Genomic DNA, 144,179 nt, shown 5'->3' on the forward strand with positions numbered 1-144,179 from the left:
GTCAGCTCAGAAATTTCTCCAAGAAAGACCTCTAACTTTCATAAGGCAAAGAAGCTTATGAGTTTTTAAATGACCTTCAAAATCCAGGGAGAAAGAGAGTGCAAACAATGCATCTTTCCTACACGGCATCCTTAACCTTTTTTTGTTGATGCATCCAGGACCTGACACAGGCTACCTTTCTAGCAAAGAAAGTTATATTATGCTTCTTCTTTTTCTTAAGCCCTTTTTGTAGACCTTTATTGGGAAAAAGCTTGGTAAACAGCAAAGTGACAGTTAATCATTTTCTGATAATGCACATCTCTCCTACAAGATCAACTCAAGCACACAATGCTATGTAAAATCTCCCTCCTACACACAAAAACACACAAAAAAGAGAAAACCAAAAGCAAAGAAGACCACCCCAAACACCAAATGCCAAACCCAAATACCCTGTTTTCCAGACAAATGCCTTGGCAGAATACAAGACCACTTCTTTCCTTTCCACTTTTTGATCCTGAACTGGCTTTAAATGTTGGAAGAGGTATAAAACGAAGCACTCAAACTGCCCCTTGAAACAAGCATTCTTCAGAACAAACAAGCGAACTCTTCCCCTAAAACTACCGTGGCTTAAAGATATTCAAAATAGAAAACAAAAAAATATTTGCTAGCAAGCTTTTGAATGAATAATGAACTAAACACTGTCCACTCTAAACCTTGGAGGGGGATTAAGGACACAGAAAATATGTAAAAACAACTACATCGTATAAAATTTTTACATATGTAATGAAATGAAAAAATAACCAAAATCTAAAGAAAAATTTAAAATTCTGTTCTACTGTAATGAATTAAGCTGGAATTTTTTGGCGTTAGTTCAGGCTTTTTTTTAATCTTTCCACCCCAAATACACTGCTACATAACAATCCTCAAGTAAAAATCCCTTTCCTACCAAAATTCAGAACAGATATTTCTTATGTATGTTGTTGCTTTGCAGAACTTCATTTGTTTAGACAAAGTCAAACAAAACAGCAGAGCTTTTACAAGAAAGGTATCACCGTCAACTGTGACTAAATGGAGCCAAGGAATATCTGCTGCAATCATTTGTTTTAGTAAAAGTAGCATAATTGTGCCATAAACTCCTGCCTGTTACACTGCAACATATTACATCTGTTTTATGCTAATGTAGTTCCAAAGAAATCAATGATATTTATACTGACATAAAGCTGTGGTGAGTCATATTCTCAATTAGTCTTCAGTTTGAGACGGAATACCAGAGATTTTTCTTTATTTTCCAAAATTTAGCCGGTAATTTTGTTCACCGATTTCTAAGAAGCTGAAAGTTTAATTACATCTATAGGGCTTCAGAGTACCCCTTGAAAAATCATCACAAGTTATTTTAAGCAGATTTAACTTTTAAATTAAATTATTGTGACTGCATAGATCTTTTGTTTCATTAATATGTTCATAACAAGAGGCATTGATCTCTGACAGATTTTTTTTCAACTGTGTGATCCATAGGAATCATGAAATGCCTGTGAAGTAGCGTATCTGCCCCAAAAAAGGCTTATCAACTATCCCATCATAACTATCCTAACATATTGAACCTGCCATCAGTCAGATATATTATGCTCTTATTTTGATGGTTGAATTCAACTCCCCTTAGTCAAAATCATGTGCGAAAGCCCCTGTCAGTTTTAAACACAACACATATGACTTTTAGAGACTAAGCCAAACAAGGAGTGGCAGAGGGGCTGGGGTTGTTCAGCCTGGAGGAGGCTCAAGGGATACCGTATCGATCCCTACAACTGCCTGAAAGGAGGCTGCGGCCAGGTGGGAGTCGGCCTCTTCTGCCAGGCAATTAGTGACATGATGAGAGGACATGGCCTCAAACTGCACCAGGGGAGGTTTGGGTTGGACATCAGGAAGAATTTCTTCATGGAAAAGCTTGTTAAGCATTGGAACAGACTGCCCAGGGAGGTGGTGGAGTGATCATCTCTGGAAGTGTTCAAGAATTGGCTGGACGTGGCACTTACTGCCATGGTCTAGATGACAGGGTGGTGATCAGTCAGAGGTTGGACTTGATGATTTGCAGGTATTTTCCAGCCTAAATGATTCTGTGATTCTGTGGTTTTGAACCACTCAAAGTGAAAAATTGCAGTTCTTTCTTTTCATACAATTTTGTCTAGTTTTAGTGCATTTTTTCTTTACTTTTGTTAAAGTGAAAGAGATTTTTTTTAAAAGGTAGTGATGTGTGTGTTCAAAGGCTTACCAGAATAATCTGATACATTAGGCAGACAGGAATTTAAACAGATAATCTGAGGTAAACCTTGCTGGGATAATTTTAGAGTTGGTTGATTGAATTTAGGTTGATCAGAAATAACCAGAGACCTTGACTTAGCAGGCAGTTAATGCCTAAAGATCTAATGGGAGAGGGCTCTTCGTGAACACGATGGACTGCCACACACAACACTTCAGGTTTTGGGTTATTCAAACTAACATCCTGGATCAAGAGGTCCAAGGTCAAAATTGCATTTTACAGCTTAGTTACACCAGTGTTTGTATCCATTACAAGCTATATTTATTTTGTAATGGGAAATGTGGCTATACAGAATTACTATTTTGTTTGATTATTTTTCAAAACATAAAATCAAAGTTGTAGCTGTATTTTGTCCCTAGATTCCTGGGATTGAAAGTTTTGTGTATTGGTTTTTTGTTGTTTCTGTTGTAGATAATGGCAAATGGTATTTCCTGGACATTATTTCTCAGTCTCTATGGACTTTTTTTACACAACTCAATCAACTACATTTTTCACCAGGCTTGAGACAAATACATATGTGTCCCCCTTTCATTTAAGTAGGAATTCTATTGCTTCAAATATATACATATAAAATAATATACAGAAGATGGCTGCTGAATGAATTCATCAAGTGGTGAATAAATTCTTCTGAGAACAAGATACAATTTTCTGGCATTCTGATATTAGTCATTCTTTGTACAGGATGGGTAGCATTAAAAGCATCTTAAATAGTTCTCAGTTTGCTTTTCTGAAAAGATTTCGACAGTGTTAATTACTTCTGCTAACAGAAATTTCCGACACTTACACGACCTTCTGCTGCATATGAAAAAGGCTGTCCATGGTTGGTGTACTGATAAATGCAAGGAAAATCCCAGGAACTGAAATTAAATGAAACTAAATAAATCTTAACATTACCAAGAAAGAATTTCCAATGACTTCACCAAAACACAGATTATACTACTTCTGGTGGGGGAGCAAGCATTTCTGTATGAAGAAATGAACTCCTTTGGAATGCAGCAATAACATGCACTGATGGCAAGAGAGAAGAGAAGCACAGGATTCTCCTTTAGCACTTACCACCTACCACTCCTTCCAAGTGGCCATTTTATCGCTAACTGAAGATAAAGTTATTCCTGCACGTTGGAGAGAAAGCACAGAACATTTTCGAGAATCAAGGATCTTCCTTCTAATACATTATGGCAAATACACTCCCAGTACAGGATAAGGAGATTTATTACCATTAAAAGGTATTTCAGTTCAGAGAGAGAATAAAATAATCCGCCCCGAAGAGCTGTGTTCTGGGTGATTACATTTTGACCTCAATTCCTGCTATATTCCCTAGTGAATTTGTCCATACAATAATGTTTCCCCTGCTGGGACCTAGTCCAACACCACCGAAAATTAGATTTTTCTATTGATTTTTATGGTCATTTCCTTCTCAAAATCAGTTGTTGTTAAACCATAAAAAAAAATTTTCCATGCTCACTGTTCCATCATAATATGTTTTGAAAAGCATATTGGAGAAATCCCACAATGTTAAAATGCATGTTTAACCACAGAGAGATTCAGTAATACTCATGGAAGAATACAAATCCTTATAATCCATTGCCGTGCTACAATTTTTTCTCATTTTATTTTTGCAGGATGCCAACTTCCTGTCACTAAGAAAGTTAGCTTTAAAAACAGTATTTAAAGGTATTTTTGTGACTCCTCAATCATATTGCCCTATAAAACTGTATAAAAATATTTGCTTTATTCAAAATGGAGAGGGAGGATTGCTGTCATTATGTGATTACAATGGCAAATTACTGTCAACAAACACCCAAAGTGAGCAGAGAGAATTTTTCTCCTATAAATCTCCTGAGAGCTACACAGAACCCCAAAAACTCCCCATAAGCTGTGTCAGCTTCTGGCAACCTCCTGCTGTATGGCTCCACTCCTTGTGTTGTATTAATATATATTTTTTTCTGGGATGCTTTGCAAACCTTTAATTATTGCAGAATAATTTTGGACAACGCAAGATTTTTCACTCCAGAGTAGCAGTTATTAGGTCAGAAATCAGCATGCAGGTGAATTCAATATTCCCTTTTTAAACTTATTTTTAACGCTGAAAACTGTACATCTTGCAGGCATGAAGTAATAACACCAGAAGTTCTAAGGAACAGTCTCCTGAGCTGTAGACTAATGAAAACCTGATGTCTTAATTTACAGAAACAGATGAAAAATCACACCAAAACTTTCAGAAAAAAAGAGAATGCCAGTGACACTGCTGCTACCTGCAGGAGCAGCTTGTCTTAGCCCTTGAAACTTCACAGTTATTTGACATTTATGAAAAACTTCGAAACTGCAGAGCATTTAATCATATAGGCACTAAAAAGCCTGTTAGTAGATCTATAGGATTCACAGATTCATGGAATTGTTAGGGTTGGAAGAGACTTCTGAAGATCATGTAGTCCAACCCCCATTCACCAAATTCGAGATTCAGGAAGGCTCTGAAGTTCAGATAGAGTAGTTTTAAGTGGAAGCAACTAAAAGCTTTTATTCAGGTACTCTTACTCAACTGTGCAGGACATCTTTCTGGAAAAATAACCCAATGGGCAAGAAAAGCTCTGGCTGAGAAGGAGTGAGTCACTCTCCAGCTGCCACAACAATGCAAGAATGTCCTTCTGCAAACCCTCAGTTACAAAGAGTCCAAGAACAGAAACCAAGAAGAAAGACAATTTTCCTTATCCTGATATGGTGAAATCCACCTCTGAAGTGCAATCACTTTGAACTTGTCTACAAGACTTTAAGCTTGTATTTATGTGATGAGCATAAACATGAGCAAGCTGACACTTGCATGTTGAATGGCGTTGCCCCAGTTGAGTGCATCTTTCTCAACTCACTTAGATGTTGACAACTGTGTTCTCTCAAAAGAGTTATTTCAGGGTTCATTGTTTTGGGTCTTTTGGGTTTTTTTTTTTTGTTCAGATACTAACTGGTGTCTGAAGTCAGTGGCAGCATGTGATGCAGCACAACACAGGAAATTAAACTGAGGACTTATTATTACCTTGCTGTTAAACTCAGTTAGCAGACATATCTAGATTGGCTAGAAAGTTCTTAATAACACACATTTTATTACTCCCTGGATCTAAAACACAGACACAGGTGATCCTATAACTCCCAGTATGTTTAAGATACCGGGCCACAGGCTGAGAACATCACCCCCATCTCCTGTTCTGTTCTGTCACTGTAAAGCTCTGCACTGCCACTTAGGGTTAGTGAAGGAAATTTTGGTGAGAGAGAACATTTGATTTTAAAGGCATTCCCTGCTACTGCTGATCTCATTTGTATTTCAACTCCAGGTCAGTATTCTGAAGATAGTCTCAATTAGGAAGCATTACTAAAGCTGACTTTTTAAAGAAAGATGTGCAACAGCAGAGGAAATTTGCAAGTCACATAAATACATAAAGTACATAAATCATGTATTAACTACTGTACGTGAAGCACTGGGAATTGCCATCCTGTGTTCTGGCTCAGCAAAGACTTACATGGACATAGCAAATGCTAAGGACTGGGATCTAAAAAGGTACAAATTTATATTATATTCCTGTTGGCAAGCAATCAAGAAGCTGGAATGATGACATAACATCCAGATTGACCATGCAAAGCAGGTCCATGTGTTTTGTCTATGAAGAATGAGGACATTTGTGAACCTAAGCATGTAGGTTTGCTGTAAATTCAACACAGACTGACACTCTCCATTTTGGATGCACGAAAGCAGGTGCTGTAAGAATTCTCCTCTTCCAGTGAAAATGAAACCAGTTTTTCCATTTCGGTTTTTTTTTTTTTTAAAAGGTTGTGGTGGCTGAGATAGGGCTGGAGGACAGGTGGAGGGCAACATGCCCGGAATACCAAACATAATTGTAAAATCCCTACTGCTAATGTTCAGCACCTAAAACACTAGTTATAGATATAAGAGTGCCCAAGAATAGCTGGAACTGAGGCCAGAGGGCACAGACTGACCCTAAATCATGGGGTCAAACCCTTATGGGTTACCAAACAGGGAGCCTAACCAGGTCTTAGGAATGCTTACAGACCACACAGAATTCCTGAAGGAGGTGAGGTAATCACAAAAAGATGATGATGAGGTCATAAATGCAGAATGCACATCTTCCACAGTGCAGCCCAGGAGCCAAGAGAGGAGCCTACAAGGACTGCAGTGTTGTGAATTTGTATTTACCACAACTCCCTCTCTATCCTACAGCAAAGGCAGCACGACTGCTGTCTCAGCAATGTAGCTGTAAATGATTACTTTAGAAGCCATCTTGGAGAGAGTTGAAGGAATCACTTTTTTTTTTGTGCAACCAGAATCAAGTGAAGTGTGGAGTGCCCCCAGATACCCCAGTGGAAAGCAATCTTTGTGTGGCTGCTAACCAGTTTCTCCCCTAGAAGACATTAAAACATTTCTCTGAAGGAAAAGCAGATTTGAGAAGCTGTCACAGTAGCTTCTATTTACTGTGAAGGGAAATCCTTCAAAAAAGATGGGCTGAAGTCTCAGTATAGAAAACTCCCCTCCCCAGTCTGGCCAGTACTGCTGCCACAAGCCCGTAATTGCTGTAATTTCCAAGTTTGGTATGGAGGGGAACCAATGAAAATCACCATCCAGGGCTGTGTAGTTGCTGAGTGAGGAGAATCCATAAGTCCAAATTGCTGGAAGAGCAAAAAATAGTTCCTTTCTCATAAACGAAATATTTTTCCTGAGGATTTTCAAGTAGGCTTGAAAATCTATTACTCAAAGGTTTGAAAACTTCATCAGTAAGTCATGACTAAATGTCTATATTTGCATGAACACACACAATCAAAACTAAATTATTTAAGCTTAATCTACAATTTTATACCACTTAAGTGAAAATTATTTCTGTGAAAGTTTTGAACATGCACTAGATGACACATCCATCTTAAAAAAGAATCTGAAAGCCTCATTTTTACTGGATTTTATGCACTTACCTCTTTTGAATTTAATAACTTCTTTCTTGATTACAAGCTTATCATAAAAGATAAAGCAACCAAGTAAGAGCATGATATATCTGCAGTTAGTGCAAATGGTAATTGTATTCTCCTGGATAAGGATTTTCAAGAGACTCCTAGCTTGCATGGCTGTGCCTTTTATTAGGGAAACCAGATGAAAGTTGAATATTACCTTTTAAATTCTGTAGCTTATTCAGGAAATCCATCTCCACTTTAATTGCACTTTCCCCTGTAGGGTAAAAAATTATTTTACAGCTCTTAGAATTTGAAGGTATTTTAGGGTTTAATTTTCTTTGAAAACACAGACATGACAAACACCCCATCCTTCAAGATGGACTGACCTCCAAAATTCTGAAATTAACTGTGAATGAGGTCTAAATATTTAAATCTTTTTTCATGAAAGCTATTAAGACTAAAGGTTATTGTGAGGCTATTTATGCTAGTCTAAGTGCCAGTGAACAGGAAATACAGGGTCATTTACGTTTTATAACCCACCTTGTTAACATGCAGGAAGGCAGGATGCAGCCACTGTATGTCCCCAGTTTTCAAGGGAAAATGTGATGGAAGGAAGTGCTGTCCTTTACATAAATACATAAAGCCCTTTCCTTAATCTTGAAGGAGGAAAGCTTCTCCACAATGTAAACATAGATTTTAGTCCTTAGAGTTTAAAAATTGTTTTGATTTTCCAGAATAGCAACACCAAACATAAGTATTCACTTATGACATTACTACAATTGCTTCCCACAACTGTAAATTGTTGCAGAATACTGAGAAAATAGCTCATTTTGGGATAAACACAGCACTCAGGCTTACTGTAACAACAAATGTATTAGCAATTTGCCCAGATTATTCAATATGAATAGTTTCTTCAAGAACTTGTACAGTTAGTAAAATAGAAATATTTAATAGAAAACAAGCATCCAGATCTTCTGTGGCCTTATTGTATTGTACTTGCACGTCATGAAGTCATGCAACTCTGCAGCCCTCATTCCCCTCATGAGATCCATGTGTATTTCTGTGCTTTGAAGGAGCTCTTGCCATCCTTGCAGGAGTGGTTGCTTCCATTAGAATTCATTTGGCATTGACCACTCTCATTTTTTGTCTCTCTGAAACAGAAAAAATGGCAAACAATCTGCATTTTGACTTAGTGACTGATTTATCAGAAAGATCATGGGGGTGAGTATTCTGAAACATAAGTCTCTGAAGAGACAGCATTTGGTAGCCCAAGGGAAAGAGACCTCCCCATCAAGCCCAGTCAGCAAATGCTGACTTGCAGAGCTGTCTCCTGCCCTGCAGCTGAGTGTTCGGCAACAAATACCATGGGATGAGAATGACAGCATTTAACAACCGCTTTGCAAAATACAGTAATTACACAACACAAAAAGTGGAAAAGGATCAAGCTTTGGTGGTCCATACTTGCTCTTTGTTTCGTGGAGGGGTGGGAGATCAACCAATAATTACATTTCTAGTAATGACTTAACTCAGCCATAAGCATTACACTTATGGTCAGCTGCATTATATCAAGTCACACATAATTTATAAGCATTGCTAAACAAATAAACCAAAATCCCCTCTGTCAGCAGAAAATACTTTCATCACCTGGTTAAGAAGAAAAGACTAATTACAGGTAGACATGGCCTTGCTATAATTCTTAGAGATATTATTCAGGTTTTGCTTTGAATTAGCTCACTTCTATGTGACTCTGACACAAAATAAAAGCTTTATGTGTTGAGGGAAATTAAAACACCCTGTTAGGTACTCCAGAAGCACACGGTGAGAAAAACTGCCCTGCTCAGACACCAATGTATCTTTACCCTTTCAGCATAGAATACTACAAAACAAAGAACAATAGTTACATAGTAGCAGTGCTTGTTCAAAGAAAACACAGGCCCAGATAATATTTGGTGGGGGAGGGAGGGGAGGAATTTGCCCCAAGCTAAAGATTCAAAGTGTTTAGAAACCAACAGCTTTGACTTAAATATTTTCTACATTGTTGCAATGTAACTAAAATGGATGCACAGACCCCATATCCTGAATAAACTATGTTAACATAACTGTCACCTCTAATATCAGCAATTGAGAGCTCTTCTTCAATCGTTAGCGTCTTAAAAAACATGCAGCAATTTGAACTAAAATCTTCAAAACTACAACATACACCCTGCTGCATTTAATGTGTAACACACCACAACTGCCAACATTTTCAGTTCTTGAATCTGAGCATACACTGTGCCCACCTGCAATCTTAAAAATTCCACTTCACTCACAGCAAATGCTGATCTCAGTTAAAAACCCCTTTATTAAGAACAATCCAAACCAGAAATTCTAATACTTTACAATAACAATTTCAATGCATAATTTAAGAAAATTACTTATTTTTCAAATCTTTTCCCCTGTACATTCCTTCTTCTGTGTACATACTTTACATAGTAGCATAATTATAATTTCCCATTGGGATTACAGTACAAATAGTTTGAACCACATATAGCGCAATTTCTTTGGTTCAAAGTCATGAACTCCTTCCTCAAAGGCTTCATAAATTTCTTCCACAGCAGATAGGCTGCTGCCACAGATCTGTGAATCGAAGTGCTTTCTTCAAGTTTCAGGCTCTCACTGAACAAGCTGTTCAATTTCAACATGAGAAGTTGACTGATGACCATTAACAATCAAGAAGCTGCACTATATTCTCTAAGCATTTTACATGGTAGGCATGTAGTTCATTTTCTTCTGGCTGGGGAGAACCTGAAAGGAAAAAGAATCCCAAGATTTGAATTTCTAGTTGATTCTTAATATAAAATTACCAAAGATTGCATCAAATGCCTTGGAAGAATGCATGCTGGTTTACGGCCTTAACCTCTGTATTAATGAGTAGCAAATTAGATATTACTACTTTATGTTGCAAATTCTGTTTTGGTTTTTTCCTTGGGTAGGACAAAGCAGGAAACGTAAAATAACAATAGCCATGTCGAAAAATTCCCCCACATGTACTCAGAAGAACAATATACCATTTTAGCCAATTATCACTGTTAAGTGATCAAAGCTTTACAAGCACAGACTAGTTGAGAACCTTAATGCAGGAATATATTAATGACAATATTGATGACATATTACACAATTGTAAAATGTAACAATTACAGTTGCATAAATCTTTTATACGCCATACTTTGATATGTGTTTATTGAATTAAAAATCAATAGTTCTGGCTGGGACTTCATGTTCTATAGCAGTACACAAATAAATGGCGATTAATGTTACAAGGTGCTAGTATGTAAAAGGTGCATATTTCTACCTTGTTGATTCAACATGGTATTTTGAAAAGTCTCTGACCAGTGGTACTTCTGCTATAAAGAGAAATACAAACTTATCTATTTATTATCAGTATATGAAATGTTGTATTGTTATGTTTAACGATTGATTTAGTATAGGCTGAGTTTGAAATGATAGTACATTCACAAAAATCATGGATTTGGGTGACAACACAGGAAAAATTATCATGAGATGTTCTATTAAAAATACATCTCCTCCTTATTAGGATACCAACAATGGTCAATGTAGACAAAATTTGTGGCAAATCTGTTATGCAAACACTATGGAAACCTGGTATTATAACCCCCTCAATCAATAAACCTATTTGAGTATATCTATAGAACAATTTAATTAATATGAAAGTTCCTTACCTTAAAATGAGTCATTATCACATCCTGTCAAGATTAGACTAACTTGATGTGACCCATTATTAACTACTGAAACTCCAGCTATAGACCAGTGTCTGAACACCTTTAATGCTAAATGTTCTTCAGCTGAACCTATTGTACTGAAGCTATTCAAACAAGTTATGTTCAGTTATTTGAGCAAAAATCTCAAGCTCTCAGAATGTCACTAACTCATGGCACAGTATTTCAATGTTGTAACAATGCTCTGTTCTGATACCTTCTCTACGTAGCTCTGAGGCTGAGCATGGGTAAGCAAAGTCAATGCTAAAAGAATTTTTCTTATCACTAACTTTAGACTTAAAGATTCACAGAACTGTACTGTGAAAAGAAGGATTTTTGTTGCAAGCATGATCAGACCTATGCTTCAAAACCAACCCTGGCAATTACCTAAGGTCTTTACTTAAGGCATTTTTCTCCATCTGTATTTATAAGGTGCCTAACCATAAACCATATTGCTAACTGTGATTTTAGAGACAAAAATATCCTTTCAAAAACTTGTAGCACAACAAAAACTTACTGTAATGATATAAATTGAAATCATTTAATGATGGAAAAATAAAGAATTGGCATTAGGTAGAAGTAATACCTACTTTTCTTCACTAAAGAATAAGCCTCATCTATTCTTCTCCTTATGGATGGATTCTTCAAAGTCACTTTTGCCTGTACACACACAAACACACAAAACACAATGAGCTTTCTTCCCCACATGATCACACTTCAACACCAAAGTTTAGAAAATCACAGTAAGTCATCAGAGCACGAGACACAGGAATTTTTAGAATTAACATGACTGTATCATCATACAGACTTTTATATTAGTCACAAATGACAAAGGACAAGCTGCTTCTTTACCATGTTGTTTAATCTCCCAGCCTCAGCAGCTATGCAATTAAAATAGACCAGAATGACTACTGTAAACTTTATTATTATTTACTTAGAGATTACTGTATTGTTTACAGCATAAAAGTATAACATTACAGTTCTTTCACAGATTTCTCAAATACTAACCTTCTGATAGTTGTGAAGCAAAGCCCAAAGCGAAGCTGCTCCTATTCTCTGAACAGCAGGACTGTTACTTTCCAAACAGGCAGACAGTACTGCAATTGCTTGATCTAATGAGACAAATAAAAAAAAAATGAAACCAAATGCATCTAGAAAATATAATCAAGAGCAATGTAAATATATTTACATGCCTCAGTAGATTGATGCTTGGAGTACACTTATTTTTATGACAAGTACGGGTATGGCAGAGGAATTACAAAAGCTTTATTATCAATTAAATTTCAATATGCTCATAAAATCAGCACAGTACATTGAAAGAAGTGTTAAAAACAATATAGCAAAACAAAAACAAGTAATGCAAAAAAGTTAAGCCACCAGTAATAAAACATGAACATTATGTATAGCCATCAGCTATGCTTAGGGACTGAGTAAGCTGTGAAACTGTTTTACAACTCCCACTAGCCACAATTAGAGCCACATCACGATGGATATTAAGATGTTTCTATTTTCCTTCATACTTATTATGCAGATGATTTGCAACCAATGAGAAATATTTGCCACCCCACTGTAGGTGCCTTAATTTTCTAGCATTGCTCTGAAGCCAGACTCTTCAACTTTGCTTGTTCACCTCACAACAAAAATTCATAGATTATGTAACTGAATAATGTATATTTAATTAAGGCAGTAAATCCACATCTTAGGAAAAATAAAAAGCATGGACACTATGGAAAACCTGCTGAGAAATTATAACAAAGACAGGAGCATTCTCTCCGCAATTAAATGGGGGAAAGAAACATGCCTTCTACAAACAACCATGAAAAAAGTTCTGAGCACATTGTTATATTAAATATATATGCCATGACATAACTTTATCATTATCATAAACATTTTCTGCACATGACAGGACATAGAACAGTTTGTCTCAACATTCATGATTTGCACAAGCTAATAACATTTTGTCCAACTCGAAGATAGGAACTTCAGTTATTTGAAACTGACTGACACAAAAAATCCTTCAATCCTCCCTGAAAAATTAACTTTCATTCCTTTCATTCATAAAGTCTTGCTATATCCAAATGATCTGCCTAACAATGAGTCTTGATTTTCTTTTTAGAACTATTTCTTTGCTTTTCTTTTTATTATGTATTATTGTAATTGTCTCTCTGACAAAATATGTGTTCTGTAATTACTTCTAAAAAAATAATTTTTATAAAAATGCTCTTCTAAAAAACAACACTGAGTTCTTGGTCAGTAACCCGAGCTGCCATGAAAATATAGTCTTCTGGAAGCAACAATATTCTAAGAGAACAATATACCCTTCAGATACTTACCATTACCTAATATCTTTGGTTTATTAGCTGGACTAAAACATATGTTATGTAGAATAAGAAGTGCTAGATGTTGGCTGCTCTTGTGCTTGTATTTACACATTTCAATGATCTGGTCTAAAAACCCATTTATCTTCATGACCATCTGTTGTCCATCTTCTCCAAAAGATATGTTCAGTAGCAGCTTTAGCCAGAGAGTAGACACATTACTAGAATTTTTATTACTTCCTTTTGGTAATGAAAGAGATAAAAAGTTCTGCAGGAAGTTACTCTGTTAGAAGGAAGAAAAAGGGTTTTAGAATTTATAGGATTCCATGGCTTGTTCACTATTGCTTGACCTTCCAACCTACATACTTGACCAAACACTAGTACTACTGTTTAATTTACATATTACAGGCAACCCATTATTATTCAAGGATTTTTGAAAAAAATTACATATGAAATAGAATCTACTGCTTGGTTAAAAAGTTAATATGGTAACATACATTTTCTTCTATAATAATTTATGCAGTGTAGATACACAGAAGTTGATCCAACACAATATATTTCTTTAAAGGATGATTCCCCCCACCACATAAGCTTTTTGCTTTACACTTAGTGTTTCTACCCAAAAATAAGCTAGGAACATTTTAAGTGAATCAATGCACTACTTAGATAATGTATTCTTGATTCCATATTTAGTATTGCATTATATTAGCAAATGTTAAAGGTATCATAGAATGTCTCGAGTTGGAAGTGACTCATAAAAATAAAAAGAAAGGAGGAGTTTCCTACAGCACCACTCCTCCCTTCACTGACAGCCAGAGGAATGTCCTCTATTTTTGTAAGCTTTGAAGAAAAAAAAATGTGCTTTGATATGACATACACTATCTCAGGGTTTGCCTCCACTTTAAGAAGGCTCCGAGAAGGTGAAAATCTGTCTCCCTGTTGCAAGAAGGAGATGTTCTAACATAAATTCCTCTGATGAAAAAGTCCTTGACTAAATATTCCCAGCCTCACCGAATCTTGACAACATATACAAGCATCTGGTTGAAAGCAAGCAACCCAGCAAACAAACTCACTGTAGTTTTCTTCAAGTGAGTATAATATTGGTAATTTAATTTTCACAGAGGGAATTGGTTATTCAGCATTGCTTACAGTTATGAAAGCAGAGCCCAAGACAGAGAAGGAAGACTAAGTACTATCACACTAGAATGCAACTCTGAAGAGACTAAAAGCAAAAACAATTCACAGAATATAACAGCTACTACAGAAGAGATCTCAAACTCTTTGTTTCTATCAAAAAGTTTGAGTATTAGACACTTTGTAACGGTATGACCAGGTTTTACATAATTAGCAGCACAAAAAGATCTATTTTTCCCCTGCATTTCTAATGGGTAATTAGATCCAAGAACAGAACATTATTAATGGAGATCAAAAGAAATTGTTGCAATTATTAAATTACTATAAAATATGATAGAAACAAACACACTTTTTATAATTTCTGTTGTGTTAGCTCATCACATCACACTACAGTTGACTTTCTACATGGTCTGACTTCTTTCCTTAAGGTTCGAATTTATTGAAATGATCAAAGTTTAAGGGAAATAGATTTTTCAAAGAACATGTGATAAAACAGAGTAAGGATCATTCTATATACAAAATATAAAAAGAAAAGACATTACATACAGTTGTGTAATAAGAATAGATTTTTATCTAACATCCAATTACTGACATCTTCCTAAAACTTTTATAAAGGTTATGTTTCACACAGCACACTTAATGATTTATACAATGTTGAATTTCTTGTTCATTCATGTGCAGCTATTTGCTCTACAGCATACTCACTTTCATGATCCACTAGTGATTGCCATCAATGTATATGGGTATTAAAAATGCTACACCCCACTGAAACAGAGAGGTTATAAAAAGCTCTAGCAAAAATTGTCCAGACTATGAATGTAACTGAATTCCACTCTGCTCTTAGGGAACAGTAACACAGCTGAGAAGACACAATGGATTTGACTCCCACAGAAGCATTTCTATACGATCACAGGATACTCCATACTAAAATATGAGGTTTATTAAAAAGAAAACTGCTAAAATAAAGATTACCATCTACTTACCTTCTGAATAATGCCTTTACAGTCATGAGACAGAGCAAGGTTAGATATTAGACAAAAGACCACCTGCTGAACTGGGCTGTTATCATTTGACACATGGGAAGCCAATTTCAAGATGTTATGCATTAATGAATTGCCAGCTGCACTTCGTGCAGACGGAAGTAATGATTGTCCACCACTGGCCCAACAAAGTGAAGCACAACCTTAAAGCAATGAGACATTTATCATATTAGAAATGCAGATGTGTATTTAAAAGAAAAACGTACAGAAAGAGCAGTGCCACTGCTCAAACAATGAGATGGAACTTTTGAAAAGATTTATTAGGTATCTTTTCTTTCAACCACAATGAAGTCAATGGGACATGCTTTGAATAGAAATGTGCCTGAATGTGGCAGTTTACTGGAATAGGCATCTACTGTTCTATTGTTCTAAAATGTAAGAGGCGATTCTGCTGTTAAATAGAAGCCATTGCTCCATCTCAGAAAGTCTCCTTAAAAACCAGAACATATATCTAATTATACAATTATTTGGCAGTTGAATCTGAAGGGATCCTCTGAAACTGGTTCACAAAATGAGGTCTCTGTATAACCTGAAAGGATTAATATAAGTTTCTTAGAATATTTTTTCGAGAAATATAAGCACTGTCTGCAGCTGTCATTTACACTGTACAACAGAAGAATGCACGATCCCGTGCTACAGAGCTGTAAGTTTAAATTAACACAGCAGCAGGGGACAACTATGTTACCAACCTAATCTAGATACATGCCTTCTGCACAAATACAGATATATGTCTTTTTTTAGTGGCACTGGCCATCAGCAACAACAGTTAATTTCCTACCTGGCAAAAGTAAACAAAAATGAGACACTGTTTAACTGTAACTAATATTTACATGCATATCTCTGACTACACTGAAGAGGAATGGTTAACCAGTTCAGAGTAGGTAAATTTGGGTAAATAAGGTAAATGAGGTAAATAAGCCAGCTACTCCGAACAGAAAGAAAAAACATGATTGATCAGACAGCTCTTGCTCTTATTAGCAAGGAAAATAAAAATGCAGCCTAGAGTCACTCAGAGTTAAAAAACAAGAAAGACCATCAGAACTTCACCCTGATTTCTCGCACATGGACAGGACACTATATTTTTATTTTATACTCTGTAGCTGACTAATACACATCTTTCTTTGGCGCATACTGAAAAAAAATTCTTTATGAAAACAAGCCATTGCAAGCTCATTTAAGGTCTGGAGACATTAGCTTAAAAAAAGAGTCATATTTTAACCATATTAACTCTTTTATGGTATCTTGACAGGGAGAAAGGAACAGACACTTTTGTGTCTCTTCAAGCCACTTGCAAATTATTATTTATGATTTGCTAAATTTAAATAACCAGGATAGGGAATGAGACAAATCCATGCTAGAAAAAAGTTCAGGCTCCTAGTAGTGGGGATAATTACCAATGGAAATAAAAGGTTTGCTCAAATGAAAAGGAGATTCCTTATGAAAAATAAACAAATGCAAGCTGCTGACTCCAAGGCATAAATAAATTGAAGAAATTTAATATAAAATTGAATTTGATTGACTATTTCAAAACCAGAATGTTCTCAATAAGGACTGAAGTACAACCCATATAAAGTACTGATGCACTGTTCTCCATTAAAGAATTCCTAGAATAGTACTTCTGTAATATACTACTCAGCTTGGCAGGACATTCAGTGTAACCTTCAAACATAATGGTTTGAATTAAATGCTATTTAAACCTTTAGTACAATTGTACTTTTGCTAAATCCAACAGTTTGAAACCAGATCTGAACAAAATCTTGAATGTATTAAAATCAAAACTCTTGATAGACTTTGATGGGCCAGAGCTTTTACACTTTCCTCTTATGGTAGCAATAAACATTCTTTTTTTTCCCTTTATTGTGCTTTTCTGTCTGAATTTTTCTGGTAAAATATTTTGATGTATTCCACCACAGAGTACCTGCAGGATAGTTTGCAGTGTAGACGCAAAGCAAATGCAGAGCTATTTGCATTGAGGAGTCATCTGCTAAAAACCACGGCCATAGAGAATGCAGAACAGGAACAAGATGAGTTTTGAGTACTGCCATCTACAACAACATAAGGAAGAATTTAAAATGTTATCAATACTTTGAAAATGAAATACAGAGTGAGAAAAACATATTTTTATCTTATGTCTTATCTTATGGTTTAAAGACTGTATGGAGAACTGACACCATGATTTCAACCACCAATGAATTTAACTCTATGCCAGTCAAAAACAGCGCCATATCTTAATTACTGAAAGACATGCAAACAAAAGTAAAGATTTATTCATTCCAACTGTTCTTGTTCAAGAGCTCTCTATTCTAAAGTCTTATTCAACTCCTTCTAAAGTAATTACTGGAACTCAAAAAGCATGGAAATACAAGAGTGCAGTTTTATACAGAGCAAATGATAGAAATCTTCAGTTATCAACGCAAACTCTTTCAATCCTCCAAGCAATTGTTCCTGCAGATCCTGATCAAAACAAGAAAAACATTCCACAACAATCTTAGCTGAGATTATGGCACAACCAAGTTATGGGGACTTCAGGGATAATCAGATGGCTTATTCAGCCCCAAGTGTTCTGCATACAAAAAGAATGCTAATACATGCCCTGGAAAAGGGGTACTCCTGGAAAGTCAGGAAATCTTGTGGTTCCACCAATGTGTTTGCTAAAAGCAGCCCAAGTTGTATAAATAGCACAAGTAACACAATGCCAAGAAAAATTAAGCTGTGAAAGAGAAAGTGGAAATAAATGTGTGAATGGTATCAGCAATAAGAAAGAGGAAGAGCAGTGATCAGAAAGAAGGAACACAGGAAAAAGTGAAAACAAGAAATGCAGTATTTTCGCCATTAAAAAAACAGGCAGAATTGAAGTTGAAAAGAAACTGAAAAGAACAGAGAAAAAACCAAGAATGAAATGAAAAGAAGAAATTCAAGACTTTGAGCAAGAAAAATGATTTTGTAAAAAATGGAGGTGAAAACAAAATTGTGTTTTGGAGGATTAGTACAATTTAACTCAGATAAAGAAAAAATAAATAGAAAAGTATTATTTATGCTTTGGTTAACATCACAAACATTAACAAACATGTTTGTTTGGGTTTGCTTGTTTGGTTGGGGTGGTTTTGGGGTTTTCTTGTCTTTCAGAAAGGGAAAAGAAGTAAGTAGAGAGGAATAAGGAGAAGAAACCACTTTCTAAGATCTCAGGTGTATCTCTGTGCGCCTTTCTGGTGGCCCCATACTTTTGTCCACACCCATTTTTCATATTATATACTTTGAAAATTAGAATTATTGACTTACTCAAAGCAGAAGTGGATACAAAAGATAACAGCCATCTGGAGCCATTGGGAGATGATGTTTCCCTAAGAACACTGAGTTCCCAATACATGTATGAAATATTCTTAGGAAGTGGGAATAATAATGAAATTTGAAGTATTTCTTGCCATTATTATCAAACTTAAATTTAGCCAATCTAAAATTAACTTCGAAGTAGAAAAAAAAAGTATCTTTCAGTAGCTGAATGAGCTCACATTACTTCAGTATAAGAATACTTACTTTGCATTCTTCATTTTGAAAGAGGCAGTTTCTAAGGAGCTGCATAGAACACCTTAACTCCTTAATAAGGTTATCCTCCTATCCAGAGAAAAATAATTGAAGATCATCAACATAAGACCAGAATGAATTTTTTCCAAGGAGGAAAGATTTCAAAAGAAGAAGTGCAAATCTAAGGAAGGTATCAACATTTGGGTCACATCTCCTCAACAGTTTTCTTCTGATTTCAGGTAGAATTCATCTCAGTTAGCTTCAAGCATGTTTACTAAAGATATTTGTAACTAGTAACTTATCACTCTTATCTCTCTTTATAACCCACGGATACTATTTCTAGGGGCACCAATCTGACCAAATGCAGAGATCTGTAGTACTGAGCTCCATTTTTCTTACAACTACTAAAGAATGGGTAGGAACTTTCTGAGTATTTGTCCCATCCTAAAGCACACATCTCAAACAAGTCAAACGAATTGCTCCCTGGAAGCATTTATTTTCCTTCCTTGGATAAAAACAAGGTGAAATTAGCTCTGAGTTTCATACCCTGAGATGAGCTCAGTTGGTTGGAGCATGGTGCTAATAATGCCAAGGTTGTGAGTTTGACCTCTATATGGACCATTCTCTTAAGAACTGGACTTGATGATCCTGCAGAGTCCATTCCAACTCAGACTATTCTGTGATCTCTACAGGTGGTCAGACCAATCCATCGTCTATTCCCAGGGTATTCATTTCCTATCCTTAACAATAAATATAGAAGCTATAAATAACTTCCAACCTGGTAAGAATATTACAAAAATAAATACAGACCTTTGGACGGTGAGGTGCTACATTGAGATTCAAGTCACAAGTAAACAAAAAATCTATCTTCATGACAGAGCTGTGACACTACAGGGTAGGGATGGCTGATCTAACTCCTATAAGGGTGACACACTAAACCACTTCTGAAAGACAACGAAATTCCAACAAGCTTGTTCACCACAGGAGACTATTTCTGTCTTATCAAACATAAAGGGACAAAAATGTAAAATAGGATTCATACCTAATCTCAGACAAGGTGAGGAAACAATGTGTGCTTATAAATCATAATGTGCTTATATATCATAAATCATATATTTGATGACATTTAGAGATGAAGTAACAATCTACTGCAAAAAGGTTCATGAAAGCTAGGTGTAGTAGATCAGGAAGAAACATACAAGTCATTTTTACAACTACATTTTATAACTGGTTTGTCTCACTTTTAGCCAAATAAAATGCTATTGCTAAGACAAGAGTCTTAAGACAAAACAAGAGCTCTTTCAAGGAACTCTGTAAGTATGAATTTAGTTAATAAGTAAAATAGCATTAAAATGACACAAGCTACAAGTCATATGTAATGTATAAACTTCTAGGAGGTTGAAAAAGTTATGGATTGCATTGATAGCCCTGTTTCTATTTTTTTTTTTTTTTTTAGGATATCTTGATTTTTACTAAGATACTATTTTGACGTGTTTTTCTGAAAGCCTGGCTACTTGTAAATACTTTTCATGCTCTTTATTAGCACCACACTAATTATTATCAAAGAAAAGGAATATCAAGTAAAACACATCAGTTGCAGAATGAAGCTAGGTCAAACACATTTCTCCAAACAATTAAAAAAAAAGAGGCAGAAAAAGGGAAAAAGAAAAGAAGCTGCCATAGCTTTCCTTTGAGAGTTATGGTTGAAGTGGGCGAAGGGGGCGGTTTTGTGAATGATCAGCTAAATCTACTACGAAAGCAATGTCTCAGTGTCCCCCACATGAAACTGTCATTGTGTACCACGTATGATGAACAGCACACTTACATATGATGCAGCAACCTACAGTCCCAGCTCAGCAAAGAAATCTGCCACAAAGTCTTTTGCAAATCTTTCAAAGAATTTTCAGTTAAACATAATCAGTTTTCTGAACTTTCTCAGAGGCCCCTTTCCTCCAACTTCTTTCAAGTTTTAAATTCCTCCTCAACCCAAAAACTACAAAGAACCAGCTGACTTCAACCTTACAGAACATATCCAGGGCAGGACACCTTTCAGCCTCCAAGCATTGAAATGGAAAATGAATGTGTTTAGGAGATCTCAACAAAAAATATGACAGTCTTCAAATGTCAGGGTCAAACTCAAATTTTTTTAAGAGCTCATTGTTATAAAACAGAGTTCCATACTCTCACAAATCAAGGGTAATGTCTGTACCAAAACCTCAGAGAAAAATACTGTTTTGCTGAAACAATGCAGAAATGCCCTACAGGAAGATGTTTTCTGCAATTTCTGCTTTATGTGGGAGTGGACAAGATATCAAACTTGACAGCAGAGGTTACTGCCTGTATTTTATTAATTCTCTTAGACGAAAGTGGTAGAAAACAAGCAGATTGCAACACAAATCTTATGAAACTGTTGTATGATGGTAAGACATAATTTATATCTAAATGTGGTAAAGAAGATTTGGGTGACATGAGAGTCTGGAAGAACTGGAAGGGAGGTTGAAATAAAAAAGGCTAAATAAATAAATTGTGACTGGAGAGAAGAAACTGAGAGTGCAGGGAGTGGAAGGACCCCAAGTACGAGGTTAAAAAAACCCCAAAACTGACAGGAAGTTAAAAAAACAGGGACAGCTGAGTCTGATGACAAGAAACTGAGATGTCCAGACCAAGTTTGAAGGAGACCAGAAAAAAAAAAATAGAACTTAAAGCCAGATAATAGGAGAGTAAAAAAACTGTGATTTACATGCATAAGCAGACTGGAACTGGTTTTGGGATGGGAGGGAGATTGACTGATACAGGAATAGACAAAATCAAAACAGCTGGTTGAATGACACTGAAAAAAAACAACTTAAGAAAAACAAAAAATATTATTGTGGAAACAAGATGGAAAAAATTAGTTGGATTAGATAGGGCCATGAAGTCAAGACTGAAAGTCCAACTAAGTTTGAAAACAGTACTCTGATAATGCTATAAGACAAAATATCATAAATTACAAGCATAACAGATTACTAAAGGATGAGATGTGTACGTGAGTGAATGTCTGAAAGTGAATTCTGAACTCTCAATCAGAAGCCTGCTATTTGCTGCTTTCAGCCAGGATGGACTAGTTGCTAATTCTGATAACCTGGACTAAAAGTGGGAAGTCCTGAATCCTCCAATTAATGAAAAGACATCAGACAGAACCAGTAATTCAGAGGCTGATCATGTGCTGTACTTAGCATGTAGACTATTGGGTTTAGGCAAACAGAAGCTTGGAGTTCTGGAAAGAAAAGTTAGTGGCAAAAAGGTTTCCTGAAAAGAGATGGTCCCTGACAGAAAAAAACAGGCCCAAAAGAAGAATGTGAAGATCTTGGCTGGAGGAACAACCTGGCAAATGGGAGAAGATCCTGAGGACCAGAGAGATGCATGGAGAAAAACACCAGGACATGTCCAGGGGCTTTGTCCAGTGAACACCAAGACTGAGAAGCTGCAAAGTATGAACTGATGTGATTTTCTGCCTGACATTGGAAAAGGTAGCTGAGACCTAGTGAGACCTCTGGGTGGGAGAGCATGTGAGATAAGTAAGTTGGTAAAAGCTCTAAAATCATTGAATCTTACAAAAGCTCCAGTATCTGGATCCACTACAAGTTGTCATTTACTTTGTCTCATTCATGACAGATACGAGCAGTATCTGCCTCAAGACAGCAAACAAACAAAAAGATAGCTGGGAAGTGCCTTATGCTATCAATGTTTTGGTTTTTATAGCTACCTTTTTTCTCTGTGCTTTCCCAGGCTTTAGGGAAACCAAATTCAGCTGCGCGTGAATGTGCTTCATGTTTTCTATACAGCTGTCTATCAGGTCAGCTGAAAGACAAAAACCAGTAACACTTTATAATTACATTCACAATCAAAAATACTTTATTAAAAAACAAAATACCTTTCTGGCAATGCTCTTGTTATCTTCTTGATATCAGGAAATAACAAATGGTTTCTGAGATGAAGTGCCATCTAGTTGAATGCTCTCAAGAAGCAAGAATACATTTGAGTCCTCTTGCAACAAAGTCCCATGAGAGGAATGCCCAAAGAGAGGACTGGTAAGATTGAGAGGGGAAGATGATCTGGGTGGAGAGGATAACAACTCATAATTCTTCAGGATATCTTCAACAATGCTGCTTAGAAGCGTGAAACTTCAAGAGGTTATCCATTTATATTACCCAATCTTTCCCTAAGAACAGCCAATTTGCTGCATCCATGGTGAGACAAAGGAAAGGAACGATTCACATGACTTAAAAGTGCAAAATGTTGAGTTAGGCTCTTTTCTTTGGATCTAGAGTCTTTAAGTCACTATAAGGTGATGGAGTGACTACGTAAGCAGATAAGGTAAGAGCTACAGATATCATCTGTCTGGACTTCTGTAAGGGTTTTGACGTGGTCCTCTACAACATCCTTCCAAATTGGAGAGTTATGTAATTGACAGGTCGACTGGATGGTGGATGAGGAATTGGTTAGATGGTCACACCTAGAGGGTAGCAGTCAATGGATGAATATCCAGATGGACACTGGTGACAAGTGGTGTCCCTCAGGGATCCATATTGGGACCAGTACTGTTTAATGTCTTCATCAATAACATACTGGGATGGAGTGCACCCACAGCAAGTTTGCAGGTGACACCAAACTGAGCAGTGCAATTGACAAGCCTGAGGTATTGGATGCCACCCAGAGGGACCGGGACAAGCTCAAGGTCCAGATGGACCTCATGATGTTCAACAAGGTCACGTGCAAGGTGCTGCACTAGGGTTGGGGCAATCCTGGGGGATAAAAGGATTGAGAACAGCTCTGTCAAGATGTAATTAGGGTGCTGGTGAATGAAAGGCTGGACATGGCCTGGCAATGTGCACTCACTGTCTAGAACAGGCCAAGTGCATCATGGACTACATCCAAAGCAGTGTGGCCAGCAGGAGGGAGGAGATTCTGCCCTCTGCTCTGCTCTGGTGAGACCCCACCTGGAGCACTGCATCCAGCTCTGGGGTCCTCAGCACAGAAAAGACCTGTTGGAGCAAGTCCAGAGGCAGATCACAGTAATACTGAGAGGGATCTAATACATCTGTGAGGACAGGCTGAGAGAGTTGGGATTGTTCAGCCTGGAGAAGAGAATGCTTCAGGAAGACCTGGTTGCAGCCTTCCACTTAAAAGGAGCTCAAGAAAGACGGGGACAAATTTTCCAGCAGGACCTACTGCAATAGGACAAGGGGTAATGGTTTTAAACTAAAAGAGGACAAATTCAGACTAGATATGAGGAAGAAATTTTTTACACTGGAACACGTTGTCCAGAGAGGTGGTGGATCCCCCACCCCTGGAAACATCTAAAGTCAGGTTGGATAGGGCTCTGAGTGACCTGATGAAGTTGTCCCTGATTATTGCAGGGGGGGTAGCCTTTAGGCTAAAGGTTTAAAGGCCCGTTCCAATGCATTCTATGATTCCATGATAATGGGATAATACAAGTTGGAAGAGGCCTCCAGAGGTCATATACCCAACCTCCTGCTCAAAGCAGAGTAAGCCCTAAGCAGGCAGAGTTTGCCTGTAGCTTTATCCAGCTGGGTCTTGAGAATGTCCAAAGACAGAGGCAGCACACTATGTCTGACGCTGCTTTACTGCCTTCGAAGAGTAAATGTTTATTTACAGGCAGTTTGACTCTCATGTTTCAATTTATGCCCATTATTTTCCACCCTCCTATACCATGCACTGCTGTAACAAACCTGTCACTGATTTCTTCAAAATCTCGTAGGTACAAGAAGACTTGTCCTCCCAAAACCTGCTTTTCTTCAGGTTGAACATAAGTCAGTTCCCTTGGCCCCTTCTCAAAGGACAAGTGAACATAACCACCCTTATGGCCCTCTGGTGAACTTGCTCCAGTTTGTTGACATTTTCTGTACTGGGCAAAAACTGGATGCACTAGTCTAGATTTAGTCTAACAAGTGGTAACTAGAGGAAAGAATCTTTTCCCCGTGATCTAATGGCTGTGTTCCTGTTAATACAGCCCAGGATGCTGTTAGTCTTCTCACATTCAGCTTGCTGCCTACCAGGCCCTTTTCAGCTCTCCAGTCAGCCTCTACTGCTATAAGGGCTTGTACCTTTTGCGGTGCAGGACTTTGCATTTTTAATTTAAAGCAGTCCTTAAGAGCTGAACAGGTGATATTAGAGCCACAGGTGTCTTTAGAACACTGCTTTGAATCCAAGAAGTCCTCTTCCTCTTTTCTAAGATCTGTGTTGCACAACAAGGATGACTTGAAAGCTGCTCTAGCACAGAATGATGCACTTCCTGCAGTGGAAGTGCCTTCACAGGAAGCAAGATCTTAGACGATCTAGTAGGTCATCAACAGAAGAACAGAAGAAGGGCTGAGTACCGAACCAATACACTGGGAAAGAATAGAAAGCATAAGACTTGAAGGTGAGTTTTCTCCTACTATAGAGATCAGACACTGGGCAGATCTGTCTAAGCTATCTATTTCAGTGTAGTGTAGGTTTAAAAAGTGGAAAAAACAACTGAGAGATGTAAGTTACAGGAAAGCACCCAAGACAAAGTGCACTTGGACTGATCAAAAGGTATGAAATGCATGATACGTGAGAAATGCAAACTCACCACTCTCCCCTGTGTTCTAGAGGGCACAAAAAGCCTTTGATTAGAAGTTGGTTTACTACTGTAAAGGGAAGAAGATCTTACTTAAACTGGAAAATGGGACCGAAGAAACAGAGTCAGGGAAGAACAAAGCTGAGAAAAAGAATTCTCTTGTCCAGGTACAGCCAGAACTGAAAACACAGGGCATACTTTCACCTACAAAAGTATTGGAAGATACTGCCAGTGAAAAACCTCCAGTTTCTAATGGATGAATATGCCTTTAGTAGTAAAAGCTAACAGGTCTCCTCTTACTCCAACACAGAGCTGTCACTTCACCACAGGGTTTTAAACTGGCTACAACATAATATTTCATCTGCAGTGGAAAACTTTCGTTATTAATAAGATTTCTTAGTGAAAATCTGAAAAAAGCCCTGCCACTGAAACCCAGGTCTTCTGCTTGGAAAAAAAAAAATTACAATTTAAAGGTAATATGTGAAACACCTGCAAGCATTTGATTCATAAATCATTTAATGTACATTTTGAAATGCTCACCTTTCAAAGCACATTTCTGGGCATTTTTACTGACAGCTAACAGAGACAGCAGTGCATTTGTAGCAACTTCTTTCAGCACATCCTTTGAAGATTTTCTTTCACAGACCTAAAAAAATGCAATTTTCATTTCAGTAATGAAAAAGTGATCATATTAAAAGTAGTATTCATAGCTATAAATAGAGTCTATATTTTCATTTGGATGATTTATCACTGTATTCCTATATAGATTTCTCCCTCTCTATATTCATGTTTATAGTCAGTCTGCATTAAAGTGTTTCATTATTTTTTGTAACTAATTTTATTTTTTAAATTAAATCTTTCTCCTTTTGCTCATAATCCCACTCCTCTTACTCTTTTCTTAACATTCTACATTTCTAAGGCCTAGATTCCAAATCCTGGAATTCCATACTTTTCCTAATATTCAGGAATAGGCTTGGTATTGCAGATAATTTGCTCCTTCAACACAATGATGATGAAGAGACATTAAATATAGTGAAATTCCATTAAAAAAAAAATCACTGGTAATTATTTTAGATACTCTTCTAACCAGTGAAAAACGGTAGCTTGTCTTATTTTTGTGAGGCCTTTGTGAGCATCACCACATTTCTAATAACCTAAGTATAATCTCTGTGCTTTCAAAGGAATATTTATTTGGAGTCATATAACAAGATAATTGAAAGACAAAGAGCAGTCTGTGCTTCAAAGATTATCCACTAGAGAGTTTTGTCTATCTAGCAATTTTCCCTAAAATACCATGCCAGTTCTGACATCCAGAATAACAGAAAACAGCATCCATTGAAATCACAAAAATTTAGGAAAATAAGAACAGTTGCTGGATCACAGTAAAAAGAAAAACATATTTTAAAGTTAGCCAAAAATACAACATCTTAAGAAAATCTTAATACTTTAGACAGAAATCTCAGGAGTACCCATCCATGGGACCTCAGAGATTTTAACTCTACATACACCATATATTAATGGCCTAAAAATTTTTTCAAATTTTCATATGCAATAAAATATTGATGTACGCTCTAAGGTCATCATTTATTGAAGTGTTCACTGTAACCAGTAGTGAAAAGGTCAAGGAATAAGGACTACTAAGTTAATAACTAGACAAAATCCCAACACCTCATTGATAAAGACAACTGGCACCAAATCAAATCACCGAAGCATGGACTGCGTTCTGTGTTTATAATCAACAAAAAAGAAATTTACATTTAGACTACAACTGTTTTTATTAGATCTGGTGTGGTATCTCAAATCTAACAGCAACACATGAATGTTCGAAGTAAATTAACTGGTTTTCTGTGATGGTTTCATTTCAAATTAAAGAATTTAGATGTTTGAACACTTAAAAGTATAGAAAGCTTAAAGTTTAAACTAATTTACACAAGCCAGGAAAGAAAAAATTGTTGCGTTCCAGCAATCCTGCATAGCCTAAGATGTGGGTTTTGTGATTTATCTACTCAAAGGCTTTTGCCCTATTAAATTGCTAGTTGTTTCTACTTTTTCTTAACATTCATGGAATATTTTAGTAATAAAAACCATATTTCCCTATCAACCTCTTGGGTATTTTCCTGTAAGTATTATGTGGCAGACTAGAACTGATCCAATAAATAAAGTGAGTTGTCCTATACCTGTATCTTTTTCCAAAGTTTTAATTTCATCTTACTATTTTCTAAATTTTATCATCTTGAACACTAGCAAAATTTCATTCTTTCTTGAAGTATGCTCTTTTATGCATTTTTTCTTACTCTGCAATCAAGAATTACAGTTCACAGTAAAAAAAGAAAATTTACGTCAAGCACAGGGGACACAAGTAATTAAGAATTAATTAATGATTAACTACTGGTTGAACAGGAAAAACTCTATAAATTTATAATGCCGTGTGCCAACAGATTCTATAGTTTTAAAGTACTATAAAAGCATTAAAATCAGAACAGACACTTTATTCCTTTTTGAAATTATGCTGTACAATAAATTTAAGATGTCCCATAAATCCAAAGCAGACCCAGCTTTGTTAGTCTGTACCTACTGTGAGTTAGCTGAAGGGGAAATCACAGCCTTTCTTAAACACTGTAAGTTTTATATCTAGGGCCAAAATCTGAGAATTTATGTATACATTATGATTTCCTTATTAATTTTATTTCTGATCTTAAACACATGTACACAAGGATTAACATTTACATACACAAAACAATCAAAGCCTTTCAAAGTCAGCATGTGCACTTACTCTATGTCTTGTATGTGATAATGAATACCAATTTGAGACCTGGTCTACTAATATTCACACCTGCACACTGGGTATTAAATTAGCATTTGCCACTGCATATATCAGGTATTCTGTAGATTTTACGTATTTAGGATGATTAATGGGGATGACTGTTTGAGAAATCTCTCATCCTTTTCTATATTAGCCAATTATTTGCTTGACTGCTTCTCTTTAAGAGTGGTTCTCCTGAAGAAAGTCCATATTTAAATCTTTTGTGTTGTTTTTCCATTTTTTATGGTGATTTTGTTTAGGTGTTTGTTGTTTTAATAGCTCAGTTTACATCCCATGGGCTCCTCATTCCACTGTCCTCACAATGATCACCATGACGGGGTGTAAACAAATACATGTACTTTGATCTAAAAAACTGAAGTTGTTTCTTTCCTAATTCTGTTATCCTTTTTGGGAGATCATAGCAGCTATGTAAGGACCCAGAGAGCATAGGCTATCTTTTGAACTCTTTTATGAACAAAATGCAATGCCTATCTACATCTCTGAACAGTTAAAAAGCATGTTAAAAGCTGGTATCTCTTACAATACTCAAACTATGTCTGATGTCCTCTCATTGACCTGGCTGCAGTTCATTCTTCATTGCATCAACTTTTTCTGCTGTCACTGTAAGAATCATCCCCTTTTGTTGGCAGATATGTACACTTGTATGAAAATAAGCAGTTACGTACATTTGTATGAAAACAGAGGAATGTTACATGTCTTTATCAGACATACTCTCATGCAACCACACTTTTTGTGCCAGAGCCAAGGAGTTTTGTTTCAGGCACATATGCAAGCATTAAATACAAAAACCTAGCAGGATATTTAGTAAACTGTGGGATTTGAATGAAGTGCCCCTGTTTTGCTTGAGTCCCTGAAAATCGTGTCCTCACAGGAAAATGCTGTGCACTGAAATTATCTGAAATCAGTTGCCAAAACCAGAGAATTCTGGTTTCAGTGGCCGGTAGAGTGACCAAGAAAGACCGTCTGGGGAAGTTTTTCCTCCCTGAAACACAGCAAGTTCTCAGTGGACAGAATACCATGCCCCAATAGATATGACAAAGCCACAGTGCTGCAACAGAGAAACAAAGGAACACAGTGTTTGTGACAAATACCAGGACAAGTCTTGGTAGGAGTAAGGTTATTCTTCAAGAATTCAGCATCCATAGGAAGAGAGGAGATGAATGCCAAGAGAGCATTCTTTTGGTCACACCATCCAATATATGACCAATAAATGTAACAAAAATACATTTTACACAGCAAAATAGTACTAAGGTACTTATTTAAAAAATAGTTCTAAGACAATGACTTATAGAAATCATAAGTTACATTATATAAAATGTGCATCATTCAGAAAAAACACTACACTTCTAATCATAGATCACTATGACTGTTACAGTGACAACTGCACATAATTTAAAGAAGAACAATAAGTATATAGATAAAAGAACTAAGTTGTGAGGGAAAACAAATTAGACACAGATTTCACATATAACTTTGCTTACTACTAAGTGACAGAAGACATTTTACCAATCCGCAAATAAGGGAAGGATTAAATATAAAAGAGGTAAAAGAATAAAAAATGCAAAAATATATCCTGAAATCACTTTGTCAAATTTTAAATACCTGAATAATTAATGCAGTAAGTTGAGTTACTGGTGCCTGGCATCCTTCAGTGTGATCCAGAAGAAAGCTAATAGTTGGATTCTGACACACACACTGTTTATCCTGGAGCTGTTTTCTTCCTTCCTCATTCAAAAGGACAGAGAGGAACTGTAAACTAGCCACATATAAAGCAGGATATGTGGTAGACAGATGAATACAATCAGAAATGGTATCTAAAAGGTTAAACAAAAAAAATTAAAATTTTTACATTTCATTATGAATAAAGCTCAAGTATACTTTAGAACACAGAAAGACTTATCAAAGAAAGCATGTGAACCCAGAAGCAGTTATACTGTGCACTGCCCAAGGAATTCTACAAATTCTATGCATCTAAGAAGTCTTTAAAAAAACCTAAGAAAGAAAAGTTTGAGTTTTATAAGGGTGGAATGAATTAATTGCTCTGCATTCATTTTACTATAAAACAAAAAAGCAATCTCCATTTCACTCAAATCACTCATTTGTTCAGTAATTTTTTGAACTCTCCTCACTTTATCAGCAGCTTACATCATAAAACAAACAGTATCCATTAGCTACTTTATTTGCAACTGGATTTGGGTTCACTAGATCTCTTAACATGCACAAGCTTGTCTGGACTATGCTCATACTCCAGTATTGAAGCACTTCACAGAATCTTGCCTAGCTATGCAAGTAACTAACATAAGAATAATTAAAATATAAAGAAACAAACAAACCCCTGTATAATAATCTTGAATTCTTATGTCTCTTATCTCCCCTCAAAACTTTGCTTTCCTTTATGCAAGGTATTTAAAAAAACAGAAGGGAAAAAATTGAAGTGCTAATGGATCATTTCACAAATGCTACATTTGGTTAAGGTTTACAACTAAAATCACTAATCCATACATGTGAAGAAAACAAAACAAGTCAGTCAAGCTCTGCACACATTTGGTTTTCATTGTGGATATCTCATTAGTAATTACTTAATATCATCTAAACAGGAATGACTCTCTTTTCTATTTGTTGATTAGTTGCTAGGAAAAAAAACATCCAGGAATAGTCATTACCAATTATTGCTGTACAGTGATTTGCAAGGGCTGCTGTCACAGATGGAAAAGATATCTGGCCACTTTTCCACAGTAATGTAGCTAGAAAGCTGAAGAAGTCTACCCATGTTTCATGAAGTACAGACGTTAACTCGGTATCTGCAAAGATAACACAGAAAAAAATCAAACTGTTTGTGCACAAACCTGGAAAGCTGAGCCTGACCACACCTGTCCATTTACGTGAAGGTGGTAGGTAAATGAAGACCTGCCTCTGTCTGGTTATAAAGGAAAGTACATCATTACCTAACCCATCTTTGGGGCGTACGGTGAGAATCTTGAAGGTATTCCCCAAGAGAGGTTTCAACAGTTCATCCTGGCTTACAAGATGAGAGTCCACCAATAAACATGATTTTAGAAGCCTGGACACAGATGACACGTACTGAAGTAGTAACAAGACCTGTTAAATATTTGTAGAAAGATATCAAATAAAGCCATATATTTACACCTTCCACATTATTTTAAATTTACTCACATTACATCAACCGATTCATAACATCTTGAATTAATATACAGCACTTAAAATAAATAATAGGGCATAAAATTAAAAATGTTTCTCTTAATTTTTACTGTAGAAGATGAAACAGAAACCTTAGTCTGGAAACATATGCGTGCAATCAATTTTCTCATAACAAAGCAAAAGCTCCTTGTGCAAAGGTCACGACTCTTGCTACATGTACAGCAGCATACTCATTGGAAGCTCACAAAGAAAAACATAAGAATGGTCATTAATACTGAGGAATACATCTGTCTTCCTAGAAACAGAAACTGACATATTTATTTACTCTCGTAAGTTTTCTGTAGAAACACATTTCTTTAATTAGAGGAGTAATTTTCTTCAAGATAAATTTGAATGCAGAGCAGCAGAAGCTATGAAATGGTGCTATGTCATGAAACAGTAAGTTCTACATATTGTATATACAGAGATAAATTTGATTAAAAGGTAGTTCTATCAGCAGTAACCCTATATAGTTTGCATACATCAAAATTAGTGGAGAACTATGTAAGTGTCTGCAGGATCACAGACAAGGCAAAGCAGCTAGGTTTGTTATAGACAATAAATATCCAATGTGTCAGTAACTGTATCTGGCTCATGTTGGGGTCCCTCCCCCGCCGTGTAGCCCTGGGAGAGGGGCCCTGAGGGCACAGACACGGGGCTTCCCTGCCCCTGCTCAGCCTCGTTCCCATTGGTTGGTTTGTGTTCCCTGCGCGGGCAGAAGGACCCTTGGTCCCGTGATTGAGCAGTTCCTTGGCAGAGCTCCGGCCATGCGGCTGGAGAAATAAACATCTCTGAAACATCTACCAATAATCTGTCCATATATATTTCTTTTCCACGGGCCTCATTGTCTGATACATCGTGTTGCAGTATCCGCTCATACTTCAGTAACAAACAAAAAAACTCTACTACAGAATTTCTTCAATGGCTAAACTTAACTTTTACTTTCTAAAGACAATTAATTTTCAGTTTGGTCATCCTAATTATAGTTCTAACACAGAAATTAATTTTTCTACATTGAATAAAATGGTTTATTTTCACTTAAGCTTTGTCAAAAGCACAAAGATTCACATGAATGCCTATAGCAGTTTGTCTGGACTATGTTAATGATCATAAATTAGGCTAACATAATTAAATTCATAACTTCAAAAAATTAGAAAGTAACAAATGCTTCTCTAACCTGAGCTTTTACATGTTCTGTATGACATCGATGACCCAATGGAGCCTTCAGTTCCAAGATATATCTTTCAATCAGATTAGCACTTACAAGACTAAAACAAAATAAATTGGTTAGAAATACAGTTAAATAATTAAATGTTCTATTAACTTAACATTTCAGAAAAGAGAAAAATATACATAAACAGAGTAAAAATAAAGTAAGACACAATTACTGGTAAACCCCACTATTTTAAGAAAGTCTATGGCAACTATAGTAGCAGTAAGTTGCTTCAAAATAGCTAGACTAATATAAATTCCAATAGCTGTTACTGTACTGGAAAAAATAAATTTTTCCTATTTGATTTCTTATTTTCTTTCCTCTAGAAGAAGAAACAGCTCTATGATCATATAAGCTGCATTCACATGAGGGTCGTTGGGGGTTTTTGTTTGTCTGTGTTTCATTTTTTCCATTAACTGGAGCATGTAGAGCAACTACAAATGCTCTTGAAAACTTTTACCAAAAAATGAACTAGTTTTTCATGCTGCACTTCAGGACTCCCAAACACGTTTTACAGACAAAAGAATTTGCTATAATGGAAGTGGAAACATGGAATAAAATCTGAAGACTTCTTTGAAGCGGTTCCTCCTTTTAAGAAGAAGTAAAACACTAGGATCTATCAGCCAAATTTGGCAAGTTCTATTTACTCTCTTTTAGTGTGAGAATCCTTGGCTCATCTTCAAAATATTTCATACAATTCAAAGAAGAAAATCATAAAATGAGCTGAAATGATCTGTAATTCGAAATACTTGACAAGAACCTCAAACATCACGAGAAGAACACAGTAGTCCTGTATAAGACATAGACCACAAATGGAATCACTGACTACCTATTCTGTGAAAAAAAAAGAAATCATTCTGATTCTTTTCTTTAGCTGATTGTATTTTTTTTTTTAAAAAGCAGTTTTGAACACTTCAGGAGCAAGAAGTGATCAATATGTTTAACAGTTTTAGCAAGAAACATGGGTAGATCTCATGCAAAGATTTTTTAAACCTCTATCACTATACCTTGTTTGTAGTTCAACAGTTATTGATCTCATACCTGCTGAGAGTTGTTAGCAAATGTGTTTGTTGAAGAGCAATTCCAGTATCTTTTGGCATGACAACCAGCAGATTGTGCAGAAGGCTGCAAACAGCGGACAAAAGGGCAGGTGTGACTACAGCACGCTGTTTAGACAGAGCAGCAGACATGGGAGAATCATGTTCACTTGGAGATTCTGTTATGGTTGTATCACTTTGACCTAGAGTGTGTTGAATAAAAAAAAAGCAACCAAAACAACCAAAATATTAAATTACAGCAGTTACATAAAACAAATTTATTTCTATTTTTCATAAAACATCCAAGTCCTCTCTATATTTAAACTGTATACTCAGGAATGAATGCAAAAAAAAGAAGAAATCAGATACAGGAAATACGAGGCATTAAGTAAAGATAAGTAGCAAATTTGGAAAGATGCAAATTCCCAGTCCTTTCTTTAAAAGAATAATATTTTTATTGGCACATAGCTCTCACTACATACATGATTATAAATATATTTTTTACATTATATTAGTTTTTATCTATCTACATATAAAGAGAATTATATATACATCTTTGTGTATGTGTGTGCATGCACACTCCTGTGGGCACGTATGCATATGACAGCTACACCATGATTGATGTGTTGAAAACGTGACTAGATGCCAGGAAGAGAACCTAAGTCTTGAGTTACATTTCAAGCAGTACCATTTTCACTTGCTTCTGTCAAATTTAATATGAAAGAAAGTGTTTAATGTTTGTCTTCTAAAACAACCACTAGAAGCATCAGCTGCTCCAGCAACATGCAAGTTGTACAATGTACAGCATGAACAAATACTGAAATATGGGCAGGTGAATACACTGTATTTAGCATTAGGTACACAACTCAAGCTTGACTTGCCTTGTGCTGTAAGCCGATCAACTACAGTTTCAGGAATAAAACTGGCTGAACTTGGAACTGTTGCCTGAAGCTCAGTAACACTCCCCAGTGATGGTGATGCAGACAGAATCTAGAAAGTCATAAAAAGGAAACTAGTTGATTCCAGCTTTTACAAACTAGTCTTCTATTTATATTCTGCTTGGGAAGGGGGAACAACCCATCATAACCAACAAAACCAAATACGATGTAAATATTACTGTTCAAAATCAATTTGATTAAATTTTGTCCTAGTCCACTATGTGTGTGTATATATGATAAACATCCAATAATTGAAACTGTTAAAATATGGGCAATATGAACAGTCTGAAACACTTCAGTTAAAAACTGATCAATGCCCATGTTACTGGAAATTCCTTCTCTTCATCCTTCTTTTTCATCCATATAATTGACTCAACCTACATTTGGATAAAGATAGAAAGACATTACTGAAGCATTTAAACTCAAATTTTTCATGGATTATTTGCTCTACTGAGAACATGAACACTTGTCCCTTTGTACCAGAACACACTCAGATAAAAATATCACACTTACATTTGTGATCAGTCAAAGTTGACGTCCCTGAGTCTTTCTGACTCTGGGTACTTTTCTTAACCTTAATCCTGTGATCCCTATATATATTCATTACATAGTGAAGATATGAGATGTTTAAATGACAGTAGATAACTGTACTGACACCATACCATGCTCCTCCTACCAATTTTGCATTATTTACATTATGAATTTTGTGTGTTTTCAAAAGTTCTTAATGCTCTTGCTACTGTGTTTACAACCACAAGCCTGAGATCAGAAGACCCAAAGTGTCCAGCTAAATTATGTGTTTTTTGTGAAACAAGACCTGTAACCTGTTTCAGAGCATAGGACAAGTATCTATCATGTCAAGTCACTCTTTCACTTCTGGTTTTTATTTTCTCTATGGACAATTCACATCAGACAATTTTCTTCAAGAGTGTCACTATATGGAGCAAAGAATACAGGAAGTGGGGGAATCCAAAGAAATCCCTACACAGTTACAACCTGAAGAAGGGTGTTATTAGAATTTTCCTCACAGTGAGCTTTCTAAGGAAGACTGAAATGTTTCAAAGGTTTGGGGTTTTTTTAAAGGTTTATTAGAATAACATCTGGAATATATTTTTACCCAAGGAAATGGTTAAAAGTGACTTAACAGACAAAACGGGTGCAGGGAAGGAAATCACATATCACTCTCTTCCTAGCTATTGTATCCTTGCAACCTCCATGTTGTAACTTCCTTTTCTCCCCCATTTCCCTCTGGTCTCCCACTGTTGTTCATCCTACAGTCTTGAGTCTTTCTTGTCAAGCCTGCTCAGTTGTTCCTCAAGAAAAGTCAGAGGGTTACTGTAACACATAAAACAAGCTACTGTAAGATTTGGGGGTGTGTCCAAAACCCAGAATTCACACAGAGCTTGGATCACCTAAACACTAGGATGATGCTTGGCTAAATAATTTTCTTATTAGCCAAATGCAGTACCAAACTGTACTGAGTGACTGAAATTCAAATTCTATTTTGATTTCACAAATAAAAAGCATATTTTCCAATTAAAATAAGCTATTTAAAGTTTATGCTTGCTAATTTAAATAATTATTAAAATCCATTATTTATATCAAACCAATCTATCTTGACACATGGCAAATTCTGCATTTATTCAGCACTATACTTCAATTCCAAGCATTCTAATAGGTGACAAAAACCATAACTCTTTTCCCTAAACAGTGCAAACCCAAAATGTAACTTCTAACAGTCCATATGGTTCTTCTGAAACAAGTAAAACCAGAAAAAGACTTTAACTATACTGAGATTCATCTTACAGATATTATTATGAATTATACAACCTTTCACATATTAGTAAACAGTATCAGCTACTCCATACAACTGTTCTTTCTCTATCCTACAACTCTCTAAACACTTTGGGCAAGAAAATAAAAAGAAGTTCTCAGTTATGTTAAAAAAAAATTTAAAAAAATGCAAAAGCTTTATCTAGTTAGAAAAATATCATTATTGATAATTGCTTCACAGTGGGAAATAGATTAAAGCCATAAATTTTCTGCTATCATAACAGAAAACATACAGTAACACAATGAAGTTGTTTCCACACTGTTCTGCCTTCCAGGAAAAAAAAAAGATATTACCACTTTTATAAATCACCTTTGATAAGGATGAACTGGAAGTCTGGGACACTGGACACAAGTCTTTAGTAAAGGATATTTACTACTGCCACCATATTGGTCCTGGGAGCAATGAAGCATTGTTTTGCTTAACAGTGAAACTTTAGAAGGGGGTATAACAGGGGAAAAGGTTCTCTGTGTGTGGAGAGGAGATGACAACTGCAGATTAGAACTAATTCAAAAGAATACAAAAATTGTCAGAGTGGAAACAGAAGAAATGTGAGGGTTTTGCCATTTATCTACCAGATAGGAATAAAAGCTCTTTTCTTAACCTCTAGTACAAAAATCCCTGTGGCATTGCTTTAATAGGCTTGCAGTGATTAATTCTATTCAGTTCTCTTTTCAAAGGTTTAAATCACTTAACTGTATAACACTCTGGTAACCACGGTTCCAGAAAATAAAGCACACATTTCATAAAAAATAGCAAGAAGATTTCATAGGAAAGAATGGCCATGACTTAAAGCTGTCTGGGAACTGTCTGTAGATCTTTAGCCCAAATAATTTTTAGCTCAAGTTTTTTAATAACTGCTCATTTTGCTAAGATGTCCTGGACACAGCCTTGCAGTGTCAAGCAAGTTGGTATCTCCACGCAGATTGGTGATCTCTTGTCATACGTACTAAACACAAACCAAACATGTTGGTTAAAACAAGAGTAAGGATTTGTCTTCTCTAATGATAACCTGAGTTAACGTTTAAACTAGTTATTCTAGAAAAGACCAAGATTATTAATCATGTCAGAACTAGCCTTTTTGCAGTATCCACATTCCAGTTCACAGAAAAATAAAGATGAATTTGACAAAAATCTGTAATCCACTGGGATCTTAAAGACACAAAATACAGTCCACACGAGTTAACACAGAACAGACAATCCAGTTCTGCTGTCTTTTTCTATTACATTGAATCATTGATTTAATCCCCGCATAACTATTCTTTACTGCATAAAATGAGCAAAATTTTACTTATGGTCTCTGTAAAATTTCTGACACTCTTTGTAATTTTCTCAATTTTTCTTTCTGCAAATTTGGGGAAAATAATTGGGGATGGAGAAAAAAAGATGAAGCCAAAAAGTAATTTAGTTGCAACTTTCAGTTAAGGTCATATGACCCTATGTGAAATCAGCTCATGATAGCAGACATCTCAAATAAAGTACTGGTTACATGAAACTGGAAAGCAGGGAAAACTAATAGCATGTTAGGAGTAGGAATAGATATGGACATACCTAGATCAACCTTTTTTTTTTTTTTTAAATGTTATTAAAATATCAGAGAATAGTTTTCAATAGAAACAATTCTACTTGGCTTGATTGCCCATTCTCAGGTATTTGTGGGTGTTTTCATCCAATCTGTGCAATGCACCTAAAACACATTTCTCCCTTCAATAAGACCTGCAGGTTCCTTTCCATATGTGATGGGGAAAGCACGCCATCTCGTGGGCTTGGAATAACAATATCTTCCTGGCACCATCAACATCCAACATTTAGCAACAAACTTCTAAAAACTTTTTGTAAAGACTTCATAACTGTATTTCTTTACTCATACATGAAAACAGTAATTGGGTTGAACTGTAACCCAAAAACTTGAAGTTATATAGGAATAAATTACAAATGGCTGGTTTCAGGACAAGTTTGAATTTTCAGAAGTATTTCCTAACTTCACTAGATAAGACACTTCAGGTAACCGCGCTCTGAAATACAGTTTGCAATCAGACTCCATTAAAGTTACGCTCCTCCATCTTTTTTCTCCTAATAATAGTGGCATTGGAACATTAGAACTCTACCTCTTGCAGCTTGGAAATTTTCAATCTGTCATGTCAGCACTGGCATTTTTTTAAAGGTAAGAAACTGAGTTAATTTAAAAAACCCAAAACTTTACAGTTGCTAAAAATGTCCATGAAGGATAAATGGAAATTAACTTCCAGAAATGACAATCAAAGTCTTAGTGTGAGTTTGTGTCAGGGAAAGAAGGAAAACAAAACAAAACACAAACTTCTATAAAACTCACATGGTTAGCTGTAAGAGCATAAGCTTAGTAAGTATGAAGTCTACAATATGTGGAAGACTGACATAAATTAGTGTATCTTAGTACTACACTGTGCTTTCCACTTTTAATAATTAGTTGTCTATCTGTTGAATGGAATAGTAGAGCTAAGTCTTTATGTTAAACTATGATGCTACTGTATATATATAAATATAATACATTAACTTGATGTAGTTGACTCCAAATTATTTTTCCTTTTTTTCTTTTTTTTTAAGCTACTGAAGCTGAAGAAATTTAATGTAATGAACTCTAAAATTATTCATAAAAACTCAAGCACAATTTTAAGTACATTAGACACCCATCCCTGATAAGAATTGCTGGAATTTAATTTTCCCTTCAAGTAACATGAAAAAAACAAGATGAAATTTGTTCAACTTTCATTCTTCTAAGTAAATGGTACTCAGTTTATTCAGTGAAAAGCGATCTGGGAACAACTGCTTTTAAAAAAATCTGAGATTCTTATGTAAATGTTTTTAAAGCAGCAAATATGATTGCATATACCTCCTGATTGACATGCACTTTCATTTATTTTGGTTTTAATCTTCAAATTTGAATATTTGTGTTTAGAATAACCCCAAGGGGTTGAGGGGGATTGTTGTTTTAGATTAACGAACATCAAATTAATTAATAAAATTTGTGAAAATTACATATTTTAGCTTACAATTAGACTGTACTTTTTCCTCAATAATTAAAAACATGCCAGATAACATTATGAGTACTAGACAGCAATACATTTATAAGAGAGAATCAAAAGAGTAACGAAATTATACTTGTGTAATACTTTGAGATGAAATTTCAATACTGGTTTTTCTGTTTTTATTTTTACCATGTTCCACAGCAAAACTGGGAATAGCAATTTTAATCAATAAAAAAATATAGGATCTTGTAATTTCTCAGCCTTTGTCACATCAGTACATGCATCTATTTAAGAAAAAAGAAATTTCTGAGCAATGAAATTCTGGCTTCCGTAATAGATTAGATGGTCATTCTTAAATGAAAAATTTTGAATATTAAACCAAAAAAATGGATTTCAGTGCAACATGTCAGAGTTTTATTGGAGCTATACCGCAGTCTTTGAAAAATACATGATTTTTATCAGGTAACTAATGAATGTTATAAAAGCTTCCTCCACAGCCTGAACTGATATTGCAAGTCCACCCTGGAACTGAAAGAATGTATTTCAATTTCTCCTCCTTTGCATTTGCCATCTTGAAAGATGGCACATGTGGACAGCTTTTCATTGCAGTAGTCATCCCAGCCAGAAACAAATTTTTCAATCAGCCACCTGCTTTTTGTTTTGCATGTCCTTTTTGGGCCCTGCAAACACTTGTGCCACTTTTAAATTCTACAAAAGCATTTTCATAGTCCACGCACAGAATACCCAATGTATTTATGTGGCTTTGATTGATCCAGTTCTGTAGCTGTGTTGTGTAAATACAGGTTCACTGTGAAAGGACAATTTGGATAAAAGCAACAGGAGTGACAACCAGAAATGGAGACGACCGCATTTTGTCAATAAAGCCAATTAAAGAGTAATCTCTAGAGAAAATGTCTTGCTGTGGGAAGCTATAGAATTCAGTACTGCCTTATGCACTGAGCTAGTCAAGGCAAGCTATCTCATTTATTTTTGCTCAGGTCAATAATCATGAAAGGGTTTTTCAGCATATTAAAGCTACATTGGAGTGAATTTCAACTTAGTTTCACAGCTAATTTCTGACTAATTTCAGGTTTTGTGTTTTGCTGGAGTTTTTTAAACAATTTTAAGAATGCTAATTTTCTTGAAAGCAGTTTACAAACAACTTTATATTTAAAATTAATAGATTACTCTGCAAGTTACCATAGTTTCAGATGTTGAGTGAGAATGTGAAGATTTGCTCTGACTCGGTGGAGCCTTCCAAAGATTAAGAGAATCATCAAAATCTGTAGGGAAACAAAAATAAGAATCAAAATTACTGTAAGATCAGCAGAGAGTATAACAAGCTTTTTAAAGGATTGTTTCAGTGAAAAAGTAGCCAACCACAGCTATCCTTCTGAAGATCTCAGAATACAAGTTTTCACACAGTGCACCTATGAAATCTTATCCATCAAATTCCCTGAATAAACAGAAATAGAAGTTTTTCAGTGCAACATAGTCTAGAAAAAGCTACACTTCGCTCAAACTGCAGTTGCATAACCTTTAGTCATTTCAAAAAGTTCAGATTTAGTTTTAGTTAAAATGCAAGAGTACAAAAGTATTGAAGATACTGGGGTCTCAAAGAACACACATAATGAACAGATGTCCTTGTCTTCAAACAAATTCACTTTTTAAGAGAAGTAGTTTCAAGAGAACCCATATTCATAAATAAAATACAGGCAGAATTACTTTGTAAATCTGTTTTAGAATAAAAAGTGCCAAAAATTTTATAGCACAAATCTGTCAATAATAGTTTAGAAACTTTCATATATTTAGAAGAGAAAATAAAGAATAAAGCTAGACTACACAGACTGCAAGTGCAAAGCCCACAAAAGTAGATGTCCTATATGTGTCTTCACTAATTACTCAACTGAACTATTTTATTTTTAGCATAACTTTGCAGATGAGTTTTTTATATTCCTGAAAAATGTGAGAAAACTACATAGGGAAAAACCCAACAGGGTTTAGGTCCTGTTCTCCGCTTTCTAAAGAAAGAAAAAATTTGTTTCTTATTCCTGAAATACTGTATTTTCTGGCTTTGCTTTGCAATGAGATGATAAAACTTATCCCAACTGCTCACTCAAAAGTTGTATCATTCTACATTTTGAGTTACTCTTAGATAAGACATTGCATCGCTAACAGAACTACCAAAAGGCACAAATAAGAGGACCATGGGAGCAGTAAAATATCTTGGATTTTGTATACTGCTGAGGTATTTCTCTCAGTGAGTGAACCAAGAATGCTTCTTTTCCTTGGGTCTGTCATAAAGTTGTAACTTAGCTGGGGAAATTCCTCTTCTGTTCATGCCTCTGGAACAGGTTTAACAAATGCAGACTTTAGCAGGATGCTCTGCCTGCAATGCAGAGAACAACTCAAACAATACTTCACTTTACAAAACTATAAGTGGTGAACCGAGAGGGGGTGTCATGCTGCTTTTGGTATTGAATTATGTTAAAACTTGCCTGACTCGTCAAGCCCAAAAGGTAAACATCCTGATAGTGAGTTGAAGGATACTTTATCATATCTGCCACATTTATCTAAAAATCCTAAGGCACAGCTGGCCTGAGACATATGACTGACAGTCAATCACTTTAAACTCTCAAAGTCCAGTCCCACTTTCAAAAAGCAGGTTCTTCTAAAATACCCCTTGAAGTGCGTGTGGAGATTCCTCCCTTGGGTGGGGATGCCCCTCAAGGTCACTCCTCCAGACTGAGCAAAAGAGATGTGCCCAGGGTCATTGGTATGGGTGAGTAACATCAATCTCTACTTAATAATTGCTTCCTTTTTGCTAGCTGTAATACAGCTGCTTTAATAGAGCACACTATACTGTACTATACTAGTAGTTTTAGCTTCTATACTGTGTAGCAAATAATGCTGATTAAGATTTTTTTGTCTCATCATTTAGCATAGCAAGTCATTCATTCTTATATAAATATATCTGGTTTGGCATCCTTAATCCTACAGGATAAAGTCAAAGGTTCAACCATACCTCTATAATTCCTTAGATTTAAACCACTGACAAAGTCTGGGTCTAGGATTGGATCCAGCTGCACCCAGGCTCCACTCTGAGGAGGAGCTAAGAGAGCCAGGGGGTCCTTCCTCCACCTCATGATTCAGTGGGAGGGCTTCTCTAAACAGCTTTGTCTGAAGTTTAGTCCACCCATGACGACTTAAAAAGAACTATTTAAATCTACAGTCTTAAAAGATGAAAATATGGAAACTTAGGCCCACAAATAGGAACAAAAAGAAAAAGAACTCATTAATTTTCTGTCCCTTGAAAGCTTTTACTAACTGAGCTCTGAAAAATCCCCTAGCTCTCTAAACTTATGATCATCATATAATTTGGACAAGAACGTGTGTTCCCACAATGCATCATATAGTGAGCCTTAGAAATATTGTTCAGTGAATGATTAGTCAATATAAATGTTAGATCTGAGATATCCCAAGGGTATACAGGTTAAAAATAAACAAATAAATCCAATCTGAGTATTACATTTCATCAGTCTATGAATTAAATTATATCTGAATGTCTTAGAATGCAGCTTAATTCAGATTATTAGAGTCCACTCCTACTCATGTGACCTTGAAGTTGAACACATCAAGAAACAGGAGTCTTAAAAGCAGTCAACATATTTCTTTTCCCCAAATTTTCCTTGTATGAAAGTTGACTGGATGTCACAAAGTGGAAATAAGTAAAAGTATTTTACCGCCAATATTTTGCAAGAAAATGCACTGCAGAACCAATTATGTCTTTTCCATTTTCAACTTTTTGGAGATGCAAACTAGTTAAACTAGTAACTTATTTACTTAAATCCTCACAGCAATATTTCGACTCCACAACATATTTAAGTGCAGGGTTTATATATTTTTAGTTTCCTTTTTATTAAGAATTATTGGAGGTAAGTGACTCAAAATTAGAAGTTATTTAAGTAGGTTTAAAATACTACAAGATTACATCAACATCACTTACCAGTTACACCACCTTTTTCTATGTTGAGGTTGTCTTCCTTGTAAGAATTCAAATCAAACATGTAACATCCCAGGTAACAGTGTTTCACCATCTGATTCACCTGTTCATAGAACTGGCAGTGATACAAAAGGGCCTTAAGTGCAGGTATTCCTGTGTGAGAGAGGCCAGATTCTTCATCATGTACACAAGGACCCTGAAGACATGAAATCCACAAACATCATTACTTTAAAGAAATGTTTTACATAGAATAATTAAGGCTAATGCTGTGTATGTGTGTGTACACTGGTTTACAGGCTGTAACTAATAAATTCCAAAAATGAAATGCAAATTTTAACATTGAGCTAAATCATAATCTTTTATAAAAGCTGTCTTGGCTCAGCAAAATCAGCTATTTATCTCCTGAGAAGTGTGCTAACAGTTAAGTAGAAACTCATGAAAAGCTGTAAATGAGTGGCTTCAAGACAATAAATGTATCAGTACACTTTACAATTTTAATGTCTCATTTAATTCTACTTACAGATATCAAGTAATGAAAAAGTTTTCCTTAGAAAAACAGCACACTTAGGTAAGAGTAAATATCCTGAAAAAGTCATCCTGCTCTAAAGTATACTGTCATTATACTACACCTAGTTATGTCAATCTTCTATGAGAAAAGATTTATTTAGAAAACAAGACAAACAAAAAAAATTCCCTTTGAAATATGGTTTTCAGTTATTTCTTTATAAATACTGACAGGGAAAAACTGGGAAAATACTAAATCAGGGAAAACTTCCTAGAGCAATGGGTTTATACCTTAAGATAATGGATTCTAGTCATATTTCAAATAAACATTTTCAGTTGACTGCCTTTGTTAAATGTTTCTACAGTGTTTTCCATGTTAAGACAAAAAACCAGAAAGTTTTATTAAGCTACACATAATCTGGTTTAGACTGACCATAAAATCAGAAGTGCAAAGAAGGCAGAACTCAGAAAAATTCAAACCAACTACATTCAGAAAGGCAGTTTTAGAGGGCATCTTGCAGTAGTTAAAAAATAAACTAGTTAAAATTATGGAAAGAAAAATTCTCCAAGCTAATTAGAAACTTTTTTGGCAGTCAGGAGAGAGCAGAGTTGGACCAACTGAAAATAAGTAATTTGAAAACACTACTTATCCCCAAGAGACTCTCCCCCAACCCCTCCATTTACACTGACTACAAGTTTATCTCCCAACAAAACAAAACAAAACCCAAAACCAGATCTAGTAGAAGCAGTAAAACTATTTTGTATTACAAGATAAGTTATCACCAAAATTTTAGATGGCTACTCTCATTCGTTTTGGGTTTCTGTAATCCAGAAACTATTTTCACTATTTGCCTTTTACACCAACTAGTGAAGAATCAGATATGACGAACAGTTTGACACAGAATGTAGGATTTCAAGTGAACTATTTATGATGAGTTATAAATCTCTCCTCATACACTGTCAGCAATAGACTTAGACTATGGCAAGTGAGAACTCAGGAAATACTGATAAATTTAGTGCAAATTTTACTACCCAGTTTTGTCTTTGCCAGTTTCAAAAGTCATGCCAGATACTTTATTGCACAAGGGGAGCCTTGAAAGAGTTACTCATCAATTACATTCACAGAGTGCTCTGACTTCAGCAATCTTTATACAACACAGTGTGCTGCACTCTCAGAATACTTTACACAGGTTGACTTTACTGATGACTTAAGAGTGGTATAGGAAATTTTTTAAGTGACATAGCAAAATGAAATTTTATAAAGCAGATCACCTAGACAACAGTAACACTAGAGACATTCTCATGAAGATACTGGCCTACAAACTCTGTTTCTATTTCCTTTTCCAGTCCTATTTGCCTAGAGGATAAAATGATAATGCTCTACTTTGGCTATGGCCCAGTATTCCTACTATTCAGCGAGATCCACTTGATAGCCCTCCTTTTCTTCCTGGCATTAAAGGAAACAGACAAATCATCTTACTCAGTGCAAGGGAAAAAAGTAACTCTGAAATATAAAACTTGATCCTGGTGGTACCTTACAGTTTCAATTGTTGCTTGTATTTTGAACAGTTTTAATTTACCAGTTACCATAAAGTGTTGTTTGATAATATCTTTCAGCATGAACACTTATTAAGTGACGAGCAACTTTCATTAAATTGCAGTTCTTAATAAGAATCACATTGACTCAAAGCTTCTTTTAATTGCACTGGAATTCATCCAGAATTCTGCAACTGGATGCAATTTTTGTCACTTCAGCACAGTCATTGAAATTTTTAAAAAAAGACTAAAAAGCAACTTTTAATAGAGTCTATATTGACAACTTACAATGGCTGCCCTTTTGTAAATCCCCTGCTATTACGAATTTAAACAATTACTATTTATATTGATAAATTAGAAGCAGTAAGACTGAAACAAGGGCCAGATTTGTAAAATTGTTTCCACATATTCCTTTGTCTTATCTTTTCTGTATATGTGATCACATTCTGTAAAATTCAACTCTGCAAGAAATAGCATAATTGATTTTGGGTGCAGCTGAATCAGATAACTTATCCTAGTAAAACAGCTGGAATGTCTTTCAGCACTAACTTGATCTTTCGCAGAAAGGAACAAATTAAAAATGATATTGTTGCATCTGCAAATTTCTTTAAGAACTAACATACACTGTTCCCATATAGGCTCTCACACACTGGAAGGAGTGAGACAGACATTAAAAACAGGTAGCAACATCACAAAAATTTTTTGAATTGCAAGCTAAGATCCAAACATCTTTATGTGCAATGAACTAGACTTGCTGAGAGTAAAAGGAGATGACTGACTCAAGGGCAGAACTGGAAAAGTCTCCAGGGGATTTTATCAGTTTGATAAATATCTGATGAGAGAAGGTAAAGGGAGACAGGCTCTTCTCACTGGTATCCAGTGACAGAAGAAAAGGCGTTGAGCAAAAACTAAAACACAGGAAATTCTATTTAAACCTAAGAAAAAGCTTTCTGTCTGAGAGTAGTCAAACATTAGAACAAGTTGCCCAGACAGATTGTGGAGTCTCCACTCTTGCAGAAACTCAAAATCCAACTGGAAACAGCCCTGAGCAACCCGGTCTAGTTCACCCTGCTTTGAGCAAGTGGTTGTCTTTAACAAGCATTTAAATTGACCTAAGTGACAAACTGCTTCTTCTTCCTTTCAAAACATTTTATAAACATCACATTCTCAGAACTTCCTCTTCTTCATACTCCTCAAATCACATTTTACCCACATTCCAAGTGTGGGCAAAATAAATTACCAATTTCTATCCTAAAACATTCATGATATACTATATAAGTACGCAAGTTTCCTAGGAACCCACCGATACTACGTTCATGAAATGCAGCATATATACAAACTAAATTTGGTTCTTTTATTGAGCTTGCTGGAAGTTTGAGAGAAGTTTGTTTTTTATTAATTTATTTCTCTTTCCAAAACGTAACCTTAGACATGTAATTTTTTAAGTTTATATTTTATACGTATGCTGACACAAGTTTTCATACCAAATGACATCTCTCTGTGACATTATGACTTTTGTCATCAAATGGAATAGTCACTCACTTGCCAAATACAATCTTTCAAGTCTTCTGTAGGAATTGGAATCACAAGTAGATTTTGCAGAATAAAAGCAGCCTGAAAGAAATTAAAGCATCAGTATTGCCATCCAGCCATCAGTTCAAAAAACCACATCACACTGAATAGTACAGTCTACATATTACTTCACTGCTTTAGACATATGCAGAAATACACAGAATTCTTGTGTTCATGTTGGGAAAAATTAATTTAGAAGGATGTAACTTGAAAGCCCTCAAACTTCACTTACAAGAGATGTCATTAGAGCATGGCACAAGAGCAGGCTGTTAAGAAAAAAGGACAAGGAAAAGATGGAATAGAAATCACAAGGCAACAAATTTATTTGTTCATAAAATTCCTTCATCACTGTTCCAGTACAGTCAATCCTACAGAATATCCATTACAAGTACAAGAAGTACTAGGGGAAAAATTACTGAATAGAAAAACCTAGATAACTGTTTATGACCTCATGTTTCGGGGTTCTTTATTATAAAATAATTGGGACAATGAGGGGAACACAGTAGGACATAAAGACATGTTTCAAATGCTTTCCTTTATAAATTCAAGGCATGTTTGTTTTTCTGATTTATATTACACACACTTCACATGTCTGTGCATGGATTGAAACTCCTTTTTTTATATTTTGTCCATCCTTTGTCAATAATTTGACTCTTAAGAGACTATAATTAAGAGACAATAATTTGGAGTTAAAATAATGAAGCACACATTCTCAAAAGCATTTAGAGATATAAATTTAAATATTACTTTGGAAAATGTAATTAGTTAAGCAATAGAGCTGGGAAAAAAACAAGTCACTGAGTGTCAGAGTTTTTATTTCCTATTGATTGTAACAGAAGGAAAACCTTACAACTAGAACTGATAGAAAATTTCAAATAAAGTGTACAGAGTTTAAATACATCAGTATATAAGTCTATGTGTTGTTCTACCATAGTACAGACTTTCAGTTCTCACCAATAAACCTCAGTGCCTAGACAAAGTACTTCATATCAGCAATGAACAGATACTGCAGATCAGGTGGTAAGTTTGTACCAAAGCATTCATAAATGTTACAAAGAGCCATTAAAATCAGGCCAGTTATGCTTTAGCAACCTACTTATCTAACTGAGTAAGCCTTAGGAGGTTTTATGTGTTCACTTGTATATTCCTCATATAATTTCTGTTTTTAAACAAGTAATCTGTATTTGTTCCTTCTTGCACAATTCCTAAATAAGCAGCTAAACAATTATATTAATCAGGTAGTGTTTAACTTACAAAGCAGCAGGTGTTGTGCAGCAGATAATAGATGTATAGAATAAAAAATAATTTTTTTTTCTCCATCATGAAAAAGAACTTGACAATCTAGAACAGCAGAAGGACACAAGAAACATACCTCCCTGCGTACCATGCTACATTCAGCTTGATCCAGAAGGATGTTGATCACTGTTCCCCACAGGCCTCCTGAAATATTCTGGCAGCTTTCTGCTAAAGCAATACATCCTTTTTCAAGAGATGTAAGAGCTGATCCTATTCCAAGTGCTGTAAACCTGACCTAGTACATATAAGCACAACAGAAAGTGGTATTTCTTACGGTAATTAGCAATACTTTTTTTTTTTAATTATTAAATTGTATCAGCTGAACCTGGAGCTTAAGGGAATAATTTAAAAAGTAACAACCTCTTTTCCTGTATTTCTCTTGCTCTCTACTCAGAATGACAACTAAGTGAGAAAATAAAATTATTTTTAAGTATTCAAAAATAAGCAAGATAGTCTTTTATATTCTTCATATTTTACCACTTGAAAATAAGTCAATTTAGCAAACTCACATAATTTAACAGATTGGTATTAAATACATTTGCTCTGAATTTTTAGTTCATGTAAGTGTTTCTGCTTTGCAGCTACGTTACAGCAATGACAAGGAAAACTGCCTATGAGTCATGATAGTGAGTGACTAATGAAAGCATAGAAGACAGAAGATGTAAGGGAGGATTTCTCAGATGATGTTTACATGGAAACACTCTCCCTACTGTATTATTACTGCTATTTAGGATATAGTCAGTAACATTTTAAATAATTCGAAACAGCAGTTCTACTGTTAAATATATTAATGAATCAAAAATATTCAAATGCTTGAGGGTCACAATACGATATGAAGTTACTGTCACAGTAACTAACCTCAGGATCTCTATCTACCCATAAAGGAACCAGCCATGCCAGACCTAGATGAGACAGAACTTGTTCTTCACTATTATCATAAGGCAAAGACCAAAGAGATATCCAGTCCTGATTAGAAAACAGAAAACAAATTAAGAAATTATTTTATAAATCTTTCAATCCATGCCAGCATACTAACAGTGTGAACTACCAACTACAACTAAACCACTTTTGTTTAACACTGATGGCACGAAGGAAGGATAATTTTGTATTTCTCTTTCTGTAAGGATTTGACACTAACTTACACAATTGTAAACAACAGCCAGGTTTTACAATTACTTTGAGACTAAAAATTATTAGTACAGTCTAAACAGTAACACTGTTGTACACACAGATTATGACTTAGAAACACAAGAAAATGAAACTTATCATTATGGTACTATACATATTACTCTATAATAATGATACTAAAATAATAATTCAAGTCCACTCCTTCATCCATGCATTTATGATCTAAGTCTTTGGAGGCTGCTGTCTCCCTGCAGTGTACTTAAAACTCTGTCCCCTCCCAATTTTAATAAACTTTTCCAGTACTTAATATCTTGAAAAAGGAGTAGAGAACTGAAGAAAGAGACACCTGGAATCTGGAGAAGCAGGTACACTGCAATTTCTAGTTATACCCGTGCGTGATCACAATGAAAGGTTTCCATTTATGGCTGTCACAGATATAAGTAAGACTGGATTTTAATTCTCTAAAATGACAATACTTAATTGTTGAATTTGCTTCAACTGCTTCAGGATAAAGGCTATTTTTAATAAACTTTCAGAAATCTAGCTCTCAAAGATGTACATGAATACAAAGCATAATATGAATTTTGCTAGTACATAGTGATAGCTCCTCTTAACTGAAAATCCTTTTTCCGTGTATGTACATATTCTTTCATATGTATATATATACACACAACTGTGAAAACCCTACACACATGAATGTTTAAACATATGTTAGAAAGCCTGTTGTTTGTGAGGCTGAAGAAATAATGATGTTAAAAATTCTTAAATTTATTCATCCTATATAAAATCCTGATTCTTCTTTTTTTATAAAAAAGAAAATGATACTTATTCTGAAAGAAGGCCTTTCAAAATCCACAGAATTATTTACGAAACAATTTCAATATGGCTAGAACTGATTCTTCAGCTTTTTTGTATACCATACTCTATCCTGTACATTATCTAAGATTATAGACCAAATGAGATCAAAGGGGGACTTTTTTTGCCTTTTGTGCTTCCAATTGGAGGGGAAAGAGGAGTAAGAAGTGGTGTGGTTTTAGCAGCACTCCTCAATTGGAGAGTATCACTCCTAAACCATGACAGAAAACTGTCATTGAACATCAGAAGTTAAAATCTCTTTGTATGTAGCCCTCACCAATGACAAGATAAGGACAAATGTAATGCACTCACCGTATCTTTGGCTTGAGCCATCATTTCGTGAGATAAGTGAAGCAAGCAAAGGACTGTGCTTTTTGTAACACCTTTTCCCATGAAGGACATGGCATTTCCCCCCCATTCAACATAAAACGATGAGATGACCTAAGAGTGGGGGTACAAGTTCTTAACAGCTTTACTGTAAACAGTACACAAACAGAGTACAAACTGTCTTATACACTAAATCATAATTTAAACTCATGAAAAGATGATAGACTTCTAGCTGAATTGTAAGAATTCCTTACTTCTGAGTCATTTGGTCATGTAATGCTTTCCTATACATTTAAACTTCTGAACATCTGTGGTTTTTATTTTTTTATTCAAATGAAGAATACAGTCAAGCTTAATAGTAATCTCTAAGTTGAATAGAAGCCTGAAAGTTTCTTTTCATGGATGTGAAAGTTCATTTATTGTACCCAGGGTTTCTTTTGCTATGTCTGGAATGAAAAATAAAATTTCTTTTCAAAATTCTGTGTTCAAGGGAAAGGGTCATTTAGATATTTTATTGTGATTTGAATAAATTTATCAGCTTTCTATATCAAATACTAATAAACAGAAATAAAGGTCACTGGATCATAACATAAAATAAACCGTCTGACCAAATGTCTAACCATGCATACTAAAATAAAAGGCATGCTGCTTTCAACAAAACACACCCCAAAATACTTTTTAAAAAATAATAATCTTAGAAGATACACTTCTAGATTTACTTTTCTCCACAAAACATGGTGATTTAAACCTCTGGATTTTGCTGTTGTTCTTTCTTTCAGTGTCCCGGTCTACAGAAATTTTTTTTAAGCCCACTTTCTCCATTCCTCTGCAAAAGAAACCTACCTTTACTTTCAAATTTGGGCCAAGTAAAACTGCCTAATTCTTCTGAACAAGAGCTTATGCATCACAAGTTGATTTCATGCCATAATATTTATATTTTCTAGTAATTATCTTTCTTTTGCATGACAATATCTATAACCTTGGTGCCATTTTTAGTCTAGACTTCAAGTCACAGAGCTCACCTAATCAAATAGGTCTAAAAAATTTATTTCTTTCTACTCAAGAAATCTTGGCAAATTAAGACCCCTAAAACACTATATTTTTTTCATTATATGTATTGGCATTTGAAACTAAAAACTTCTAACTGTACATTACTGAATATGTGTTAAACAAACAGAGAGTCAGAACTATGCTTTTCCTTTCAAGTTTTAAGAAAATTGGAGTTTTCAAAAGATATAATTTTAGGAGCAAAAGCTAGTTGTCTACCATGTTCACGGACTTAGCAAACACATAAGAACACTGAAAACAAGAATGAAATTTTGTCTTTCCAACAACTGCAGCATCTTGAATTACCTCTTTTCTGCTTTCTCAGTTCACAACCTACCTAACAAGCTGCTTTTCTCCCAGACCACCTTTCATATGTGGATTTTGCCTGTGGGAAGTTATCCTGCATTTTTCTTCTTAGAGTTTCAGTCATTAAAAACACCACATGTATTTTTTATCTTGCTTAAAACTACAGTCACTTTGTATTACTTCTTAAGCCAGTGATGAAAGCACATGCAATACAACCAGTCTTCACAACTACAGATACACATCACTCAATCTAGTCTCCGTATCATTCCTATTCACTTAGCAGGAAAAAGCATCTTTCCCACACCTACTGCTAGTGATGACATTCACTAAAAGCACATTGTAAAAAGCATAGTGTCATTATTTACACAGTTCTTTACAAGCATTCGAACCAAAAGCTAAGCAAGAACATAAGCTACTTACCTCAAGAAGACCGGTTAAATATTTCTTACAAATTGTGACAGGTTCAACTGCAGCAGAATAGGTACTCCAGCCTGGAAGTGCAGTAACATGAACCATTCCTTGTAATGTTCTCTCCAGTGAAGGAAGTCCATAAAAATGTGGTGCATCTGTTAGCCTTAAGCATTGAAGCAGCTTCAGAGCCAGCTCTGTTCTGAAAGAACCAGCAAGTTCCAAGCCTTCTCTGGTTTAATTGTAAAAAAACAAAAAAGATGAGCCATCAATATAAAGATGTTGAAATTAAAAGAACCATTTTGCCAAAGGCCAATGCCTCAGTCTTACCATTAGTCTGTGAGGCTCAGCATCTCAATTACTTAATATTGTGTTATACAAAGAGTAACATGAAATTAAATTTCACATGTCTAGTTTTGCACAGGTTCTGAAAACATAATATTGCATCTGATTACAACAAAGTTGCTTAACTAAAAAAAGGCAAAGGAGATATAACTCATTATTAAGGAGCATGTTAAATAAAGGGCAAGAGACTGAGGACAACAGATGACACAATGAGAAGAGATGTAAAGCTCAGTAGTTCCAGAATCACGCAGGATCAAGAATATTCTAATTTGGAAGGTACCCACAAGGATTATCAAGTCCAACTCTTAAATGCGTGGCCTGTTACACCTATGTTTGTTCTGGTTCAAGAGACAAGTTTAAAAATATTTCCTGCAAAATACAATAAATCTAGAATTAAGTAGATAAATATACAGGAGTGTGAAATACATAACTAGCAGTGATTTCTATAATATGCCCCTTTTCCCACTGTCAAAATTTTTAGAAAATAACCAGGTGGGAATAATGAAAAAGGTAACATTTTGAAAATATTTTCACAAACAGTTATATTGTGATACTAAATAATCAAATATTATCTTAATCTGCAATTTTACTAGCTCTTAGAATACATTTGGATAGAGACATTTGGTGTGGGAAAGGTTTTATGAGAAACTTGAAGAAAAAATAATATAAATTAATTTCTGTGTTTGCTCAATTGACAGAAAAAGGTTAGAACTTCATGCTAAAAGTAGCTGTCCCAAACAGGCCAAAAAAGGAGTTCAATGAAAGTAAGTATTTATGGATATTTCAAATACTTCTATGTTTTACTTTGCTATAAACACATGCTACAAAATCAATGAAGTTACCATTTGTTCATGCAAATTTGCAGCAGTGAAAAAGAAATAGCCCATCTTCTCAGTGCAATCAATTTAATTATGCATTTGCTAAGTGACCACTAGCACATTCTCTTTTAAGTTTCCTGGTTAATTTCCTAATTTTACTGTGAAAAGGAATATCTAATGTTGATTTCCATTTCAAGAGTGTATATTCAATTTTTACGGTTCAGAACAATTGAGTCATGATGTAATGATATTCAAACTCTGACCAAAATTCAGCAGCAATAGGAGTTATGATCCCCAGTCAGAATCACCCAGGCAGGTCTATTTGCACTGTACCTGTCAGTCACTGACACGGAACAAACAAGCAACATGTTAAAAAGACGAATGAGTTCTCTATCCAGTCGCTGCCTGACAGCAGCCTGTGTTTCATCCATTTCATCTTGCACTTGGGATTCTGTTCGCACCAGGAGGCCCAAAAGGGATTTTTGCTGCTGAAAGAAAAGAATAAAAATACAGTCACATAATGCATTGTTTAAATCCTATTTTAATACCCTCATTAAAGCCATTTTTCTGCTCCAAACTTGCAAATCACACACATTATACATCAGAAATTCCATGATTACTTTACTAAGAAGCAACTGCAAAAGGCACAGTGAAAAAACCCTATAATTACCAATAACTTGAATCTCGAATCTACTAAATGCCATGAAAGAATCTACTGGGAAGGCCTCTAAAATATCCTGGAATTAAGTAGACTGTATTTTGAAGCATGAAAGAAAACTCGAAGTAATACAGCAATAACCTGAAATAAAAAACAGATCACAAAAAACCAGAAAACACATAGTAACAAAATTAGTTCGGGTTCCATTTTGTACATTGCAGCTGCTTAAAAGACTTCATATCACATGACTTTAAGGTTTTATATTAATGTATTGAATGGGCTATACTTAAAAAAATTAATAGGATTCCCAGGTAGCAATATAATTGAAATACCTGTAGTCTGTAAGTAATTGAAATGAAGTCTACTAGCATTTTTCCCTAAATGCATAGATTGTATTTGCAAATGGCAAAATGCAAGTGCATGCAAACTGTATTTAACATAGGACACCCTGTGTAAGACAATGGATGATCTGGCATGTTACACAGCTAATGCATTTGCAGCTATGTAGCTAAGCACACTCTCATGCTGCTCTACATGTATGCACATGTGTGTGCAAGTATAGTTACATGGTCAATCAAATCATGTAAGTATATACAACAACCCTGTTCTTACATTTTTAAGAAATGATTTCAAGATCCACTTTAGATGGTCTGACTCCAGATTTGATTTCTGCTCTCTAAGCAATTTGTTTAAAAATCTTAAGACATCTACCAAAAGCTTTTCATCCTCCACAGAAGCTGGAAGCACTTGTAGAAACCTGAAATACAAATAAAAATACTTTCATACTTGTAGCATTTTAAAAGAGAGATTAAAATCTCAGGCTAATAGGACTGAAGTAACCTGCAAGTGTTAAATTATACAGAATATGTATAATACACATATTCACATATAAAAATATGGCATTGTATTAACATATTATACTTATAATATGCTGTTAATATTGTTGTTACTGTTATTATTAGCATGAAAAATAGTTATGTATATTTTAAAGTTGACTTGTATATGGTAAACATGGAATTCTGTATAGTAAAATGTAGACAAATCTGAGCAGGATCACCGACAGGGAATAAAAAATTAATTATTTATGAAATATTAGCATCTGATAATAATAGTAAAGTTTACCTATGCATTTCAAATAGCCCTTCTTTTAAATACAGAATTTTAAATATTTGATAGTTTTGTGTATGTCAATCACAAAATCACATAATCTTTGAGACTGGAAGGGACTTGCAGAGGTCACCTGGTCCTGATGCCCTGCTTTTGGACGGACACCTGCAGCTGGTTGCTCAGGATCACAATCAGGAAGCTTTTGAGTAACTCCAAGGATAGAGATGATACAACCTCTTTCAGCAACCTGTGTCTGTGTTTTGTGACCTTCACAGTAAAAAAGTGTTTCCAGATATTCACAGGGATCCTCCTGTGTTTCAGTTTGTGGCCATTGCTTCTGTCACTGGACACCACTGGAAAGAGCCTGGCCCCACCTTCTCTTCTGCTGCTCGTACACACTGATAAGATCCTCACTCTGAGCCTTCTTTCCTCCACATTTATAGTCCCAACTCTCTCATCTTTTACTCATAGGAAAGATACTCTAGTCTTTCATTATCTTTGTGGTGCTTCATTGGATTCTCTCCAGTATGTGTTCCCCGTATGATTCTCTCTTATACTGGCAAGTCCAAAACTGGACCCAGAGGTCCAGATGTGGCCTCAGCAGTGCTGAATAGAGGAAGGATCACCTGCCTCAGCCTGCTGCCAACACTCCTCCTAAAGAAGCCCAGGATAACACTTGCCTTCTTTACTGCAAGGACAAACTGCTGGCTCATTTCCACCTTGGTGTCCACCAGGACCCACAGATCCTTTTCTGCAGTTGCTTTCCCAGCTTGGTGAATCCCAGGATATACAGGGGCATGGGCTTGTTTCTCCCCAAGTGCAGGACTCTGCACCTCCCCTTGTTGAACTGCCTACGGCTCCTGTCAGCCTATATCTATATCTGTATCTATATCTCAGAATCAGAGATGCATTGACAATCAATTCCCTTAACTTAAAATATGAAAAGTAGAAATTTTACCATTTTAGTATAACAATCTTTAATGGATTCTTGTAGTCAATATGCTTACCTGTTCATTGCTTTCTGCCAATCAAAGCTCTTCAAAGTGGTTCCAAAAGGCCCAGAACTGCATTTTAATGCAAGTCTGTCATTCAAGACATAGAAGCTAAGCCTAGTGAGAGCCGTCCTAACATCACTGTGGGATGCTGCCTGAATGATCAAACTAAGACAATCCTGCAGTCCATAGTTTGTGTGAGTTATTTTCAATATAAGAATGTCTTCTGAGGAAAGTTTCAGAGAATCTAAAAATCTGAAAAGGCATAGAGAAAGATTATTAACAGCCAGTGTCTCTACAATCTGTTTCAGAGAGCGTTGACTTCTTCCCTTTCCTGCTTAATTGAGAAGACAAAACAGAAATTGACTTGAAACTTTGTTTTAGTTAGCCAATTCTTTCTTCATTAACCCTTCAAAAAAACCAAAGCAAACAAAAAATTAAAACCAAAAACAACACCATCACATGTAAATCATGAGGTGTTTTGAGTTCTTTGGAAAAACAGAACCTAAATACTAAGTCTTAGCATTACCATTAAGAAGAATATTTACTTAAAATTTAAACCTTCAAGAAAATAAAGAAAAAGTCATGCAACTTTATAGTTGGGGTCTACATAGTAGGAAAAAGGAGTCAGTTCCCTAAGAAACCACAATGACTACAAAGAAAAACAGCCACAGAGCCCATTTAAAGCTGGTTGAATTTAGCCTGACCATCAATAAAAGCTAGATCAAGCTCTAGACTCTATGTATAAACACAATTGAGGTAAAACATTAGCTGTGACAACATACCTTCATCCTCTTGGGATGTGATCCTTTACATTTAAATGACAGCATTCTCAAACAAGTAACAGCTTGAACTGCTGTTTGAAGTTGAAAACCTATCTAAACTTGATGGAATGTTATTTTAATTGAGATCTATTGGGACTTAAAATGAAAGATAAAATGGCTCACGTTTCTGCTTCCTTCTCATAATTTATCAGCTGCAGTAGGTTTTCAATCCCATGGTACCATGACAGATTCCAGGCTGTCTTAAGCATATCTGACACAGGTTTCATAGTCAAGCACTCAGAAGACAATGGTACCACAACAGTATTAGGGCTAACTACATGATGAGCAGTGATCCTGACTGGCAGATGATACCTAAAAATACACAAATAACAGTAACAATTTTTGAAAGTGGTTGGTGAGAGTTTTTCTTGCTTGCTCATTTTTAAATTAAATGTTCCATTACAACCAGTTTGTAAGTTTGCAAATAAAGCTTCCGAAACTCATTTACAGACAAAAAAGACATGGAGAAAAAACTCCCTATTTAAAAATGCTGATTTCATCATCATCAAAATGCTGATTTGATATTAAATCAATGTTTCCCCTCATTCTGCCACTTCCATAGTTCAGGAAGGACAGCAAATGGAAATCAGCAGGAAACTGTAAAGCAATCAAAACCAATGGACCAACCAACCAACCAACTAGTCACTACCCACACATACCTTCTAACAACAGCAACAGGTAAACTGAAGGCAGGTACCTCAGTATAATTACTGGCTATGCCATCAGCCCTGCAAGAGATTAAGTCATAGTCATTATGCCCTATTTTAAGATTTGATTTTCTCCTAATGCTACACACATTATTTCCTTATTATTTGGATATAGATGTATTTCTCCCTTTAGCTAGATCTTTAATAACCCATTGATGAATAATGTGTATTAATAAACAGTATTTCTTCATGATTATGCAATATTAAGATAGTTCTTAAATCTTAAGATACTTAGATAGGTCTTAAATATGGCATACTTATTGCAGATATACTGTACATTAAAAACCCCACATACTTGTTTCGTTTTTTGTTAGAGAAAAACCACACATTATAAGTATTTTCAGTATATTTCATGTATGTGAAATATGCTAAAAGCATATTTTTTCATGCATACACAACTTTCAAATAATAAAATATCATAAGTTGAGGTCTGATGCTTTAAAGACAACTGCTACACTTAAAAGCCAAAGTAAATAGGAGAATTCTAATTAAGTTTAAAAAACCTGTCTACAAATAGCTATTTTATTTGCATAGTTTCTATTCATGGAAAAGATGGACTACAGACCAATCAAGGTTTTTTGAAAAATAAACTTAACACTGAGGTATTCATAGTGCAAAAATATGCCATGTAGGCCTATAGAGCATGTAACCCAAGTATTGAAACAATTTGGACTACAAATATGCAATTTTGGATCTATAAAAGTTTGGAGCACAACTTGTCTGAAGACATATAAAAATTTATTTCTATTAAAACCTTCAAATTTATCTAGAAAATATGCTATTAAATAAGTGGATTTTCATACCATGTTTCTGTTCTTGCTACTTCATCAAACAACAGAAGACAAAGCAATATTGCAGTTTCAGTTAAAACAGCACGATCACTTTGGAGTATCAGGGAAACTGAATAAAATAAAGATAATTATAAATGCATTAGAAAAACATTGACACCTAATAATACATAGACACTAGTTAAAAGCAACTGCTTTCCATAGTTTCCTGCCAATCTCTTCAACACATGCCACAACATGGGTAAAACGAGCACACGATGGTTTATCTCTTAAGTAGCAGAATCTGAAGTTCTTCAGATTGAGAAGAAGAATCAAAGTTCTTAAGAAGGTATTTGGTTAAACATCTAACTGGGTATTACAGTGGAAATACAGTCTTTACCTCTGAATAGCAAAAGCAGTAAAGAAGGCTGCTGTGCTAAGGACAGGCGAACAACTGGGTCAACAGACACAATTTTGCGTAGGAGTGTCAGACATGGTAACACTATGGATTCCATAAGCTGCAGGAACAGAGAAAAAGATTAAATAAAGATAACTATCAGTATAATTTATTATGATGTGCTTAACATGAACTCTCACACTATTAAGCAATATATTACATCACTTGTAAAAGAGAAGCCTAGAACTTCCTTAGACAAGCACATTTCAGCCAGATGACAACTGCATATTCATTAAAAAATATTTATTTACTTTTTGATTCATTTTATTATTAATTGATGGTAATTTTATTGGTCTTTGGCTTCATAACAGAATTACAACACTTGCTTTCAAGTTATATAATTTTAACAAAGATATATGTGAGCTGAATTATTTAAAAAACCACCAAGTATTTACAACTGTGTAAGTTTATTCATTTTCTAAAAAATGCAATATTTTATTATATTACATTAATTTTCTGGGTCCCATGCTGTCAGAACATGAGAATGGAAAGAAGTTTGCTAAAAGTTAAAGTATCAGTGAATGGCCAAAAATACAACCAAAGTCACAGCTCCTAAGAATGAGAAGAGAGTATTTCGTTCACTGTATCATTACTTTGCCTACGAGTTTCTGCCTTTAAAATTTGTTTTACCAACAGCATCAACAAATACATTTTAGTTTAATACTGCATGAACAAAAGCCCTACTTATTTAGCATGGAAAGAATCTTTTGCACAGTTATACATAAAGCCTTATTTTGATGCTGCTTTTTACTTCTACTACTTCTTCTATTTTCTTTTCTCAGTAGCCACCTTTCTAAGAACATGTAAGATTTTTTTGTTGATTTTTTTTTTTGCTATTAATTTTATGATGAAATAAAAAAAAAAAAAAATCATTCAAGGGGAGAACCAAGAATCTGGACTAGATTCCCTTAGGATAGTGTCCTAATGTCACAGGCCATAGAGAACTGTTGCCTGAACCCTTCCTGGATTAAATTAAACTTTATAAAGGGCTAAAAATATTATTTTAAAGTTCATCCTAGACTCTTACTTGACCATGAAGAATCTGTTTAGGGCAATATATTTCCCATGCTTGTCATTCTGTATTATTGAGCAATATCTACTCACTACCCAAACCAAAACAACATTTGGATTACTTTCTCTCTCTAAAGAAGATACTAAAAAACTGATACTAAAAAAACCCCCACAGTAAAACACCTGAGGAACCCAATATTTCAATTGCTTCAACTGTATTAAAACAGTTTACTAAAGTACTTCTGTACAAGCTATCATAAACTGGAGAAGACATTCTTTAATGCTACAGAGATAAAATAATCTTAGATACTGATAATCTGGGGGGGAAATTGCCACTCCTGAAGAAGAATGTAATTTTCATTAGTTTGACAAAAAAAAGGAATTCCACTAAGTATCAAGCAGTTTTTTTCTCTTGTACACTTTTGGGAAAAATGTCATTACATAAAATTTCTCATGGTTTCTAAAACTAACTCAAGATTTGGACTGCTGGAATGGGATAACAGTACTATGCAAGAAAGCCAAAAAGCTTTATCCACTGAGGTTACATTAAGCACTATCTAGTCTAAATATGCTTGCATGAAATGATTTCAAAGATTGAATTCCAGAAGCAATCAAGCATCAGATTATCCATATTACAAAAATGGAAAGCTCCATCAACTACAACAAGAGACCCTCCCTGGCGACGTGATCTTCTATTGGTCAGAAAATTATTTATACCTGAAATTCAATCTGACACATTTACAAGAACATGCCATACAATTACATCTCATTTTTAATTATAATTTGCTTCAGAATTTAAGTTTAGAGACTATTATACATAACATAATACTTTTTTTTTTAAGGTCATTAAAATACTTTTTTGGCCCCAACTGAGAAAGCTTTCAGGGAAGTTTTCGTACATTCCAAAACCCCACCATACACATAGTTTTCTGGCTAACTCTTCTCATAGGTAGGCAAACCAATCTTCACTCTTTAAGAGAATCTTAGCATTATCAAAACTAGAATTAAATACATATTGCTATTATAATTGTTATTAAACACTTGTATTCAATGCAGCATTAATGCACAAAGACTAGTGTTTGAAGTGCAGAAAAAACGTGCTGTGCAATGCTGCAGAAGAACCTCTAACCATACTTTTACCTTGCCATCCACATGTACACATTCATTAAGGTAAGCCAATATCTTTTCTTTCACACCCAACTTTTTCACAATGTCATGCATTTTGGTATCTGTAGGAAAAGCAAAAGATAGTAAGAATTACTGGTTCTGCAAAAATTTAATATTAAACATCTTTTTTTGCTGTCTAGAACAAGTTTCTAAAATTGCTTATCAATCAACAGTAGTACAGATCTCTAGCAAGGCAAGCCCTCTCAAAGTACTTTGTACAAAGTACTTTAACTGTAATAGCCTCTTGAACACAAGATTCTTCAATACCTTACATAACTTTCCATAAGAATTTTGTGTTGAAGAATTACAGTAATCCCAGTGCAACTCAATTTTAGTCAAACAAGGATTTCACTTGTAACATTTTAAAAGACTTTAACAGTTTAATGTGGAATTGAAAATGGTATTTACTTAATCCCCATGAGAGTATTTTCTATTGACTTAACCGTTTACAGTATCTGGTTTAAGAATGTTCAACAACAATAACAAAAAGATATCTCATTTGAATTGGTTGGGTTGGCTTGTATGTTTTTTAATAACTAAAAAGTGATCCTTCATATTAAATCTGTCCTGATAAAGCTCCATTTTTTCCTTCACAATTTCATCCAATGCTTTGTTTCAATTTTGAAACATCTGAAAACCTTTACAGCCATAACTAAATGTATTTTATGAGACAAAGTAGATACACTTCTTCGTTTTTGTGATAATTTTTCTGACAATATTTTTAATATCTAAGACTTCACCTTCCCATGGTGAAGAACTCACATTCTCTCATTAGAATTTAAATTCCTTGAAGAAAACATTATTGAATCAGAGTTTGAGTATCTAGAATAAAAACATCAAGGTTTGAAACTCTACAGTTATGCACCAAGTGAAATAATGCTCTAGGTAAGATTGCTTACTTGCATTGAAATTCAATCATTTATCCTTTTTATCAAAATTCATAAAACAAAAATTACAAAGAGTACCCTTAGCACAAGCATACAGACAACCTAGCAAAACTTCAAGCTCACGAATGACCAGCACATGAATTCAAATTTTCTGAAGAATTCTACCTTCTAAAATGACAACCAGCTGCTCAGCTGCAGACTTCCGTAAAACTAGGTCAACAGCATCAGAAGTCAAGATATCATACAGCTTTTCAACAGTTTCTGCCTAAAAGTAAAATAATAATAGATTTGCATCCAGTATGCTATCATGAAACAAGGTAACCAGCCAAATTTCCTAACAGGAAGTAGAAAATAAAAATATCTTAATTCCTTATTAGAATTTATTTGGTTAGATCCCACGTGCATGTAATAAGAATGGATTAGGTTATAATCTTTTGGCAACAAACCTCTAATAACGCCTGTGGAATATGAAAACCAAATAGTTTCCAGTGCACCATAGTTGCAGACTTCTAACAAATAACGCTTAATTTATGTAGGACTACAGAAAGCTTGAAACTATACAGAAAAGCTAGAACATGCTTTTCAGTCTGTATAGGGGACTGACTTTTTAACAGCAATAGGGTCAAGCATCTTCGCATTTGCTTATCGTATTGTTAATTTGAAAGTATTGAGGGGAAGGAAGAAAGGAGAATGGAGGGGAGATGAGAAGAAGAAAAAAAGAAGGGACAAGTTTTTCCATGAGTCATTCATTCACGATTTGTTTTACACTTTGCAACAGAAGCAATATTAAGTAAACACAGACATAAGTTTGCAATCAGTTTTAAAATATTTCATATTAAAGATTATTTGTGCCTGTTTCAGTAAAAATTGATTTTTTGGGGAAAAAACTAGATGAGAAAAAAATCAGATTCTATCCATGCAGAATGAAATTGTTATAAACAGAGCAGGCCAGTGTTCTCTGTACCCAAGTCTTTTCTGCAGAGAAGAGAAGAAAAAAAGGAAGAATTTTTTCTTAGTGTTGCAAATGATAGCATGAAAACTACTGTTTCAGTGCACACAAAGAATACATCAATAGATTTCTTTTTACGAAGCAAGGTAATTTGTATGAAATATTGCAACCTTCTGAAAGTGGAAACTTCAGAGACTGGGCAGGTAGAAGGGCAAAATTCAGACAGAGTTTACTAACCTTAATTATTGAGTCCATTTTATCATTCATTTTTAGCTCCATAGCTCCTTCTACAATAAATAAGTTTGAAATGCTGGAAAGGACATTACCATCCAGAGGTGGGCGTTTCAGACTTGCACCTTCTTCATTCAGAAGATGAAATGCTAAATGTTTGGCTGCTACAGAACGAACCCTAAATGAATAAATAATTAAAATAAATATATGTAGCCCTCATACTGGAAAATTTCAGCTGTATAGTTAGAAATTAATTAGTTTATAATATGGGTTGGAAGTACCACACTCAGTATTGATTAATCAGCCCTTCAAATCAAGACACAGCATAACATTTAGGAGAAATTGGAAATGTCATCAACATTAGAAGATGTGCTGAAATGCTACAGAGCATTACTTACAGCTGTTTTTTTGAGAAGAGAAGGCGCAGAGCAGCCTGCAGTCTGGGAGTTCTTGGGAGAACACCCTCTCCTTTGTCAGAGGTTGTTTCACTCAAAGAGAGAATGCATTTACCTAAAGTATCTTTAGTGTCAGCATAACCCTAAGACAAACAAGCAACAAACAAAGATTTCCAAAATTATAAAAATCCGCTTACTTAACGTAGCAAATTAGACAACATAATTCCCTTTTTAGGGGCTAAGGGAGGGTGGGGAAGGAGCAACATAAAAAAAAAAGCAGCAATTTTAAAGAAAACATTCAAATTCTGCAGATTCATATTCCTCTGTGAAAGTAATTTTAAAAATTAATAAATGATCCTGTATACAAATAAAAATAAAGATTTCTTTACATGGCCTAGAGGTACTCTGACCCAAAGCTTCACCCTTCAATCTGTTAATGTGGTGCTGCTTTGTAAGTCCCGTTTCCATTTCAATAAATAAAATTTAGTCCCTACAAGAAAATTATTTTAAAACATTAAATTCTACCTATTTTCAGATCTTCGTCAAAGCGTTTTCTCACACAAACAGACAAAAGGGAATCAGTTATGTCAAGTAATGATAATGCAAACATTTTAAAAGTAGAGCAAAATACAATGTATTTTATATGCATGAAGTAAACATAAACCTCTGGTATGGTCTACTTAGGTATCTATTGTACAAAGCCACTACAGGCTACAGAATAGAGTGAAATTCTACTCACAAAAATTTCTCACATGTTTAACCTACAGCTTATATTAAATCCCCTCCTATTTAATCTTGAATGTCAATCATATATAAGATAGCTATGCAGGTAACATAAAAAAGCTATAATTACTGGTTGAGAAAGCTCTGAAATAACCCTTCTCCCACCACTTTCAAGTTTTCAGTGTATCTCCTCTGCATATTTTTCTGTCTGAGCCATCTATTTCATGGCCCATCTTATTTGCAATTTCTCCCCATTTTTGCCATGATTTTTGTGCAGTTTGCATACAGAGTTAAGTTATATAAGCTGCTTTTTCAACTTAGGCAATACTGAGGTGCAGGCAATTAATGAACACATAGCAGGGAAACAAGTAAGTTGGTACAGTTATCAAGAGTGATATTTTTGGAGAAAATGAAGACAAAATGTATACTTGAATTTATTAGCTAAGAGAGAAATAAGGCAAAAAAACAGACACCAGGCAAATGCAGCAAAATACCTAATCTGGAAGACTGTGGGCAGACGACAGAAAGGAAATTTCAAGTACTAGTAAAAAAACAGTAAAGAATTCAGATGGAGCAATTAGGCTGAAAATCCAACTGAGAAGGCAAAAGTTCCCTCTAGATCAAGCTGAGAGTAAAAATAATGAAAATTAAATTTGCACATCGTTGGAAATAGGAAGACTAAGGCTCACGGGATATTTCTATAACATTGGAAACAAAACCACCAAAAAACAAGTATCTATATATACTAAAAATATAGCTTACCCTGACTGCAATTTCTTGAGAGTATATTTGATCAGAAAACTATTATCACAGAGGAGCTACAAGTCTGCATGTATACTACTGTTAATCTATTTTCCATCTGCTACTTCTATCTGTTATTTACCGTGATATACATTATTGCATACATCGAATTCAGATTAAAGCACTTAAAAGTACCTGTAAAACGGGAAGGACAGGAAAGAGGGCCTCAATAAACTTGTTCCAAGTTAATACTTCCATCATTAACTGTCCTTGCAACAGATGTATCAGAATGGTCTTGGCTGTAGAGTTCACCTGCTCAATAACAAAAAAACCAATCAACTAATACAACCACTGATGTGTTGAAGTCAGTTTGTCAATGCTCTAATTGGAAATGTTATACAGAAACGTCTCAAAGACAAAATATTGTTACTGCAGAAAGCTACAGTTAAATTGTCAGCTACACTAAGTTGTTAGAAAAGCCTTCATGCGAAAACAAATAGTTCTGCCTGAACAGCACTCAATCATTTTCCCCTTAGAATTCTGGTTTGTCTTTTCTGAAATAAAATAAATCATCACTTAAACTTCTCCACCTATTGGTCCCTCTATCCTGCAGGTAAAAGAAACTCTTATTCTTTTCTTTCCTGACCTTGCCTTTCTGTGGCATTTTATTCCCAGTCTATGATATGCTTCTGAAGATATAGGAAGACAAGAGACTTAAAGCCTGTTATGGGGCCACTTCACTTTCCTGAGGCAAAGAGTCAAACTAATAAGGCTACCAAATATTTCAAACTGTATCATAATTCATCTGAAGCTCTCTATCAAAATCAAAAAAGCTATATGATACAGCAGTTACACTGCATTCATGTATCTAGCATATAATCTATACGATACACAATATTAGAGTATTTACAAGCTAAAATTATTACTGCAATGGGAATAGAGGAAAAAAGCCCAGCTTATCAGAATTAACTTTTCATTATACAGTGTGAGAACACCTACCTTTAGCAGATAAACTCTGCATTTTATGCAAGAGCTAAAAGTCCTCTCACCCCAGGCAACAAGGACAGCATTTCATAATATCACTCTAGTCTATCTTTAGAGAAAGACTGGCTTTATAAAATCATATGGCAAATATCAAACCTAACCTTGAAATATAAGGTTCTTCTCAATTTTTTTTCTCATTGTCACATGCCTGAAAGATTAAACTGATGCTTTATGAAAACTTAAGCAGCAGTTATACAGCCAAGAAGTAAAATAAATAAAAACATACTTGGATATGATATTATCTATTTTGTTGGAAGTGTAATAAAAATGCATTGTAAGGTAGAGAACAAATGAGTGCATATTTACAAATATGTCCATCTCTGATACTTTAAATTCAGTATCAATTGAAATCTATTTCTTTTGCTCGACCAACCACTAACAGAGAAAACTGTCAGTCTTTTTAATAACATACCCAATGGAGTAGACAAAATAAATGCTGTCTTTGCAAAAGATAAATTATACACAAAGCATAAACATATAGCACATTCTCAAAGATATTTTACTTTTCTCTTTAAAATGCTCACATCTAAAAAAAATCACTTCTAAATGGAACTGTGCATAGTACTGAATTTAAAAAAAAAATCTCATTCCAGAAGAGAAGCTAAAAATATATAAATAATTTGTTAGTCAGTGTTCTTTCTGACTGCAGGGATGTTATAGATCAGCTGTGAGTGAGTTGTTAAGAAGAACATACGTAACTTTATCTTCCTCTCACAACTCCCTACTTTCCTAGCTCTATAGGCTAGGAAATAGTGCACATATGTTAAGCAGTCATGCATATAAATGAACCCAATGGAAATTTGGTCGTGTTCTATAACATTGTAAAATACTTCTATAATACTCAGGTAACTATATTTAAACACAGATGTTTGTGGCAGTGAAATACAATTTTATAGCAAAGACTTGAAGATTTAAAGTGTCTTTTTGTTCCTCAACCATTTCAGACATTGCCGCACTTTTACAAAGACTTGATACTTAAAAGTTCATGTTTCCCATAAATGTAAAGCACCGTACATAACTTTTTCATCATATGTACATTTTACTAGGGCTGAATATATTACACAAAAAAAGTAAAAAACATATTTCATTTTTCACTGGCCTTTATTACAGTTAATAGCATCCCATGCACATAATATTATCTTTCCTCTGAATTCATTGTTAAAAATAAAATCTTTCCATTGACTACAACCTTACTATTTGCATAGCTTTTCTTTATACAAGAAACCATATTTAGTCAAAACTTCAGGTAAGCATTAGACCACTGTGGAGAATATCAACACTTACTCTGCATGCACATCAACCTACAAATGCAGCTAGTAAATACAGTACCTCATTCTTATCTTCCTGAAGGCCGAATGTACAGATTTCATATAACACTTTAGGGTGTAGAAGAAAATGTACTCCCTGGCAGATTGAAGACATAGGCTTTGCAATATTATGAATACCTAAACAGTCCTTGAGTAAAAATAAAGTCTGTTAGTTTAAAAATTCAGGGCAGTCTCCACTACTACATCTTGTTTTATAGACAGCCCGAAGTTGTCATGCAGTTAAAGACTTTCTCCATGCGCTTTGGAAGACTAGTTCTGAAAGCTAAACATGACAGCCCTGGAAGAAATACAAACTGTTTGGATCACTGACTGAAAACTCCTGTTACTACACAAGGACTAAGAAATAGAAAATCATTTTGGTTTTATTTTGAATAATTGTGAAAATAAATTAGAAAACCCGTGCGTGTTGCTTGGCGTTACATGAAATAAGACAACTTTTGGCATTACATTAAAATAAGAAAAACCTGAAACAGGCTGGTAAAAATATCACAAAAACAGAAGTGTCATTCAGTGGATATACTCTTTTTTTCAGAGACACTAGCTCCAGCATAGTTGTCCATTATTGAACTGTGCTACAAGCACACCAAGTACAAATTATAACCATTATAGAAAACAAAAATTTCAATCAGGTATTATATCCAAAAACAAAAAAGATTTTTATTTTGTGAGCCAATATTACTGAATACCTAAAACGACCTGATAAATATGACATTGCCATTCCCAGCATAGAGTGCAGCCATACTTTCAGCAAGTTCATGCTCTTTATCCTTTGGGCTATCATTACAAAAAACTAAGGCCGCAACAAAATATCCCTATAAAAAAACCCAAGACACACACAACACCATCCATCCCCTGCTACCCCCCCAAAACATGGAAAAAAAACCCAAAGAAAACAAACCAACAAACAACAACAGGAGTAGTACATAAAAGGATTTACATGTTCTTTATACATAATTTTTAAGTGCAGTACCTGAAGTCTAACCTAACCAAGCAGACTTAATACCAAGAACGTAACAGTGAACTGCAAGCCCAGGCCTATGCTGATTTTTCAGCATATAACATGGTAAACTGAATTTGCATTAGAAATGCTTTTAATGACAAAACCATAACATGCATTAGTGAGGGCACCACCAAGAGTGTTAATTAAGCATTAATTCAAACCTTAACCACTTCCAAACAGCAGTGATAGGCTTCAGCTTTTATATTCAACAAAGGATGAGACAATAGACGGAGAAGCAACTTCTGACCCTCTGCCTGAAGCAATGAGTTGGCCTTGGCAGACTTCCAACTAAAATTAAAAATAGTTAACGTCACTAATTTATTTTACATTACCTAGAGATGCCTACAAAAATGTTCTTGTTAAATTTCAGGATAATCTCTGAAAAAAACTTCCTGCAATGGTATACATTCTGAAAAACAGAAAAACGTTCAGAGATCACAACATATTTGCCAAAATCATAGTATCAATCTTTGTGTTTGCATATGTTTATTCTTTTTAACGTGTAGGTAATCAAAGACCATAGTTTTTCAAAATTCTCTCATCAAAATTAAGAGCCTGAAATTTGATGTTCATCTGAAAACATAAAATTCTCTTGAGCTTCAGTAGACATCTTTGATCATATATATGATCATAGAAAAAACCTGTGCTTTTAGAATTTTTTCATTATAGAGGTAAAAGTCCATCTCACTACCATGAAGTGAATTGAATTTCCTACTGCCTGAAACAGTAATCAAACAATAATTAACTCTAAAAGCATTAGAACATTGAAGAACATTCTGACATTTCATAATTTAAAATCACTTACTGGACAGCTCTTAAATGCAGTCTCCTTTGAAAAAATTCCCTAAAGCCAAGTTCTGAATCAGTACAAAATTAAATTTTTGTTGTTCAAGAAAGAACTTTTTCAGGCACCATAAGGTTACTTATTCTCTAACCAAAGCCATGGAAAAATTTAAAAAGCAATAAAAACATGCTGTTTAATAAAAGAGATGCCATATTGTAATAGAAAGCATCTACAATAAAGTAAGTCCTTTACGACTTCTGAAAGTAAAAAAAAAGTAAGTTATACAAATACACTCAGGGCAAAGGATTTTAAAGAAGTCTGAAAGAAAGCAAAGTGTTTAAGACTGTTTCCTTATAAATCACATAACTTTACATACAAAATCATAAAAGCTCATACATAAAATATAACATAAAGCGTTTAGCAACTCAAATTCAGTTTTCAAGAAATCCACTACAGAATGGCATAAATCAGTTTGAAGAGACTGTTCAATGGCTAAAAGAAAATAATTGCTCATACAGGGAATAAACACGTTGGGCTCCTATTTGAGAAACCTTATCCACCAAAAAAATGACCGATTTTATTTTCTCAAGCAGAGTTTTAAATAGTAGTGTACTCACATATTTGAGCATATGTGAATGCATTCCTGAAGCAAGGGAAAGTGTAGGTGGAAGGGTAGACTACTCAAGGCCTGATCTGCCAATTCTAGTAACTCAGAAAGATTCTTGTCCCCCTGTGAAGTAAAATGAAGAGAAAGAATGAAACTAGCAAAACCAGTAAAATTAAAAGTATCCAATATTACTGCATAATCTTTCAGAATTTATCATAATTGAATATTAAGTCTTTCACAGAGAAGTTTATAATTAACTAATTCAATACGTTTCAACAAAAAACAGTTTAGAACCTATTCCTCGGACCTGAAAGCCCTTGACCTGCTGAATCCAAATAAACTTCTATTAAACTCAGTAGAAATAATGTATGTCTAACATTTCACAGCACGAACACTATAACATTATTCAAATTACTATTTTTTTAATCAATATGCATTTTATGTGAGAAGAGTATAATAAAAGATTTAACTACTAAACTTTTAATGTATCACTACTAAAGAGCAAGTTAGATTTTTTTTAAAATTTAAGTACATATGTCTTTATCATATTTGGTTACCAAATACATTAAACATGAGCCATTTAAATTTGATGGAGTTAACTTTATTGTAAACAGCATTTTATGAGCAAAGTATTGCTTCTATAAAGCTCAGAACCTGCCTAGACAAAGGATAGATTAACTCTGATTTAAGACAGCACTATATTTATATTGCTGTATGTTACTCATTTATATTAATATCAATGGAACCAGTATTGTGCAAAATTGCTTATCCGTTTGGATAATGGAGAAGAATATTTCAGTACTGTGCTAGAATCTCTTAACTAATAAAGCAGTTGTCTTCATAACAAACTGAAACACAAATCTCAGCCAGTCCAGTAGCTGTTTATTAAAGCTGCAATTGCCAGCAATTGCCAAAGTACTTGGGATTTAAAATTTTCTGAACAATATATTTAACTCCTGGACAACACACATACACCCACACTATATATTTAAATAAATATAAAATAAATGGTGTATTATATAAATATATATCTATAAATATGTATTATAAAGATATATATGTATATACAAGTATATGTTTGTATAAATAAGCAGAGTATTTGCTGCTTCTTCCTTCTTTGCCCCATGCCTACTTCCAATCTCCAATTGTTTATTTCTTTGCTTTTACTTCAGATAAGATTTTTCACAAACATCATGACTAATATTAACATCATGACTACATTTGGTATCCTACAGAATACTCATACTTAGGGATCTTCCTCAGCTATGCTACACTATAATTTTTACAACAGACGAAAGGAAGTGAGGAAAGAACTTTGTCTACAGGAAATATTTTAAATAATAAAGTTTCACACCTCCTTATGCACTTCAACCATAAAGCTACAAGTGCATTCAATCGAATATGCAGCTTCTGAAACTTGTTTATAAATACTGTAGTTCTCAGTACTCATCTGCTCCAGATAGGCTGCAACGGATTCATGAATGCTTGGGTACTCCAAGGAGAAGGACATATCCAGTGAGAGAAGGAATAAAGCGTTCAGCAAACTCTTTTGTGTAACTTTACTCGCCTTTGAAAAAGAAAGCAGCTGTCAGAATAACAGCCTGAAAATACAGCAAAACCAACAATAGCATTTGCAATCATTCAACAAGTACAATTAATATTGTTGCTACTTAAAAGTTAGAGAAATATATTTCATTAAATGAGTTCTACAGGAATAATTATTTTTTCTTCATTAAAAGTGATAGTTAATTAGATGTCACTCCGAATATCAGACTTGCAACCAGTCACAAAAGTTATGCATGATCCAGGCACGGCACAAACACTGCTGGAGTCAATTCATTGTCTGACCACAAGATGGCAGAGAACACACAGACCACAATTATTTCTGTATTTAATAAAAAACTGTCTACAATTCCACATGGTCATATTGCAAACTAAGGACTGGGATTTTTCTTGTTGGTTTGGGTTTTTTCTTTTAACTGCAAGTGTACATTCCTTCAACTCAAATTGTGATGTCAAATACAGTAACTTTGTTCCAACTCGTTACATACAGAATGGAAACTTTGTGTTAGGTCACAAGAACATAAAAGACAAAAATTATAAGAAGTCATTAGATTAGTATGTCTACACTTATTTTCAGGTACAAGACTTAATATTTGTGACAAAAACCCTGTAACTGAAAATGGATCTTCTACTCTGATTGAATAATGTCTAAGAAAAGCTACATTCCACTAAAAAGAGGTCCAAAAAATTTAAACCCATTCAGGTTTAAACATCTAACACTTTCCACCACATAAAAACTTGATCAGACCTTCCCATCTGAAATAAAGAAAAAAACACCTCCACCATAAAAAACAAAAAAACCCAACCCCAAGGGCTACAACAGAATTTCTTCTAAAGAGCACTGGAAGCAAAGACCAATTAAAATCACTCTAATTTATGAAATATAATTGCTTACTATATTCCATCAGATTAAGAGTGATGATTGTAAAATGCTGTGTAGTTCTACTCTTACTTGCATGCATACTATAAACTAGCAGGGGGCAGCAGAGCTTTGCAAACCATACATCATACCAGAAAAAAACATTACTGGAGGAAAAAGAACACTGAATTTCAAAAACTCATTCAAAAACTGGTCAAAAAATGTTTTTTTTAAGATTTGTTATCTGCAGAATACACTGGCAACTGAAGAATGGATGAAGTTGCTATCTGTGATCATACACCAGCTAATGCAAATCAGATTAATTTCTCTGTCCATGGGGCTATTTTCTCAGTATTAATCCCTGAGGAAGGTATCTCTTTCTGCCATCTTAAAATGGCAAGAGACAATCACTTATAATTAGTGATGACATACCTTTTCTACAGGGAGAAGTATTTGGAGCAATCTAACAGTGAAGAGTGAAACACTAATAAATGCCATTCTGTGATGCACCAGCATCACCTTGGGCTGTTCTGCACTCATATTGCTTTTGTGATATAATATAGTCTCTCCAAGCAAACCCAGGACCAGAAGCAATTTGTCTTTCTGAAAAAAAAATCAGAAATACAATAATTAGAAAAAAATGAAACATCACTGTGTATTTAGTGTTTACACAGCACCTGCAGTATCATTAACACAATTATGCCACATAAGCTAAAATTGCACAAATGGTACAAAATACACAGCATTGTGTTTGTCATCTATGCATTAGTCCTAGACATCAGTCTACCTTCACTCTTAGTTCAGAATACTTTGCTCAGTAACTACCCATTCCTGGCTGCTCCCTCCCCTTTCCTCTCTCACTTTTTTCTCTCCCCCCACGCTCTTAATTTCTGCTCACTACACTTTTGAACTTCTGAAATTTTACCTATTTTGAAGTTCAGTCTTAATAAGGAAATATTAAGTCCTGGTTTGAACCTGCTAATAAAGCTTTACCTTAAAATTGAAAAATAATAAAAAAAAACCCCTTTCCAAACCAATTCACAATAACTTTGAAAACATCGAAGAGTTTTTCATCCCTGTTGATTCTCGGAGGAAGCGGCAAAGTTTTTTTCTTCCTCTCTCCTATTTAAAAAAAAATCAATAACTGTACACCATTACCCACTTTATTTGCAGAGGTTTGTTTGTTAGTAACCTGGAAACAAACATTATCCTACTAATAAAAATCAGTATGGTATACATATAATATATTCTCTTGTAGTTTGATAGATTTATAGGCAATGAAATACACTGATTCAGGTCATAAAACAAGTAGACAAAGAGATATTAAGCTTCTGAGATTAAATGTTCTGCAAGAAATCTTCAGCACTGATATGATGTTGACCAATTATAATAGATTTTCACAGATCAGTATATTAAATTCAAAGAAAAAATTCTCATTCGCTAATAGGTCCTATAAATAATATAAATATTAACATTTATAAAATAGAGAATAGGGAAGCATACAGCAGTATTTTAATTAATTTATAATGCAGCTATTATTGTTTCATATTCAGTGATATTTTCATGAATTCTAACTCGAGTCAGGTGCATTTAAGACTACATTTAATTCAAGTCTTTAGACAAGTTTCAGTCTGCAGCTCTGGTACATTTGTTACATGCCTGAGCCATGCCAGCTTATGCTTCAGCTTTCACTTGTCCGCAAAACAGCAAGTCAGCCATAATTATTTTATCTGCTATTCACTAATTTTATAATTCCTGTATATAACAACTCTCAACCGTGCTCAGCAATTTAAATTGTTTCATCAACAGCACTTTGATGCTTTGAACCTCTGCTGGGCCAAAAAGGCCTCTCCTTTCTTTCCCAGCTAAGCAACATTGTTAAGAATATCAGAAATTTGTGCAAGGATGTATAGTTCCTGGGTAGGAAATGGATAGCATGTATCTTAGAATTCCAGATTTGTATCTGAACAGTTATCTCCCTAATTTTAAACAGATAGTTTATAAGGAGTAAAGAAAGGGAAAGCTGTTTTTTACATCAAATTGGTCCCCAACATTTGTAGTCAGTGCTTTTCCCTCAGATTCCCTTCCCTACATGTGTTTCTCTCAATGGCTGCTTATCTTCTTGAGGTGAAACTCCAAGTATTGTCTGGTAAAAGAACTGACATTTAAAAAAATTGTGTCATCAATAGAACTAGCAATAAACTACTTAAAATTTTCAAAAGCACAGCTCAGCAGAAGCTTAGATATATGAATCACCACAGAAAATGTCAGAAGCTTATAAAAGGAGACAAATATGGCTGATCAAAGTCTGAAGAACCTTACCAATTCCAATGCAAAAAGGCTGTCATCTTCCCAAACATTTTCAGAAATAGCATCACCAATAAGGAACATGTCTTCAACAAGCAATTCAAGAACCTCCATCGTCACTCTCCTACTGCCTACGAACACAAATGAGAGGATAAATTCAAGTACAGACAAAATATTTTAGTATCATATTCAGAAGACACAAGACAAGAGATTATTCCAAATATGAAATTCTGGTATTTTAATTTTCCTATATGCTTCTACAAAACTAATGCTAACTGTCTTAAACCACTAATAGCTCTGAATCACAGAAGACAACAACCAGACAAAATCACGACAGATTAAAGCAATTAGATACTTGGAAAAAAATCTGCATTTCCTTAAAACCTATCGTGAAATTACTTAAGAAAATAATCATGAACTTTACTACAGCTGTAAATATAATTACTGAACTTTTTTAAAGTTCATAATAAAGTCACTAATTTTCCCCATCCAGATAGCTGTGTTAAAAATCTTTTGTATATATTATCTATTCCCATTAATCTGCATTTTTGGTAGAGGAGTGCCTTTCTCCACAGAATATTTTGCTTGAGATCTTTTAGAAGACAAGAAGATGAATACCCACTTTATCTACTTGCACAGTTCTCTGTAACAGTTTCCCCTTTGCTTTTAGGCTGGTATTTATTCATTTTCATTTCTTCTTCTGAGTGTCTCTTAATAACAAGGCTGATCTTGTCTATTAGTGACTTTTATCCTTGGTAAAATGTTGAGCTTGAATATGTGCCCACAAGAAAAGCTGGCCCAAGCTTAGACATGTACAGCCTACATTTACTACAAATATAAGCCTCCACCTAATGTCCCGAGATAATGAGAAAACAGAGGAGTTAAATGGTTTCATGAAGAACAAGGCAGAATATCTGGAGCCAAACCAAATATTTTCAACCTCACACAAGAGAGGATGCCAAAACTGTCTGACATCCTAAGGAACCATACGGTGACAGTTTCCCTTAAATATTCAATGTAGTGCAACTGTTGGCTTATTTTCTTGTTGATGATAAGTTTCTATTTAAAATCATAGATGGATTTCACACAACACCATTGAATTTTCAATGTATTTTTTAACTAAGATAAAAATTCTGCACCCTTCAAAATCCTCAAAACAAAGCCTGTCTAAAAAACATAAAGCTCTACTTGTTCATTATAATTAAACATTAATTTATTTGTTCCTTTTTCTACCTCTTGTATATTTTACACACTGAAGAAGTTTTGTTGATATACTTGAGGAAAAAATTTCTATCTCTGTATGTGACTAGATATGGAGTGATAATGTGCGGCTTGAGTGATCTGCTTTGGGTGAGCATATGACAGAAAATGGCACAAGGCCTTTTTGAAAGCTTGCTTTTACCTATCTCACAGAAGTGCTGTTTTCCATTGATTTTAGTCAAAACGTTGCCAATTTAACTTAATAAATTTTTCCATTTTAACAAAACAAACAAACAAACAAAATCCCCCCACCATACCAAACCCAAAAGAACCCCACACCACTATTGACTTCTGCAATGACTTCACTCACAAGGCAAGTCAGCACAAAGGAAGAAAAATTCCAGTGAACATCTCCACAAGGAATAGAATTTAAGCTTAACTAAAATACACATTATATTGCAAAATAAAAGGCAGCAAATTTTACAACAAGCTTACTGTTTTTCCTTTACCCAGTAGTTAAAATGTCTAGAATAAAATCTACACTATACCATATAAGTTGATAATAACATTCATAAAAATGCCTGTTGATTTTACTAAAGATAACAACCCAAAATATAACCACATGAGAAACTGTGCTACTGTCTCACAATATCACACTGTCTCACAGTGTGCCTTCAGATCAACAGGAACAGGATAAAAATATTAGCTTCCCCACAATCTGTGTCTCATTACAGCACAGTGGAAGAATGAAAAAATATCACCAAGTAGAGTTTAAAAAGTGCAAAAAACCTGAGGGGAAGATAAACAAAGACAGATCAACTTTACCCGAAAGTGAAACTATTTTAGGTCTATGATAAGATTGAAAGAAAGAATCATGAAAGGTAGAAAAACTGTCTTTAAACTCTGCAGATTTGAAGTGACAGGTGCCAGAAATGGAAAAGACAGAAAATACATTTTCTGCAGTTTTACATTATAAATAAAAGATGCTAGAAGTCATGAATGTGCTTGTGACTAATTAATATTTAAATATCACTATTCTGAAAGGGAAAAACAGAACTTTAATTCATTTTAGTTGGTTTATAGCAAAAAAAAAAAAAGAACTGAATAATTTTCATACATATTTCATAGAATTTTTATAAGTTGAAGCCTCTAACTTTTAGTATCTTAGTCATAGATAGTTGCACATTTCCAGCTCCTATATTTGAAAACCTTACCACATTTACCAATACCTGTTTTGAATTACATTACATTTTACAGCTAAATACCATTTTAGACAATCTAGGAGCAAAAAGACTGTCCTCCAAAAGGACTTAGCAATTTAGAACCTCTATAAACTAAAATAAAGATCATAATTGCAATTAGACTATCATTACTTACATTTCTTAAATAATTTGTTACTGCATTTGTAAGAATAAAAACAAGCCTTTCACCAGAATTTTGGTTTATTATTTCTTGAACCGGAGGAACAAACTATGCTCAAAGAGATCAGAACACCTTTGCTTAAGAGTGATTATTTTTTCATCTTCCTGAATGACATTTTATCCTGCTACACTATTTTTCCACCACACATTCAGTTCTTGCCACTATCAGTAAAAAGTACCTAAAACTTCTGAAGCAATTCTGAAACACAATCAGAAGACTCAAGCTTTGTGACCTGAACAAAGTCCCTAGAAAAGACCTGTTGCAACTAGCCACAGTACATCAGTTATCAGCTGTGCCTTACGTGTTTGAGGCACTCACTTCACAACACCAACTCCTTAAGAGGTTTGTATTAAGGAAGTGAAAGATATGTACGTTAAATACTTAACTCAAAACCTTCTCACCTGTTCTTAGAAGAGGTATTGCATTTTCCAAGATGGAAACACAGAACTGAGGAAGGCTAAGCTGCTTCATCTGTAATTCCAAAACGTCCTCATTATCAATATCTGGTAGGTCAATATGTCCTACATCAAACGGGGAATGCAGAGAGATTCTGGAGTTTGCATTTGCTTGAGTACTGTTTCCACTTAAAACAAGCAAACAAAAGTTAAAAAAAAAAAAAAAAAGAAACATAGTTAACTCTTGCAAAGAGAAAACACATATGTACAGATGTTAAAAATAGCATCAAGTAGTTTCGTTACTCCTGCCTTAAGCATATCTTTCCTTCCATCCCAATCTTTCTCTGCTATCCACCAGTGTTGCAGGAAGAGGGGGATTTTGTTTGGTTGTTTTTTTAAATGTCAGAACTGGTAGCATCACAGGTGAATGCCTAATGTTTTGGCAGTCATCTTCAAATTCCCTTAGCACTGTGTACTGGAAGAAATACACATGCAATGAATACAATATTGCATGAGAAATATTGGTTGATTTAAAACTTTTTTTTGATTAACAAAATCTATCAGTTGCTTGAAGCAAGACCACTTACTAAATCAAATTTCACCCTGAATTATACTTACGATATTAAAACCATTCTATATAGCTAGCCACAAGAATCCTTAGAAGAAAAATTAAGAAGCATGAGCTATGTTTAATCGTTAGGACTACCTTGTCCATTGTAAAACAGAAAATATTCCCTCGTCCAAGAAAGTCTTAAGTGCAATCAAGTATATATTACAAAGTACACAGAGTGCTATTAAAGTCTAGACATTTTAAAATTTTATTAAATTTATTATTAATATTTATATGTGATTATTAAATATTTTATATGTGATATGTGAATCTATTATTAAATATATATGGTTCGCTATATTATGAACAATACATAGTTCGTAACTGTACTAGTTTTCAATTGTTTTCAATAATAATCTAATTCCACTGTCAGCATTATAACTAATAAAACTCAGGACATATTTTGAAGTTTTCTTATCCCAAACAGCATTTAGCAATCTTGATTTGCTTCAAAAACCCGTATGACTTATAACTGGGTTTTGCTTGGTTCCTTTTTTTATTATTAAACAAGCTGAAGAAACTGAATTGTGGCATGACTGTGTTACATTCTATTGTCTAATTAATGTAAAAGATGTCTATAAGAAGTTAAATGCTAACTGATTAAGAGGTCAATAGAAAACTACAAGCAAAATAGAAGCAATATGTACTGGGGTTTGGCTGCACTTACCAGAGGGAAAGAAGCAGAGGTATCAATCATAAAAACAATTCAGAAGAGGAAAGGTTAAGTTTCCAGGCAGAATTTGAAACAGACAAACAGATAGATTGAAGAGTCTCAAGATTAAAGAACAAGGAAAAAGAAGAGTTACATATAGAATAGCAATAAACAAACTGACATTACAATTATGTAGAAAAAGACAAGGTTCACTAAACGCAAAATCCCCTCTTCCTTATCAAAATCAGCAACGTCAGAGCAGAGCAACACTACTGTTGTTTCCCTCCATCATATCTTCTATTCAACATCATGTTGTTCTTTATGCTACCTCAGGGCTAAATTATAATTTTGTTAGAAATGAGATTCATGGGCAGTGAGCAGGTCTGCTGCAGCACACAGAATGCAGGAAGATAAAAGTGCGCAGTCATGAACAGCTCATAATATGGCCCTATCAGTACTCCCACCTGGTTTCTAGAAGTCTCATCACTGCCCAAACTGGTACTTATTCTTACGCAGCTTTCATTTCTAGACTAACAGCCAAGCCATTGCTCTTGCACAATATACACCAGCTGCTATTAAACTGTTAACTGTTCAACTTGGGAAAATGACTGGGTCCTAGAAGGCAAAAAGCCTGGAATTCATTGCCAGTGCCATATTAGTTACATGATAAAAAATTAATACATTAGACTTAAATAAAAACAACTTTTTAATATAATGACTGTCAAGGTGTATTTACAATTGAACTATTCTCATCACAGTCTATTTGGATACCTAGGAGTTACTCAACCACAATGACCATACATCACAGAGACTCAAAAGAACTGCCAAAAACCACACAGTAAAGATTTACAAGGACTTTTAAAATCCCACATACTAGAAGACATTGGTACTTGAACAGCAGCTTTAAGTCTGTTGTGTCAAGATGAGCAACAAAATCACAAACAAATACTTCTACATTGTGAGGGTGTACAGACAATTTATAATTTCACATAAGAGTCAAATTTTTAGATGTTATAGAGCTGAAATTTGTTGCCACATTTAACAACAAATTTTAAAGACTTCAGTAGAAATCTTTATGCAGCACAGCATGTTTGACAATACTATATACTGTTACCTACAGGATGGCCATTCCACTTAAAAGAACTTACGAGGTCATCTGCTGAAAAAGAGAAATATCCCTGACTTTCCAGCAATAGACTGAATAAACACTTTTCTGTGTCTTACGAATACATGCACAAGCAATAACAATTGATAGGAAGAGATTTTGTTTTAAATGGCGGTTGGGTACAATGTGGCAATGATTTTATGTATTCCGAACCCTTTACATAGTTCGAATCTTCACAAATTACCAAAAGAGTTGCATCACTCCACACACTGACATGGAGCTGATAATATAATCCTACATCAAAATGTTTTTAACTGAAGTGTAAGTTATTTCCTATTTCATTCACCTAGAAGATACTGCATCCCAATCTTGACCATCTCCTCTAGGACGCTGAACTGTCCGTCCAATTACAAAGGGCCGAGGGCTACTACTTCCAGGTGATGGATTCTGAGAACGAGGAGCACCTCTTGCTTCTTGACAGTAAGATATAGATGAATTCTGGGAAGCTGTACCTTTATGTAACACAAAGAATGTATTTTCCCTTAGTGGAATCCATTTTTCTGAAAGATACTACATAGTGAACAGTACAAGTAACTAAGGTAGGATATGGGAAACACCATGTAAATACTGATGCCCTAGAACAACTTATCACTGGCAAGTAGCAGAGTTTGGAAACCCAATTCCAAGGCAAAAACCATTGAAGATTCCAGCTGACTCATAAATCTTGAGTTTTAAAAATAGAAACATAGTGTGTGGGTAAGGCTATTGGACTTGTTGATGTTGTAATTGAATTAGCAGACAATATCATTTATTAAGACACCAAATACAGTGGCAATCTTATGCAGAGAATCAGACTACCAATGCACAGAAACAAAGTTGATTCAATTCAGATAGCAAAATGGAAACAAGAAGACCATTATAACTATCTACACCACTAAAGCTACAACATTTAAGCATTAAGATCATTGTGAAGCAGCCCTCATGACTGCAAAATTCAAAACAATGATTAAACTATTTTTAGCCATCAGCATTAAAAAAAAAGAGTTCACATAGCTCATTAAATTAGTAACTACATTGTTAAGTACTAATAGCTTGAAAACTTTTCTGAAACTTTGCCCACTTTTATTTTACAGACTTAATTTAGCTCTAGCTAAAAATCCCTCCCCTGCTGACATACGAACAATTGGATACTGGGAGAAGTTGATGAATGGGAAATCACAGGAAACTAAAACTGAATAAGTACTTTAAAACAATGCAAGCACTTGACATTTTTTAATTAACATTAATACTACTGAACACCATAGCAAAACAATTTCACAGGATTACATTTGCTGTAAGGTTCTGGTTTTTTTCTGCCATCATTTTAGACAATCTTATCTGTAGTAAAAACAACAGTATCTCAAATACATAAAAAGACCTACCTTGCTCTGAGGAAGAAAAACTTGGATCTCTATGGAAGTTAAGCCTCCTTCTCAAGAAGATGCAGAGCTGTTGCAAGCATGACACAGACTGCAAAGCCAACTGGTGTCTTCCATCTCCTCCAAAAGCCAGGTTTAGCAGAGATAAAAGGCTCTGCAAAGACAAAACCACCACCACCAAGACCCAAACAATAATCACCTTCATGAACAACCATGCCAGCAAGTCTTACACTAAATATGGTTCAAAAACATTTCCAAGTGTTTTTCAGAATCACAGCAAAGAATAAATAGGCTCAACTACTGTTTTCTTACTGAATGCAAGATTATTAGGCCTTGCAGGAAGAAGCCAAGTTTCTCAGTAAATTTCTAAAGAAGTCACTACTTTCATTATGGGAGCCCATTAGTAGGTGTGTCTAAAACAAGGACACAAATTCTATCTTATCCAGCAGAAACAAAGTATTACTTCAGAAAACACTTCATTACTTTTTAGCAATATACATTATTACAAGCAAAAAACTTTAAAACCACAATATATAGCCAATGTCCCCTTTCCTATGCACCTAGAGTTAGCATAAAGGTACTTCTGTTTAACTATTTTGTTTAGAAACAAATTGAATTATTTGCATCAATTCATCCTTGGCATAACTTATAACAATAAAAACTTTAAACTTTATGTGAATTCTTGCCTGTACAATCTTTGGCCTTTGAAGGAAGATCTCTGCAGGAAAATCTTGCATAATCACATCCTGAAGAAGCTCACACGTACTCCAAATTAAACTTTGGTTGTTACTTCTCAAAGAGCTACAAGTTCATATTTAAATATGTATTAAAATGAAAAGAAAACCAACCAGTAATTATTAGCCTGAACAAGTCTTTACAAGAAAGTTATAACCACAACACTGAAGAATCTAAAGGAAAAAACCTCTGTAATTCTATTGTCATATCATGTTTTAAGTTGAATTATTCCTTAGCTATGTGAATCCTATATACAGTAAAGAACCAACTCAGTTCCCACATGTAAAATTAGGTTCCAAAAAGAGAAATAACTTTATTGATTCTGAATTTGAAATTAAAATAAGAACTACTGGAAATTCCCTGTGAAGCTAGTGATTATCTCAGTGGTATATTGCAAGTAATATAACTCATACTAGTAAGAAAGTTTCTTTCATTACTAAGGTTCATGTATAACTTAAAAGCACTTGCATGACATATGTGGGAAATTCCATAAAGGGAGAAATTTTTTAGCTATTCTCTAAGATTAATGTTAGTAAATAATAAGAATCTTTAGGATAGTCTGCTTCAATTTTTAAAATTGTTTTAGAAACCACTGTAAAATATCAAATACGTCCAGTGTTACAAGTCTGTGTTCTCTTTCTATTCTCAAGCATAAAGGAAATTAAATACTAAACAGGTTCTCCAGCTTCAGAGATCTTTCAAAAGGAAAAAACAAACACACAAAAAAACCCTATGCTAGAAATCTATCACAGCTCTGTGACAACTCATAAGGAATCCCAACTACAGAACTTTTCCTTGGGGCACTTCAAACACTTTTTCTACATTAAAGGAAAAAAAAAAGTCACTGCAGAAAGACAGTTGGAGTGACTCAATGCCTGGATAAGGCCCTGTACCTAAACTTACTGGCCTAAACTTAGTTAAGCTACTACCGACAGTAGGGATTTTCCTGCCAACTGCTCATGGGGTAAAGTAAATAATGATTTTATTCCAGCTTGTTCTATTATTAGCTGAATGAAATCTTTGATCCACTTAAGAAATTTAAAACACAGACTGAAGTGTCATGAACAAAAGACCCAAACATACTCCAATCTAAATACAAGAAATGGAGAGTGACACTGCCCAACTTCAGCCCAGTTTTTACAACCATTTATCAAAAATTAGCTCGTTGGGTTATTCACAGGAACAGCCTCATGATGCGGAAGGACAGAAATTTCCAACCACTATTCCCGAGAAATAAAAACTACAAGGAAATTGCAATGTTCGTATTACTGCACCTTTCATTTGATGAAAGAACATGTCTATCTGTTGAAGTCAGAGTTAGCCAAGGAAATGTGGAAAATTTCAAGCATTTCACTGCAAAAAACAGAGCGGAAGTTTTCAAATATATTTTATAGAAATGTTATATCATATACATCCAAGGCAAAGTAAAAAACTTATAAACAATATACTATCTTACACAGAAATATCTTTTAGTAAATACAGACTTGCACAAACTCAAATGCTTTTAATGAGAGTTTTCAGCAATACCAAAACCTCACTAAGGTCATGCCAAATCCAAATGAAATATGTTTATTGAAGGAAGCTTAAGCAAACAAACACAGCACCAGTGGACAAATACTCAATTCACCACATCATGCTTTCAATCAAATTTTAATTTTGATCTGCTACTAAAGAATATTTCATCCACTAGCATGATCTCTAAAAATGGAAAACTGGCCTCACGGTTTTACTGTTACAGCGGTAGAAATTCTTGTTCTCACAAAATTATGGCACATAGTAACTTTGTAATGAAAATAACTTTAAAGCTATTTTTAACTTAAAAGTTTGTAATAATTATTGTGCAATTCCTAAGATAGCGGATATGCTACTAAAAAACTCAACTGGTGATTTACCTACAGCGACAGCAAAGTCATATTTTAAAATCTAGAACGCAGCATGGATTTTAAATACGACGCTCTCCTGTGAACTGCTACTAGTATACTGGTACAGGCAAAGACTTGCCAAAATACTACTGATTTGTGCTTCCCAGTGTAACGCTTCATATCATTCAACAAAAAAAATCAAAGCATAATACTGGTTTTCATTTAAATAGAAAGCAAAGATTCCTCGAGCATCTAAACCAGTTTTCTAAAAAGTAGAAAGGTACTCCAGAGTAAGTTTCATTGAAATAAAAGGTACTCAAACCTTTTAGCCACTTCTGATTATGAAGCATGGATCATCCAGAGAACACCAGCAATTTAAATAATTTTTAAAATTGCAGCACTTTCTAATGTACTTTAGATATTCCAAAGAGCTACACTATTTACTAGAAAAGGGAAATATCTATTAAGATAAATGCCATTTTTATAAACAATTTTATTGTAGCTTCTGTGATGGTAGATTTCACAGAATAACAATAGGAAAAAGAAGAGCCAATTTTGCTATCCACATTTGTAATGGAATTCCATCTAAATTACAACTCTAAGCTCTTTCTGTAATTAACATATTATTTTACAGCTACACATACCAACTGTTCTTTTGGGAGGTATTTGTAACTGCGGCAGATGACTTCTACTTTGACAAAAATATCCAGTGAATAAATCCTCTTGAGGCAGAACTAAAATAAAAAAAAAGGGGGTAAGTTTAAAAAATGCACACACACAAAAAAGAAAAACTTGATTTACCGTCATGCTTTTCATTAACTACCTCCCTTTTGCCCTTGAGTTTTAAATCAGTTTCCTTAATAGATTAAAATAGTCTCAGATGATCAGAAAAATGGAGTAAAGAGACTGTGTCTATGTTTATTTTTTTATAATCATATTCTGCAACCGTAAAGGGCACTTTTTTCTCCATTTTCTTACACTAGTTTGCATACCATATAAACAATAGCAAAAACAATTACACAAAATATATTGCCTGATGGAGAACTGGCAGCCAAATAAAAGAACAAAAGGTTTTCCTTTAATCTACCTATGTAGTAATAAAATTAACTTTTTTAATTAATTACTTAAAATCTCTTTCTACCAAAACTGCTGTCTTCTTAGGTCACCTGAAAAGTTGCCCTTTGTATATAATACGTATGTTGCTACATGTCATTCATATGCAAACTGTATAAAAATATACACAAGAAATGTTAACACTAAAAGCAATCTCTCCACACCATAATATTTGGTTCAAAGGATCAAACTAGATAATGCCAGGTTATCAGTTTACAATTTTTCCCAGTAACTGAAGTTGAAACAGAAAGAAAAATACAACACTCCTGTTAGGAAGCATTAAGATTATTCCATCCACACATGCATACAATTTACAGTATAAATAACTTCAGTAGTTACAATAACTTCTGAGTAGTTTCAGAAAGATATAATTTAAGAATGCACATGTAAAAGATTATTCTTCCCCATACAGTAGAAACATTAAGTAAAAATCTGCCCCTATGTGGGCATAGGAAGGAAAAAAAAATGTAAAAAATCAATCACCAGGCACATAGTTCTAGTGAACTAAAACTCCAAGCATTAGAGAGGCGTCAGAAACCACCAAAATATTACTTTTATCTCTGTGACTGCACAGTATGAGTGACAGCAGTGTGGTCATTACTACTACATGCACTGTGTAACAGCAGTGTCTTTCCCACAATAAGCAGGAGGATGAAGTAAAGACCTCTATGATAGATAATTTTCTCCTTCCAACTCTGTTCTAAAATTTTTGAGGAAGAGGAGAACCACATGGGTTAGACTACGTCTAGGAGGAAATGTAAATCATTGTAACAGACAGACAATGAGCTAGGTAACAGACACAAGCAATAGCCCTTCACACACAATGTGACACTTTAAAGATAAAGTTTATGTGTTTTTCTATGACAAGTGTTTATCCAATACTAAGTAGATAGTGCCTACAACTACTGTAGTTTTAAAAATCATTCTACCAGGATCGACTACTGTTTTCTTTTTTCTTTTTCTTTTAAGATTTGAATTGCTTTCCAAGCTAAAGCCTACTATACAAAGAATAGCTGCAAAGCATACTGGCTAAATTACAGATTGATTCTAAGTTGCTACACTTGGTGCCATAAAGCTGTCCTTGGAAGTTGTGTCATACTCTTTGTACATTAGAGAAAACAGATATTATACATCAAGGAAATGGATAGGGAATTCCATTACAGGAATGCTACCAGGTGATTTAGCTAAGGTCACACTGTCTCTGGCAGAATCTGATTACTACACACTTCACTGATCTCTCAGGAATAATTCACCTACCATGCCTGAAAACATCAGCTTCTCACAGCCTTTTCATTTACTTTATTTTAATTTAAAATAAATTACAGTTCAAAATATGTAATTTACCTGGTTGATCTGCTGAAGGCTGAGCCTGAGCTTGATAACATACTGATAAAGAACTAGAAGGGAGTTCAGAAGGAAGAAAAAACAGTCCATCCACAATCCCATCAATTATGGCCTGCAAGTTTGGATCCACATCAGAGCGAAGCTGAGAGAAGAATTCCACTGCACCAATTCCAATCATTTTCTGGGCAGCAGGTGGATGCTACATTAAGACAAATAACTGACAAAGTTAGTTTGAAGAGTCTTAAGGTCTCTGGATGGAGGCAGGAGATACAGAGCAGCAGGGGGAATAAGGAAAATAACTGTAATTCTTAAGTTAGATTTTGCCTTTATCATTTAGACCATTGTGCTGAGGTAGAGTTAATTTTCTTCCCAGTGGCTGGCATGGGGCTGTGTTTTGGATTTGTGCTGAACACATGGTTGATAATTTAGAGATGTTTTTGTTACTGCTAAGCAGGGCTCAAACAGAACTAAAGGCTTTTCCACTTTCCTGGCAAGAGATCTGGGAGCCCATGGGAGGCTGGGACCAGACACAGCCAGGACAGGCGACCCCAGCTGCCCAGAGGGATATTCCATATCATAGAATCACAAAAAGGCCTGGGTTGGAAGGGACCTTAAAGATCATCTAGTTCCAATGGCATGCTCAGTCTATAAAGGAGGTGAAATGAGGAGGAAGGGGAGACATTTGGAGTGATGGCATTTTTTTTCTCAAGTCACCGTGGGTGACTGAACACCTGCCTGTCCGTGGAAAGTGGTGAATTAATCCCTTGTTTTGCTTTGCTTGTGCACACAGCTCTTGCTTTTCCTACGAAACTGCCTTTGCCTCAAACCATGAGTCTTCTCCCTTTTACCACTCCGATTCTCTCCCCAGTCCCACTGGTGGGGGAGTGAGCAAGTGGCTGTTGTGGGGCTTGGCTGCTGACTGAGGTTAAACCATGACACCCATCCATCAGTATCAAGGATGGGTTGTTTTTTAATTCTGCATAGTTGCAGTTTAGTGATTAAAACATGATAATGTAAAAATCTGAGATATCAGAAGGTTCTGTAACATTTTCTCAAATTAGTTATACCAGTGTTCAAATCTTTACTTTCCAGGAACAGTGCAAATGCTTAGCTGCAAATCATGTTCTGAGTTAAAAATGAAGCACTAAACGAGAAACTGAAGGAGCAGAGAAACTAAAGCAGAAACTCAGGAAAAAAAAAATTCTCAGTTATCTGTCTGACCCATTTGAAGTTGCTGAAATTGTTTTAATTTCGGTCTACACGCAGTGGCTTTATTTGTAAAATAAAGCGGCTGTCTTGGTAAAACACTCTAAAAATCTCGTTACATGGAGCTAAAAAATCAAGTAATACCCAGCTTTATTTAGCTTTGGCATTATAAAGACAGATAGTTTAAAAAAAAAAAGAATGTTAGTATGTCATACCTTGATCAAACTGTTCACAAAATTTAATACTTCCTCTTTTACTGGTACGACGGGGAAATTGAACCACTCCAAAAGGTTACGAAAAAGCGCTTTTTCATGGACCAGATCAGCATAGGAAATCAAGTTGTGGTCTAATTTAAACAGAATAGTCTTCAGAGATCGCTCTCTTATCTCTGTCAGTTCATGACCTGCCCCAAAAAAAAGAGGTTAAGACACCCATAAAGTTACTTGACATAACTTTTTTTCCTTATTTGTTGTAACAGAATACTGCCAGAGATCTGTGAAAAAAAGCTGGCTTCTGTGCTGCCAGTGTTATGCCTACCGGGAAGACAAATATCATTACACTCACCAGCAACAACCTAATCAAATGTGTTTGCATGACTGTAAAGCGGTGAGACACTATAAGATATACTGATATAATCCGGTGCCAAATGGACCTCTACTGATATAACCTGGTGCCAGAACCTCTACCAGAGTACGCTGTGGGTACGGAAAGCTGCCTCGGACTCACCAACCGGACAAAAAGCTACACAAGTCCACTTAATCGAAAGGCACCGTGTCTGAAGGGGAAGCTTTTGGCATTTCTCTAGGGAAGCATTTCCCCCTAGGGGAGCGCCGCCGCCCCCTCCACGTCTGCAGCGGGGAGGGGAGTGGAAGAGCAGCAGGCAGAGGAGCGGCGAGGGGCGCAGGCCGGGCAGGGGCGGCCGGGCAGGGGCGGCCGTGCCCCCGCAGAGCCCCGGGGGGCCGCACGCTGCCCCTGCGCGCAGCCCCGCGGGCGGAGGGGCCGGGAGGGAGAGGAGCCATTACCGAGCTTCCTGACGAGCGACGACAGCTCCATCGCGCCGCTCTGCCCGCGCGCGTTCAACCGCCGCGCGGACCGCCGCCCGCCCGGCTGGAGGCGGCCGCGAAGCACCTCGGGAAATGTAGTCCGCCCGCTTCCGCCCCGGGCCCGCCGGCCGGCGCTGCGCGCGAAGCACGCCGGAAGCTCTTATCGCCCCGCCGCCCGCCGGCGGGATCACAGAAAACTATAGTTCCCATGAGGCCCCGCGCCGGGCGCTGCCGCCCCGCCGCGGGAGCCGGGCCCGCGGGCCAGGACGGCAGCGGTGAGGCGGCAGCGCCGGAGGAAGCTCCTCGTGTCTGCAGCTGCCTGAAGGGAGGGTGTAGCCGGGGGCCGCCTCTCCTCTCAGGCAACTAACTGGTGACAGGATGAGAAGACATAGCCTTAAGCTACGCCAGGGAATGATTTATTCATTCCAGTATGGAAGGGAGACTACAAGAAAGATAGGGACTTTTCACGAGGGCATGTAGTGACCGGACAAGGGGGAGTGGCTTCAAACTGAAAGATGGTGGGTTTAGATTAAATGCTAGGAAAAATTCTTTACTGTGAGGGTGGTGAGACACTGGAACAAGTTGCCCAGGTAAGCTGTGGATGTCCCATCCCTGGCAGTGTTCAAGGCCAGATTGAGTGGGGCTTTGAGCAACCTGGTCTAGTGGAAAGTGTCCCTGCCCATGGCAGTGGGGTTGGAACTAGATGATATTTAAGGTCCCTTCCAACACAAACCGTTGTAAAATTCTACAATTTACATTTATAGTAATAACGGAGTATTTGCTGATGTCACTTTGATGTGTCTGACAGCCCTCTGGAAATAGCTCTTGCTGACTCGCGTAAAGCAAAGCGATGAGGGGGTGAAGTAGGAGGCGAATCATTAGAGGGTTTGGGTTTTCTTTTATATATAACCTAGACTCTAGGACTACATTGCTTTGTCTATAATGCAAGGCAATTTCACAAAGGAGTTTCTTAAATATGTAGTAAAGATGCATGGTACATTGTTGGTCGTCTGATCAGCGGGCTGATCTTATTTTTGAAAATTTGTGCTTGCCATCATAATTGCAAAAATAAATTGATGATAGGTGGACAAATGAGAAGATGGCCTTGTAATCCTCGGGGGGGGGCCCAGGGGGGGAGGCGGCTGTCATACCATGTATTGCATGAGAAATTACATTTTTATCAACACCCAACAAAAATGTAAAGGTGTAGTGCAGCACATGCAAATGCTTTCCAAAGGATGTATGTCACTGCCCTCTCAGTTTATGGCTAATTGTTTCTCCATGTGGTCGCCATCACTCTGCTACTTTTTCACAGTAAACTCACATTAATGTCTTCCATCTGCTCTATCAAGATTGTACTAAATTCTTAATTGCAACTCAAAACCGTCTGTCATTTTGCAGGACAGTATTTGCATATGTAGAACAATATAACAAAGGGACTTCTTAAAGCTAATTATAAATGTACTGTGATTGCTGAAACAAGGGTTTGTTTTGCACAGGAGTCTGAACTCACATGGATCTCTTGGTGCTTTTTCAAGAGCAGTTACAAGAGAAGCATCACTGAGTGAAAATTCCTTTTAGCTGTGCATGATATGCTCGTGCAATGAAATATGAAGAGCTCTAACCAGATGCACACAGGACTACTCACATTTTGCCAAACAGGAGTGGTGAGAACTTTATGTGACCCCATGTGATACTTGTGATAATAATAAAATGGATTCGTATCTCATTTCTGCAGCAAGGAGAAGGAATTGCCAAAGCAGGCATTTCCCAAAATAAAAACATTTCTTCAGGAGGAAGAGCTACATCATTCATATCGATAGGAGTGTTCAATCCAGGTCCTTGTTACCTTTTTAAATACGGTCAATCTACCTTGAACCAAAGTTTTCTTACACTGTCTTCAGTGTCAGAGTTAGTGGCTGCAAAAGCAATTCATAGAGGAGACACGTGCACTCTCCATTGCCAGTATATTCCTGCACTGTAATTGTGGCCATTTTAGTTATATTTTCTTAAATTAAATCCTAATTAGGCTAAACTTTAAGAAGTATTCCTAACCTTGAAAAGCAGCTTCAGTTTTGCTGCTCTTGTTTTAGACCAGAAAAGAGATGATTGTTTACCCAAAACTGATCCAGAGGCATGCTGTATCAGCTGGTGCAATACATTTTATGCTATCATGGTTCAAGACTGGTGTTCAATTTAAAATTTTTACTGTTACAAATAAAAGAGTGATATATTAAAGGGAAAAGTGTGTATGTCCATAAAATAATAACTAGAAACACACCTACGCACACAGAAAAGTTTACTGGATATTAAAAATGAAAAGAAGTGGTGGATGGGCTCAGTTATTATTGCTGGCCCTATAAGACAACCTAAATAGTGGAAAATCAGTCTCTCATTACTGGGAGCACTGACTCCCTCTGTGTCTGCATTCCCTGTTTTGGACTCAGGCTAGCAGCTCTACTTTCCTTCTTACATGCTTGTTCCCTTTAGCTTATATTTTCCCGTGACTGCTTCTGAAGCCAGTTTGACTTTTTCCTCTCCACTGGCATTATTTAACATGGGTATCTCTTCTACCAAGTATATTCTTACTGATCTGCAGTTAAAATGTGTAGGAGTTCCACCACTGGGAGAATTAGTCATTGATCTCATTTACATTGTCCCTTGTTCCTTCCTTACTGCACTCTACATAAGATGAACTTTAAAAGAGCTGCCTGCTCCTGACTCCTCACAACCTTGGTTTCTATAATTCAAATAACTTCTTTTTTTTTAATATCTTCTGTATCAGATGGGTTCTATCCCAATAAACTGATGAAAGGTGGACAAGCAGCGGATATTGCTGTGCATCTATGTGCATGACGTTTTAGCATGTAACTGCAGGTGCACAAATGAAGATGGTTCTGTAATTCTCACAGTTTTGTGAAGTTTTTTGACAAAAGCCATCTTTTAGCACTTTCACTATAGGATGTGCTGTAACTTTAAATTTCCCTTCTCTTAAATGTCGTAGAGAGATATGAGCTTGGAAGAACTTTTTCTGAGGTTTTTTCAAGGTGTTTTCAGTCTTCTTTTATTTTTATTTATTATTTCTGTGACTCATTCATTACAGGATGAAATCTTATTATCTCTGCATCCTTTTTTCAAAGCTGTCTATTCATAACTTTTTTTTCCTTCTTTAGTGCTCTGACTTCTGTTCTTTTACATTCCAAAAGTTCTCCAAAGATCAACATATCAAAGAATCTATCTGACAGGATCTTGATACCATTAGTGATAATATCTTTGTTGTACTTCTGAGCTTAACTGTTGCAACTTCCAGTTCTCTGGGAATTTCCTGCTATCTGGCTTTTCACCTACCTCAAGGAGAAGCAACCTAAAAAAGAAACATCAGGGCATGTCAGATGCAAAAAACCATAGATTCCTGGTACCCAAACATCACTGACTGCTATAGTTAAAATGAACCTCGTGACGTGCCAGGTGGAAGAAGATTGCCAAAAGGAAGGAGAAGAAAGCAAAGAGATCGGAGTATTTGGAATGAAAAGGGGGCAGAAATGGACAAGAGCTGAGAGCTTCCCCACAGGAGAAAATTATCCTTGTATGTTAATCTGTTCCCAATGTGCCTCTCAATTTGTTTCGGAGTCCATTTGAAAGTATTATTTCTGGCCCTGAAGGGCTTCCTTGTTTGCTCTCAGCCAAAGCTTTCTCATCCGTTTCAGTTCACTAGCTACTATTGGTAAAAAAATACACCAGTATCTGAAATTTTAAAACAGAACAAAACAAAAAACCCAACTACTGGTTACCTATATATATATGCAGTCTGTAGTGGACCTATTGCACATGCACAGTAAAGACAACCTGGACATACACAGTAGCTGTGTGTTTATTACTTTAGCTGACTACCAAGTTCCTGAAATTAGTATTCTAAATCAGTAGGATGATAGCAGTTTTGTAAAGGTTTTCTTCTAATGCCAGTGAAGCTGCAGGTATAAACCCTCTTCTTCTTTTTCTGTGCATTCTGCAGCCAGGAATAGCTTGTAATTATTGCATTATCTTAAAGTTTGTGACATGAACTCAACAGGTACTTGAATGTAAATTCCTGAGTTTTACTGCTTCTAAATCAGGTACAAAATACCCAACCTAAATACGAGTTACATATGTTTGTATTTGCAGCAGAGCAGATGCAAATTTGGAAGCTCATTTATGATATTACTAATTTATTGTTTATATTTTCTTCCCTAGTGAGACTTTGTAATTTCTCTGTTTTCCTATTTAATTTTCCATTTAACTGGATCTATCTTCTATGCTAAATTGCATATGCAGGTATGCAATTGACTTACAGAGTGGTGCAGAAAAAACAGTTGCATCTAAATAATAGCTAGACAATTTAATTTCATACAGATTATTGTATTTGGTGAGTCAGTCAATACCAATATAAATGTCTGCCACGAACTGCAAAACAAAAGGCCTTTAAAAAACCTAAGTGAGAAAATCTTTCTTCTGTGATGTTTGTTTAAAACATATAAAACCATATTTTACAGGTAATGAACTCGCAGAATTTGTTGGCACAGGAAGTTGTCAGTGCAGGCAATACCAGTAAAGCCAAAAAAAAAAGGTTGGGTAAATTAATGGAGAACAGGCCCATAGACACTGGAAGCACAGGCCGGGATGTGCCCACTGACCTACTGAGGCAGTGGTTGCGGTCTCTGGGCAGGACAGGGCACTTGGAAAGGGGAAAGCAGCTCTTCCCCAGCAGTGGCTGTGGTCATCACTTGGGGGCAGCTAGATCAGTACCCCCTAGGAAGGCATTTCTTACTCTCATCTGATTTTGTAATTACCTTTTCACAGCATCTTCTTCCCTCAGAAATACGAAGCCAAATTAAACCGAACCATTGGCATGGTTTTGGGTTTGGAGGTGTTTTTCCAAAATGGAAAGGCTGGATTAAACTGTTGTGAATTGAATCTGCATCCACTTCACAGAAAGAGCTGGCAAGGCAGTGCCTAACGTACATAACTCGTCTGCTTCACTTGAGGGCACAGTGTGTTACACCCGAGTTTTGGCTCAGGCTGCATAATTGCCACATATATTTTCCTTTTTATGAACAAGTTCTATGATTATGTCATTTAAAATTCATAAACCACTGTTAAAACCTTTGATATTATTAAAACATCTAGCATTTTAGTTTGTATCAGGGCACTTCTCTTCTACTATTATATAATTTACCACATGATTTAGTGGTAGACATTTATATTTGCTTCATAAAGACAGTCTAAAGGGAGCTGCTTCTGTAGTTTATTGCTTGGATAATATTAAACATCTGAAGATGCTCTACAGTTCTGGAAAACAGTATATTCTTGAGAACTGTAAAATTGTCATGGAGGTTACTCTTTTCTACTAATACTAATGCTGTACATCATTGCACAGGATAAAAACATTTCAGTAATAAGTTTTTGGATTTGGAAGACATTCCCATTTTAGCCCACGTTATGACATTTTGTTTGTATTCTGATGTGACTGTAATTAAATTACCAAGTCTAAGTCAAAACAGGAAATAATTTCTTAAAATACTGATCGAGTAGTCATTTTGTATCATTAATTTATGGACTTGTACAAACTTTGGGGGACATTAATAAAGTTCAATTTAATTTTGAATATTATCACTGTTAATTCATAATAGTAGTATCCGCAAGCAATGTAATACTCCTTATTTACTTCAGAAAGTGAGTTTTCCAAACTCCTCTCATTACCCATACACATCACAGCCACCTAGTCATTTTCACAAGCTTGGCCATTATTTAACTTCAGAAGAAAAGAGAAGCCAGTGTTGAGTGCCTCCCATTTATTGCTTTTCTCCAATGTTATTCTTCCTTTAGAATTAATAACCAAAAATGGCGCCAAAGAAAGAGGAAATGAGATTCTGTTTCCATCCAAGATTCTTGTCTTTTCAAGAATCTACCGCATTTCTCAAAATTATGGTTCTCATCAAACAAAAGAGAGGTGGCCTGCTCTTCATGCGCAGGGCTTGCATCCTTCAAACACTGTAGATTCACATCAGGCAGAAATTAAAAGAGGTAGAAAATTACTGAAGCAACTATTGTAGTGTAAATTGTCCTGGCTTGAGTAGGGCACAATTTCTCAAAAGAAATGCTCATACAGCAGTGATTTGACAGGAGACACAGCTGGAATTATGATACCAGCTTTTCTAGCTCTTGAAAAGTGTTGGAAGCACAATAGTCATATGTTGAAATATTTGACAATGGAGTTAGATGCTCTCTATTTTATGATCAACTCAAAAGAAATATACTGGGAACATTTTCTGACATCAGGGTCATAAAAATGATAAAAATAATTGTATTTCTGTCTTGAACACAGTTTTGAAGTGGTATATGCATGAATTGCAGATTTAGACTTATTTTTAGTAGCTTTTTATAGACTTATAAATATTGTCCCTAACACAGATTTGATTTCTGGATTTCTCATGTGACTTTCCTAGGCTTTAAAACTGGATTTTGGACTCCAGGTATATTGCAATACCATTTTTTGTCCTCTAAGTATTGCTATTGCTGTTTCTTTTGTTACCACATGCTTTTGTATAGGCACAGTAACTTTTAGAGACTAATACTGCACATTGATTAGTTGATGTTTGTGAAGGCAGCAGAAAATCACATGGCTTGTCATTGCCCACAAATCTGACATCATGACATCTGCAAGAGCTGTAATTGCCTGAATGTTCTTGGACAGTAACATGAACAATGTGAGACTTCTCAATTTTTGGCAAGCTTTCAGAGCTTGTTAAGATAAACATTCTTGGAAAAATATGTACATTTTTTAATGACTACAGATCTTAAATTATCAGATTTGTTGCTGATAATTTCATCTGTAAATTGATCTAAATTGTTTTATATAATTGTCATTCAGTTGTATTCCCTACATGTTTTCCTACTCAGCCTCATATCTCCCTTTGAACTGCTAAAAAGTGAAGACTGTCTGCTGGCATGTTTTGAATGGCAGCTCTTAGATTTTTTTTTTTTCACTGTAAAGACTTTTTCAAAAGCATCATACTCAAGTTCACCTGTAGCACTTGTAATAGATACAGTGTATGCGGAAAACCTATTTTCTGTACTAAACTTCAGTTCTGTCTTTAAAACAGGCATTTTTCAAAATATCCTCAGAACATTTTTCAGAAGTCAATTTGAAAATGTAACCATATGTATGCCTTCACCTAGTGAATTTTCTTAGTGAACTGATAAAAATAAGTTTATCTAATCTCACACTGTTAAGTCAGAATAGCTGCCAAGCAGTGAGCTGGATGGACTGTGTTCTGCCTCCAGAATTAACCACAGGGCTGATTATTAGCAACATCAAGTCTTGGTGGTCTTCAGTGGCAGTAGGCAATGATTGACAGAGAGCAGAGGGGAAATGGGCTCATTTGCAGGTAGCTGACTGCACTCTGTTAATGTACTGGCATGTGTAGCCTGAGAGAATAAATGAGACAGCGGTAGAGTGACACCCAGCAGAGCTGCCAACCTGTCATTTTTACTATTTTTTTTTCTGATCATAATTTCACCAGGTAACCTGGTAAAAATAAACCACAGAAACTTCAGTTGTGTTCAGTGAAGAAGAGGTCATATGTTAGTACACTGAAGCTTCGTTATCAACGCTACTTAAAAAGGCAAAACAAACCCAGCACCTATGTTTCACCAGCACTATGGGTTTATATATACATTTATTTTAATTTTATTATTATATGTGTATACACATCTGTAAAAGTAATACAAGGAAAAGACTTCCACTAAGCCTATCCTCACCTGTCTCTGATTTCCACCTTCTTTTAACTCTAATTTTGCCAGGGCTGCCTAAAGGAGTCAATTGTCTGATGGCATGCATTATCCAAGGATTTATTTTCAAATATAGGCACTTTTAAGGGTTGTTAATCGTCTAAAGTATTAATGAGCAGGAAAATACGGAAAGCTTTCTGCTATTATCAATGAATTGGTTTTCAGAGTGTAAATGACAAAAAATTCTATTTTTTCAATCCTTCCCAGTGCCTTTTTCTTGTTTCATATAGGAACACTTTATTAATAGCATCCTAAAGATACGAGATACATGACACATGCTGGGCTAAAAATATTTTTATTCAGTACTGAATTCTTTACCATCTTAGTTCACACATTCATCTATAGCTAGTAGAAAATTTCACGCAAAATATGCATATTTGGATGAAACAGTCATAAAATTATATGATGTTTTAATTTTAATTTTTTCATAGAAAAGTCATTCTACTTACAGGTAGTATTTAAATGTTCCAAACCTCTATATTTAGTGAAGAAAAATACACTGACTTTTTAATGAAAAATGTAATGGTGGCCTCTAGGAGAGCTAGCACTGTTTTTGTTGGACAATGTTTCTCTTCTTCACTTAATGGAACAGAAATCTGCATTTCCTTACAAGATGATATTTTTGAAGGGTTTTTGTCTGGTTGTTTTTTAGTTTTGATTTTGCTTATTTTTTTTTCTTGGTTGTGTTTTTTTAATGATGTAATTCCTGTATATTGAATGTAGGATGTAGCAAAAGGGCCACCTAGCTGTATATACCTTCCCATTGCTGATGTCAGGAGCAGAGGAAAGAGTATCCCAGTATCTGTCTCTTGCTTTGTTCACTGCCTGAAGGAAGTAGATGTATACTTATCTCTAAGGGAGACATTTTTCACAAAAACATGCCTTGAAATTACCTCTTAGTTTGCACTAGGCAAATACTCTCCACAGATACTGGAAGACACCTGGATTAGACAGGTGTAGAGAGGTTCAGCCAGCCTAAAGTAGTTAAACAGCTCTTTTAGTAAAGACTGTATCTGATGAATGTGAATACTGTTTCCAGTGCCAACAGGTCTCTCTTTACAATTTAATTAGCTCTACAATTATAAAATAAATAATTTCACTAAGAATCCATTTGAGCTGTGTGACCCTTTCAGAAAGCAGCATGTAGATTCTCTGGGACTAGTGCTAGATAGTTGTCCAATACGAGACACAAATCACTTTCTTAGATCTCAATCTTGTAATTCTCTCAAGTCAGGGGTCTATTACTGGCTCTCACTTTACTAGAAGGATGGCTGTGGGTTCATAGCACCTCACTGTTTATGGACTAAACAGCATTTAGGTGGTGATGCTTCAAAGTGAGAGGTTTGGTCCCAGATTGTTCTTCCCAGATTTCTCTTTTAGCTCTAAGCCACCCATTGAACTGTCTGAAAGCTGTATCACTGCGTAGCTATGTCACAGTGAAATGCCAAGCTGTTGGCTAGCATTTCTCCATAAATGTATGCAGAGGAATGAAGAAGAAGAATAGCATATTTTTCTGTTTCCTTATTTTGCTCTGTTCAGAACTTCATCTGCTTCATCAGGACCTGACAAAAGTGATGACAGAAACTTGATTAATGGCAGGCAGCAGGCTTGACACGGTTCAGGCGATGATGCTGTTTGTACCCAGATGTCAGCAGAGATGGGCTGGTGTGGGAGAGGGTGTGCACAGCCCTCCGTGAGAGCAGCAGCAGCTGCTGTGTGTGCACTCCCAGCACAACAGGGAGCAGCGCTGGGAACTGTTGTTAGCATACAGTTCGTCTTCCTCGCTGCTAGCATGAGGTCAAAATGCAATCTAGCCCCAAATTACTGCTTGATAGGTTGTACACTCCGTAATAACATGATCCTGCTCTGCTTTAGCAGCAGCATATTTCTGTCTGAAGACCAGCTGCAGCCTCACTGCTGTGTGTTTATACATACCCACTAGCTGACATGTGATATTCAGTGCACGCCAACTAATGAAAAAGGGCTTTAATTAAAAAAAAAATTTTTTTTTGCTTTGTTTTGTTTTCTTGGTTATGTTTTTAAAGGTAATGCTCTAAAAATGGAAAGATGTAAGGCACCCCTCTGGGCAACAGGAGCCACTACACAAAGGACTGTCAATGCAGGACAAGACTGCTTTTCTTTGCCCTGGGGACTGAAGTACAGTGGAAGCACAACTTGGGAAAATGGGGGACTCAGATGTGCAAAAGATAGAAGCATGATTATGCAGTCACACCAGAAGATATTCAGAAACAGAGGAATTGTTATCAACCTCTGTTTGGTCACTAGATATGTTACCACAACTGACTGTCTTCAGTGGGGAGGGGAAAAAAACACAACAAAGAAACCCCCAGAAGCTGGTCATTATCCCTCGAAAACATTTTTCTCATCTATTAAGCCAACAATTCTATTTCGTTCATCCTGCAATGTTTCAAAATACCTGATGCATACTCCTGGTTTTCCTTCTACACCCAGCCATCACTGATGCAAGTAGTAAAACCTGGGACACCTGGTAAAAAGCAATATAGAATTTACTCCCAGTCTATAGTGAGAAGGGAAACTGATTTCCTGCATGTCCTCTTGAGGAATATTAAGAGAAAATTTAATGAATTAAATGACTTCACTGATACAGTAAGTGTCTTAAGATAAAGCACTAAAGAAAGCAGTGCATGACCTGTAACACTAACATAAGAGAGAATAGAAACATCCTTTAGCTCCTCAAAGGCAGTAGATTTTTTACAAAGCATCTTTTTAAAATGATGGATTAGGGCTCAGAGTTTTCTTAAGAAGCTAACAGAGCTAGATATTCCAGTCCTGTTAACAATAAGGAACTGGACACTCAGTGTTGCTAGGCAGTTTTGCAACATCCACATCTAGAAATTACAAATTAATGAAAGTCTAGAAAGTCTTCCAGCTCATTTTTGCATTAAAGAGAAAAATGTACTGTCTAGTATTTATGAAGGTTTTATTTAGCCTATTTCAAGAGTTTGACTTCTGTAAATATTCTGAACTCTTTTTTTTGTTGATTCATATATTTTTTACTAAAGATAAATCTTTCCACATTCCATTTTACATGCTTACATTTTCATTCCTGACAGACAACAGACTCTGATTCTAACACCCTCTATATATTTATCATTGGGTAGCATGTTGTTTGTCTCAAACCTTCTTTCCCTGTGCAATTTCTATATGTATTCATTTTTATTCATTTTCTTAAAACATCAGTTTCTACAAGCTTTTCTGTCTCTAAAGAAATCCTGGATTAATCGATGTGATTTCCAAGATGTAGTATGTAAAAATGCAAGCCCACTGACATCATGCAAATTGCACACCAGTCTAAGGTGTATATTGGTTATTTTTCAAAAAGAACATTGTTCTTTATTCTTAAGATATTAGTTTTCCTCTTTAACATTTTGCTGGCCTTTCAGAAAAATAGAACTGTCAAATCCTGATATCAAAATGCTAGGACTCAGAACAGAGGGAGAAAAATATCCCTCAGTACGTCTCAGTCCCAAAATATTTTTAGTTTATATTTTATTCAGATCAAGTCAGAAATAATGTAAGCAATATTTTACAACTAATTTAAAAAATGTTTTCCAGATCTGAGGCCTTATGTGATAAACATTCATGCTGAAATTGTTTGACGATTACCAGCTTCAAAAAGTGGAGCTAAGTAGGGTGACACTGAGATAACCCCAGCTGTTCTGCTACTTCTAAGATAAAATGATATATTACAATAAAATATACAGCTACATTTACAATTCTTTCTGAGAAAATGAGCAGTAATTCGCTACTGAAGAAATTCCACTGACTATAATCTGTGCAGGCTTGTGTGCTCTGAAAGCATGCCACTAGAAATCCAAAAAGATCCTGTTACTTAAATATTTCATCACAAGTTATTTGTTATGAATGTGACAATTTTCATAGTTAGCACAGCAAGCTATCTCATCCAGCAGCACTAAAATGTCCCTTTCTAGAAGAAGCCCTGTCCTCAAGTATTTAAGTAAACTAAGATATTTAAGTAAAATTTGCAGGAGTGAGGGTGCAGACACACATAGTCACAGGTGTTTTTTAAGTAGCAACACTCTGCTTATCCTCCAGCTTTAACTCTGGCTTTTCATTAAAAGCCTCCTGTCTCTAGTTTTCACTTTTTAAAGGAATTTTTGGTAGTTCCAATTGCTTTAAGTTGGTTGAGAAGAGTTGAATATATCTGTTGGCTGTGACATGTATTTGACGGGAAGCAAGTACAGGAGGGGACGCCAGGGAGCCACATCCTGGCTATGGTCTCAGGCAGAGTCTTGAGCTTTAAGGAAGCCTCAGGGCTCAGCTTAGTATTTGGTCAATTTAGGAAATACTTGCATCTCCTAAGCTTTCAATAGCATTACACAATTATCTTGGAATTTGAGAGAGTAGCAAGACTTCCTCTTTAGATGAAGCATCCCACACCGGGCAAAGCTTTAAATAGATTCCCAGGTTTAGATAGGGTGTTAGAGCAGACGTTGATCAGGTATGATAAATCCTGTCTTTGTACCTTTTCATGACACAAATACAGCTAGTGTTTTTTTCTCTCTCTGTTACTCTTTGTTTAATCTGAGATGTTAACATTGCAAATGTTTGACTTTGAAATATTCTAAACACTTTTGGAGTTTCAGGCTGCAGTTGTAAAGTAGTTTTCTAAAGCTGACGCTCATTCTTTTGATAACAGATGAGTCAGAGAGGAACGTAGACATGGGCTTCTTGCCTGTAAACTTTTATTAATAGAACTTCCTTGTTTGAGAAAATCGTTCAGAACTTCAAAAACAGATACTTGCCCAGGTGACGTAAACACTCTTAAGTGCCTAGATATGACTAGTTTTGGAAACAAAAGGTATTGATATTAGAGATAGTTTAATTCAGCAGTGTATCAGAACAGCTACAATGAGCAGTGCAGCATTTCAGGATGCATTTTAGTGCTTAGTCCTGGCAAATGGCATGGAAAAAATTCCTGTAAAATGTAGAAAGATACAACAAGGTACTGTGGATTTTCAGATATGCTATATTATATAGTAATATGTTGCACGACTATAACTTGTAGTTTGGCTATAACATTATGACAATTAAAGAAACAATAAAATATCCTCTTAGGAATTATGAGCTATCTAATTGCAACTAAAACAGATAGAAAATGTCTATGCCTAAATTGCTATTTTATTTGCATACAGAGGAGCAGATCAAATTTTCAAAGAAGGTCAAATTTTTAAAGAAAATCTGACCCTTGGCTGGGACAGAGGCTCGCAATGAAGGTGAAAAATACAGTACTTTTATAGATTTATACTGTGCCAAAGCACTGGGGTAGATTTATAATTGTGCAGATGAGTTTATCCCCATGCATCACTGAAATTGCTGGGACTGTGACTTGAAACACTGGAAGGGTTGGCCATTAAACATAAGAAAGAGGAAAAGGAAATAAATATATGGTCAATCATATTCATAATAATACACTTCCTTATATTATTAGTTGTATATTATATATTTTAAAAATCTAACATCCCTGTATTTGTTCTTCCTTTTCCTATTTTTTAAAAAGAAATGAATACTCTAAAATTCCTGTGATTTTATGATTTGTAAAATCTCTGTTGGAAATCCTAAACATATGGAAGGTCCTAAGTAGTAAATCCTAATGACTATACTGAACTACATTTATATAACTGAAACAGGAAAAAGTTACCGTTGATTTTGACCTTAAACTTTTCCAGCAAAGGAGAAGGGGACATAAGAACACTGGTAGTAAGGAAACTGGTTATAAGCGTTTCAGTGGAGACTTATTACCTATACTCTACTCCATATTATGTGTAATAATTCCCATACACATGTAGTGGAAAGACATTAAAACCTGGGGACAGGAAGAGCCACAGAACAGGAATGCAGTTATCTTCATCTGTCACCTTACAGATTATATAACTCATTTGTTATGCAAAAGTGCTGCATGTCCCACACACATACATCAGTGTGCCATCAAATGTTGGAATTTTTTCCTTTATGATTAGCAACATAAAATAGATTAATTTTTCTTTTGCATGGAAATGTCCATGATTTAAAGTCAAACTTGAAGGGATAAATGATACAAAGAGGCTTGGCTCAGAAAGCATAAAATTTTATATCATGAAAGCTATTTTATAAACAACTGCTGAGTCACAGAAAATTATGTAAATTATATACAGAATGAATTTATAAGATCAAACAGCCCATCTCTTGGCTGCTACATGACTGTTCTTTACACTTTCTAATACAGTCCAGTTTGTTATCATCAAAAAGAGGAGTTAATGTGGTCTGACTCCCCCTACTATAGATTTTCTATTTAAGTGGGCATAACAATCATGCTTAAAATTTTGCTATTTGAGGTTAACTCCAAAACAACTAGTGTCCTCCTACCAGCTTCTGCCAGTTTAATATAGTTTAAATGAGCATCTTCATGGCATAGCACATACCCTTTCTGAAGATCCTGGGATCTGACAGCATTTGCACCAAAAATACTATAAATAAAATGCTACACCAGAAATACTCTAAATAAAGTGCTACACCAACATCAATCAAAGCTGTTACCTTAGTCATATTTTATGGTTTTTAAGATTGTCTTATGAAAAAAGTAAAACATGAAAAAGCATCTAAGAAGACTTGTGAATTGAAATACACCTGCTTTTCAATGTAAACTTTCTTTTTTTCTTTTCTTTCCCCCCCCCCCCACCTGGGGCTTTAACAGCTCTGCAACCCCTGATAAACTGAATTCACACCTTTTCCTCCTTTCTCTCTGCAGGCTTTTCTCTGTTGTTTCTTGGGGCAAGACCTTTATTCCTCCACCAAGGACTGGCTCATTTATTTTTAGATATTTCTGCTATTAATGCCAGCAGGTGTGGAGAGCTGGGAAAATCGATTCTAACTTCTTGTTTCTTTCTTTGTATCTCAGTCTATTGGTCATTGGCATAGATTGTGGTGTAGTTGGGCTACAACAAGGACTGTCCTAAATGGCACAGTGCAGCAGATTTGCATGAATAACAATAACAAGCAGTGAAGGCTCACAAATGGCTTTGTTTGCTAATTTGTAATGTGGAGGTCAGATATAATGGAATCTGACCTCCGAGGGTAAGAGGAATTGCCCATATGCTGTTCCCAGATCCAGAAACAAAAGCTCTACACATAAAGTGAAACTATTGTTAGACCGCTGTTACATGGAGAACACTTGATTCTTTATTTCTTTGTTTGTTCTGTAAGCCATTTTCTTAAAACTTGGTTACACTGGTGCAAATTGCAACCAAGATCTGCTCTAACTTGGAACCTCTGTCTTGGCCAAGAGCTAAAAAACAAAAAAGGACAAAATTGTTAGAGGAATTTCTACAGACCAGTTTTGGGAAAATAATTTTTAGTTTGAATTTATATTAACTGAAAGATTAATACTCAAAGCATAGCCAACTAGTTGCAGTTTGTAGAATTGTTTATAGAATTTGAACACCAGAGAACATAGTCAGTGACATAGCTATAGTTATCCAAGTGTATCAATACTGAGGAAAAGAAAAATTTTTCAAGATTTGCAAAGCTAACTTTAAGCTACTTAAAACCAAAGTTGACTGAGAGTCACTTAAAACTCAGAACCAGTCTAAAAATTATTTGGATTTTCAAATATTTGTGAATTTGTTGGCGAAGTATACTGAGTTTGTAGTTCTTGCTTTGCTGATAGAAGAAAAAGGTTCATTTTCATGTGTTGCCTTTAAGGTATCTTGAAATAGGTGCTTTTTTTTCAACAACTTTTAATTATTTCAGTTGCAGACACCTAAAGATTTTACAGGCCATTATTCTAATTTTTATGTAAGAATCACTAGTTATAAAAAAATGAAGTTTGAATATCAAGGCTTGTATAATTGCATATTTTAAATTGGTTGATTTAGTCCTTATTTCTTTTGTATAAGTAAAATAGAATGCTATTTTGCTTATCATCTGTATTATTATATAGATTAGATCTTTGATTTATTATAATAAATTCAGATGTCTCTGTTTCAAATGGATAGTGCTGGACTTTATTTTGTACATTACCAGTACAAAGATTTTTTTGATTTAGCTTTTTTTGTTATGTGTGTGTAGGGTGTATGGACATTCCTTTCCTTTCCTGCTTTCTTACAGAGAATATAGATTGGACAAAAAGAGAGAGACAAGATTTGTCAGGTCTGTTCAGCATTTAGATCCCTCACTATGAAAGCTGCTTTCTCCGAGAAGCTTTTACGTTTACTTTGAATTTATGGATAAAACCTTTGGATTTAAGGATAACAACAGGAAAGCTTACCTCAGGTTAATATGCTATGTATGACTGGGAAAATTTTGACTATTAGCAGCCTATTTGATACTGACATTAAATAAATCAGTGTTTAATAATGGAAATGGTACCTGGACCACAAGCACCAATTCCCTGGGCGATACCCCAGCAGATACTCAAACACTTGTGTCATGGTGAGGGGCGTGACATGCATCATGAATTTACTGCCATTTCTGTCGAAGTTGCACCACAGTGCTGAGAGGCAGGCAAGGAACATGAGTTACTTCATACATACAGAACGAAAAACAAGCTGGTTAAAGGCAAAAGGCTGGCTCATGCTCTAGCTTGGACTGAATGGGCCTCTGGCTGCTTCTCTGCCACCCCAAACAGGCCTACAGGAACCATGGAGGTGTTAGGACTTGAGCCTTTTTCCTGATGCTGTTTTGCACTTCTTCCAAGGCAGCTTTTTTATAAGTACCTTCAAATGAGAGTGAGTCTGAGTGATTATTCTGACTTTCCTTGTGTCTGAATTTCAGGTATTGAACATCTATCTACACAACCTTGTCTTCACCTGAGGTTGGAGATGCTTGGGGATGCCTCAAAATCTTGTCACGAGTACTACCCAAATTCAAAGACAGTCATGCCCAAACTGAGGAGTCCCTTATTGAGTACTGTGCATTCATTACTCGTGTGAGATCTGTAGAGCTGACATCAGCAATGGCTGTTCCCTTCAGGTCATAGTCATATCACTGATCTGTTCACTTGTGTGCTGCTGACCCTCTTGTGCATCAGGGCCCAGTTTGTGCTTGGTTCCAGCTAAGGGAGCACTGAGGCAGCATGTTGGGTGTAGGTGCCCGGGTTTTGGCAGCTGGGGCGCTGCAGGGGTGGCCTCTGTGAGAACAGAACAGGAGCTGCCCCACATCACACACAGTTCCAGCTGGCTGCAGCCCACCCACTGCAGGGCACGACTCAGCCCCACAGCCAGGATAGTGACTCCTCCAGGAAAGCGTATTTAGGGAAGGTTAAAGATGCTGTACAGCAGCTGTGAGAGAGAGAAGAAAAAATGTGAAACAGCCTTTCAGACACCCAGGCCAGAAAATGAGGGGGAAGTGGTGCCCCAGTTGCCAGGTCAGAGATTCCCTGCAGTCTCAAGAAGACCATGGTGATGCAGATTGTCCTCCTGCAGTCCCTGGATGACCTCCCCCTTCAGAAGAGAGCCATGCCCTGGAGGATGCTGAGAGGGCCCACAGAGGAGCAGGCTCCTGGCAGGAACTGCAGCCTGGGGTGGGGGACCCATGGTGGAGCAGTATCTTCCTGAAGATTGTACTCCATGGAAAGGACACATGCTTCAGCAGTTCCTGAAGAACTATGTCACATGGGAGAGAGCCCATGCTGGAACAGAGAAAGGGTGGGAGGGAGTAGGAGCAGTAGAGGAGCTGTTATGGACTGACCTCCCCTCTGGCAACAGGGGAGGACATAGAGGAATGAGGACTCAAGGAGTTGAGCCTGGGAAGAAAGGGGAAGGGGTAGGGAATGATGTTTTTCATTTTGCCTTTGTTTTTCACAATTCTTACCTATTCTTATAAGGCAATAAAATTAATAGTGACCAAGTTGTGTCTGTTTTGCTCATGGCAATAATTGGTGAACAATCTCCCTGTGTTTACCTCAGCCCATGAACTTTTCCATCTAATTTTCTCTTCCTGTCCTCTCCAGGAGAGGGAGTGAGAAAGGAGCTGGGTGGGCACCTAGCAGCCTGCCAAGGTCAAGCCTCCAGAGGCAGTCAGAGAAGTCTGTATCCACAGTAACTCATCTGATTAACTTCCATTCAAGAACTATTTCTTGCAGAAGTGCTGGATATTACTTTGCCATTGTAGTTTTCCTTTTGAGTACCAAAGTGCTAGAGTTTTCCTGAGTATCTCACACAACTGCGCTATAGATCCAGGAATGGCTTAGGGTTTCTAGATGTAAAGTAACTTCTGTGCTAAGATACATGTCTTCTGAGGAAATATCCAGTTTCCAGGTACACATATTTCTGGTTTTTTTTCACATTACCTGAAAGCAGTGTATGTTTTCAAAAGATGAACATTATTTCAGTAACTTGCATCTTTCATAATGTGTAGAGCATCTTAACCCAGTCCTATGATTACAACTAAAGTAGCATGCAGAGTTCAAATGGGCTTTTAGATATCCAAAAATGCAGAAAGCTTTTTGGTAGCTTCCAAACATTAATGTCATTACCAAAAGGATGCTTGGATCAAACTGTGGGTTTTCTGAATACAGAGAATTGCAAATTCTGTTAAAAACCTAGCTTCCCTGATCCTAAGAATCAAAGACAATTGCTTTATTTGTTTCAGTGTTTATTCTCACCCAATTTATACAAAAAAAAGCACAACTTAAGGGCACTGACAGTGTCAGCTTGTGGCAGCAATTTTCAATAAAATGGGTGATGATGTGAGTAGAAGGATTAAACATTTATATAGTATCTTTGATAAAGGACAAACATAGATACATAGGGTCATTACTTATACCAATTTTCAGAAGAAAAAAGCATGTTGTTGTATTCCCAAAACAGAAGGAAGTACAGAGGTACAGGATTTCTCCTGTCTGACTGTTGGTTCCTCTCTTGAAATTCTTCCAAAGCTCTATCCTCACTTTGTGTCTTAGGCACTTCATCAGTGGGGCAAACAAGAAATTAAGAAAGCTTCTTCAGCAAAAGAACATTTTTCTCTGGCAATTTGAAGAAACCATGAGAAGTTCTGTTAAAAAAAAAAACCAATGAAATGGCCAGCTGATGAACAAAGAAAGCAAATGGCATCTGGGTAGCTGGAGATTACCAACTCACACAAGACTTCTTTCCTGTTTTGTGATACCACTGATTTCATACTCATGTCTAGTGCTAATGTTCCTCCTAACTTTCCTTTTTACACTGATGGGCTTTCTCCAGATGCCACTTCTCACAGTGCTTAATGCAACATAATCATCTCTGAAATGAAAAACTGCTCTGCAGTGATTATTGCCATGCAGTGAGAAAATACTGTGACAAACTCCCCAGAGACCGAACAAAGAAACTCACTCTGTAACAGCATCATCTAACAGAAAATAACCTCTGCCAGAAAGCAGACTGACAGTGTTGGTTTATCTTCTTTTCATTACTATCTTGACAACAGGTGGAAAAGAGAATATTTATAGCCACAAATATGATTTTGAACATGGTCAGATAACAATGCACTTAAATTGTTATTATTACCACTTTAGTAACAAAACCAGCATCCTTTTCAAACAGATAGGAAAAATGCACAATTTTGCAAAGTTTCCTGGCTACAAAATTTTGCGATAATACTTTACAATTTTGCAGAATCAGCTCTCTTTTGCTATGTATTTCTTTAAGATGGATGATATAAATTAATTTGGAATATAAAGTAGACTTCCTGTAAAGTTTTAAGAACTGCTCTGCTGTTCTCCAAAAGCTGCCAACCACTCAGTTTCTTTGCTACAAGACCTAACTGCAACTCTTGAACGAACCTGTTGGGAGGAAAGCAAGTATAGCTATTTAGAAATGAAAGAGCTGAGTAGCTTGTATCTATATTTGACTCTGTGCTTCTAGACAGTTACAAAAAATCCAAACCTGATGCCTATGCTGTGAAGCTTTTCCCACAGTTTTGTAAGAACTGACAAGGTCACAGCCTGAGGAAATATGGTTGCCAGATGTCACAGTATTAGTTACTATCTTAGACAGAATAGGTATAAATAGGGAGAAGCAAGACTTAAAATAACTCTTCATGTAATGTTTTTTCTGCCAATGCTCTTCTAACAATGTAAGTGCTATTTCTTATTTCATAGTGTTAGGTGTGTCTCAATATCTTTATTTAACAGATATTAAGTATTTAACTCAATTTATAGTTGAGAAAAACTGTAGCTGATTTATCCCATTTATCCCAAACTGTGTTTTTAATTATCAAGCTTTTCACAAGAAAAAAGACTTTGACCACATCAGATCCTACCAGTGACCTATGATTTCTTTGAACTGAATATTTGTGCAGTCACTTTCAGATAGATTTGTTACCCATTTCACTTTAATATATTGGAAATAGAAAGTACTTTTTTTTCAAGCAGGGGCAATAATTTTTTCAGAACACCTCTCTTACCTTTGAAAGTCACTTTTGATACTGGGATGCACATAAATCATTGCCTCACTTCATTGGCTTTTGATGCATGTATTTTACAGGCCATTCTTCATTAAATAAATGCTATATATCTTTAGTAGTGGTTAGTTGTTCTGGAACTTTCAGAGAAACTGGAAAATTGCAAGTCATTTTCTATAGTTATTTTTGTTCAGCCTGTCTCTCCTGAAACGTGTATTCTTAAGTGAGGTTTAATATTGGGAACTGTTTCATCTGCTAAAAGTTTTCTAAAAGTTACCCTTCATTTTAAAACAAAGTTACACTTACTGAAACAAGTAGATCAGGTTTTCTTCTATAAGAAAATCAGTGATGCAGTAAGAAGAAAATAACTTGTACAGAGAAATTAATATATGTGGGCAATATATATGTCTGTACCTGTATTGTGTTTGCAAAGAAATGCTGTTCTTTAGAGTGCTGTATTCAACTCATTGTGTGCATCTGCATACACAGGGGAAGGGATAAAACCCCCATCTGACAGTATCCTAGCATACAGCTACTGTTTCCCTCTGTTGGGCAGCAGAACTGTGGACGCCAAGGTCTGACACATTTCATAATGTGGCTGGTGCTGCTATGTCAGTGGACTCAAAAATATACAAACTGCCTGGTATGGAGCTGATGGAGCAGAAAATGCTGGGCTGGAAAGCAAGTCTGTAAATCATTATATCTGATCACCAAAACCACATCCAGCCATCAATGTTTAATACAGGAAAGCCTATAAAAACATCCATTCCTCTTTCAACATGCTCTCCAAATCATCCTTAACCAGACAAATGAGAAACTTCTAGCACCAGGAACAATAAAAGTTGTGGTGTTATTGAACAGTAAATCTGAACTTTGAAATAAGGAAATGAACAAGACTGACTCCATAACATTTAAAACTATTAAATATTGTTGCTCTTTTCAAGTCTGGTAAACTATACATAATAGTATCATTCACCCTTACGCAGAGCACCATCATTAAAAATTCAGGTCAAAATAATAAACAAATTGCTATGTTGTAAAAAATAATAGGGAAAAAGAGAATAGTCTTGTAAATAGACTGACCAGTGTCATGATGAGGAAAGTAGACCACTTAAGAGACCCTAGCAGACCACGTGTAAGTAAATGCTTATTCTATGTCTGTTTTCATATGGTGTTCATTAGAAAAACAAAAGAAGTGCCTCCAGCAGTTTTTCCTTAGAAGCAGACAATACAACTTTTGTCTTTTGAATCTGCATAAGAGAGTTACAGACTGGAGAAAACATCCAAGTTTCCCCTTTGAATTAATGATATCTAAAAATAACAAGAATGAAATATGTTTTGATTATCACATGAATGTTAAAGTGTTAGTAATGCTCTATTAAATTTCTTAGAGGAAAATGACCCCTTTCAGATGCATTGCCTATTTGCTTAGGGCAATCTTGGTAAGAGACCTAGCAGTGAATTATCATATACAAATTAAACTTTGATATGAAGAGGGTCCTTAGAGAGCTGGTGAGAACTCTCTGCATATAAATAGTCACAATATGGTATGGAAGAATCTAGTTACTTACAGGGTAGTGATATGTAAAGCAGTATGACTTGCTGCAGAGAAATAAAGTCACCATAGTGATTATCTTATGCACCAGTAACATGAAAGTTTTCGTGGCAAAGTATATTTTCACTTTCTATTGCACCAGTGACCAATTAGTAAATGATTGGCTAGAAATAGAGTTTCTGGTAGTATCAATTACTGTAATTTCCCTGAAATGTGTCCATTTTCATCAAAGATCAGCCACTTGTCATACCTCCACAAGCAGACTGGAAAATCTGATGTCACTGAGCATTTCCAGAAGAGTCTTCCTCTGGTGTAAAGTGAGCAGTCTAGAGTAATTATTTTGACAGATATGAATGAGGTTCCTTCTAGAACCTTTCTAGGCTTTTTCTTGTAAATGTTTTAGAGCTCTTAACTGAAGATAAATTCAAGAACCCTAACAATGGTTAGCTGAAAAAGTACTCTGAAAATCTGCTGCTGCTTCAGTCCTACTGAACTCTAGTCAAAGCACAGTGCCTTCCACTCATCCTCTGATTGTCTTACCTATTCACAGTGATTTCATGCACTAAGGATGTGGTTTCAGCTCACATTCACCTGGTGTGTCTGTGGGCTGCAGGCGCATGGTAATCCTGCGCTTTCCTTTTCCCTCCCAATCTTGTATTGGATCTAGCAAACACATCATTATGAGCTGGATCAGCTTGTTGAACTGTTGGAAAACTATTCCAGCTGCTTCCCTGGCAGACCCTGAGTATGAATAAGGGATTGAGCTGATTGTCCCCTGCAGCAGCATAATCTCCAGGCTTAGCTCAAGGGAAGCATCAGGGACACACTACCTGGAGTGGAGGATGAAGAGATGTTTGTGGATTTGACCAGCTGAAATATATTTGACACATCAAATCACACCCAGCACTGTAACTAGTTTCAAAATCACAGCCCTGCTTATAGGAATTGGATTTGCATTACCTGAAGCATGGATTGGGCAGGAAGTTAAATTAACCACATCTCCTGAAGAGTGCCCTCCTCCCAGCCCGACAAGTGCAAGCTCAAGAAGGACCTGCAGGTTCCACATCACAGACACCATACAGGCACAGTTACAGTAGTATTTTTGTCAAAAATGAAAAAATCAGATTTCATTTCATTTAAACAGATAATCCTAAAATTCTGCCTTCACCACTAACTGAAGTCTGAAAGATTTCCTTTCCCAGCCTGCCACACATGTTGAATATTATCAGTCACAGAGCTTCTCTCAGTATTCAGTTAGACTGGAAAAAATTGTAGAAAATTACTAGCCTGGGTTTTGATAATGAAGACTAAAAAGAGAGAAATTTAATCAGTTGCCAAACATCTTAATGACACATGGGTCTAATCAAACTAATGGGACTTTTTTTGAGTATCAAGTTTGCCTGCTAGGTGAAATAGTATGTCATAGAACTGATCTTAAAAAGTCCTTAATTAATACACTTAAAAGAAAATGTGGCAATAATGAGTGTATTAAGTCTCACTGAAATTATATTTAAGGGCGGTTTTTCACTTACAGTGCTGAACATAAATGCTGTGGACAAAAAAGCAGAGTTGTACAATAATTCATGTTTATTGATACCAGTTCAACCAAGAATGAGCAACAGCCAGCAATAATTTGATGTAATGATCAATAATAGTAAAACAGTTCTCAAAAATTTAAAATATTAAATAGAGCATTTTTAATAGAGCATTAAATAGAGCAATTTTGAGCAATTTCCTCTTCTAATGCAACAAAAATTATCACTTCTGTTTATATTAATTTGCTTTTGATGTTCCATTTAGCTAATTTTCATGTTTTTAATAATATAAAAAAAAGAAGTAGTTTGACTTTCTCTGAATCTGAAGCAGGAAAGTTTTAAAATAAAATCCCATTAATTTTGTCTTTACGTTGTTACAGGAATGATTTAGCATTCAGTAGTATACATAATACTGCCATTCTAGTTAGCATTTAAACAGGAGTGAGGGAGCCACAGTCATCCTGAAGTGAACAGCAATTTTGCTAAGGATTCACACAGAATAAGGACTTGGTTTCAAGTTTTCACCTGTAAAAAATTAAATGCTGATTGATATGTAAGCATCTATCTTTAGTTATCTACATATGAAAATTGCTCCCACTAGGTATGTACTTACATATTACCAGTATTTAAGCATTTCTTATTTCTATGAAAAATGGGTATCATTATGAAAAAAGTAGTATTATATATTTGTCAATATGTTCTATAACTTCTTAATATTAGTGCTGAATAAAATTTTTTTAAATACCTTTGTTTCACTGTCTTTTTTTTTTCCAGATGAGAAAAATAGAAATATTATTTTTTCTGTATGATAAAATGGCATTTCTGGTGTGAAAAGAGTGAGAGTGCATAGAGTTTTTTGTAACCACTGAATACCATTTAAATCAACATTTCTCAATTCATGCACTTCACTTTTGCTAAGTATCTTTCAGCTTTACAATGATTAATGTTTTCCATGCTGCCTATCAACATATTTATAAAACCAAGAATATGTTTTATTTACAGCAAAGACATGATAGAGATGAGTCATAAAAGAAGAGAAATTCTGTGTTAAGAAAATCCTAACAGAGCAAGAGAGGATATTTTTTCCAAGGCATGAAGATCCATGAGGCACCTAACTGATGTATCTAAGTGCCCTTCATGTCTTTGAAAATCTGCCCTGAATACATGCTACTTAGTAGAATGCCACTGCTTCCATCAAAGCATTTTCTTTTCTGCAGCAAATTTGATATCCAGCTAAAATATGATTTTTACTGACAAACGGGGACTGTTTGTGTATTCGCTATATGAGCACATTTAGCAAGCATATTAACCTCCTTTTTTTTCTAAAAGAATAGTGTTATTTATTTATCAGTTTCAGCTGAAATCCTTCAATCCTGGAGTTTAGGACTACATCATTCTTAGTGTTGCCTTTACCAATGCTGATTTTAGTGGTGTATTAAGACACACATTCAAGTGCACTACATATGCAATGGAAAGAAGATGCTGCAGTGTTATTTACATCAGTAATAATTTCCAGCTTTGGAAGAACATGCTGCATATTCAGCGCTGCTCTTTTCTTTTATAAAGTTCCTGCATGAAAGGAATGAGAGCTGTGATACAATCTTCAGCATGTCCAGGTTGTAGTCACTGAGTATTTCTTTCAATAATTTTCCAAAAGATGCCTTCAGTTACATAAACCTAGAACAGAATAGTATGGCTAAAAAGAGTTTTGCTATACTATAATCAACAGTGACAAAATTTACTGCTTCATAAATAAAAAGCAGTGAAGTTCTCAAGGGATTCAAAAAGCTTTTGTGGAAGAAGAAGGGTTATACAAAAGATGATTCACTTACTACTGCAACTCTGTCTTTGATCACTGACTAGCAGACAGGTCAGCTGCCAGAGTATTTCCTGACTCTTTTGCATACTGAGAACAACCTACACACCCAATCATCATACAAGGGTTTTTCACCTTTTCTGAACCTTGTTCTCATATTTTTCAAATGTTCAAGGCGCTTTATGTGATGAATTTGACAAACTTATTCTGGAGAAAAACCCAAATTTAATGAACTGACTCAGTGTGGTCTACATTTGCATAGATATCTTCATAAATGTTCTCGGGATGTTTTTGAAAATGGTATGTAGATGCAGAGTGGGCTGGTTCCTAATGCACACTATGCCGTTTCAGGATCTCACAGTGATCTGACTTGTGACCAAGGTCTATCGAAAATGCCTAGTGTGGGCAAGGGGCTTTTCCACCCTGGCTTGCCAGGCAGCTTCACCTTCACTGCGAGATCAGCACGTGTGAAGAACTGTAGTTGAAAGCTCTGACTTCATTGAGAAAGTAGTTTTCATGTACAAAAGAGCTCTTAATGTCAGTATTTTATTACTTGTTGCAATTACAAAAGTAATAAGAGTGTTGTGCCAAATTGTGGAGGTTGGTACTGTTGACTTCTTTCTGAGAGATAAGATTATTCATTTTTGAGAACAAACATTTTTAAGCGTGCATGTTTAGAGTGCAATTAAGAACAAGTTCACCAATTATGTCTTCTGAGCCTTCCACTTCAGAAAGCAACTCGTTCCATATTGGCTATGTAACAGATGTCAGTTATTGATAGTTTTAATTTGCAGCTAATGAAGACCATGTTTGAACTTATGACCTAAATGTGAGAAGTTCCATATGTACCTCTGCAAGCCATCTAGATTTAAACATTGTTTCTTCAACAATAGTAAATTTTATTCCAGTAGGCTGTGAATTTTATTGTTTGACTGATACAGCCCGAAGTCATCTTCTTTATTTTACTTGTGCTTTATAAATATAAAAAAAAAAGGGTTAAAATTATTTACAAACCATGTTCAATTAAAACTAGCAGCTGTAGGTACATACTCTAATGATAAGATCTTGAGAAACAAGAATATCAGGGCAGCTCTTGATCTAGCTAAGAGTGTAAGGCTAAGCACCTGAGAAATGAGAATACTGGAGCACCATGGATCTCTAGGTGAAGTCAGAGGGAGTTCAGAAATCAAGAGAAATTGCTCACGGCATCACAGGCAGAGCATGACAGTGTTGAAGTAAATGTGGATCTTTTCTGTGAACTGGAAGGAAAGGACAATCAAGGTTTGACAAGAACTGCTCAGCTGGTATTGTGAAATGACTTCCTGCAACCATATCTCCATTTTAGGGGCAGGCTTGTTTGTTTGTTGGTTTTTAATATGCTTCTGCCCATGAACTGAGTATTTATTGTGCTTTCTTGCATGTTTTTAAAAGGATATTCTGAAGAAGAGGACTGAAAAGAACCCATTTGACCTTCTTTTTCATAACTAAGGATATGGCTGCAACACTTAAAGCCAGAAGGAACAATTAGTTGTTACACAGCAAGTAGAACATTAATTTCAAGGCACACCTGCTACTACTGTTTTTAAACATTTTTAAATGTAATATAATTCTTTGCAATGAACATTATGACTTGGCACCTACACTTAGTTTCCTTTTATGTGGTCTAATGAAGTAAGTATGACTCTTGATGTCAACAAACTTTTATATTTAGGTTTTTCATAAAATTCTAGCTACAGCTGTATGCTTAGTCCTCATATAACTCTAACAGGAGCTGGGTGAAGAAAAATGCAAAAATAATACTAGCTCATAAGTTTCAAAATGTATTTATGCCTGTAAAAGGAAAGAGTAAGGCATCTTCTAAATCCTTTTCCCTTTTTTATTCCTTCCTCTATTTCCCCTTAATGATGACAAAATAAACCACAGCTTCTTCTCCTTTTAAGTAGTCTTGCTTAAGAACAATAAACTGAAAAATAAAATGGTTTATTTTTAAATTACCATTTTTAGATTTGAAGATTTTGGAGCACACTTTTGTCATGAACTCTACTCTGAAAAAGCAGTTCACGCACAACATTTTTTGGACCAGTTTCACTCCCTCAGACAGAGAAGTTAGAAAACAGAGCAACACACACCCTTGTCACAATCTCAGTCAAATCACACAAATCTCATTTGATCCTTCAGATCTATGGCAAAACCATGAACCAAAGCACAGAATGTTTAAGTATAATAAAGTAACCTTTGAATTTATTTCAGTTTGTCTTTGGCACTTGCTTTCCAAAATTATTGTCTCTTGGTGAATTCCTTGGGCCAGTTGTGAATACTGAAGTAAGGGCTAAAAAGCCAAGCTCATGAGCTGCATAGTAAAGAACAATTAAGATATTGAATATAATAAATCGGGCTACAGGGGAGAATATAATGTTCCAAACATAATTCTTTTTTCTTTAAAACAAAAAGGGTGTGACACCAGTAGCCATAAAAATATTTACTGGATACGTACTTTACATTTTAACAGAAGAAACACTACAGGTTGAAGAAGGAAGTCTCTGTGAAATTTCTGCTTTACTGTCATATGAAAAATACATGACCGTAGCTTTCTATATCTATTATTTGGGTGAACTACTATGGGGAAACAGATGAAACAAGCTATATATGCACCAGTGCATTGGCTCTGAGAGTACAGGCTTCATATATATATTGTCTTTGTTAGCTATGTCCTGCTTCAGGTCAAAGTCCTCTGTGCCAAGAAATTCAGACTGTTTGTGTCAACAGTGATTTATACATGTGAGGTCTGAGCTGGGAGAAGTTCTCCACCTTGCCTATCTTCCTGAATCTCCAAATCTACCCGAACCAGAGTACAAGCGAGTGTACAGGCAATGTGGATAATCAATGAATAAGATACAGAGGCTAACCTCACTGTATAAAGCTATTTGCAGACAACTATAGTAGTGATTTATCTGCATCTTTGTTGACAAGAAAAGTGGTATTTTATTTCTCTGACTTTAGCAGGAATCAATTTGTGAGGCCCAATTTACCCTGAATATTCAGTTTTTGGTACATAAACAATTAAAATGATTCCCTTTCTCAATTACCGACCAGATTAGAAGTTAGTCCCCTTGTGCTGTTATTAGCACATTTGTCATTTTGATTTATGCTATTTTCTACTGTAGATAACTGTTAAAAAACTTTGATATAAGTAAATATTGAGCTGTGTTCTTGCTAAAAAATGAACAACCCATATCATCAGCAGAAAACTTTGTAGTGAATGTAAGAATCTTAATTTCAGAAATGCTCATCAATAATTTTTAATTATATTTCCTCTTGAAATGACATTAAATGAAAGAGGTGAGAGTGGCACTTAAAAATAGGTGTATTTTAGAAAAACAACCAAGTAAATAAGGACTGGTTTTTTATCCATAATGAGATATAACAAGTCAGAACATAACCACATCATGAAGCAGAAGCAATAGCAGTACTCTGACTAAAACAGCACATGATTTTCATGCATGACAGTTCTTTAGTAGCTGTAAGAGGTGTTAATGCCATCTATACATTAAACTAATTTCAGCAGTGTCCGTAAATAATGCCAATTTAACTCCAATCTGAGACAAAAGGTTTGTCTGTGTGAAAGAACTTTCTGTATAATTCACCTCATTTTGGTGGGGTTTTCTGTAAAAATACTATGAAACTGGGTGGAGGGGGAAGTCCCTTCAAAAAAAAGGAAGAAAAAAAAACCCTTTGAAAATATTTACATAAATTAACTTTTAGAATGGAAATGGAATTTATCAACAGAAATGTGCAAGAATCTATAAAGGAAATGAAGTGGAAAAAGCAACCTACAGTGTCTGAAAACGGTATGTGACATATAAGGATTTCTAATGCATATTATAACATAGGAATATAAATATACAGTATTATTTAAAAATACAAATAAAGGAATACATAAAATGCACATAATTAAAAAGGACCACAGGAATTAAAAAATCAGAAAATTAGGCCACAGTTACAAAAAATGACCAGCAATTTAGTGATTTTGTATATACTGCTTTCCTTAAAAGCATACATTTTTTTCAAGGCCATCTGAATACTTACCATCTAAAAGATCAAGTTCCTGTAAAGCACTACAATAATTTGAACATTTTAGGAAAATGACAACAAACTCCCTTTTTGAAATATACTTATCAGAATGGGAAAGGAAGGCATTTGCATCCTTAAAGTACAATCGCAGTTATATGCCTGCAAGAGCAATAAGACAAAGGTACTAACCTCCCACCACAATTCAGGCCAAAGAACCAGGGCCAGGGAAGTTGTTACAAGATGATGATAACCTCTGCTAGGCAGGTCGGTAGCAATAAGAAAAAAAAATAGATATAGTGGATATAACATTGGTTTTATTGTCAATGAATGCTCATAATTTAGGTTTCTGTCCCTCTGAACTACAGATTTGTATATACACATTCTGATCTCAAAAATAATGAAATAATTTGTAATCACACTTTTGAGTGTAACGAGAAAAAAGGCATAAGCATATCAAAATAGAGAACTCATCAACATGCAAACCCCAAAGTAATTAAAACTGGGTGTAGAGCTCCTGATTTTAGAAGCTCACAAATATAAGGAAATCAGATATGAAAGATCTGAATTTTCTGTTTACTAAAACCAAATTTCTAGTTCTCATCATTTTAAACAAAAGCTAGCAACTGTTAGGCAAGTCTGATAAGTGGTACATACAGAGAACATTACAACAAGATGCCTGAATGTATGAACAGCCCAATTTATTTCAATATGTGGTTTTAGGCCAAGAAAAATTAATCCGAGTGATCCTGCTTACATTCTCCTTGTCTGCCATCCAAGATGCAACATCAGTAGCACAACTATGAGAATTCATGCTTGGTGGTAAACTGTTGCTCTCGCTGGGATGTGGCTGTTTGCTGCCACATTTCAATGGGAAAAAGTCTACCCCAAACTTGAAGCACTATGTTAAGGCTGAGACAAGCCAAGAGCACGCCGGTAGCCTACGGAGAAGAATGCAATGTGAGAAATAAGGTATGGATTCTTCTTTATGCCATGATTTATTGTTAGGAAAATGAACCTCAAGAGATTTTGCCACCTGAGCCGGCTTAGAGAAGACGAATGAAGCCTGGAGTCACCATGAAAAAAGGGAAGGGTGTGCACGGGTAGGAGGAGGAAAGGAGATGGAGAGAAAATGAGGAAGGTGAGTACTTGGAGTAGTGATGCTAATTTAAGCCATATTTAACATCATCCCTAGTGAGAAGAAAGTTAAGGTGTGGAAGACATGGGGGGAAAAAGCTACCAAATGTTTTGCATTACTTTTCTTCAACCTTCCTGTTGTCTATCAGCCCCATTTCTGCAAAAGGCTAAGTCCTAGGATTCGTAAGACTGACAAGGGGGCAGTTTCAGACACATGGAAACCTTTGGTCAACACATGGGCTGGAAAACCTCATCATCCAGACTCAACTGTTTTTTAATAGTGTGGGAGACTGTAGAATAAGACTTCTAAGACCATTTAAAAAAATTGTCTCGCATGCAGTATAGACTACTGCAAAAGTTGCCTATGTTAAAAGCTCCCTGAAAGCAAAATGAAGGACAAACATTTTTAGCCCAGTTGGCTTCTTCACATACGGCTGCTATTGTCCCACACCTGCTGCTGAAAACACGGCTTAAGTTAATACTACATATATGTGTCAAGCACGAATGCCAGCAAGATCCTGAAAATAATTACTTGTTCAAATGCTTGTATCCAAAGGAAATGGAGGCCCAAGAAGAAGGTAAGAACACACACCCACACAAAGAAAAACTCCTTGTTTGAGGAAATGACAGAACTGCATAAAAATTAAACTGAAACTTTCCCAGTCATAGCCTTTCTTGCTCTCTCTTATTCCCCTTTTTAACTAGGTTGCTAAACTTAACAACAGTTCATCTAGGGAAAAAAAAGGAACCCTCTATGTTGTAAAAAAAAGTTAGTATTTTGTTTCTTATTTAATTTTCTTTCTTTCTTTGAACACCACTGCCAACCTAGAAAGTCATTTGTATTTTTCATGTCAACAATATTGGTTTTACAAACAAAAGTTAAAATTTGTAAGGTTTCATGTGATCCACTTGAAATGATTCTTAGCTTTGTTATACCACTGATAACATGTAATCATAATTGTAAAACAAACAGTTTTAATCTAAAACACTTAACAAAAACATAAATCATTCTATATATAAATGAAAAAGACAAACTTTATATTTGAAAAAAAAAATTTCCTTCTCCAACTCTGTTTAGTCATCATTTCCTGAAATGGTCCTGGCCTGCCAGAAACTGAGGTTGATCAGGCACATAAAGAAGCAGACGAACCTTGGATAAGACTCAAGGAAAGTCTTTAACTCTCTATAAATGCCTGAGATTTAAAAATATAAATGCAATCAGGGCACACTCTGATCTCAAGTAACCTTGGCGATTAAACAAATCACTGACCTCGACTCACAAATACCTCTGATCTCATAGAAGGATTCAAGCAGAATGTGCATAAATATTCTCACAGTCTTGAGTTTCAACAGATTCTTTTTAACCTTGAAATCGGTAGTTTCATAATGAGTCATACGAATAATCTTACTGACTGTCATGCGACTACATAGGTAAGCAAATTTTGCTTATCGGGTTGTTGATTTGCATCAGTTATATACATCACGAGCAGAAAACAAAAGTAGTATTTTACTAGCTCTACATCAGTCGGCAAACACGACTTGTGACAACTTTTAAGAGCCATATTGTCCATAGATTTTAATTCTTCGCCCCCTGCTAGTCACTTCCATCAGTCTCGCACATCCTAAATTAAGAATTGTTTTCTTGCTCTCGAGTTAGCATTTTATTTTTAAAAAGAGACCGGAAAACAAGCAATCAAAGCAGTCTGCTTGGCTGAAGTTGCCGCAGCACAGCTGGTAGGAAGTTTAGTGTCACTTTTCTCGTGGAGATCTGTGAAGCAGAGTTAAGCACAAAAGTAATGCCTGTTCTGGCGCGTCGCTTATCACGCCAAGGGAGGTGTGAGGGAAGGTGAAGCGGAGGAGAAACCACCTCCTTCCCTCTCTCGCTCTCTCTCCAGCGCAGCGCTGGTCTCCGGGGGAGCGCCCACGGCCAGCAGCTCGCGGCGGGGCAGAGGGGGGCGGCTGAAGGGACCCCTCCGGCCGGGCGCCGGAATTAGCTCCCTGTGAACTTCACTGATGAGCTCCTGTAGCCCAGCGGAGCGGTCACACACCGGAGCGGGTGGAGGAGCGAGGAAAGGGCCGGGGCTAGCGAAGCCCGACCGTCTCCCTGCCTCCATTCCAGCGCGGCTCCCGGCCGCCCCCCGCGGGTTTCCCACGGCCGCCAAGCGGGAACGAGCACGGAGCAAGGCGCCCAGACCCGAGTAAGGGAAGGGGCTCGGCTTCTACGGGGCAGGCGGGCCGCGGAGGGCTGGTGCAGTCCGCCGGGCGGCGGGGGCGGCCGGGCAGGCGGAGGGACGGAGCGGGGATGCCCGCGGCCCTCCTGCCGCCGCCGGGCTGTGCGCGGGTGCCGCAGCCGTAGCCGTGCCTGCGGCAGGCGGCGACCATCGCAGGCTCGCCGCCCCCGTGCGCCCCTCCGAGGACGGAGGGGTGGGGGCAGAGGAGGCGGAGGAAGCGGCGGCGGCGGCGCCAGGAACAGGGAGGCGGCGGCACGGCGAGGGAGGGAGCCAGAGCCGAAGCCGAGCCGGGCCCCGCGAAAGCAACAGCAGAGCCAGCTCCTCCTTCTCCTCCTCCTCGGTGAGTGCCGCTCCGCCAGCCCCGGAGGCTGCTCCCCGCCGAGCCCAAGTGCCGGCGCAGACCGGGCCGCGCCGCCGAGGTGCCCGGGAAGAGGCCCGCGCCGGGAGCGGGACGCCGCGGCCTCCGCTGGGTGAGCGTCCCCGGGGCAACGGGCGCACCGCGGCCCGGCTCCCCCCTCCCTTCACCGCTGGCCGCGGAGAGCCGGTGCGGTGGAGGGGAAGCCGGTGGATGGAGCCGGTGCGGTTCGCCGCTTGCCCGCCGCCCTCTTCCTGAGCCGCGGCCCCGGCCTCCGCTCCCTTTGTTTGCTGGGCTCCCCGAGCCCGCGGCGGTGCCAGGCCCTGCGGAGGCACCGGGGCCGCGGCGCGGCCTGCGAGGCGGGCGGGCGGGCGGGAAGAGCGCCGGGCCAGGGCCGGCGAGGCGCTGCCCAGCCCCCGCCGTGACAAGAGGGGGCCCAGGCCGGCCTCTCGTCTCCGCCAGTCGCGGCAGCGGGGCCCGCCGGGCTCCCCCGCTCCTGCCCTGGGCCGCTGCCCGAATGCGCCCCGCGCCTACTGGTGCTATTATGGGGGACGGCGGAACTGGGCTGATTTCCCTTTACCCCGCCGTGAAACCCGCCTTCAGTTGAGTCTTGGGTATCCCCGTCTCCGGCGGGGCGGGTGTCCGGAGGTGCCGATTTGGGCAGCCGGTGCTGGCATTTGTGCGGTGGAGAAGCCCCGGGTAACAACCCGGGTGAAGTGAGGGTGCGCCAAGAGCTCCTGAAGGGGCGACCGAGAGAGGCTCCTTTCTGTGACAGGCAGCACTTAGGAACTTGACTTTAACAAAAAGAATTACCAAATCCGCAAACTTCACTCGCTTTCATTGTTCTTCGAGCTGCTTTTTATACTCTCTTTCCCTAATGATGCCACTTCTCTTAGAAAACAACTAGCCCATGCCAACCCGTTTGCTTAAGAAAAAAGCCTTTGCAAAGCAACGGGGTTTTGAGAGGTGCAAGAGGATGATGCTTCTGTGATGTGAGGTACTTCAGCTGTGTCTTTCTGACCTCTCTTTATTTTTGTCTTCCCATGTTTTCAAAATCATCTTAGTTTGGAACACAATTTTTTTTTTCCTGTGGAGTAGGTTACTGCGTTAAAGAAGTTGGTCGCAGAATATGCTTTAGTCAGGGAAACTGACTTCCCCTTAAAAAATTCTTGTGCCCTTTCACTGTGAAGTCCCAACCCCTCTTTCCTGCAGGCCAGGAATGTTTATGCCATGTCCATCCTGTTAATACACCTGTAGTTAAAAAATGCCTATTGCAGGCCTCCTGTCTTGGAGAGTTGCTGTCTGCACAGGTACTCGAGGAATAATGCATCTGCATTTCTGCTCTGGGTGGAAAAAATAGAAATAGTTCTGTTTCTAGTTTTTGTTTGTGCTAATAGATACATCTTTGGACTGTAGAAAATATAGAATCTTTGGTGCAATTATGAAATAAATTACTTAGCTTGGCTGGAAGACTTTAAATCACTGGAGAATGTGCAGGTATTTTTTGAGTCTTCTGCAATAAGACAGTAGTCGTAACTCACAGTTTTATGTGTAACTTGGGAAAGACAATTTCAGCTTTTTCAAAATGCTTGTTTTTTTGAAGTGTTAAACAGTACTTGAATGGAGTCTTCACTTCCTATTTGATATTCCTTGGGTTTGTGGCATTGCACTGTGTTTGGAACTGAGCTTTTACTCAAAGTAGTTTCACCTGTTGTATGCTTAATCAGGCATGTATTCCCTATATGCCAAGTTTTGAGATTTAAGTATTTTTTTTTAAAGTTAAACTTTAGGAAATTAAGCCTTAATACTTAAAAGTATAAGTGATAACAGTGTAGTGTTATACAGACATATCTGCATTAGCTAGCTCCCTGGAAAGCTGCAAGGGTATGGAGTAGTTAGGGAGAAGCACTGTGTTGTTTCCAGGGGTTTCATGAGCATCACTTTGTTGCACCGCATGTATGCGGTATCAAAGTGTTTGCTTGGATTCAGGAGATGTGATGGATGATTCTAAGCTTCATAAAAACTTGACATACTGAAATCTAAAAAAAAGATATGTATTAACTTATATTATGCTGTTAACTTCTTTGATCCTAGATTGTGAAGTTAGTCAGTAACCTTGGGTTACTCTTGGAGAGGGATGGTTTGAAGAAATGGTAACTGGTCCTTATTGTTCTGTGAGTAGATTACAATTTCTGACTCTCCTTAGCACAGTGAATTGGTGAAGTGAGAGAGTGAACTCTTAACTAAAAGGTGTTCTCACAAAGCAAGTTAATTATTTCTGCTCTTTCTTATGAATTTTTTTATAGTCTTACGGTAATTTGAACATAAGTATTTGCAAGACTTCGTTTAGTAGTGTTGCCCTGAGTTCACTCCATATTTGCTAATCTGTTGTTGGCAAAACTGGGGCCATAGTCCAGGGTAATCCCTCACTCAAGTGCCTTATTTTCTCTTGCTTTACTGCCCTCTTGGGCCTACACAGCACCACTTTGGTACTGTTTGGGTAGTACAATGCAATAACAGAGAATAGATAGGAAGAAGGCTGTTCTCTGCTGGTGTGTTCCTCAGTGTTTAGTTGATAGGGCTTTAATGTGTGTTAGCAACAAATTAGAGAGGGTTACTCAAGCAGTTCTGATGCTCCAACGAAGAAAATAAAATACAAGCAGTATAAAAGGGAATGTAATGCAAATGCTAAAATATCTTGAGTATAAATTGGATAGGATTTGGATTGAAAAACAGAATAGAGATATCTATCTTATGCCACATAACTGTATATTTTGTACTGTAAAGTATTAAACTGAGAGAAAATACAGAACTTCGAGTTTACTCTTTTTTATGTTTTTTGTTTTTCAGAAGAGAAATAATTAATCTGTAATGTTCCTCGTCCTTATGTTTATTCCAAAATTTGTTTTCGTTCTGTTTTGTTGCATGCTTAATTTTCTGGACATAAATACCAGTCTTCAGAAGACAGTAGCTATACTTGATGCAAAGGTCCCAAGTTCTTACCAACTCTTTCCTGGTGCCTTCCAATAAATTTATAGTAATAGAGAAGGAAATATTCTTTAAAAAAAACCCATTCTTAAAAATTGTTTTTGACAATTTCAGATGGCAAGTTATGTACAGCAGTATGTTTTTGTAGGAAAGAAGATGGATGTGCTTGTAATGGGATATTTATTGTCCAGGTTTAAAAAGCAGCTTCATACCACTCAAATATATTTTTGATACAGCAGAATATAAAGACTCATGGTACACAGTACATTCCTTCTTTTATTATTGTTTTTGCTTTTTCCTCTTGAAATAATTGATTTCTGAATTAAAACACTGTACTAGGCAAGTTGAATAAATTCCTGTGTTAAAAATAGTTACATTACTTTTGAAAGAAACATTTAGAAACTCATAGCTTTGGGGTTTTTTGTTGCAGACAGTTTTTTCCCACTGTAGCTGAATGATCTTAAGCTATTGATACAAAAACCTGTCGCCTACTTCAGCCTCTCCTGGTGAATAAAATCAACCCCAAAAGAAACTGGCCTTTAATTATTGCCCTGGATGAAAATGGAAAGCTGACTGTATGTAAAGTGTTGACTGATACATCGAGGTTCTGGAAAAGGGTTCACAAACTTTGCTAGAGTCTACACAGACTGAATTTGAAAAGGCAACGTGAAGCAAAATCTGGCTCAGTCTGCTTATTGTGAGAATTAAAATTTTCAGATCAAAGCATCAGAAATTTAGCTCTTCAAGTCCTTAAGCTCACTTAAATAAAAGTTGCTCTGGATACTTTCTTTTGCCGGTTTTCATGGCCTTTTGCTTTTGTCATGTACAGGCATGCAAACAATAAGCATCTGGAACTCCAGACAATTTCAGAAGGCTTTGAGGTATATGGCTTTGCAAAGCTAACTGCTATTCATTAGTCTGTAACGTGGATTTAAGAACCTATCTTGACATATTTCTAATTTTTAAAAGATTTGGAAAGATAATTTTTATTATCTCTCATGAAATTTTCTTCTGGAAAATATTAAGATAAAATACTCTGGAAACTATTGGCCTTTTCTGTCTCTTTAACCATTCATGTAACACTTTGGACTCTGAGGAACTCAGTTTGCCTTGTTTATGACAGGGATGTAAGCCACATGTTACCTAAAAAATTCTTTCTTGGTTGCTGCATCACCAAGAAAACTATGCAAGTTAAATACAAGTATTTGTTTAGCACGGATGTGGCTAACTTGTTCTGCTTCTGACTTTAAATTCCATTGAAGGAATATGAAAAAAATCTTGCTTGCAGGTAAAGCCAAGCAAAGAATGCTGTATATAGACATTTCTGTCCAGGTGCTGCTCCCCTAACATTGCTTCCTTTTGTGTATATATAGGGCACATAGTCTCTCATGCTCTGTCTTCTGTGAAACATTCTTTTCGTAATCTGCCAAGTGCAATAGGTTGGCAGTTTTAAAAAATCTTAGGTTTGTAAAGTGTGTGGGTTTTTGTTATAAACACCCAATAATCTTGCTATAAGCTGCTGTAGAATAGTTTTGGATGAGAGCCATTTTCTCTGGCAGTGAAGGTATAAATAGTAGATGTTAGTAATTTTTTTCAGAGTTTAAGTGGTCTGTAGTTAAAAATTTAAACCATGAAAAAGAATCTGTGCATATTGTTAAGTAAATCACACAGATATATGGTATTTTTCTTTTCTTCTTAGTGCGATGTATAATCAGTGGCTGTATTTGTGTTATTTAACTTGGATGTGTATGATACTGACCTGTAAGAGGAGTTGTGTAAGGTTCTGATGGTCTTGAGTTCATGTGGTGAATGCAGATAGTGGATAAAGTGATTAGTTTTAGCATTTGAGATTACCAAAGGTATTAAATCTGCATTTTTCCTCAAGGATGTTCTGTATTGCTGAAAACAGTACATAGAATGGTACTCTGGAAAACATTGTTGGAAATGAGATTCCAGTCAGACACTTTACAGTGTCTGAGCTCTTGTTTTTTCTTGAGTAGTTTTATTCTTAATTAATCTTGACGTTTTCTGGTAAGTGTGCTAAAACAGTAGTTTGTAGGAGTCTTGAGTAGGTGATTGTTTTTCCTTCTCCAAAGCAGTCTGCATTCCTTAAATAGGTTGAGAACATAGTAGGCTACTCCAAATGTTTCTGAAGCATGTTTGGTCCCAAGTTGTCTCCAAAACAGTGGTCAAGCTTGCCTTCTTTTTTTGTTCCTTCTGATTAAAGGAATTCTGTCTCTCCTGGCTTTGCCTCAGTAAGTGCTGGAGGACAGGGCAGTTACAAGCTGTAATGTTGACTGGTTTTGGCATCAGTAATGGGTTTTAATGCCCTCAGAATCCCTTTGGGTTGGTAATCAGCTATTAGATTAGGAGTTTTAATAAAATAGAGAAACAGAGACAAGTGTCAGCAGGGCAAAGGTTTTTGATTACAGAAGGTGTGCCTTCCAGGATGAGCTATGTGGAGCTCCAAAAACAGGGTAGGCAGCTTTTCAGACGGATGTTCTTTCAGGAGCTGGTGGGAACTGGGCAAGTAAGGAATTCTCGCTGGATTCACTGAACAGAAGCTGTTTGTGCAGGGATACCGGTTTGGGTGAAACCTGTTCTGGGGAAGTCTTCCAAGCTGGAATTTTGGTCAGCCTGAGGAGACTGGCTCTAGAATAGTTGGTTTGTGCATTCAGAGGTACGAGTCACTAAGTTATGTGTAAAAGCCTTGTGGCTTTTTTTATTCCTTCCCCTCCCTGTTCTCTCTTTAGTGGAAAACAGAGGCAAAACCAGTGCTGATCAATGCACTCTGAAACACTGACTTTCCTCCTCTTAGAGCTACTGGTTAGTAGTAAGTAATGCTGAGAAGTAATAAATTATTAGCCATAGGCCTTTGGCATTATTTTGTGCAAAAAATCTAGTTACTTGGGAAAATACTTGATGTAAATGTAAATATTCTGTGCTCCCTTACTGCAGGGATAAGAGAGTCTATATTCTCCACCAGTACTGGTCTGAGTTGCTGTCTAATCCAGTGATGATCAGAAGAAGACAGTGAATGGAAGTTGTTATATCAGTACTGACTCAGGTGTCCTGTGTATTACAAAAATAAGTGCTTTTGGAATCTGCAATGTTTTAAATGTTGTTTGATGGGGAAAAAAAGGAACTGAAGTTCTATGTATCAGCATTGAAAAGTATGTATCCTCTCGTCTTTTTTTTTTTTAATTGGACTAATACTTTTTTTTTTTTCCATTTTATTTATAGTGTGTCTTTAAACTTATGTCAGAACAGGAGAAAAAAAGTCGGTGTGCATGTACATGACTTTTGTTCATGGTTGAACTTTGAAGCATAACTAGCTTTTGCAGCCAGGCTTCTATACTCCTGGCTCTGCAGAAATTTGACCTTGCTCTGGAGATAGCTATCTTAAGGGCTTTGAGTGTAAATCTGATAGAGCACATTACTTCATACAGACAGTGAAAATTTTATCTTAGATCCTGCGTGTGAGAATTTATACACTGATGCTCAATGTAAGGCCCAGTTTTTTTACGTGCAAGCTGAATACAATGTACAGTGAGGAGTCCCATTGAGTTAAATATCTGCTCCCAGTTAATTAATCTTTGTTGGGTTAGGACAGAATATTAGCAGAATCAGATAGTTTAGGGCTAAGTGCAAGATGATTTTCTGTTGCTGGCAACATTATTTTTAAAAAACCACCACAACCCCAACCAAACATCTTCGAGTGTGCATCAGGACAAAGCCGTGTCTGCCTAAAAACTGCAATTAAAATATTCTCCATCATATTTGCTGGTTGGGATAGTGAGCTGTTTCTGTCTGCAGATGATTAGAGTGTAGGTGTAGGAGGAAAAAAAGAACTTCGCAATTTTAATCATGAATAATTAAGAGTCTCTCTCATTTTGACCCAAAATGAGAAAATTTGCTTGTAGAGTAAGCTTTGTCAGAACTGGTGTAGTCCTGTAGAAAGGTTTTACTGTGACGAGTCAGGACTTTGTGAAAAGGATGGCTAAGCAGCTTTGCCTGTGCAGTCAAAATTCTGTTCCTATTCTGGTCAGTGTGCAAGTTGTGCAGCATTTTGGTATGTGCCTTCTTAAAAGCGCCCTTGGACTTAAAAGGACTGTGAATTTAGAAATTTATTTAATGTTTCGCCTTCTGGTTTAGTGGAAACAAAATGTTACAGTAATTTTTTAAGATTAGCTGGAGATAATACTCTATCTACAGGTGTGTTTACCCTGTGTATTTGACAGTACTTTGAGCACAACCATGTCTCCTGTTTCCCATGTGTGGATAGACTCTAAGCCGTAAAGAAGATAATTAATTTACTCTGTTCTTATTGGGCCTCCTGCCAGGGAAAATGGGGAAGGAAATATTTTCAATAAGCTGTGTTTTGCATTCTCACTTTCTGAAATGCAGAGCTTGGATTACTCTCTGCAGTGGGTCCTAAGACCTTGGAGGGGCAGCCAGGCCACATGGGGGATCAGTGGGTACATAGTGCTTAGAGCTTCACTGATCTAGGTTCTGCTACTGGAGTGTGTTCCAGGAGAGACTGCTTAATTAGAGGTACTCAGAAAGATTTCCCCTTGGACACTACCTGACTCAAGATCCCCCAATCTTTAAACAAGGAGAAGGAAGTTCTGTTCCTCCACGCCTTGCCTTCTTGTTTGTTGTGTTGTGCTGGCTTGTCTGTAGAATAAACCTTGCTTTCTGTTTCACTGATTGGATCTCTTTTCCTGGCTATGAAAGACTATCTTTCTGTAGCTGATACTGTTTGACAATCTCAGTTGAATGTACCTCATTAAATAGTATGGGTGCTACCAAATAGAAGTGAGATGCAACTATGAAAGAGTGGGTTCCTTACACTCGATGTTTTAAATGCTCTTTTGCCCTTAAAATGGATTCCCAAGTGTGTGTGAGTGAAGTAGATTGTTGTCACTGTTATTTATTTAGGGCCATAGATAATAGGTGGACATCTGGACCAGCATCCATGTGATGGAAAAAATGTATCTTCAGTGAAATATGGTATTAAATACAAAAGTATGTAGCTAAAAATTCCTTTGTCATTTGCATGTACAAGTTTCACAGACTGCTAGCAATACAGGCTGCATTTCCCAGTGATGTAAAAATATAGGATATAACAACTTGTTAGGTAGAGCCCTCATTCAGAATGTGAGATAGCCACAGAAATTTTCCACTTCTGTCCTTTCTGTATGAGGACTACCCTGAACACCAGCCTTTTGGCTGCTCTGTAGTGTGAAAAGATTTCTATTCCTTCTTCTAAAGCTGTTCTGCAGAAGATTAACAGAGCTGAAAATGAATGGTCTAGATAAAGATAGTGTGCTTTTCTCATTCCAGTGGAGTATGCAACTGCTTTGAAGAGGGAAAACCTGAGTCTGACTTTCTGTCCCAATTCATCCTGCATCTGAAACTGTTGCTGCACACTAGGGTATCTTAAGAATAAGTGGGAATCTCCTTTCATGGTGTCTAGGACCACTGTTCAAGTTATTAGACTTTGTAGTTTGATTTCCATTGGTGCAAGCTCCTTATGTGATCCAGAGGGATAGTATGATCATGCTTCCACGTCTCATGATGTCCATAAAAAGTTGTGGTTGCCACTGAATTTTAGGTGGCATGATTCTGTGTGATGATGGACAGTTTTAGATGTGTGGGTAAAGGTGTTGACCATGAGGCAGCCACTGTTACTGTTCTGTTAACACTAAGTACTTCTGCTTTTTATATACAAAAGATAAGGCTAAAGGCTACTGAGGAGCTTTTAATTAAAAGAGAAAAAATCTCTCTGAAATTCTGGTACTTCCTAGGTTAAGCTGCTCCCTGTATGTGTAGGGAGAAGGATTTTCATGAACAACAAAGGTCCTCATGTTTGTGAAAGTTTTACAGAACCTGACTGTTGTAGTATGCCCAAAGTACTTGCAGCTCCTGTAGATTCTTAGAGGGGTTGCTTATGCTTAGATACTGGAAAAATAATCCTAATTTGGACAAAAGTCAGATTTCTTATCTCTATTTCAGGTAAGAGTAGTTGCAGTTCTGACCTTTGCGGTTTGTCAAAATGTACTTTGCTTTCAATTGTATTTTTGGAAAGCAGGCCATCAACCTCGGTCAGATCTGTTGTGTTACAAGCAGAACATGGTAGGGGTTGTGAGAATGCTTTGTGCCATGCTAGTGACACCAGTTTAGCCAACTCAGAGCTCGTGTCATAAAGCTTAAACTCTGGGCCTTGGCCTATTTGTTTGTCTGAATTTGCTTTTATTGTGGTTTGCACTTTAATCACTTTAATTAATGGTTTGGAACTAACCTTGAAAGGTGTTTGGTTTTTGCTGCTTTTTTTGTGGGGAGAGGGGGATTAGTTTTGTTTTTTTTGTTACCCTCCTCCATAACTTTGGTGGTTTGCTTTTATTTTTTTCTGCATCTTTTTAACATCTTTAGCTACATACTACTGATGGATCTTCTGCTCCTCATCCTGCTACCTGATACATCTCGGTACTGTAATATGGGTTATTAGTTTGCTTACTGCTTTGATAAACAAAACAACTGGGCTGCAAGGACTTTGTAAAATATCTGCTGAATTGTGAAGTTTTAAAGAAGACAGGAAGTTGAATCATGACTTGAGGACAGTGATAGGAAGTTACTGAAAGGTTTGGTATATCTCAAAAGAATGATGAAACCCAACCTCGTGTGTTTGACTGACTCCTCCATTGTCAACAAAGCCCTGAAAGGGACCACAAGCTTTAACTGACCTCTTGCAGCACAAGACAATTTGCTGTTGCACTCAACTCCTGGAGCTGCACACATTTTGTTCCGCTGCCATTTTAGAGAGGTGGGGGAGATTTCAGATTTAGGTAGGTAGGTGTTTTCTAAAAACCCTAAGAGTTTCACCACTTTCCCCCATAACTCCACATTATGTGAATTAAAAATTTAGGTGTCAGAATTAAATTACCTTTATTTTGCCTGATGGTCTATATTATTCAGCTTATGAATCCTTCTAAAAAAAGTGGAATATAAGCTCTCTATGTTGTGACTCATGAAGTTTTGAATAGAGCATCAAGTGCATGTGCTCTAACATTTAAGTGTTAGATACAGAAGCAGCAAAAATTTCCTTAATGAAGCCAATAATTTTGTCTGGAATTTCGAGCTTAATTGGTGTACTGTAAGTAAATGGTAGGACTATACATTTTAAAGGATGTTGGAGAGCAGCATTAATATAAACATTTTTGTCCCACATGTGAGAGAAGACAGAGAACTGGTCAGGAAACTCTTCTGGCTTTTCTTAGCTTCTGAGTTCTTGGACTTTGAACCTCATGAATGAAATTGTCTACTATGTTTCCTATATAAATGGTTCAGATAAAGGATATAAAATGACTTTTCTCACTATACTGTTTAAGAGGGGAAACACAAAGCATTTTACTTGCTGAGAGAAGTTGTCTCTGATTATTTTAGTGATAATATCTTAACTTTTCAAGAAAGTAAAATTAGTGGAACTTAGAGATTATTTTAGTAATAAAGACTCCCAAATTTTGAATTAATATGATACATAGAAAATGTTTTTAAAGTTTAATAATTTGTGCTACTGGTTTCTTACCACAGTGATATAAAAAGTATCTCCTAAGCCTTTCTCTTTTTAACTGTTAACCAGAATTGAAAAACAGGTCACAGTAACAAATCACTTTTGCTTCTTGTGAATGTGGGTGGTATCTTTAAGGTCAGAGGTAAACATTTTTATGTTTACAGTTGTAAACATTTTTATGTTTACAATGAAACAGTTTTTTGTGACCGGCATTTCTCTGAGAAATGGAGTTGTTTCATGCCACTTTTCTCCTTGGTTTTCAACATAGTTTTTGAGTTCCAGAGAAAGCTTTTCCTGTATTTAGAAATGCCCTTGAATTTTTGTATATGTAAGAATATATGAATTTTTTCCATGGCTGCTCTCTCAGCTGGGACACTGCCTATCTGCTTATTGGATAAAACTTCAACAGGCAGCCCTCGAGGGGCTGCAGGGCATACACAGAAGCCTTGCATGGCTGGGTTTTCTTTCTATAGGAAGTAATGCTAAAACAAACAATAGTCTCTGAATGTGAGTTTAATTCTGAACTTTTGAGAAGTGACTAGGGAACTTAGTTTCTTGAATAGTAGCCTCTTACTTTATATGAGACACTCTGTTACAGTATTTTACGTATTCGTTGTTATTTCAGGGATTAGAATGACCTTGATTGCCTAAATGTAGTTATTGTTTAAATGTAGCCAATGCCTTGTCATCCCAAGTCGTTCATAGTTCAATGAATATCTACTTCTCTTTTCAAGGAATTTTACTGAAAGGATTCATACACTTTCAAATTATATGTATGTTATGTATGCATTGTAGTAACACAATTGGTTATTGCTTTGGAAAAATGTTGCTGTCTTTAATAAAAAAAAAGAATGGAAGAAATCTGTGATAATTCCACAAAATTAGCTTTCTTTCACAATGCATGTGTGAATAGTATCAGTTGTTGGTGTTTGTATTCTGCTGGAATTTTCCACTGTTAGAACTTAAAGATACACACTGATTTGGTGTGCACAAAACAGGAAAGCCGTAGAGGTAGCAGTCTGCAGGTTGAAAACTTATTAAATCTTTGAGTCGTATGGCAACCAAATGCCTTGATGTGAGGCAAGTATTATGTAATATTGACAGTAAACATTTTTGTCTGGAGGGTAATGGTGGACCTTTGTGACATCCCTGTAGCAAATACATTGTATTTCTCTCTGATAATTTGGTGAATAATCTTGTCTGTGATTCTGGGGATTGTCTTTATTAGCTGTTTCTTCCTCCTCAGCATGCTTGGAGATATCTCTGCATGTGTGAACTCTGTACAGATGTTGTGGGAGATCTTTCCACTTTTATTTCTCTTTAATCAAGACACTGTATTCTTTCCCTCAGACCATAAATGGGTTCATTTAATCCTTCAATTTATGTAGAGGGTTAACTGTCTCATAAAGAATTGCTGCATCTTAGCTTGAATTGAGAGCATAGAGTGTTATCTTCTAAGGAAAGAAAGCTTTTATTCTTGTTGAAAATGGCCTGGTGGAAGCAGGTGGGGGTGATAGTTGTAAAAACATTGGAGATTCTACCTGGTCATACAAGTTCAAAGGGTCATTCATCCTCAGTGAAAAACTATAGCAGGGAGATTAATTTGGAGTCAGCCTCAGTCATGAGATCCAAGATGGAATGGTACAAGATGGCGTAAGGCTGCAGTGTGTTGCTGTATGTTCTGACCTCCTAGAAGAGCTGAAAAATAGGAAAATTAATCTTCCAGTTTCTCCAGCTGCAGAACATGACTGTGCTGCATATGATAGAAAAATTGAATCCTCTTTTTCTGTATAGCTAATTTTCAAACCAGTCGCTATCTAGCTTGAAAAATTATTTCAGGTGCTTTTGTTTCAGCTTGTGTATTTGGTAGACAAATCTCTATCTAATGTATTTGTCTTTTAGACTTTAACAGTGTTTCTTTTGTTACTACTGGAATATGTTAGATAATTAAATTCTTAAAGCAATAATTCAGATTTAGTTACTAAGTTTTTGGGGTATTTTTAAAAAGGTTTTTTTTTTTTCCCAGTAATAATATTTCGAAAGTAATCGTATTACCTGGAGCTAATTTGTGCAGATATGGGGTTTTTTTTCTGTTTTTTTTAATATCTTTGATGCCAGGTGGATGTTATTTGTAGGAATAAAGGCCAATTATATATGTTTCTGGTTGTCTGTCAGATAAGCATAAATGACATAAATGTAAGTGGGAAAGTGAGCAGTTTACCACTTGCTGGTGAAGATACTGTTTTACAAACATGGGCTCTGAAGCCACCTGTTGGCTAGATAGTGTGGCTAGTGAGGTGTTTAAAATAAAAGTTAGGTTTAGCTATGTTTTGGGTTTGTTGTGTTGTAGGGTTGGTTTGGTTTGGTTTTGGTTTTTTCCTTGTGGATGTGACTTCACAGCTCTCGTGATATGTTGTTTTCTCATTTTTGCTCCTCAACAAGACAGTATCCCATATTGCATCTTAAAGAAAGCAAAATTGTCAGTCATGCTTGCTTGGTGCTATAGTATGTTGAAATTACTTCCTCTACCTTCATTTTCACATCAGGTGACTGGGACAGGCAGAAGCAAAAAAGATGACTGTAACAAATTAACAACTCATAATTTAGGGAGAATGGCAATATTTAAAAATTTGTAGTATAGTGACATATGTAGTTATGCTGTGTAAACCCTTTTAATTTTCAGCAGAAATACGAATCACAGAATATTCTGAGTTGGAAGGGACTCACAAGGATCATCAAAGTCCAGATTCTGGCCCTGTGCAGGACAGACCCAGAGTTACACAATGTGACACATCTTGAACTGTCAGGCTTGGTGCTGTGACCACTGCCCTGGGGAGTCTGTTCCAGGGCTCAACCGTCTGGGTGAAAAACCTTTTTCTAATATCCCACCTAACCCCTCCCCCACCAACAATCTTCTTTCCATTCCCTTGGGTCCTGTCCCTGGTCACCACAGAGAAGAGATCAGTGCCTGCCCCTCCTTTTCCTCTTATGAGGAAGTTGTAACTGCAGTGAAGTTTCCCCTCAGTCTCCTCCAGGCTGAACAGACCAAGTGACCTCAGCCACTCCTCATGCGGCTCCCTCTCAAGGCCCTTCACCATCCTCGTGGCCCTCCTTTGGATGCTCTATAACAGCTTAATATCTTTCCTATATACCCACCCAAACCTGTCCCCAGCACTCGAGGTGAGGCTGCCCCAGTGCAGAGCAGAGCAGGACAATCCCCTCCCTTGCCCAGCTGGCGATGCTGTGCCTGATGCCCCCCAGGACACACTTGGCTCTCCTGGCTGCCAGGGCACTTCTGACTCAGATTCAGCTTGCCATCGACCAGGACCTCCAAGCCCCTTTCTGTGGCACTGCTTTCCAGCCTCTCATTCCCCAGTTTGTCCGTACATCCAGGGTTACCCCATCCTAGGTGCAGAATCAGGCACTTGCCCTTGTTAAACTTGTATGGTTGGTGATTGCCCAGACCTCTAATTTGTCAAGGTCTCTCTGCAGGACCTCTCTGCTCTTCCCAATTTTGTGTCATCTGCAAACTTGCTCAGTGTCCTTTCCAGTCCTGCGTCCAAGTCATTTATAAAGATGTTGAAAGAAGCACAGGGCCGAGGATGGACCCGTGCAGAGACCCACTGGTGAGAGGTCACCAATGTGATGTCAGCCCATTCACTATAACTCTTTGTGCCAGACCCATGAGCCAGTTGCTCACCCATCGCATGCTGAGTTTATCCAGCTGTGTGCTGGACATTTTGTCCTGAAGGATCCTGTGACAGTATCAAAAGCCTTGCTGAAGTCCAAAAAGATAACATCACTTTGCTTTCTTTGATTACCTAGGTGGGTTACCTTGTCATAAAGGGAAATCAGGTTTGACAAGCAGAACTTTTCCTCTCATGACTCTGTGCTGGCTGTGACCAATGACTGAGTTGTCCTCCAGGTGTTTTTCAATACCTCCTAGAATAATTGTCTCTGTAATGGTACCATATGGTATGAGAGGCTTCTTTTTCTATTACTTTTCCTGTATTTTCCTCTTTCTCCTCACCGTATTGTCCCTTTTATTTTCTAGTGGTTTTTTTTTTCCATGGAGGCAGGAAACAAACACATAATGCAGCTTTATGTGTTAATGGAGTGGTGTCTTTCTGTATTGCCCATTTGGTATATGCCCCTCATGCTGGGGGGTTCACTGGTAACAGAGGTTTGGCCTGGTAAGTTGAATGTCTGTTCTGATAGCACAGTAGGAAAAGATAATTCGTGGTACCTGTTTTATGTTTCCTCATCAAAATATTTGTTTGCAGCAGGCCCTTTTCAGCTGTCTTGATTTGTGTTTTGGAAGTGGTACACAGTAACAGTGTTTCTCTGCTTGCTGTAGAAACACCAGCCCGAACTTTGAAAGCGAAACCAAAATCAATATAAGTCAATGTGAAGTGGTAATATTTAGCTGTTGCATGTCTGCTGAGGGCTTTCTTTCCTTTTTTGGGAAGGGCTGGAAAAGTCTTTCTCACAATTACATTATTTGGTCACTAACATAAGAGTGGTCAGATTATTGCTGACCACAAAAAATCAATTTGAGAGAATGGTCTGCTTTATTATTTCTGTCTTTCTGGTATATGCATTGAATGGATGGGACAGCATTTCTAAAATTACGTTTGGAAATGCTTCAGGATCCTGAAACCAAACTGCATTCAGATTTGGGTTTTAGTACCTGCATCCATACAATGACATAGGTTATGTTCTTTTCAACACACGTTCCAGCATTTAGATATTTATGCATACTTCTCAATGAAAAGAAGCATAGAAATGCAATTTTTTTTTGTTTTTACTGTGTTTTTCTCATTCTTCCTTTCATTTTCACAATATTAATTTCAAACACTTATGTTGTTCTCAAATACGTAGGCGCAGAATCTGTTTCTTGCCATCTTAGAGCAAAAATGTTTCAAAATTTATTCCTTTTACAAAATATGATGTCAGTCCATATTGTTAAATGAAATGCTGGTTTGTAGAGCATTATCGTTTTACAACTTTTCAGACTCCTAACTGTGTTATGGTTTAAGAAGATTGAATAAATATCTTGGATAAGCATAAATCCTCCTTGTTATCATGCTGAGGCTACCCCATTACATTACAACAGAGGGGAAACATTTTTGTGTATTTATCTTCTGTCAGAATGGAGTGGGGGATGGACCTTTAGTTGGAAAGGAAAGGAATTCTCATGCATTATCTCCCAGGAAGTCTAACCTTTGCTTATGAAACTAAACTTAATTTTTGCTGACAGACAGTCTGCTGCAAGGCTGGCTGCTACATTCTTCTAAAATAGTAAGAAATGAAAACAGAGCCTGACTGAGCATTATTCTCATTCTTCGTCTGCTTCTGCACAGCTGTGTGAAAACTAAAAGCAAAGGTTTATTTGCACTCAATGGATGTGATTTCCTGCATTGAAACGCATGAACATAGCAGGTTTCTTTACTGACTTCTCCCATTAGATTCATCAAAAATGTTCCACTTTTTTCTTTTTTAGTGCCTTGGCATAAATAGAACTACTGGGTTATTTTTGGTTGCTCCTTTTCCCCCTCACTGTTAATCAGGATCTTAGAGCCAAATTGTGGCTTCATTTTCCTGATGTTTTTTCCCCATACTTCAAACAATCTGTTAGCAGTATGCTTTATTATCTTATATTTGCTTAAAAGAAAGTGATGAAAGGTGGTACTTGTGTCTGTCTTTTAGTAAATGTATGAAAAGTACAGTCAGCTTGTTTCCCTGTTTGGGTGTTGATTCTCAGTTTGTGAGAGATCTAGCAGGAATGGCTGAAGTGGTTATTGGCTGTCATCCACCCAGCTTCCCTGGAGCTTCGTCCTCCAACAGCAGCTCTGGTATCGTGACATTGTGTGTGTTCTTGAGCCGACACCAACTGGTGCTGACTTCACTTTAACACCCCCACATTAGTGTGCCTATGGTAGCTGGGGAGCAGACATGGATCCCAGCCAGCCATCCTTGAGTAACAGAGATGTAACTTTGGCTGAGGGCTGTTAATATTAGTAACTGGGTTTGGCTATTCTAGTGATGAAATTATTGTAGTTACAAGACTGTATATACACATATGAACCGTAATAGAGATGCCATTTAACACCCTTAAGTTACTCCCCAGAGGAAAACCACCAATCAGATAGAAATATTCTGTTCTGCAACCAAATATGGGAAAGAACAGGACTTATTGCAAGCACTCATGGATTAAGTAGTGTTCAAAAAAAAAAAAAAAAGGAAAAAAAAATCAGAGAAATCTAAATGTTAAAAGAGCATTTTTTTTCAACAGCAGGCCAGGGACAAACAATCAAGGTATTTGGACTTTTCCAGTGGCTGTGTTCCTGGTTTTGCATACATTTAATTCCCATAACCAGAAGTGACAAAGAAAAATTCCTTTGTGTCAAGTTTTCATTATTAATTTACCCCACTTTTCTACATATTACTAAAGGTGTACCTCGGTTATTCGCTGCTGAAGGTTGCTAGTGATTAGGGTTACTCTATACGGTGTTAGAACAGTAGTGCCCATGGACTGTTTTCTCTTTAAGCTTTGTAAAAAGAGGAAGTAAAATTGGACAGATGATACGACTAAATGACATGACTTACTGTTGGTTGGTTGGTTTGTTTTAAATTGTGATCTGTATAAAACCTGTTCAATTATATTGGCCTCTAGAGAGGTTGACCATACTTTTCTCAGCTGCTCAAATCTTAGAGGATAGAAATTTAAATTTGTGGTGAAAAACTCAGTGTTCAGGTCTTTGATTAGTTAGCTTAAAAATAGGAGGCTTTAAGTACTCTTGAATTGTTATAAGTGTAATGAACTTTCAGATGAGCTTCTCATCTGTTTTTCCCTTGTTCCAAATTTATGTGAAGTTGTACATCTGAGCCTTGCGCTCACTAGAAAAGCAGGCATGCAGGTCAGAAGGGCTTTTATAAAATTTGCAGTCATATTAGGACAGTGTTCATCCATTAGCAAGCAAGCCACTGCTGAAACCATCTACCTTTTTTGTTGTTTTCAAGGTAGAAGAGTATGCAATGGAATTTAGATTATTTCATTTAAACACTCTTACTAAAAAGCAGTACAATGTAGGAATTTACCTGAAGCTCAGGGAAGGGAAAAACCTCATCATCTTCAGTGTGCTTATGGCATGTATAGCGAAAAAGCCAAAAGTTGCCATGAAGTGTGTATGTTCTTTTAGAAACTGATGGTGTTTGAAGTAGATATTGAATCTCTCTTTATTTAATGAGTATTTTGTATAGTTTCTGTACTCATATAGCCTGAAACTCTAAGTACATACCAGGAAATACCTCGAGTCAGTATTTTGTATACTGGTTTGAAGAAAAACTTCCAGTGATACAGGCTTCAGTACTGAAGTAAAATTGATGGGAATGGGTATGGAGAGCAACTCCTTAATAATACACATGAATAGATTTAGCATCTTTGGAGAAAATTTAGACACTTATGAATTTCTAAAATATAGCACTTGAAATTGGCATTACCTTAAGATGCTGTTTTTGACACATTCTTCCAAAGAATGCATGAGTATATTTCAGTGAGAATTTGGGGACAGCAGGGGAATGACACCTTACACTTCTGCAGATTAGAATAGGCTTCATTATCTGCCTGTGATGAGAACCTAGTGCTTGTTGTGCCAGGAATGCAGAAACTTATAACTTTCAAGGTATTCTCAGTTATTTTCTTAATATAAAGCTTTATGTTAAAATACAATAAATTGAAATTGTAAATTATGTAAGTCTTATGATGATCCAGTATAAGAATACATATATATTTCTAAGTGAAAGACAGACTTTTCAAGAATGATGTAGGATGATGTGGGTTAAAAAAATCAAGTTCAGTGCTCAACTGTTTCACTTTATGGAAATAAATAAGCAGATTAACATTTATTTTAGAAAAGTTATCTGAAGTAGCATTGACTTAATAATTTGAAGTAATTTTTGTGATGATATTTTTATTAAACTTTTTAAGGACAATTCTTTGTTCAGACATGAGTTGTATTTTGCTTTATGTTTCCAGTATGATGTTCTCTGTCCTAACTCCTAAAAGTTAATCCTAGTTTATTTCTATTGTACTGCATTTTGGCAGCATTGTTTATAGTATTTGTCTCAGGAAATAAATGTGCCTAACATAAAAGTGTGGAAAGATAAGAAATTAATAAAGACAGCATAAATATAATCAAACTTTTTTGTTGGTATACTTTTGCAAACACTTCTTCGAGAAAGATATGCAATTCCAATCTACTGAAAGCATTTTGTAGCATCAAACTGAAACTACTCTGAAATGCTGGAATATTCAAACTAGATTTGCAGAAACTGATATATATTTAAAACTTTCATAATTTTTCATACATCAGTGCTGGCCACCATAATAATTAATGTACGATTGCATGGCCTGCTCTTCAGGTTTCCAAGAAGCAGCCTGTAAAGCGAACTTTTAGCCCAAATTATCTTCACTAATAATTTCACATTTGTATGTGATTGATAAATGTTGCTCTTCCTCCAAGTTTAGTTTTCATTATTTTTGTGTGCACAAAGGGGGCATGGTGTTTGCTGGGTAGTAACCTGGTCATTTTTGTCCAGAGGCCTGGCCTGTATTTTGTCAAACTGCATAGTATTAAAGGTTCTGAGATGCAGAATTTGTGATGAAAGTTCATAAGTTTGAATTTCATTCTACTGCATTATTATGTGCATTACGATCTCATTCTCTTTCTGGATTTGATGAATCTCTCATTTTCAGTCTGTGTGTTCCAGGTGTTTCTGCACACATAGCCATCAGGCTTTGGGAATACATTGGTAGAGTTCAAGTCTGTTTATAGGTGCAAATATCTGCCAGAAGAATTTTTAAAGGTGTCTCTTGTTAGGCTGTCTAATTCACTGTACAGCAGATGGCACTGGAAGAGCACATTGGTTGGAGACTTCAGTCACGCTGCAATTCATGCAAAATACTAGTGAAGCTCTTGCTGTGCTGAGGGTTGTGAAGAAGTTGCATAATTCATTTTAATTTATTCCAGGAAGGGGTGTATGCTGGGGCTCTTCTGCTCCAGCTCTATTAGATGCAGGCTGCAAAGAACTCTAGACTTGCAAGCATATGAGTGTATCATATATTGAGGGCTGTTTATACAGCGTTTTTAAACGCACTGATGTGCAATGCAGAATTAGCTGGTACTTCTTAAGTATCTGCAGAGAGGAGTATCAGGATCAGTTAGGGTATTTGACTTCAGGGTGTATTTATTTTCTCCTGTCTTGGATAAAATATGCGTAGGAGGTATCATAGGGTGGGTCTCGTGGAAGACTTGTTTAGAGACTTGCTCTCATGGTGTGAGTCTGTTCAGTTTAGTTTGGAGAGCTTCGACCTGGGCTGTCACTAGATTTTTGTCACCTTCTCATGCATGAATGGACTGGGCTTCTGGATAGATGCATGTTGTTAATGTGCTTTGCAGTTGATTATCAAACCATTCTTATATCTTGACATTAATTTTTACAAGGATACAACTAATGAGCCATGCATTTTATAGAATCTAGAATATACTGAGTTGGAAGGGACCCATCAGGATAATTGAATCCAGCTCCTGGCTCTCTGCAGGACACCCCAAGAATCACACTGTGTGCCTTGAAAGCATTGTCCAAACACGTCTTGAACTCTGTCAGGCTTTGTGCTCTGACCACTTCCCTGGAGAGCCTGTTCCAGTGCCCAACCATCCTCAGGGTGAAAAACATTTTCCTGGTATCTAACCTAAATCTCCCCTGACTCAGCTTCATGCTGTTTCCTCAAGTCCTGTCGCTGGTCATAAGAGTGAAGATATCGGTATCTGCAGACAGTACCTTCCACAAGGAGGTGGGGATATTTCTGGAAAAGTGGAAATAGTGTCAGCTTGTGGATGTCAGAAGCAGTTGGAGAACACTGGATTTCACAGGTGGAGCTAATGGGACAGTTCCCAGGCTTCTGGTACTACATACACAAAAGCACAGTTAAATTTGTCAAATGAATCAATCCTCTGACTTTGTTAGTTTAGGAGAAGCACGGAATCCTGAAGTTGTAATTTTCACTCATTTTGTAGGTTCATTTAGTTACAGATGACAAAGAGTTCTGCAAATTGGAAAGGTGGCAAAATCCAAATGATTTAGGAATAGAAGGTTGTTGACATTTTGAGTCTCCTTTTAATTGACATGTAAGTCTCCCTTTATCTGCACTTGTAGGAAAGTAAAATAGTGTTTTAACCTTTGAAAATTCATACACATAACTCAGGATTGTCTTCAAATTGTGTAACTGGCATATGGTGTTTTAGGGTTTCATGACTCCTGATACAACAGGTATCATGTTAAAAGTGGAAAATAACTAGTGAATGTATCATAAAATACTGGTTCTGTTTTTTTAAGGTCTTAATATTCATTTATAGCAAGTAATTGATTCTTAGTCTTTTGTCTAGGAAGCAAGTGTTTTGGTCATGTTTGTTCTTTGCTGATAGAAAGTAAATCAGTTTACAGACAAGAAAAACCTTTTCATTTCTCCCCATTGAAAGACAGTGTTATTTATTTTGGTAATTAAAAAAATGAAATGGAAAGATCTGAATGTACTCTAAAGATGGACTTGGGATATATTGGCAGTTATGACAAGGACACAGAACCAGTGTTCGAAATAGGTTGCTGCAGATATGACTAGGGTGCAATCCAAGTAAATCAGTCTTTGCTGCTTCTGCTTTTTATGGAGCAGTGTCCATCCCTTCAGCATCAGGACTTTACTTAAAATTTTTCAAGGTGTTTTGAAATTCAGAATACATAGATGCTTCACATTGCCTTTTAGTTTGCTTTGGATATGATCCTTTAGCATTTGTGTACTTTGGGGACCACAAAAGTTGGGCTAGGCAACAATAATAGCCAATGGACTGCTCTTTGATTGTAGCAATCATTGTTCTTCCATGCTTTTATGCTGTTTTTGAATACTTATTTAAGAAAACCATATTGTTTAGTTGATAAAACTTACTTCAGTCCATTGCACTGTTTTTCTTGGTTTGCTTGTATTGTGATACCATGGGAGAAAAGTGGGAAGTGCATATATAAGGGCTGTTTTACTTTCCCCTCAGTCCACCAAGGTTGGAAGATTTCTTGAAAGATTCTTAGACTCCTTCAGCTTGCCATGCTTAGCCTGGAGCCAGGCTTGCTGCTGCAGGTTGAGCTGCTAACATCGCACGTATTTGGAGGTACGTGGAAAAACGGCTACTACTAATTGTAGTACCTACTTCTGTGTGAGTAGCAACTTCCCCCTCTTCTCTTTCCCATGTGTTATCCTTTTCTCTGCAGAGCTGTTTACTTTGGACAGTCTAGCTAAAATTAAAACAAAATAAACCGAGCCCCTCCCAAGCCCTCCCAAAACACAGTCAAACCTCAATCAAGAAAAAAAAATCTAAAAGATCAAATTTGTGGGTACCTGATTCTGCAAGATGCCAGGTGGGAGCAGTTGGCTGGAACTTAAACAGCTGTGTCCACTAGGTCTTGGCAGAAGTACCAGAGGAAGAAAAGTTCTAATAGTTTTAGGCAATAAGAACCTCTGACTTGGTTTTCTGTGCCTAAAACAGTTTGGAAATATTTTCTTTCACAGAAGTTCAGGAGGGGACTTGCTGTAAATGTATGTTACTTTGCTG

At 36.3% G+C, this 144,179-nt stretch overlaps 2 protein-coding genes across 15 annotated transcripts in view; one reads left to right on the forward strand and one right to left on the reverse strand.

The window, feature by feature from the left end:
- Positions 1-9,560: 9,560 nt before the first annotated feature.
- Positions 9,561-89,103, reverse strand: RTTN (rotatin). 5 transcript variants are annotated; one of them, XM_042032455.1, is made up of 49 exons: positions 88,994-89,103; positions 88,187-88,374; positions 86,766-86,964; positions 84,953-85,042; positions 83,721-83,799; positions 82,398-82,512; positions 81,715-81,865; positions 80,640-80,805; positions 77,933-78,105; positions 74,925-75,040; positions 73,035-73,205; positions 71,535-71,747; positions 70,191-70,303; positions 68,951-69,077; positions 67,791-67,916; positions 65,613-65,729; positions 63,957-64,096; positions 63,565-63,736; positions 62,544-62,643; positions 61,465-61,553; positions 59,257-59,374; positions 58,893-58,989; positions 58,042-58,110; positions 57,506-57,694; positions 56,574-56,813; positions 55,072-55,216; positions 54,135-54,289; positions 52,651-52,870; positions 50,863-50,991; positions 49,426-49,533; positions 48,644-48,802; positions 47,242-47,313; positions 43,663-43,855; positions 40,857-40,939; positions 34,764-34,872; positions 33,887-34,085; positions 32,810-32,900; positions 31,380-31,533; positions 31,098-31,235; positions 30,037-30,248; positions 26,151-26,256; positions 22,752-22,846; positions 19,019-19,096; positions 17,403-17,529; positions 15,428-15,627; positions 13,326-13,593; positions 12,001-12,104; positions 11,583-11,652; positions 9,561-10,021 (listed from the first exon to the last, which is right to left on the reverse strand). In XM_042032455.1, the coding sequence occupies exons 1-49, from the start codon at positions 89,022-89,024 to the stop codon at positions 9,939-9,941; spliced, it is 6,687 nt and encodes a 2,228-aa protein (XP_041888389.1). In that variant the 5' UTR covers positions 89,025-89,103; the 3' UTR covers positions 9,561-9,938. The 5 variants fall into 5 exon arrangements, with proteins under 5 accessions (XP_041888389.1, XP_041888381.1, XP_041888370.1 ...); XM_042032447.1 differs by having other exon boundaries at positions 54,135-54,286; positions 77,933-78,114; XM_042032436.1 differs by having other exon boundaries at positions 77,933-78,114.
- Positions 89,104-121,491: 32,388 nt separating this feature from the next.
- The window catches only part of SOCS6 (suppressor of cytokine signaling 6), a 125,150-nt gene continuing 102,462 nt past the window's right edge, over positions 121,492-144,179 (forward strand). For 4 of the 10 annotated variants that reach the window (XR_006016738.1, XR_006016741.1, XR_006016737.1 and 1 more), the window contains exon 1: positions 121,865-121,943. The gene's annotated coding sequence lies outside the window, so the exon portion shown is untranslated. Of the gene's footprint in view, positions 121,571-121,859; positions 121,944-121,997; positions 122,074-143,621; positions 143,739-144,179 lie in introns of those variants that run through there. The other 6 variants (XM_042032547.1, XM_042032517.1, XM_042032536.1 and 3 more) reach the window with 6 other exon arrangements.

This window comes from Corvus kubaryi, unplaced genomic scaffold, assembly GCF_017639235.1.
Source record: "Corvus kubaryi isolate FWS band 111438036 unplaced genomic scaffold, C.kubaryi_AGA036_p1.0 132, whole genome shotgun sequence".
NCBI classification, from domain to species: Eukaryota; Metazoa; Chordata; class Aves; order Passeriformes; family Corvidae; genus Corvus; species Corvus kubaryi.

Excerpts from the sequence above, each read along its gene's own strand:
- RTTN (XM_042032436.1), bottom strand. The coding sequence starts at position 89,024 with ATGGAGCTGTCGTCGCTCGTCAGGAAGCTCG. Across the intron at positions 63,737-63,956 it reads CTCTTCTCAAAAAAACAGCT|GGTTCGTTCTGTAGCAGCCA; the intron begins GTAAGTAATGCT and ends TTATTCATTTAG. Across the intron at positions 43,856-47,241 it reads TGAAAGATTGTATTTGGCAA|GGTCCTTGTGTACATGATGA; the intron begins GTGAGTGACTAT and ends TCATGTCTTCAG.